Source organism: Microcaecilia unicolor, chromosome 5 (assembly GCF_901765095.1).
Source record: "Microcaecilia unicolor chromosome 5, aMicUni1.1, whole genome shotgun sequence".
NCBI classification, from domain to species: Eukaryota; Metazoa; Chordata; class Amphibia; order Gymnophiona; family Siphonopidae; genus Microcaecilia; species Microcaecilia unicolor.
This window is the reverse complement of record NC_044035.1, coordinates 240,844,099-240,988,277: the sequence shown is the minus strand read 5'-3', so window position 1 is coordinate 240,988,277 and position 144,179 is coordinate 240,844,099. Positions and strand designations below refer to the sequence as shown.

General features: G+C 43.9%; 1 long non-coding RNA gene across 1 annotated transcript; it reads right to left on the bottom strand.

Annotated features, from left to right (window-relative positions):
* Positions 1-78,552: 78,552 nt before the first annotated feature.
* On the bottom strand, positions 78,553-140,290 carry LOC115471253. The gene is made up of 3 exons (XR_003942309.1): positions 140,171-140,290; positions 79,822-79,993; positions 78,553-79,230 (listed from the first exon to the last, which is right to left on the bottom strand). It is a non-coding gene; the product is annotated as an uncharacterized LOC115471253 (long non-coding RNA).
* Between the last annotated feature and the right edge of the window lie 3,889 nt (positions 140,291-144,179).

Genomic DNA, 144,179 nt, shown 5'->3' with positions numbered 1-144,179 from the left:
GGAGGGCTCACGATTAAAAAAAATAAAGAGTTGAAATGGGCTTTGAACCTGAGTCCCTTGGTTTATAGTCCACTACAACTAATCACTAGGTTACTCCTCAAACCAACTTCCTATCCTGTTCAGAATGCCTATAATACCTGAACTGTCATAGAGCCTGGTATCCCCTTCTAGTTTCACTTCTCAACTGTCTTAGAGCCTGGTATCCACTTCTAGTTTCTCTTTCAGGGGAGAGGGAGGGGGGCAGCAACCACTGGGGGATTAAGGAGGCATCATCATGCCTTAATCTCTGCAGTGAACAGCTGCTAAGTCAGAGAATCTTTCTGTAATGTGGACATTCCTGAAACACATCTAAATAAGGATGTCCCTTTTAGACACGGACATTTCTTCCCCTTCGGAAATCATTGTTGGATGTCCAGATTTCAGGCCCTCCCTAGACCTGCCCAAAACACACCCAGAACACGCCCCCTCGCTATTTGAACATACTGCAGTGTTGGACGTTCCTGTTCTGCCTTTGCAAGATCGGGATTTGGATGGATTTTGGCCTTTTGAGACATCAGTATACTTCGAAAATGGTGTCCTTATGATACAAGACCCCAATATCCGACCCAAGCCTAGTGTAGCAGATCCTGGCTGAGAGTTGATTGTCCATGTCCAAAAGAATTTCACAATACTCTTGATCAAGTGGACTTAGTGGGCAACATTATCAGGCTCATTTTCAAAAGAGAAAAACGTCCAAAAAGTGACATGTCTGCATTTGGACATTTATCTCACAAAGATGTCCAAATCAGTATTTTTGAAACCTACTTTTAGACGTCTTTCTCTGCAGTCTGTCAGAAGGATGTCTAAATCTCAAGAGGTGTGTTCAAGGCGGGACTTGGGCATTTCTAAGACTTAGACATCTTTCAGCCATAATGGAACAAAACAAAAACGTCCAAGCCTAAAACTTAGATGTTTTGAGCTAGATCTGTTTTTATAAAAAATTAGCTGCAGTGGGAATTGAGCCCACTTCCCCAGGATCAGGGTCTGCTGCACTGGCCACTAGGCTACTCCTCTACTCCACAGAAGAGGTGCCCCAAATGATCAGATGACCACTGGATGGAATCAAGGGATCACCTCCCCTTACTCCCCCAAATCACAAAACATTTTTCCAAACAGCATTTTCAAAAGGAAAAGATAGGCCTTTTTTTTTGTAGAGAATGACCTTTCCTGTTCTGATTTTGGATGTTTTACAAAAAATGTCTAAATTCAGACTTAAATGTAATATCCAAAAATGCCCCTTGTGTATTTGACTTGCCCAAGGTCACAAGGAGCAATGGTGGGAATTGAGCCCAGGTTGCTAGGATCAAAGCCCACTGCACTAACCGTTAAACCACTCTTCCTCCTCTGTTTTGGACAGCTTACATTTGGATGTCTTCTGTTCAAAAATGGACCAAAAAAAAGGACGTCCAAATCACAAAACATCCACAGCATTTTCTAACACAAAAGATAGATGTCTATCTTTTTTGAAAATGACCTTCTTTCCTGTTCAAAATTTGGACGTTTTTGTAAAACGTCCAAATTCTGATTTAGATGTTCTATTGAAAATGCCCCTCCAGGCCTGGCAAGTATGCTACCTCAGAGTTTTGCTGGACTCTACACTTACATGCAAACATATTAAATCAGTTATAAAAATGGCATTTTACAAATTAAGGGGCCCTTATACTAAAGCTTAGCAAGCACTAAATGCTAAGAAGTCCATAGATATAAAAATGGGCTTAGTATTTAGCACGTTAATTCTGTTGGCACATGCTAAGCTTTAGTAAAAGGGCCCCTGAGGATGTTGTGAAAACTAAGGGCCATGTTTACTAAACACCCATATATTCCAATGGGTGTTTCTAGTATTAGCACGTGCTAATTTTTAGTGCACATTAAAAATGCTAGCACACTTATAAAGCGGCTTAGTAATAAGGGCCCTAAAATCTCTTATTGGAAGTCTATAATGTTCATACAATTGTACAACAATTAGTCTTGACCTCTTTGGATCATGGTAATATATTGTCCTACCATTGAGTAAGCCTGGCAAAAAAAATGGAGGCAACCCAATGGGAGGGGCCATCTCCTGCTGGAAATACGCAAGTTTTATTTTGCCCCCACAAAAAATGATATGGCAGTGTTGGGAAGTTAAGTTTGGCACCCACTGCACTTACCTCCAGATCCTGGTCTGTCCTCCAGATCCTGGTCTCCCCCTCCCTCTACCCCTCATCACCCCCCCCCCCCCCCCCCAGGGCAACCAGTAAAGAGCATAAGCATTTCATTTTGGGTTGCTGCTGCAGTCATGATAAGAACCATAATCTTACAGCTCATGCTGCAAGACTTCAAACCCAGTGGCAGCCCAAAATGAAACACTTAAGAGCATTACCTGCTCCAGAGGGGATAAAGGCATGTGGTGATGACCAAGATTGGGAGGTAGCATGCCAGCACTACTAGAGGTAAGTGCAGTGTGTGCCACACTCACCTCCTCACTGTACTCACAAAATAAAAATCTGTTATATGCTCCATGGGAAAGTGAAAGAGGCAGGAAACGTTCCCTAAATCCTACTTTGTAACCTCCATCCTCTCTGCAACCCATCCTGGACACCTTCCTAGGCTCCCTTCATTGGACCCCCTTCCTGGCAGACCTAGCCCAGACACTGCCGTGCTTCTCTTTCTCAGCCATGCACCATCTTAGAAACCCTTCTCAGACCAGGCCACGCCATGCCCCCATTGAGCACCCAACTCCTTTTATCTCTTACACATACACATACACACACACAACCTGACTTGCACTCAAAAAAGTCTTGGGGGGGGGGGTGGATAAATTAACAACATGGTTGGGTTTTTCTTAATTCATGATGTTGATTTTTTCCCAAAACTATTTTAAGAAACTCTCTAGAGTTATGGTAATCTACTGAGGACTTTTTCTCTACCATTGTGCAAGCAGGTTGTTTTTTTGTTGTTTGTATAAGGTTTAGAACAATTTGGATGGTTTTCTGAGCTATTCAGTTGGGATCCTCTCTGATCCTGAGTTATGAGTTGATGGTATATCAACCTACTAGATCATCAACATGTCAGGACCTGCATCTTTTGATGACTTCCCCCTTGGCTTGGGCTCATAGGGCATCAACACGTAGTGGAATCTTTTCTTTTGCCGATCCCTTATTGTGGAACTCCTTGCCTGCTGATTTTCAGAAGCTAACAGATCTCTTGGATTTTAGACAGAAGGTTAAAGCCTTTTTAAGGAAGTTTTTAAATAGTCAAAGTTAGTTTTTCGTTTTTATGTAATGAAGTCATTGAGTCTACTAGTTTCATAATATACGTTTTGTATATAATTTGTATATAATTAGCTTATATGGTACTGATATCTATAATAAATGGTTGTGGTATTTGACTTGAGATTATGTATGTTTGTTTATGTGCATTTTGTGATTATGTATGTTTTAATGGAACATGCTGAGAACTTTTTGATGAGCAGGATACAAATGATTTTAAATAAATAAAGAAGGGCCTCTCATTTTAGAGGGTTAAAAGTAGCCTTAAAGTGAAAGCAAGTCCTTCTTCTTTCTGCAAACCTGATATGGATGGAAGACAGACATTCGGCAGGTATCATCCTACCCAAGGTGAGGGTAATATCCATCTAGTGGCAGTCAGCAATTTTCATGTCACTGACAGCCATGGGCAGAATTAAACCCAGATGTTCAACTGAATGTTGTCTATCTAATGCATATTCACTACAGTTCCAAGTTTCCAAGTTTATTTATACTTTTTAAACTGCCTTAGGGAATATCATCAAAGCAGTTTGCAAACACAAATTCATAAGGAGGGCAGAATTTAAATAGAAAGTCAGAAGAAAAGTAGAGCAGAGAGACATTATCATTGGGCCCCAATTATCTCAGCAGCCATTGTTTGTGTGGCTAAGAGCAAAGACTGTGGTAAACAGATGTGCTTTTGAGTTAAATACATAAGTACATAAGTATTGCCATACTGGGAAAGACCAAAGGTCCATCAAGCCCAGCATCCTGTTTCCAACAGTGGCCAATTCAGGTCATAAATACCTGGCAAGATCCCAAAAAAGTACAAAACATTTTATACTGCTTATTCCAGAAATAGTGGATTTTCCCCAAGTCCATTTAATAATGGTCTATGGACTTTTCCTGTAGGAAGCCGTCCAAACCTTTTTTAAATTCCGCTAAGCTAACCGCCGTTACCACATTCTCTGGCAATGAATTCCAGAGTTTAATTACACGTTGAGTGAAGAAACATTTTCTACAATTTGTTTTAAATTTATTACATTGTAGCTTCATCGCATGCCCCCTAGTCCTAGTATTTTTGGAAAGTGTAAACAAACGCTTCACATCGACCCGATCCACTCCACTCATTATTTTATAGACCTCTATCATATCTCCTCTCAGCCGCCTTTTCTCCAAGCTGAAGAGCCCTAGCTGCTTTAGCCTTTCCTCATAGAGAAGTGGTCCCATCCTCTTTATCATTTTCATCGCCCTTCTCTGCACCTTTTCTAATTCCACTATTGGGCTCATTTTCAAAAGAGAAGGACACCCATCTTTCAACATAAATCAGAAGATGGACGTCCTTCTCAGGGGGTCATCCAAATCGGCATAATTGAAAGTCGATTTTGAATGTCCCCAACTGGTTTCCATCGCAGGGACAGCCAAAGTTCAAGGGGGCGTATCGGAGGTGTAGTGAAGGCGGGACTTGGGCATGCCTAACACTAGGACATCCTCGACCCATAATCGAAAGAAACGAGGATGTCCCTGATGAACACTTGGATGACTTTACCTGGTCGTGTTTTTCTTATGACCAAGCGAGCCCTCCAAAACCCACCACAAACCCACTGTACCCACATCTAGGTGCCCCCCTTCACCCATAAGGGCTATGGTAATGGTGTACAGTTGTGGGTAGTGAGTTTGGGGGGTTTGGAGGGCTCAGCACACAAGGTAAGGGAGCTATGTACCTGGGAGCAATTTATGAAGTCCACTGCAGTGTCCTCTAGGGTGCCCGGTTGGTGTCCTGGCATGGGAGGGGGACCAGTGCACTATAAATGCTGGCTCCTCCCATGACCAAATGGCTTGCATTTGGTCATTTCTGAGATGGACGTCCTTGGTTTCCATTATCGCCGAAAATCAGAAACGACCAAGTCTAGGGACGACCATGTCTAAGGATGACCAAATTTTAGGATTTGGGCACCCCTGACCATATTATCAAAACAAAAGATGGACGTCCATCTTGTTTCAAAAATACGGGTTTCCCCGCCCCTGGATGGGGATGTTTTGCGAGGATATCGTCATCAAAACTTGGACATGCCTTTCGATTATGCCCCTCTATATCTTTTTAGAGATGTGGCGACCAGAATTGAACACAATATTCGAGGTGCGGTCGCACCATGGAGCGATACAAAGGCATTATAACATCCTCATTTTTGTTTTCCATTCCTTTCCTAATAATACCTAATATTCTATTTGCTTTCTTAGCCACAGCAGCACACAGAGCAGAATGCTTCAACGTATCATCAATGACAACACCTAGATCCCTTTCTTGGTCTGTGACTCCTAACGTGGAACCCTGCATGACGAAGCTATAATTCGGGTTCCTCTTTCTCGCATGCATTACTTTGCACTTGCTCACATTAAACGTCATCTGCCATTTAGACGCCCAGTCTCCCAGTCTCATAAGGTCCTCTTTTAATTTTCCACAATCCTCACGCAATATAATGACTTTGAATAACTTTGTGTCATCAGCAAATTTAATTACCTCACTAGTTACTCCCATCTTTAGGTCCCAGCACATACCCCTTGGGAACCCCACTAACTACCCTTTTTATTGAGAATAGTGACCATTTAACCCTACTCTCTGTTTTCTATATTTTAACCAATTTTTAATCCACATTAGAACACTACCTCCTATCCCATGACTCTCCAATTTACTTTGGAGTCTTTCATGAGGTACTTTGTCAAACGCCTTCTGAAAATCCAGCTCACCTTTATCCACATGTTTGTTCACCCCTTCAAAGAAATGTAATAGTTGGTGAGGTAAGATTTCCCTTCACTAAATCCATGTTGACTTTGTCTCATTAGTCCATGCTTTTGAATATGCTCTGTAATTTTGTTCTTTATAATAGTCTCTACCATTTTGCCGGGCACCGACGTCAGACTCACTGGTCTATAATTTCCCGGATCTCATCTGGAACCTTTTTTAAAAATCTGCGTTACATTGGCCACCCTCCAATCTTCTGGTACCACACTCGATTTTAAGGTTAAATTACATATTACTAGAATAGCTCCGCAAGTTCATTTTTCAGTTCTATCAGTACTCTGGGATGAATACCATCCGGTCCAGGAGATTTGCTACTCTTCAGTTTGTAGAACTGCCCCATTACATCCTCCAGGTTTACAGAGAATTCATTAAGTTTCTCCGACTCGTCAACTTCAAGTACCATTTCTGGCACCGGTATCCCACCCAAATCTTCCTCGGTGAAGACCGAAGCAAAGAATTCATTTAATCTGTCTGCTACGGCTTTGTCTTCCCTGATCGCCCCTTTTACTTCTCGGTTATCTAGCGGTCCAATCGATTCTTTTGCCGGCTTCCTACTTTTAATATACCTAAAATATTTTACTATGTGTTTTGGCCTCCAACGCATTCTTTTTTTCGAAGTCCCTCTTAGCCTTCCTTATCAGCGCTTTGCATTTGACTTGACATTCCTTATGCTGTTTCTTATTATTTTCAGTCTGTTCCTTCTTCCATTTTCTGAAGGATTTTCTTTTAGCTTTATTAGCTTCCTTCACCTCACTTTTTAACCATGCTGGCTGTTGTTTGGTCTGCCGTCCTCCTTTCTTAATACGCGAAATATATTTGGCCTGGGCTTCCAGGATGGTGTTTTTGAACAGCATCCATGCCTGATGCCAATTTTTGACCCTCACAGCCACTCCTCTAAGTTTTTTTTCACCGTTCTCATTTTATCATAGTCTCTTTTTTTTTAAAGTTAAACGCTAGCATATTTGATTTTCTATGTATACTTACTTTAAAGCTAATATCAAATCTGATCATATTATGATCACTGTTATCAAGCGGCCCCAGCACCATTACCTCCTGCACCAGATCATGTGCTCCACTAAGGACTAGGTCTAGAATCTTTCCTTCTCTCATCGGCTCCTGTATCAGCTGCTCCATAAAGCTATCCTTGATTTCATCAAGGAATTTTACCTCCCTAGGGTGCCCCGATGTTACATTTACCCAGTCAATATCAGGGTAATTGAAATCACCCATTATTATTGTGTTGCCCAGTTTGTTTGCGTCCCTAATTTCCTTTAAATTTCTGCATCCGTCTGTTCATCCTGGCCAGGCGGACGGTAGTACACTCCTATCACTATCCTTTTCCCCTTTACACATGGAATTTCAATCCACAGTGATTCCAAGAAGTGTTTTGTTTCCTGCAGAATTTTCTATTTGATTCAAGGCTCTCCTTAATATACAGTGCTACCCCTCCACCAATTCGATCCACACTATCACTACGATATAATTTGTACCCCAATATGACAGTGTCCCACTGGTTATCCTCCTTCCACCAGGTCTCAGAGATGCCTATTATATCTCATTTTTCATTTAGTGCAATATACACTAACTCTCCCATCTTATTTCTTAGGCTCCTGGTATTCGCATATAGACATTTCAAAGTATGTTTGTTGTTCCTACTTACATCATGCTCAGTACTTGACAGTATTAATTTGCAATGTTTTGTCTGATTTTTATTTTTAAGGACACCTATTGGGTGAGTTGGGTTTTAAAAGTTGATTACAGTGATTTGGTGCGGAATGATGGGGGAGGGCATTCCAGAGTGTGGGGCCGATTATCTTGAATATCCTGGCATGTATCAAGGAAAGGTGGATGGCACGTAATGAGGGAATTTGAAGTAGGTGGTTCTGCAAGGAGCAGAGAGATCAGGAGGGCTGATAAGAAACTAAGTAGTGGAGTACATAAATAGGTTGACCAGACTGGAGAGTTTTGTAAACAGGAGAAGTATTTTATATTGGATTTGGAAGGTAACCAGTAGCCAATGCTTATCTTGTAGGAGTGGGGTAACATGATCAGTTCACTTTGTCCTGGAGAGGAGGTGAATGGCGGCATTTTGAACTAATTTCAGGTGTTGCATGTCTTTCTTAAAGATGTCTTGTAGCAGGGCATTGCAGTAGTCGAGGCCAGAGAGTACCAAAGAGTGGATGAGGACTGGAAGGGCAGATGTGGAAAATAGATAAAGCATTTTCAGTTTGTAAAAGCAAGAACATCTGATTTGGGAAATGTAAGACCAAAAAGACAGGGTCTCATCTAAAATAACATCCAGGACTCTGATTAAAGATACTAGAGAAAGAGGATGAGCCACTATACTCATGGGATGGATGAGAGAGACAGTATGTTGTCAAGTAAAATGTTACCTGTGCAGTTATTGTAATTCAAAGTGAGTTTATGAGAGTGTAGCCAGTAGGCAATTGAGTCAATTTTTTGTTGAGTGAATGGATGAAGGCGCTGTTTGTTGGATCTATAGGTGTGAGAATTTGAATATCATTCATATATGCAAAGATATCTAAACCAAGTTATTCTGCAAAGAACAGGAGGGCGCAAAAAAGATATTGAATATCATTGGGGCTAAGATCAAGCCTTGGGGAACACCACATGGAGAGGGAAAAGTAAGGGAGGTGGAGCCTTGATATCAGACTTGATTTAATCCATTAGTTAGGAATGATCACAGCCATGTTAATGCTGCACCTTGGATACCTATGGTAGAGAGGCAATCCAGAAGAAGAGAGTGGTCTATGGTGTGAAACGCCATGGAGAGATCTAGGGAGACAAATAAGACTGGTTGGTTATTATCATAGTGTTTGTAAATGCAAGTTAGAAGACCAAGGAGGGCAGTTTCAGTACTTTGGAACTTTCTAAAGCCCGTCTGCCGAAGGTGCAAAATTGAGTATAGCTCTAACTGGCATTCAAGTTTAGGGTAGATGACTAGTTTGGCCAATTTAGACATGAACAGTAGTTGGGCAATTGGTCGGTAGTTGGTCACAGGCAATAGGCCAAGACTCTTATCTTTCAGTTTGGGCATCATATATGCATTTTTCCAGATTGGTGGTACCTCTCTTAAGGTCAGGGAGGAAAAAAGCAGTAAATGAAAAAAAAGGAGTAGGATATCAATGAACCGTTTAGTGATGACAGATGGAATTGAATCGTGGAGAGCCATAGTAGACCGGGAAGATGTGAGGATTTCTGTTAGTTGGGCTGGGGATGGTGTGTAAAGTCTAAAAGGTTAAGGATGTTCACAGAGGGCGTAGTGGAAGTACTAGGATCTGGCAAAGAGGGACCAGCAGGACAGGAAAGAGTGAATGAGTGATTGTGAGCTTAGCATGGAAGTGTGAGGCTAGGACATTCACTGAAGGGAGGGATGCCACAGGGGTTGAAGCTGGAGGAGTTCCTGATAGTGCGTGAAGTATACTGTAGAGTTTGCTTACAGTTGGTGCTCAAATGATCTAGGCAGAATAATAAGTTTGTTTTTTTGTGGACCATAAGAGTTTTGTATTGCTGAAAACCCAACCAGCAAGGAGTGTCTCCAGGAGAGGGCTAAGAAGCACTGATTTAGATGCCTGTGAAAAATGTTAGGGCTTAGAGAGGTTTTTGAAAAAAACAAACATCTTGAACATAACATTGTATGGCAGTAAAGGGAGTAATTCATAACACATATATAATTTTCTATATTTATTTATTGTTCATTTATATCCCACATTTTCCCACTCATGTAGGCACAATGTGGCTTACAAAAATTAGGCAAATATACAACCAATCAGAAATACAGTGCAGAGGAGACAGAGGATAGACGGTGGGAAAAAATAACTAGCAACAGAAAGCTGAGCAGGGTGGGGAGCAGGAGGGAGTTATCAATTTGCGGAGTAACTAGGGGTGTAGCTTTTGGTAAAGAAGTAGGTTTTCAGCAGCTTCTTGAAAAGGCTGTATTTCATTTGTGCTTTAAGGTGCTGCGGGACAGCGTTCCAGGATTTAGGGCACCAGTAGCGGAAGGAAGAGGTGAAAATCCTTTTGTACTTGACACCCTTACAATTTGGGAAGTGTAGATGGAGATATGTCACTATATATGGTCTCATAAGATATTCCCCTTTTTTTTTTGTATTAACTGCCCTCCCTTAATCATTGAAATGAAGTGACCCAAATGCATGAAAGCTTCTCATTAGTGTTTGTCTATATTCCATATTTCATTAGCTCTTTATGTGGTACTGAATAAGAGGCAGACAGGCAGTCACCCATCTTTTCCTGTGCCTTGCTTACTGAGGTTTAACCAGCGGATAATGCAGGTCCCTTGTATCACATCTTAGCATTCGGTTTTAATTTAGTTCAGTGAGACACACTGAATTTAGCAGCCACTGATGTGTGATAATGGATAGCAGAGGAAAAAATGGCAATGCTTTGCTGGCAAATTATAATGCCATCATGGGTTTATTTTCCTCAAGTTTGCTTCATATAGGTACGTAACTTGCATTATGTATAACCGAACCCAAGGGATATTAAAGAAAAATGAGATTCTATTGTTGATGCATACAAGAGCCAGCTGGTCCTGCAGAGGTGTAAGAGGAAGCAATAAATGGAAAGGAAGAGAAACTACTTGTTGAGCAGACACCCTAGGAGTTAAATTACTCTGCCAGAGAGCCCCTATGTGTTGGTGAGATAATCCATATCAAACTCACTCCCCCTCCCTTTCCCTTAGGAGATGACTCACACCTGATAGTACACTTTCCCATCATTAGGACACAGTCCCTATGATGTCAGTCAGCTTGCAGTCTTAGATCATGCTCCCAGCTGTGCTGGATTCAAATCTGTTGGGGTCCCTTTAAAGCAAGAGAGTCTCAGAGACTTGAAACCTGTTAGAGATGCCCAAGGTGGATGTATGCCATGGAGTAATGCTAATTACAGAGCTTGAAATGAATGACAATTTGAATCATGCTGAGGTTAAAGAAACAAAAGGCAGTTAATGGGGAGAATGCTATGCTAGCTAACATCCTAGATTCAGATCAGAAATAAATCTTCATGGTTTACCGTTTTTGAAAATATGAGTAACTAGGTTCCTGTAAAGTCTTCCCCTTTTTTCAGCCCTATTGTAAAGTGCTTGATTGTACCTGGCCCATTTCTGGATCCTCCTCAGCAGTGGCATAGATACAATGAGCAATTTTATTTATTTATTTGTTACATTTGTATCCCACATTTCCCCACCTTTTTGCAGGCTCAATGTGGCTTACATATAACCGTTAACGGCATTAGCCGATTCTGGTCTGAACAAATACATGGTATGAATGAATACAAAGTGATATTGTGGAAGAATGAGGTACATGTATGGTAGGTACAGTTGGGGGGAACTTAGAGGGGGAAAGGGGGAAGAAGAGTCAGGTAATGCCCATTGCGGTCTTTGGTTACATTGTGTCACAAATGACCAGGTATTTTTATGTTGGGTCGGTGGGGTATGCTCTTCTGAACAGGTCTGTCTTTAGTGCTTTCCGAAAATTTAGGTGGTTGAGCGTAGTTTTTATTGCTTTTGGCAATGCGTTCCATAGTTGTGCGCATAGGTAGGAAAGGCTGGATGCATAGGTGGATTTGAGTCCTTTGTTGCTTGGGTAGTGGAGGTTTTGTACAGATTTTGTGCAGATTTTGTGGTGTTTCTGGTTGGCAGGTCGATGAGGTCTGTCATGTATCCCGGTGCCTCACCATAAATAATTTTATGAACAGTCATGCAGATTTTGAAAGTGATACATTCTTTGATTGGTAGCCAATGCAATTTTTCTCTGAGTGGTTTGGCGCTGTCAAAACGTGTTTTTCCAAATATAAGCCTGGCTGCTGTATTTTGGGCAGTCTGAGATTTCTTTATGATTTGATCCTTGCATCCCACATAGATTCCATTACAGTAATCTGCGTGGCTTAGTACCATTGACTGTACCAGGTTACAAAATATTTCCCTCGGGAAGAATGGTTTCACGCGTTTGAGTTTTCACATTGAGAAAAACATTTTCTTTAAGGTGGATTTCGCTTGGGTCTCTAGTGATAGGTTACGGTCGATTGTTACTCTGAGAATTTTCAGGCTGTCTGAGATAGGGAGGGTGTATCCTGGGGTGTTAATGTTTGTGGGTTTGTATGCATTGTATTGGGATGAGATGAGATGATGAGACAGTGTGTTTTTTCTGTATTAAGTTTTAGTTGGAATGCATTTGCCCATGAGTTCATGATGTTTAAGCTTAGCTTGATTTCGTTGGTGATTTCTGCCAGATCATGTTTGTATGGGATGTATAATGTAACGTCTTCAGCGTAGATAAATGGATTAAGGCCTTGGGTGGATAAGGTCTTGGCTAGTGGAGTCATCATGAGGTTGAAAAGGATCGGTGATATTGATGATCCTTGCGGTACTCTGCAGCCTGGTTTCCACGGTGACGATATGTTTGTTTTTGATTTCACTTGATATGTTCTTGTGGTTAGAAAACCCTTAATCCAATTGAGGGTGCCACCACTGATTCCGAAGTATTCTAGGAGTCTTAGCAATATGTTATGGTTAACCATGTCGAACGCACTTGACATGTCAAATTGGAGGAGGAGAATGCTCTTGCCTATTGCTATTTCCTGCTTGAATTTGGTTAGGAGAGTGAGTAGTATTGTTTCAGTGCTGTGTAGGGGTCGAAATCCTGATTGTGACTCATGTAGTATAGTGAATTTGTTTATGTAGTCATTGAGTTGTTTGGTCACCAGTTCTTCCATTAGTTTTACTACTAATGGGATAGATGAGAGAATTTTGGAACAGAATCCTTCTTTGACAAGCAATGTTGGAGTTGTATCCATTTAAATATATTTGTATCCTTCAACAGATATTTTTGCTGTAATAAAGTAAAAGATATCCGCACTTGATCTTCCATAAGAATATCATGCAGTAATCGTATGCCTTTATCAATCCATTTGTTCCATAAAAAAGGAGTTTTATTGATCTTAATAAAAGGATTAAACATCCAATGCATGTTGAGTTGTATGCATGCATTGGATATCGCAGCATGGAATCCAGTTCTTTCAAACATTGGAGAGAACATTGAAGAATGGGACTCAAATCTTTGGGTGTATTTGTTTAGTGATGTTTTGCTCCTCTTTTGAGGACTACTACTACTACTACTATTTAGCATTTCTATAGCGCTACAAGGCGTACGCAGCGCTGCACAAACATAGAAGAAAGACAGTCCCTGCTCAAAGAGCTTACAATCTAATAGACAAAAAATAAATAAAGGAAGCAAATCAAATCAATTAATGTGAACGGGAAGGAAGAGAGGAGGGTAGGTGGAGGCGAGTGGTTACAAGTGGTTACGAGTCAAAAGCAATGTTAAAGAGACGGGCTTTCAGTCTAGATTTAAAGGTGGCCAAGGATGGGGCAAGACGTAGGAGCTCAGGAAGTTTATTCCAGGCGTAGGGTGCAGCGAGGCAGAAGGCGCGAAGTCTGGAGTTGGCAGTAGTGTGGAGAATAGACAGCCTCTGTGAGGAGCTCTGGTTCTGTCCTGCCCCACCACTCCTTTCTTTGTTACTACCTTTTTGTAATATTTTCCTAAAAATTCAATAAACTTTCTGGTTAAAAAAAAAGAGCATACCATGGAATATATTCAAAACTTCATCAGTCTTTTCCTTATAGCAAGAGTTCCCATACTACAGCCAATGCACAGGAACAGGCTCATGGAGCTAATTGCTCCAGCCTGCAGATCAAAGTAAATATTTAATTCCCTATACCTCCACCCTTAGAGTTACAAGTTCAGACTTGCAGCCTTAGGATGCAACTCCTAGAATAATACAGACTATTTGACTTCACTACAAACAGATGTTAGGGGTGGTTAAATTTGTCGCCTGCCAATATTCAGCTTACTGTTGCAAGGCTTAAATCAGTCCCTAGTGGTGTTATTAACTGAGACACTCCAGAGCCACTTATGACTCTGATAGTACAGAAGAAGTGGTTATATAAAATGTAAACCCTTATAGGAAAATATGGGAAGAAATACAGTTATTTGATGATGTCATATTTAGGTATAAAACCCTCTAGTGGGGAAGGGATTTTACATTTGTCCCTCTTTTCTGCCATGCTTCAAGAGGTTTGAAGTTCTAGCAGAGCAAGTGCCTAATTCTTAAGGGGCTGGGTTCAAAATACCATTGAAGTCTAAGGATAATGGGAAAAGAAACCTAAGTTTAGTTTTCCTATTCCCTGATCCTGAGGCGCAGCTGGTATAGGATTAAGGCATAGGTAAACTAGGCATTTGCCTAGGTCTCTGTCAGATGTGTTAATTCGATGGCTCCCAAGGAAGATTTTTGCCTGGTTAAGTCAGCAGCTAGCAGAAAAAAAAAGAGTGTGTGTGGTGGGGCAGGACAGAACCAGAGCTCCTCACAGAGGCTGTCTATTCTCCACAACCCACTGTGCACTAAGATCCAGTTGGCTGGAGAAATCAAGCAAGCAGTGTTTCTCACCTGCTGCTTGGGGAGAGGGGGACAATACACTTGTTTACCTAGAGCCCACAAAAGGATTTATCCTGCCCTGGGAGCAGCTGAAGGTATTAGACTCCATAGACTGTTGTTGTTGAGCCGGAAGTAGAGAATGACAGGGGGACTAAATTTGTCCCCGTCCCTGTGGGTTTGTCTCCGCCCCCACCCTGTCCCCACAGGTTCTGTCTCTGTCCCCGCCCTGTCCCCACAGGCCCTGTCTCCATCCCCATGGGCTCATCTGCAGAAGCTTCAAACAATTATGATTTTATATTTAAATCTTTTTATTAAAGTATAAAAAGGAACAATATGCTGTGCAACTGTTGTGTATAAATTACAAATAGAAAACAATAATAACAGTGAGCAGCTATAATAATCCTCTTCACCACCACCCTCTACCTTTCCAACCCCAACAATAGCTGATTTCTACTAACCCAAGGAATCCTAATCCACCCCGTTAAAATGTCCAGGGATATAAAATACAACCCGTTCTGTATGCCCTGGAGGGAAGAAATATGCTCTATGAAGCACTGTTGTGATTTTCTAATCTGTGGATGAATAAGAAGTCATCAACAATCTCAGGATTTAGTCTAGCTCTCCTGTTTTCCACAGCCCTTCCTGCAATAGAAGATGTCTTCTTAGAAGATGTGCTGGTAGCAGGATGTACAGGATCCCCCATGCAAATTTTGCTAGTTGTGGCCAGCATGTTTGCTTGTTTTTCAAAAAAATCAAAATATCGTTGTGGGCATCACTCAAACATTTATGAACTGGACTGTTATTTATCAGTTCATTAACAGGCTTCAAAGTAGAAAATGACATGAGGACAAAGTTTGTCCCTGTTCCTGTGGGTTCTGTCCCAATTCCCGCCCCGTCCATGTGGGATCTGTCCCCGTCCCCACCCGGTCCCTGTGGGATCTGTCCCCGTCCCAATCTCCGTGGTTACTGCGGGTCCCCGTCCTTGTGTCATTCTCTAGCCGGAAGCCCTGTCATTAGGATTCATTCATTGAGACAATAAGAACAAGGAGAAGAGGTGAAGTGTGAAAGACTAAGAAAAGAGGAGCTGTATCTTTGTACCAAGAGTCCAATAATAAGCTTGGATAAGTGGGGAAAGCATGTGAAGCATGGGTAATGAAATTGTTTCCAACCCCTCTACAGGCATGCATGTGTGTGTGTGCATAGCTGTGCTGTTTCTGTGTGTCTACTTATTTATTTACAGTACTCATATTCCCCACTATCTACAAAATACTAGGCGGAGAACAAAGTAAACATACATAATATTAAAACATAAAACATAGACATTCAATAAAGGAGAGAAAGGATAAGGCAGCATTATTCATAGCTTCTCCTCTCTCCTCCACCCCCCCCCCCCCCCCAACCACACTTTACCTATTCATACGAAACATAGGGAAGAATGGAGGACCTAGTTTTGGGTACTGTAGCAGCTTGTGAGTAAGATTATTGAGTTGACAAGCACATCCTTTAAATAAAGTGGCCTCCTGGACTGACAGCCAGAAAAGCTGGACAAGTAATTTTCATTTTCCATCACCTTAGGATGGTACAACCAAAGATGGCAAAGAGTGAGATTTACAGGCACTATGTCTGAGGTATAAATCTAGAAAGATTTAAATGTCAAAAAGGCTTCACAAGTGAAAGAAGCAACAACAAAATAAATGATATTTAGCTTTCTTTGATGTCACAGAAAGGATATATGGAGAGTGGAGGCAGTATTAAGATAGTTTTCAAAGACATTTGGCCAGCAAATTAAATAGCTACCAGAATAAATTCTCTAGACTGAAAAGTTTCTTACTCTTGATATACACACAGCTACATTTGGATAGCCTTATGGACACGTGGGCTAACCCATTTTTCACATCTGAGGTGGTTGGCCCAATTGCCTGTATGGTCAGTGGGAATAGCCCGTTCAATCACATGCAAAAATCTGTGAAATTCATTGGCTTTTAGCTTAGTCCACTTGTCTATAGGTAAATATTGATGTCTTGATGCACCATATCCATAAAGTCGCAAATCGGCAAAATCGAGGTTTAGCCCACATGTACATAAGACCATCCATTTGTAGCAATGGACTTCTCCAGCCCAAATTTTCAAAGGGAAGCTCTTAATATAACAGTGGCCCATCAGAGAAAGAAAAAGACACAGACACAGAAGCACACTCTCTTGCTCTTTACACAGATATGCATAATCCTATTTGAATTCCCAAGCATACAAACATGCACACAATCCATTCTGGTATACTGCTGTCACTTGTTGATTAGCTCTGCCCATCATCATATAAAGTTCTTGCAGTTAAAGACATCTCTTTTCGTCAGCTTCCCCACCCCTCATTTCTCTATTATTTGTAGTGAGGTAGTTTTGTTGGGGGTTGGGAATTGTTGAAGTAGGGTAGTTTTAGGTGGTGCACTATAGTTTTGTGGGATGGGAGGGTGATGGAGTAATTGTAGGGAGTAGTTTTCGGGGTAGAAAGGTGGTTGTGATGAGTAGCTTTGGGGATAGGAGGCACTTTTGCAGAGTCGAGTAGTTGTGGAGGAGTAGTTATAGGGGTAGTTTTGGGGAGGTAGAGGGTAGTTGTGAGGGGTTACTTTTGAGCGTTTGAGGGGTGGATGTGGTTGTGATGTAGGGGGTGGTATTGTGAGTAGAGAACAGAGGAAGGATGGTTTGAAAGGAGTAAATCCCCAACTGCTATGTTTCACTGCAGACAGTGAAACTTATTCTCCAGTAGAAATGAACTGGACCATTTTTTAAGAAAGCTTATTTCTTTGGAAGCCCCAGTCCGATCCGGCCCATTTTCAAACTTAATGTATCTTTCAATAATTTTCCCAATGCCAAATTTCTTCCATGTCTGTTAAATTTTGAGAGAGTTATTTTATCCACAGACAGATGGACATTCCCAGCCCCTAATGTATAATTCTTTCCATCTTCCATAGGATTCTAAGAGGAAGTCTGTTTAAATCGCTCTGCTTGTTTTCTCAAGCAATTTATGTTTTTTCTTCCTCTTTGCTGACTGATTTGATTTGAGTTTCTTTGGGGAGACTGTCAGAGAGATTACAAAGTTCATTAATATTGTGCCCAATATCCTTGAAGGGTATGCTATTTCTTAGGATAGCTAAGACAATTTTCTCTGACTTTATGGTTCCGTACTGGAATGCACTTCCCACTATATTAGAATAGATATCAACTATTTTTCTTTTTGTAAGAAAATTAATTTATTTTCATAATTTTTTTTTTCTCTGATCATGGTAATTTGTATTTGATTTTATGCGTTTTGTATAATGCATTGCTTGTTCACCTATTTTTTTATTTAATGATGTAAACCAAACCGGACCCGTTTGGGGAAGGCAGAGGTAAATAAGTCTACATTGACATTGACATCCTGCTTAGCTGTGAATTCTACTATTTGTCTTTTAGTCTACTTAAGAACCTGTTGTGATTTTCATTCTCCATTGTACTGTTTACCTTTTAGTTGTTGCTTTAGTAAAGATCTTGGGGCCTGATATTTAGTGCTACTTAACCAGGTAGGAGAGGCTCTTACCCGGTTAGCTAGCACTGACCAGGTCATAGCTGGATTTTCAGCAACAACAAAAAAAAACAAATAGTGCCACTGAAAATCCATGCAGCTTCACTGCGTGCAGCAGATCACTGTGGCAGTATCCTGGTATAAAGTAGACAAAAATGGCTGGAGATCTTTTATTAACAGTTCCTTCGTTATGACTTGGCATAGACCATGTTTTGGTGACAGGGCCTGCATCAGGAGTCTACAGCTGAATGTCACACAGAAAATATAGGTCTACAGACAAACTAGATCTATATCATACAGTAAACCTTTCATGATGGAGAAATCAAAGGTATGTGTCACCAGCTGTAAATTCAACTTGTCATTAACAAGTGCATCTAGCAATTCTCATCCCAAACACATAGATCTCCAGCCATTTTTGTCTACTCCACTGTTGTTTTTTTCTGCTTGTTTTCCTTGTGCGGAGTGTGGACTCTTGCTTGTTTTTTTCTACTATCCTGATAGTTGCAGGGTGGCCTGACGGCAGAGTCTAGGAATAGCCAGAAGTTACCTGGGCACTGCCAATACTCAGCGGCAGTGCCCAAACAACTAACCAGTTAACTAATGGCAGCAAAAAAGCTGTCTTAAGTTAGTCAGGTACCTATCTAGATACCACCATTAAATATCAACAGTACCAGTAGCGTAGCCAGACAGCCGATTTAGGGTGGCCAAGATTAAAGTGGGTGGACCAGAAATTCCCCCCCCCCCCTCAAAGTAGGTGAAATACCTGTGCTGGTGGGGATCCCCAATCCCTGCCAAACGAAGACCTCCTTCCCGCCAAACAAACTTACGAGCGGCCACTGACACTGTCCCTAAGCAGCTGTTGCCTGCCGCCAGCCTCCACCTATGCTCAGTTTCGCGTATGCATGAAAACTGAGCATGCGCACGATGAAGGGTCCTATGGCTGGCAGCAGCAGTTTCTTCAATACAGTGCTGGTGGCCGCCCAAGAAGTAAGCTCGTTTGGCAGGAATAAGGTCTTCGGCTGGCAGGACTTGGGGATTCCTGCCAGTCACACTAAGGGAGATGAAATTTTGGGTGAGCCTAAGCCCAAATTGGATGGGCCCTGGTCCACCCAGGCCTGCCCATTGCTACACTACTTAGCAGTACCCAAGTATTTCCTAGTGACCAACTTGTGACTGGATATTCACTGCTGGTACCCAGATAGATCCTCGCATTGAATATCCAGGCACAATTCAGCTGACAGCACCTTGTATATGAAGTCACATTGGGCAAGAGTCAATTAAGATTACTCCTGCCTCGACAACCCCTAGACCAACCCAGATTTCAAAGGTAGGCCTGGAGGACCTATAGGTTATGGGAGGGGACTGTGGTGGGGGTTAGAAGGTTCTAGGGGAGACGAGAAGGAGGGGAATTGGGCCTTTTGACCTTGGGAAGAGGAGAGGAAGGGGGATCGAATCAGGGAGTGAGCCTTTGCTTTTGAGGAGGGGGGGATCAGATGGGGGGAACTTTTGACTTGTGAGGGATCAGAGTTGGGGGGAGGAGGGTGCTAGCCTAGAGCACAAGCGGCAGGTGCAGGTGGACCTGAGTTGTGCTAGGGATAGACCCTCTAAGTGGCCGTGGGGTAACCCCAGGCGGGTAGCTAGGCATTTCATAACAGACCTTTAGTCACTTCTTTTTTGGTGGCAGCAGTGGGATTGTCAGGCTCAGTGCGTGGAGTGAGGGTCAACATCCACTGAGTGGTTCACAGTCTTTTTTATCTGTAACCTCCAGACACAGAGCACAGTAAACACATGCAGCAGTAACACGGTCCCTTTCCTGTTCCGTTTTTTTTGGTAGTGTTAGGAAATTAGCAGCTTGCTGATGGTGACTGGAAAGCAGCCCTCAGACACTGGATATGCCTGCCCTGACACAAGAGCAACCGGATAATCTCATCGAGAAGGAGACGCAGGATCGGCCTGTGCAGAGTTCTCTTCAGGGGAGTCTCGATTTCTTGTAGACAAAGGTCCTTGCATTGGCAGAGCTGAGTACCATGCCAGCTGAAATTCAGCAGATCTACATGCTAGAGCAAAAGCGGCTAGACCAACAGCAGCTGCGACAAGAGGAATGGGAAGAGCGACAGCGGTGAGAGGAGTGTGAACAGCCGCATGAGGAGCAGGAGTTCCAGCTGCAGAAATTAGAAATGGGGATGGAAATGGCTCACATCCAAAGCTCCAGCCAGCCTGAGGCAGGATCTACAGCCCTGATTGGGCCCAACTCGTTTGCGCAGTTTGATGATAACCGAGGTGATATTGATGGGTATCTAACTGCCTTTGAAAAAGTTTGCCACCTCAATGAGATTCCCCAGAAAGACTGGGTACGTTATCTGAGAGGAAAGCTCACTTGAGGCATTCCAAGGACTGTCTATAGAGACGTGCACCCCAGTTTGAGGAGGTGCACAAAGCTTTGTTGAACCGTTATGCCATTATTCCCAAGTCCTACAGACTAAAATTCCGGACTTTAAAGGGGGTGGATGATACTCAGAGCGAGTTTGTGATTCAGCTAAGATATCAGCATCAGCAGTGGCTCAGTGGAGCTGAAGTTAAAACCCTGGAGGACTGCCAAAACCTGATGGTCCTGGAGCAGTTTCTTCAGTGTTGTCATCCAGAGGTGAGGAAACATGTTCAAGATCACCAGCCCCGTACTCCAGAAAAGACGACTGAGTTGGATGACATTTTATGGCTAACCATCCCTGGTTGGCAAAGAGAAGCCATTCTTATCCGCAGCAGCCGGGATCTAAGGGCAGCCAGGACCCTAAACCAAATATCCCTGCAACCTCAGAAACTGTCAGCAAACCCTCCCAAAAACCTAAAGACTTTAGGCATGAACGTCCTTGTTACCAGCATGGGAGTACAGGTCATTTCAAAGCGGATTGCCCAGATAATCCCAAGCCTGCACTAAAGAGCATTTCAGCTCCTGCACCTAAGCTAGCGGCTTTCGTGGGTGGCAGCAGTCCCACGAAGGAGACCCACGCAGTTGCTGTACCACAAAATGTTACTGGCCATTCATCAAGCAAGGAAGCAGATGGGTTTACACAACACTACATCACCCCAGTAACTGTGAACCAGACCCAGGTGGCTGAGCTTGTGGATACTGGCACTAGCATGACTTTGTTACAACCAGAGCTAGTGCCGGAAGATGCTATTCTACCAGGGTGCACTGCAGAGGTAGTGTTAGCCAATGGATCCAGAGAGACTGTATCCATTGCTATAGTATTCCTGAATTGGGATACCAAGCCTGGATACAGGGAAGTAGAAATAATGAAAAGCATGCTGGTACCAATGCTGTGTGGGACTGACATGGGTCCAATGAACATTACCCTTGATAGCGGAGTCAGCATTTCCGCTATGGTGACCTGTAGTCAGGCCCAGGTGGCCCAACATGCAGAAGCAGCAGAGATCACCTCTCCAGTTCCGGATCCTGGGCCAGTCCAGGTGGGACCAGCTGACCAAGTGACAGAAGGAGGCGCTCCAGTGCTTCCATCACCATCAGTTCCTGAGGTACCAAGGCTGTGAGTATGGAACAGCATGACTTAACTGACACACATATTGATCAGACTGTTGACCCTGATTTGTTACCAGCAGAGACCCTTCCAGATATGGATACTGATATAGGACAGAGACATGCTTTTCAGGAAGCACAGTGCTCTGACCCTGACCTGGAAGCCCTGAGACAGAGGGCTGGGCAACCAATCAGTGAGACTTGCAAAGATCGTATCCTATGAAAAGGGGGCTTGTTACACAGAAAGACTGATCCTGTTGATCCTAATAGGCCCAGGACAGCAGGCAAGAAGCTTATAGTGCCCAGGGCATACAGAAAGCAAGTCCTCCAGATTGCACATGATATTCCACTAGCAGAACATCAGGGGGTGACACACACATGCACCAGATTGACCAAGAACATCTATTGGCCGGGAGTATCTCGAGCCGTAGCTGACTATTGTTGAACCTGCGATGCTTGCCAAAGAGTGGGTAAGACCCAAGATCAACCCTGAGCTCCCCTGAAACCTTTACCTATTATCAGTGAGCCCTTTGAGAGAGTAGCTGTGGATATAGTGGGGCCTCTAGCTGTCCCTATCCGTACTGAGAAACAATATAATGGACTTTGCTACCAGATATCCTGAAGCGGTAGCCTTATCCTCCATAGAGTCAGAGAAAATTGCTTCTGCTCTGCTAGAAATATTTTCCCGGGTAGGATATCCACGAGAAATACTCTCAGATCAAGGGACACATTTTATGTCTGAGCTGATCCAGAATCTGTGGGCACACTGTAGAGTGAAATTTGTACATACCACACCATATCACCCTAAAACTAATGGGTTGGTGGAGAGATTTAATGGGACATTAAAGCATATGTTAAAGACTTTCGTAGAATCACAAGACCATGACTGGGAAAAATACTTACCCTACCTACTGTTTGCATACAGAGAAGTACTTCAGGAGTCTACAGTGTTCTCCCCATTTAAGCTGCTTTATGGCCAGAGGGTGAGAGGGCCCCTTGACCTAATAAGAGAACATCAGGAGGGGAAAGTTGATACCTCTGCCACCTCTGTAATTGAATATGTAGTTAATATGCGGCAGAGATTAGAATAACTTGTGGGTTTTGTCAGAGATAACTTGCAGGCAGCTCAAACTAAGCAAAAGACCTGGTATGATCATATAGTCCAATAATGTAACAGAGAGAGGGAACTAAGTACAAAAAAAGTTCAAGCAGAAGAACAGCACAAAGGGCGTGTGTGAGCTTTGCATTGCACGACATTCGGAGGAACACTTTGGAAAACATCAGACAGTTGAAATTAGTCTGTTGAAGCCTCTTTTGTCATTGGTGTGACCCCTGACGCAGGTGCGGTAGCACCGAAACACGGCCCGTGTCGGGTCTTCCTCCAATCAAATTCTACTATTAAAGGATTCTTTTGATGAAAGAACTGTGTTCCCTTTGTTTTTAAAGGCCCTTTGTGCTGTTCTTCTGCATGATCATATAGTCCAACATACAGAATTTTATGAGGACCAACAGATACTTATTTTAGTCCCAGTACATCAGAATAAACTTCAGGCTAATTGGGTGGGACCTTTCAAGGTCATAAGGAGCTTGAATGATACAAACTGTTATATCTACATAAGTACATAAGTAATGCCATACTGAGAAAAGACCAAAGGCCCATCAAGCCCAGCATCCTGTCCCCGAAAGCGGCCAATCCAGGTCAAGGCACCTGGCAGCTTCCCAAACGTACAAACATTCTATACATGTTATTCCTGACAAAACAGAAAGCAGCGTACCTTTCATGTAAATATGTTAAATGTCTATTCAAATCTCACAGCTATGGTACTAGCTATGTGTAGCCCACCAGAAGAGTGTCAGGATAGTGAACAACCCTTCAAACCATTTAAAACCATCCTTACAACTCTTTTGGCTGATATTCCCATAACCATGGAATTCGAATCATTTTATCACTTTCTTATCATGTCCCCTTCCCCTATACTTCTCCTTGCTGCTTCTATGCTTTTCTCATGCCCTTATTGTAAAAACTCTTATAGCCCGCATTATCTCAGAAATCCTAAGCGGTTAACAAAATTTACATACATAATAAAAAGTGTCATACAATAAAACAATCAAAACAGACATAACAAATATATTCTTTTACATATCAACTAATAACATAGACACAATTGTTAAACACTTACCTGATACGGTTCACTGGAAGTTACTCAAATTACAGCAGCAAAGGTCTGCTGAAATAAAATACTTTAACATTCTCTTAAACTGAGATAAAGATTGCGGCGAATGAACTTGATAAGTCATTCCAAACTTTAGGAGAAGACACATAAAAAAATCCTAGCTCTGTATTCCTCAAGTCTAATAGCTCAAAAAGAAAGTACATCAAATAATAATGCAGAAGACGATTGCAAAGTCTGTAATGGCTGATGCAGATGTAAAGTTGCCAAAATAGTTGGGGAGATAGTATTAGTTAAAACCAAAAACCATTAATAAAATTTTATACTGGATCAACCGGCAACCAATGTAGCCTCTTTAAAACTGGTGAAATACGGTCCAATCTACATAAACCACATAAAACTTGGGCCATCTCTGTGTCTTCAGTAATATTCTTTTCACTGATGTAACTTTTTTTCCACCTCTCATTTTCTGCTTTTATGTTTTGTAATGCATCTTGTGATATTATGTGTGTAAGGCGATATTTCAAGCATCTAGAAATAACATGAATAAATAAATTTATTTTAACTTTGTGCGAAGTCAGCAAGTAAAAAGTACACACATTCCTTTTCTCATTGTGAACAGGTTAAATATTCCCCTCATATTGTAACAGTCACTGGTGTGGTAAGATACAGGACAAAAAAAAACAGACCCAGAGACATCTAACAAATTGCTCTTTTCCTGACAAGAGGAATTTTTACAATAAGAGAAAGGAAAGTCTACCATTCCATTCATACTGCATTTTTTTTATTTATATTGGAGTAAGATGAATATAAGAATAGCTATACTGGGTCAGTCCATTTACCCAGTATCCTGCTTCCAGGAGTGGCCAATCCAGACCACAAGTACCCCAATTATAGTACCATTCCATGCTACCAATCCCAGAGCAAGCAGTGGCTTCCCCCATGTCCATCTTAATAACAGACTATGGACTTTTCCTCCAGGAACTTGCCCAATCCTTTTTTAAACCCTGATATGCTAACCACTGTTACCACATCCTCTGGCGAGTTCCAGAGCTTAACTATTCTTTGAGTGAAAAAATATTTCCTCCTATTTGTTTTAAAAGTATTTCCATGGAATTTCATTGAGCGTCGCTGCTCCACACCACTCAGGATTTTGCAGACCTCAATCATATCCCCCCTCAGTTATCTCTTTTCCAAGCTGAAGAGCCCTAACCTCTTTAGCCTTTCCTCATATGAAAGCAGTTCCATCATCGCTATCATTTTGGTCGCTCTTCTTTGAACCTTTTCAAATTCCACTATATCTTTTTTTAGATACGGGGATCAGAATTGAATGCAATACTCAAGGTGAGGTCGCACAATGGAGTGATACAGAAACATTTGAATATTTTTGGTCTTATTTTGCATTCCTCTCCTAATAATTCCTAGCATCCTGTTTGCTTTTTTGCCTGCCACCGAACACTGGGCAGAAGATTTCAATGTATTGTCTACAGTGAAACCTAGGTCTTTTTTTTTAGTTCTGAATCCTAAAGTGGACCCTAACATAAGGTAACTATGATTTGGATTATTCCTTCCCAATGTGAATCATTTTCTCAAATCTCATTTTATGACATAAGTACACTAACATTCAATGACACTGTTTCAGACAATGTGCTGACCATTTAAATGCAAACACAAAAGCCTGTATTGATCTGCACTTATGCTGATCAATTACTCTAAGCAACCAAAGCTGCAGAAATGTGCGGATAGCAATGATCTTTTGCTTCTAAATGACAGCATTTAATGACACATCCCAGCTTTGGTCTTAACATCTTTCTTGTGATTTACGTGTTTGTAAGATACCTTGACAGTGTGAAATGGCCACCTCAGTCCACGCTTCTATCCTTTCTTCTTCATCTGCATTCTGTGGATAAATTGTGAACTGTTTCTTGTGCTGTTTGTGCAGGGCAGGATTAAAACATAGGCAAATTAGGCCTAGGGCCCAAATGTTTAGGAGAATCCCTCTCAGATGTGCTAATTCAGTGGTTCCCAAGGTAGATATTTGCTTTGGCAAGTTGACTGCTGGCAAAAAGAAGAGTTAGAGGAGGTAGGTAAGAGCCACCATTGCCCCTAAATCTATCTATTCTCTCTAGGCATCATATTCCAGTTGGCAAGAGGAGTCGGTGAATAGCACTTCTTACCTGTTGATTCTTCCTCTGCAATCAGAACCATAGGAGTAATGAGCAGTGGCGTACCAAGGGGGGGCGGTGGGGGCGGTCCGCCCCGGGTGCATGCCGCTGGGGGGGTGCCGCACACCGGTCAGCATCGTTCGTTTCCATGCTCCCTCTGCCCTGGAACAGGAAGTAACCTGTTCCGGGGCAGAGGGAGCATGGAAACGAACGACGCTGACCGGCGCGCGGCACCCCCCCCAGCAGCGTGCACCCGGGGGGGATGGGGTTCTTTCGCCGGGGTGGGGGGGTGTCCTTTTGCTGGGGGGGTCACGCTGCATGGGGGGGGGCGGGGCGCATCGGCGATCCGCCCCGGGTGTCAGCGCCCCTAGGAACGCCATTGGTAATGAGGAATTTGTGGGGGCTTTAAAATGTATTTATATTTCTAAGGGAAGAGGGGGAATGCACTTTTTTGTTAAGGCCCATCAATGGATTAATCTTGTCCTGTACCTGTGCAGCACCTTTCATGAAGATTAATATTCACTATAAAATATATGTTTATTTATGGTTTGATATACCGCACAGGGGCATAGCCAGACCTCGAGGTGGAAGGGAGCCAGAGCCTGAGGTGGAGGGGCACATTTTAGTCTATCGCCCTGCTGTCTCACCCCCCCCCTGCTACTTTACCCTCCCCCACTGCCTTGCCACTCCCCCCCACCGCCTCGCCGCTCCCCCTGCCGCCCTTCTGCACCCCACAGCAGCAAATACCTTTGCTAGCGGGGTTCCCCAACCCCCACCAGCTGAAGCCTTCTTCACCGCTGGTCTCTGGCACTGCCGCATTCCCTGCTCTGCTCTTTCTTCCTCTTCACGTCCTGCACGCTCCTTTAATGTGCCCCCTCACCTCGGGCTCTGGACCCCCCTCCTGCCGAAGTCTGGCTATGCCCCTGCTTATACACAGTTTGAAATACTAATGTTAAGATCTTATGATGACTGCTATAAAGAAGTTATTACCTAGATTATGCAGCAACAAGCGCAATGATTAATATGGATACTGCATTTACTGAATCATGCCCTGCATATCCTTATTTTATTTTACCAAATGGGACTTACTAATATAGTATCTTTGAATACCAAAGGGGTAAATAGTCCAATTAAGAGAGAGAAATTGCTCTTATACTTTAAAAGATTGAAAGCACAAATAATTTTCCTACAGGAGACTAGGCTCAATGTCTCTGAATCAGCTAAATTGAAAAGGGATTGGATTAAAGACTGCATGTTCGCAGCAGCTGTAAATGGTAAATGTGGAGTAGCAATATTGTTATCCAAAGAATTAGTTTATTCTATTATAAAGCAGTATACTGATATTAATGGAAGGTGGGTTATTGTATTGCTGCAAATATGTCAACAAAAGTATGCACTGGTAAATGTTTATCTTGATACTCACGATTGCCGGTGGTCCAGCGATCCTACACAGAGAATTTTTTGAAGACTGTACAACATTCTTACAGTGAGGACTTTGTCATCTTCTCTTACACAATCCTATCGCCAAGAGTATAAGAGATATATTGACCACTGAGGCAGGCCTTAGTGCATGTGTCGGGTCATTTTTATGCGTGTCAGAATTAAAATTCTTTTGTATATCCTCCTTGAGTTCTCCTCACTTTTTTCTCCCGTGCTCACGTTGCGTGAGGGACTTTTCCTCCTCCTTTGTTTTGCCCAAATTATTTGAGAAAACATAGTCCACGAAAATACAAGCTATAAGATCTGAGGATAAACTATATACCAATCTTGATAATATAACTTCTAAATTCAAGGAATTCTACGAAAAATTATACACCTATAATGAATACCCAACTGATCTTCAAATTCATAATTTTCTTAAAGATATACTGCCACTCAAATTATCTCCTAAATACAGATTATAGATACAAGGGCATTTAATATCCTTATTTCATTTAACAAGAGGTACCCGATAAGGGTGTCCTCTGTCCCCTTTACTTTTTCTTTCATGCATATCTCTCATTTGTTTAGCTAAATGGGCTATAAGCCCCTAATGCAGTCCATTGGTTTTCTTATATGTTCTCCTTATACTGTGCCAAAACTGGAAATACAGTTAGACAGAATATTAGAATTCAGTAGTATCCAAAATTTAGTAATTATTATAATAGTGTTCACATTTGGGTAATAACTGAGAAAATGCTATTGAAAACTGACTTGAAGAAGAAATAAATATACATGACAGAATTGGAAAATGTTGGCACATTTAGACTGACTTTGGACTTCATGAAGGTAGCTGTGTCCTCATTATTTAATATCATTCTTTTAAATAGTAGTAACACACAGTATTAAGTTCATTTTATAATATACCACTTTATTACACAAGTTCCCACAAACAATCTTTATCTTTTGATCTAAGTACAGAGGAAAAAAAAAAGATTTTAAATGCTCCCAGGTTTCAACCTAATTCATATTTTATGTGGGATATAACTGCCATAAATAAGTAAATAAATACAAACTCTGAGATCTGTGTTTACAAAGGCACACTATAGGTGTGTTAGTGTTAACGCACGTCAAACGCTAATGCGCCTTTAGGAATGTATTGGTGCGTTAGCGTTTAATGCGCCTTAACTTTAAAGGCACGTTAAAAACACTAACGTGCCTTAGTAAACATACCCCTGAATGTTGAAAATCAGATTCTCATAACATGATGTCTGTTTTCTTAGCCCTTTACCAGGAGAAAAAATATCTCTGCACAAATATAGCACATGCTAGGGTGTCCCTATAACCAGCCCCTCCAAATGACACACTGATTACGATTTATAACAAATTACTACTCTACCTATGAAAAGTTATTCCATTAATATACTGCCTCTGTGTACATCTGTATGCTGCACAAGCTGACGTGTTTGAAAATATAAGTGAGATTAAATAAAAATGCTACGAACAATAAAGAACGACAACATGGATGCAGCAGCCCATAGGTTTGTTTGCTTTGTTTTGAGTGTATGCAGAATGATTGCAGCGCAGGGAAGAGGAAACATAGACTAACCTAAGCGGCTTCAACTTTTTGATGTCACGCCGTCTCCTTTTCTCAATCAAACCTCCTTGGCTGAGATTGAAATTGTCAGAGAAGTGAGGCTCATTCAGGCCAGGAGGGCATTAAATGCCCTGAACCAGTGAGAGAGAGAGAAAGGTCCTGATATAGAGATTTCCAAGACAGAGAGATAGAGGGAACCTGAGTGCAGAGGATTCCCAGAATCCTGTAATTGCCATTAGGTGAAGCTTCAGTCAGGTAGGAGAAGTTTCCTTGAACCTCAAAACTAAGAGAGTGAATGTTAACTAATCCTGTGGAATGTATAAGAGAGAGAATACAAGTGCCTAAATTAAGAAGAAGTAACTGTATATCTACCCTATGAAGCCTGTGTCTAGGACAAGGTGCAGGAACCCTGAATCAACAGGAAAAAGTAGTTTTTATTGAAATGTGGAACCTGTCAGGATTATATTTAAAGAGACTTTATTGAGAGTGAAAAGCCTGAGAGAGAGAGGCCCTGATACAGAGATTTTCTAAGAAAGAGAGAGAGGGAGCGGGAACCTAAGTGCAGAGGACTCCCAGAATCCTGTAATTGCCAGTAGGTCAAGCTTCAGACAGGTAGGAGAAGTTTCCTTGAACCTCAAAACTAAAGGTTCCTTTTTCTAAGTGGCGGTAAACCCAATGCGAGCTTATCGCTCACTATACAGGAAATAATGCGGGGTAACTGCAGCAGCCTAGCGGTACTTCCCACTGCTAGCGTGCCGTCATTTCCGGTGCTACAAAAATGTATTTGCGTTGCCCGGTTACCGCTGAGTTAATGCGGGAGCACTTACCGCCACCTTAATGGGTCACTGGGGGGAGTGACTGGGTGGGAGGAAGCCCAGCCCAGGAGGAGGAGTTTGAAATAAAAATGTAGAAAAATAGTGCCCTGGGACTGGAGAATAACTGGGGAAGGAAGCTGAGAGGAGTTAAAATGATAGTTTGCCTTTTAGGGGGGGGGGGGGTGTCTTTGGTTGCCTGTAAGCCCCTGCCAAGTGGCCCAAAGAAGGAGAAAGGGGATCCTGAGGCGCCACCTTAAGATTGGGCTAGAAATGAGGAGCAGTTATTACCCCACTCACAATAACTGGTGAAGGAGCCAGAGCTTCGGGTGGATTGGGGAGTCCGCCCCTTAAGCAGGATTCAGGGCAGGATGTAGCCTGCTCAAGGTCGAGGTGCCGCCCTGGGAGGTACACCCATGGAAGGAGGACGGCCATAAGGGACTGTGCCTGGTGGTAGCGGAGTGAATCGGTGGACAGGGGTGCTTGTGAATAGCCCTGACAAAGAAAAGAAAAATAAAACAAATCTGTACATACACCTGGGAAGAAAGTGGTATAGGTGCTCCCCAAGGAACAGCAGAAGTATGAGATTTATTTATTTATTTAGATTTTTCTCACAGCTTTTTCAGTAGTAGCTCAAGGTGAGTTACATTCAGGTACACTAGATATTTCTCTGTTCCAGGAGGGCTCACAATCTAAGTGTGTACCTGAGGCAATGGAGGGTTAAGTGAAAATAAGAGTTTATATAAGTGACTGCTGTGAAGAATCATTGCAAACTGCCTGTTGCAGAAGTTACAGTAAAGTTGAGTTTGTTAGTAAATCCTTTGGAGTACAGTCTGGTTCTTTGACTGAACAGCTGAGAGGTACCTGGAACTGGAAAAGTGTCCCCCAAACCCCCAGATCGCTATTCCAGACCATTGACTCACTCCAGCTCGACTGTAAGCTTGCTAAAGTTGCCAATGACCTGATCCTGGCCAGATCCAAAGGTCTCTATTCTATCATCATCCTTCTCGATCTGTCTGCTGCTTTTGACACTGTTGATCACAGCCTACTCCTTGATACGCTGTCCTCACTTGGATTTCAAGGCTCTGTTCTTTCCTGGTTTTCTTCTTATCTCTCCCATCGTACTTTTAGTGTATACCCTGGTGGATCCTCCTCCCCTTCTATCCCACTGTCTGTTGGTGTACCTCAAGGATCTGTCCTGGGATCTCTTCTTTTCTCCATCTATACTTCTTCCCTTGGTACTCTGATCTCATACCATGGTTTTCAGTATCATCTTTATGCTGATGACTGCCAGATCTACCTCTCCACAAATCTCAGCAGGAATCCAGGCCAAAGTATCAGACTGCCTGTCTGACATTGCTGCCTAGATGTCTCACCGCCATCTGAAACTAAACATGACCAAGACTGAGCTTCTTATCTTTCCCCCTAAACCAACCTCTCCTCTTCCTCCATTTTCTATTTTTGTGGATAACACTCTCATCCTCCCTGTTTCATCTCTCTCTCCTTCTCTGAACATATTCAGCAGACTGCTAAAACCTGTAGTTTCTTTCTCTATAATATCACCAAAATTTGCCCTTTCCTTTCTGAGTACACTACCAGAACCCTTACCCATACTCTTATCACCTCTCGCTTAGACTATTGCAACTTGCTTCTCACAGGTCTCCCACTTAGCCATCTCTCTCCTCTTCAATCTGTTCAAAATTCTGCTGCACAACTTATATTCCGCTTCGCTATGCTCATATTAGCCCTCTCCTCAAGTCACTTCACTGGCTCTCTATCCGTTTCCGCATACAGTTCAAACTCCTCTTATTGACTTATAAGTGTATTCACTCTGCAGCTCCTCAGTACCTCTCCACTCATCTGTCCCTAAACTCCTCCCCGGGAACTCCGTTCACTGGGCAAATCTCTCTTATCTGCACCTTTCTCCTCCACCGCTAACTCCAGACTCCATTCCTTTTATCTTGCTGCACCATATGCCTGGAATAGACTTCCTGAGCCGCTACGTCAAGCTCCATCTCTGGCCGTCTTCAAATCTAGGCTAAAAGCCCACCTTTTTGATGCTGCTTTTAACTCCTAACCCTTACTCACTTGTTCAGTACCCTTATTTTATCATCCCCACCTTAGTAATTCCCTTATCTCTTATTTGTCCTGTTTGTCTGTCCTAATTAGATTGTAAGCTCTGTCGAGCAGGGACTGATGCCAATTAACTGCAATAATTGGTTGTTAGTGCCCAGTTATTGCTCATTAAGGGCTCGTTAATCAATTGTTTCACACGCAACTTATGCATGTGCCCATATTTCAGTTTGCAACTTTGGGTGCCATATATAGAATCCAGGGATAAGCGGATAATTTTTTTAAGGAGGGCATCAACATTTAGCACAAAGAACATTTATTTATTTATTTATTATTTATTTAACATGAGTCAATGACAAAAATACCAGCATATATGCCAATATTCTGGCTGCGCACCATGTATGAAATGGTGCTCAAATGCAATGGCCTTTAGTTTGAAAGTGGGAATACACATGGGCAGAGTCTGGGTAGAGTTGGGTGGGGCACACAGTTATGCAGATAAATTATAGAATCATATTATTTACTTGTGTGTGTGTCTGTGTGTGTGTGTGGGGGGGGGGGGGGGGGGTAGCAATCTAGGCACAAGCATTTACACTGGCTCTACAGCTGGTGAAAGTGGTCATACCTAAAACATGCCCTGCTATGTTAACAGGTGCTGTCTTTGCATCTAAAAACAAGCATCCCTTTATAGAATTACCCCCTAGGTGTCACCACACATAGCAACCATTAAGAAAGCTATACAGTTCAGTCAGTAGGTACCAAAGTAGAATCCACAATAAAGAAATTAATGCACATCTGAATCACTAACAGCCAGCCCAGCAGGTATCAGGATATAGCAGCAATTACGAGGTGCGTGATGGGGAAAGCATGAAAAGCATGCCGCATGGAATTATTTCCAGTTCATCTGTGAGTATGTGTGTCTGTGACTGTATTTTGTGTATATATATTTGTGTGTGTGTATGTCTTGTTTGTGGGTGTGTCTGTGTTTGTATATGTGTGTGTGTGTGTGTGTGTATGTCTTGTTTGTGGGTGTGTCTGTGTTTGTATATGTGTGTGTGTGTGTGTGTGTATGTCTTGTTTGTGGTTGTGTCTGTATATGTGTGTGTATTTGTGTATCTTTATATGTTTGTGTTTGTGTGTATATGTCTGCATGTACATGTGTGAGTGTGTGGGTTTGCATATGTTTATGTGTGTGTGTGTGTGTATGTGTGTTTTTGCGACTAGGATGATAGGAAAGAAGGAAGAGGCACTTCAAAAGAAGCAATTCCTTAACTGCTGTTTCCATATCATCATGCTGATCAATCCATAGACTGGTGGGTTGTGTCCATCTACCAGCAGGTGGAGATAGAGAGCAATCCTTTTGCCTCCCTATATGTGGTCATGTGCTGCCGGAAACTCCTCAGTATGTTCTCTATCTCAGCAGGTGGTGGTCACACACAGCAGCAGCTCTGGCTAGGCCTCCAAGCCTAATTTTTAGGTTTTGTTGAGTGCCTGGGGTTGAGGGCTCTTCTTGAGCAAGTGGAAACCTAGTGGCGCCAGGTCCCTCCTTTTCTCCCCCCTCCCGCTGGCTCCGTTAAAAAAAAAAAAAAAAAATTTTTGAACGTCCTTAAGGGCGTTTATTTCGACGTTTATTTAAACGTTTATTGCAGCTACTCACTGGGACACCAGGTCGTTACAGCTCGGAGCGAGAAGCAGGTAATTTTTACCTTTTTATAGCGGGCAGGGGGTTCCCCGATTGATCTCCACATGGCCTATGGCGAAGAATCGCTCCCCGGACCGCGTGTGCGCTTCTAGCGGGGATGCAGGGGTTTTAAAGTCTGATTCGCCCTTGTTGGGTGTCAGTTTGGAGGCCAGTCAGTGTCCCGGGTCTTCCTCCGGCGCGGCGGTTTTTCCCGCCATAAACGCCCATCCCCCGCTGCTCGCCTCCGCCATCTTGGCCGGCCACTCTGCTCGGACGGCTTCTTCTTGGGCCGCCCTTGAGCTGGGAGACGTTCATGCCATGGCCGCCCTTGATTTGGGCGACGGCAAAAAAGCGGCTAAAGTTAAGCGCCGTTCTTCCCGCGCGGCTCCTTCGCGGAGTGTCGCGCCGGACGCCATCTTGGATGCGCAGCATGGTTCTCCCCCGCTCTTGCGAGCACCGGTTGAGGGTGCGTCTAGGGCTGTGGCCCAGGCTGCTGAATTGCACAGTTTGGGGGGTTTCTCCCCCGAGTTTATTTTGCTGCTGCATCAGGCCTTCCTTATGCAGAACGCTGCCCCTTCTCCCTTGTCCGATAAAGGGGTTGAGGCCCCCGGAAGTAAACGCCCTCGGGTGGATGCCCAGGCCTTAGAGGACGCTGTTTCCTCTGATGTAGATGAGGGCAGCGTATCTGAGTTCTCCCAACGGTCCTTTGGGGATTCCTTGGAGGAGACGGATTCCCGCTCGGATGGAGCGGATGACCCCTCTGCAGCACGGATCTTTCGCTCAGAGGATTTGCCCAACCTGTTAATGCAGGCCATGAGCATTTTGAAGATTTCCTCTCCGGAGGACGTCTCTCCCTCAGCCCCTGTTGGCTCCGCCATTATGCTGGGGACGAAGCGCCCGCCTAGAACCTTCCACGTGCATGATGCCATGCACACCTTAATTTCGGCTCAATGGGATGTCCCGGAAGCGAGCCTCAAAGTGGCTAGGGCTATGTCCCGCCTCTATCCTTTGCCTGAAAGTGAGCGTGAGGCCTTTGTTTGGCCTACCGTGGATTCTTTAATCACTGCGGTGACTAAGAAAACGGCGTTGCCGGTGGAAGGTGGCACGGCACTAAAGGACGCCCAAGACAGAAGATTGGAAGCGGCTTTAAGGTCGTCCTTCGAGGCGGCTGCCTTAAGTTTGCAGGCCTCAGTTTGCGGCTCCTATGTGGCCAGGGCGTGCCTGACGTTGGTGCAGCGGGCTTCCCCCTCGGATCCTTCCTTGAGGGCTGACTGGCCGGCCCTGGAAACGGGCTTGGCTTATTTGGCAGACTTACTGTATGATGTCTTGAGAGCCTCGGCTAAAGGCATGGCTCAGACAGTCTCTGCGCGGCGCTGGCTTTGGCTGAAACATTGGTCTGCGGACCACGCCTCTAAGTCCCGCCTGGCTAAGTTGCCTTTTAAAGGCAAGCTGCTCTTTGGGGTCGAGCTGGACAAAATCGTGACCGATCTTGGCACGTCTAAGGGCAAGAGGTTACCAGAGGTCAGGGCTCGGGCCAGTGCTCGCCCCGGTATCTAGGTTACCAGAGGTCAGGGCTCGGGCCAGTGCTCGCCCCGGTATCTCCAGAGGACGGTTTCAAGAAGCCCGTCGGTACCGCCCGGGCAAGTCGGGCTCCTCTGCCCCCTCTTCCTTCAAAAGGAACTTCTCCCCCAAGCAGCATTCTTTTCGCAGAGACCGCCGTCCCGGAGGTACGCCCTCCGGTCCTCCCCCAGGGTCTCGTACCCAATGACGGGGTCTTGGTCCATGGCCCAGTGCAGCTTGGAGGACGCCTGTCCTCGTTTCTGCGCGAGTGGACCAAAGTAACTTCAGACGCTTGGGTGCTGGAAGTCATCAGAGACGGCTACAAGTTAGAGTTCTGCCGACCCTTAAGAGACGGGTTTGTACTCTCTCCCTGCAAGTCTCCGGTCAAAGCTGTGGCAGTGCAGCAGACCTTGGACAACCTGATCCGCCTGGGTGCGGTCGTTCCGGTGCCAGAAAATCAGACTGGCAAGGGACGTTACTCCATTTACTTTGTGGTACCAAAGAAAGGAGGTTCTGTCCGGCCTATCCTCGACCTCAAAGGGGTCAATCGGGCCTTGAAAGTGCGGCACTTTCGCATGGAGACTCTCCGTTCTGTTATAGCGGCAGTGAAGGCAGGAGAGTTCTTGGCTTCCTTGGACATCAAGGAAGCGTACCTGCATATTCCCATCTGGCCTCCTCAACGCTTTCTGCGTTTTGCAGTCCTGGGCCGACACTTCCAGTTCAGAGCCCTCCCTTTCGGGTTGGCTACTGCTCCGCAGACCTTCTCCAAAGTAATGGTGGTCATCGCGGCCTTCCTGCGAAAGGAAGGAGTACAAGTCCATCCTTATCTGGACGACTGGTTGATCTGAGCCCCCTCTTATGCAGAGTGCGGCAAAGCTGTGGACCGGGTGGTTGCTCTTTTGAGCTCCCTGGGATGGATCATCAACTGGGAGAAGAGCCAGCTGCGCCCGACTCAGTCCCTGGAGTATCTGGGAGTTCGATTCGACACCCAAGTGGGCAGAGTGTTCCTGCCAGACAATCGGATTGTCAAGCTTCAGGCTCAGGTGGACCAGTTCCTAGTAGCCTCTCCTCTTCGGGCTTGGGACTATGTGCAGCTGTTGGGCTCTATGACGGCCACAAAATATAAGTAGTGCCCTGGGCCAGGGCTCATATGAGACCACTACAACACTCTCTGCTGCAGCGCTGGACTCCGATGTCGGAGGATTATACTGTGCGCCTTCCCTTGGACCCAGCAGTGCGCAAGGCGCTGAGCTGGTGGATGCAGACAGACAAGTTGTCGGCAGGAATGCCCCTGGTGACCCCGGAGTGGATTGTCGTCACGACGGACGCCTCTTTGTCGGGCTGGGGAGCCCACTGCTTGGGAAGGACAGCGCAGGGGCTCTGGTCTCCTGCAGAGGCAAAGTGGTCTATCAACCTCCTGGAACTCAGAGCCATTCGGTTGGCGCTTTTGGAGTTCATCCCGGTACTGGCGTTGAAGCCAGTACGGGTCCTGTCGGACAATGCCACGGCTGTGGCCTATGTCAACCGCCAGGGAGGTACCAAGAGCGCCCCTCTAGCCAAGGAGGCCATGAATCTATGCCTGGGAGTAGATGCTCTTCTCCAACAGTGGCCGACACAAGAGCTTCTCTATGTGTTCCCGCCCTGGCCCATGTTGGGCAGGGTGCTAGACCGGGTGGCAAAGCATCCGGGCCGGATAATCCTGGTGGGTCCGGACTGGCCCAGACGTCCCTGGTATGCGGACTTGATCAGGCTCTCAGTCGACGATCCTCTGCGGCTGCCAGTGTAGCAGGGCCTGTTACATCAGGGTCCCGTGGTGATGGAGGATCCCTCCCCCTTTGGGCTTACGGCCTGGCTATTGAGCGGCAGCGTCTGAGAAAGAAGGGCTTCTCAGACAAGGTCATCGCCACTATGCTGAGAGCGAGGAAGCGCTCTACTTCTACTGCTTACGCCAGGGTTTGGCGTATCTTTGCAGTGTGGTGTGAAGCAGGCTCACTTTCTCCCTTCACTGCTCCAATTTCTTCAGTGTTGGCGTTCCTGCAAGAAGGTCTGGAGAAAGGCCTGTCGCTCAGTTCCCTTAAAGTCCAGGTAGTGGCTCTGGCTTGCTTCAGGGGCCGCCTGAAGGGTGCTTCCCTGGCTTCGCAGCCAGATGTGGTGCGCTTTCTCAAGAGAGTTAATCACCTGCGCCCTCCCCTGCACTCAGTGGTGCCTGCGTGGAATCTCAACCTGGTGCTAAGAGCCTTGCAGAAGCCGCCTTTTGAACCCTTGTCAAGGGCATCTCTGAAAGACCTGACGTTGAAAGCAGTCTTTTTGGTGGCTATCACTTCAGCCAGAAGAGTTTCCGAGCTCCAGGCACTCTCATGTCGAGAGCCCTTTCTGCAGTTCACTGAGGCAGGAGTGTCTATTCGCACAGTGCCTTCCTTCCTGCCCAAGGTTGTTTCTCGCTTCCATGTGAATCAGCAGCTCTGTCTCCCTTCCTTTCGTAGGGAGGACTACCCAGAGGAATACTCTGTTCTGAAATATCTGGATGTGAGACGAGTCATCATCAGATACTTGGAAGTGACCAATGATTTCCGGAAGTCGGATCATCTGTTTGTCCTGTTTGCAGGTCCTCGTAAGGGTCTGCAGGCTGCTAAGCCTACAGTGGCAAGATGGGTCAAGGAAGCCATTGCAGTGGCTTATGTGGCCGCGGGGAAGGTGCCGCCTATCCAGCTGAAGGCTCACTCCACTAGAGCTCAGGCGGCCTCGATGGCAGAGGCCGGGTCCGTCTCCTTGGAAGAGATTTGCAAGGCGGCAACTTGGGCATCGGCCCATACCTTCTCCAGGCATTACCGTTTGACTGTGGCTGCTCGGGCGGAGGCCCGGTTTGGAGTTTCAGTGTTGCGGTCAGGGATTTCTATGTCCCGCCCTGGGTGAGTACTGCTTCGGTACATCCCACCAGTCTATGGATTGATCAGCATGATGATATGGAAGGTAAAATTATGTATCATACCTGATAATTTTCTTTCCATTAATCATAGCTGATCAATCCATAGCCCCTCCCAGATATCTGTATTGTTTATATTCTGGTTCCATTTCAGGTTCAAGTTTAGTCTTCAGTTCCTGTTCAGGAGGACTTCGTGTTCAAGTTTTTCAATGTATTCTTCAAGAGTTGAGACGAGTTTGTGTTACAGTGAGCTGCTGCATTCCTCTCCCCTCCGTTTTACGGGGCTGGATTGAGACTTAAATTCTGCCGGCGCTCCCTCCCGCTTCGTGCGGCAGTAGGGCAGCTTTGTACCCCTCCCGCTTCGGCGGTGTTAGGGTCAGTCAGCTCCTCCCGCGGTTGCGGTTGCAGGATAAGCCAGATCCCCCCGCATCGGCGGGTGTGGTGTCCCTCCCCCGCTCCGCGGGGATGAGCTGGACGGATTCCCCTCCCCCACTTGTGTGGGGATGAGCTGGGTTAATTCCCCTCCCCCGTTTCGGCGGTGGTGAGCTGGGCAGAGTGTCCCTTTGTGGGTGTAATTCTCTAAGTGCTGAGTCCTGCGGATGGAGCTTGGATATCGACATACTGAGGAGTTTCCGGCAGCACATGACCACATATAGGGAGGCAAAAGGATTGCTCTCTATCTCCACCTGCTGGTAGATGGACACAACCCACCAGTCTATGGATTGATCAGCTATGATTAATGGAAAGAAAATTATCAGGTATGATACATAATTTTACCATTTTACTGTATCAAAGTTTCTACACTGCATAAGATGCATTAGGTGATTGTTTTGACGAGGTTATTTTTCTAGAAACCCTTGTCTGGCTTGGCCCATTTTAGAACTCTGTCTTTCACAGCCTCTCTTCACCCCCCCCCCCCCCCCCCATATGAAATTTGGTCCTGTTCCATTAAGATTTCAGAGAACTTTTTTCCCCCTAGAGAGACAGACAAACAGATTGACAGACAATCTTGACTCCTACGTACAACTCCTTTTCAACATCCACTGAGGAGAAAACTAAACTTTTTCAACACAACTAAGACTAAGGGGTCCTTATACTAAGGTGCGCTGGAAATGGGCTGCACTAGTGTAGGCGCGTGTTTTGGGCGTGCGCAGATCCATTTTTCAGCGCGCCTGCAAAAAAGGCCTTTTAAAAATTTTTGCCATAAATGGACGTGCGGCCAAATAAAAACTGGCGCGCGTCCATTTTGGGTCTGAGACCTTACCGCCAGCCATTGACTTAGTGGTAAGGTCTCTCGCGTTAACCATGCGGTAATCGTCTACGTGCGTGAAGTCGGAGTTACCGCCAGATTTCCGCCACACACCAGAAAATAAAATATATTTTCTGGTGCGCGTAGTGGACACGCATCAAAAATGAAATTACCGCACGGGCCTCATGGTAGCCGGGCGGTAACTCCAAATTGACGCATGTTGGGTGCGCTTAGGTGCCTACACGGCTTAGTAAAAGGGCCCCTCAATCTGACCATAAGATATACCCCACGAAAATAGTGCAAAAGCTTATGCATCAAAAAAAGTGAAAATTGTGTAAAATTATGCACAAACATTGCTATAAATGTTTAAACAATTTATTAAACAGAATAGTATTTCAGCATTAAAAACATGTACAATTACAACAGTATACCAAAGCTTACATCGTTCTGAATATTTCTGGGAGCAAACGCCTCAGGCCATTTATATCCTATTCATCTCTCACATATAAACATACCCACACACAGACAAACACACACACATTAACTATCATTGCAGCACAAGAGTACAGTCTTGTGTTACAGTGAGTGAAAATTGTGTAGAAAATTCATTTTAAGTTAGTATTGTGTTTAGTTTTTTTTTTAATTTCTTTTCAATCACTCCTCTCTCTTTTCTCCCTCACCCTGCTGCCTCTCCCCATGTGTAGCTCTCTCCTTCTCATTCACTCTTCAAGATTGTTTCCTCCCTCCTCCCACTTCATCCCCACGTTGGCAAATGTAGGAAAACGACTGGACCAGCTCCTCTTCACCCATGGGCAGCTGCTGTAGCCTCATCACCTCCTGGTAGTGTACAGGTATCTGCATTTCAGGGAATGATGAGATTATGCACACACTCATTAATTACACATAAAATTCTACAGGCACATAATCATGTAATTCCCCAGGGCCATGCTGGGACAAACACATGATCCATCGAGCCTAGAATCCTGCCTCTGAAATGGCAATGCCAGGTCATCTGGAAGAACCTGGAGAGGTCTGTTCAAATGGGGAAGTCTAGAGTTGTTCATTCCCAGACATAAGACGTGGTTAATAATTGTTAATATATCTGTCCTCCAGACACATGCCCAAACCTTGCTTAAAACCAGCTACTATTAAGCTTGATCACATCCTCTGGCAACAAATTCCACAGCTTAATTGTGAATTGACCGAAAAGAAATACTTCCTTAAATCTTAGTTTAAGGCACCAGCAGATTTAATCAGCAGTATCAGCATTACAGGAGAAGTGACATGAAATGTTGCTTTAAGTCCATGCTGCTGTAAAGAGTTACCACATTATATCTACAGCACTGCCACAAATTCAGCATGGTGTATATAAGTGGTTTGCTCAGGTAGACATGTTCTCCCTTAAAGTAATTAATGAAATATATTATCTACACCTGCTTTTTTGGAATAGGGAGATGGGCTATTAGTGATTATCGATAGAAGTCACAATGCCCTCTGTAGTACTTTTTGAAAAATGGTCAGCCTTATATATTTATACAAATAAAATGAGTGCATCTCTTTCAGAATGACAAAGTTATTATTATTTGGATTTAGCTCATGCCTTTTTCAGTAACAGCATAAGATGAGTTACATTCAGGGAAACACTTAGAGATGTTGCTGCTGTCTAACCTTTTCAATGAATCTGGAGTGGTCCCTCTCCACAAAAGCAGAAGTAAGGAGGAAATTCAGAACTATAGGCCTCTGTGATGACCTCTTCTTGTCCCTACTAGCTCTTTTGATCCAAAACTTAGGTATCACTTTTTATATCTATGCAGATGATATCCTTCTGCTTTCAACCTATAATCCTGCTGCACCTAATCTTTCAACTCTTCAGGGTTGTCTTAATTCTATTGATCTCTGGCTTGCCTCTAACTGCTAGTATTTAATCCTGGGGTTTCCAAACCTGGTCCTGGAGGCACCCCAGCCAGTCAGGTTTTCAGGATATCTACAATGAATATTCATGAGAGAGATCTGCATGCAGTGGAGGCAGTGCGTGCAGATCTCTCTCATGAATATTCATTGTGGGAATCCTGAAAAGCTGACTGGCTGGGGTGCCTCCAGGACCAGGTTTGGGAACCACTGAGTTAATCCCTCAAAATCTTTAGCACTTTGTACTTATGTACTTAAGATCTGCAGTGGTTCCTTCCCTCTGTCTTACTATCTGTGGCTCTCCATCTATCTTTCACCCCCCACCCCAGATCTCTTCCGTTGTGCATTCTGTTTCTGTTCTTTGCAATCTATCTGATGTCTTCACCCTTTTTTAGATGACGACGCCTGTGTTATATTACTTATTCCACGCTCTTGTAATTTCAAACCTCGACTATTGCAATATTGTTTATGCTGGCCTTCCATTCACACTCATTAAAAAATTGCAATCTGTTCATAACACTGCCATATACATTTTCTACTGTGTTCGTCGCTTTAACTACATCACCCCTTCACTTAAACAGCATCACTGGCTTCCTATTTCCTTCCATATCCATGCTAACTCACAAAATCTTTTTCTCAGATACCCCTGCCTATCTCTCATCTTTACTAATTCCTTATAAGCCTATCCGTACCCTTCAGTCTGCTACAGCTCACCAACTCTCTACCCTCTCTCTCACACATCCACTTCTCACTCTGCTTTCTTTTCATTGAGCCCTTCTCTATGGAATTCCCTACCTTTCTCTCTCCATACTGAACAATCCTACCAAGAATTTAAAATTGCCTTAAAGACCTACCTTTCCACTAAAACCTTCATAGACCCCTCTGTTTAGCAGCCCGATTTGGCAGGCTGATCGGCTCCGTGTTCTCTTTCTACCCCTTTTCTCTTTTTTTCTGTCTTTATCTATTCTCTCTTTTCTTCTTAATTAGTTGGAGTTACTTTCATTTTTTATTATTTAATAATTTTATTTGTTAACCACTCTGATTTTATGAAGGACGGTATATTAAATCTGCAATAAACTACACTAAACTAAATCAATGGAAATGCTTCTAAAACAAAGGATAATGAGGTTTTTGAAATTAAGTAGCTTGCTGAACCCCAGGCAACATTGTTTTACTAGAGGTAGGTCTTGTCAGATTAATTTCTTTGACTTGGTAACCAAACAGTTGGATTTGGGGAAAGCACTTAAAATTTTAGCAAAGACTCTACACGGTTCTGCATAGGTGACTGATAAATAAACTAAGTGCCCTTGGTCTGGGCATTAAAATGACTGACTGGGTTAGAAACTGGTTAAGTGAAAGAAGACAGAGGGAGGTGATAAATGAGTTCACGCTGAGGAAAAGGATGTTACCTGTGGTATGTCACGAGAATCTGTTCTTGGGTCGGCTCTTTTTAACATCTTTTTGAGTGATATTGCAGAAGGGGTCTCTGGTAAGGTTTGCCTCTTTGCAGATGAACTCTGTAATAGGGTAGACACCACTGATGATGTGGATAGCATGAGAAGGAATTGTCCATAAATTTGCAGCTAATATTTAATACTAACAAAATGCAGGGTCATGCACTTGGGCTACAGAAACCCGGGAAGAGATACTATATAGGGGATGAAGTACTTATGTACACGAAAGAAGAGCGGAATTTGAGGGTGCTCATATCTGATGATCTTAATGTGGCCAAAGAAGTAGAAAAGACGACAGCCCTAAAGCCAGAAGGATGCTTGGGTGCACAGGGAGAGGAAAGGCTAACAGGAAAAAGAAGGTGATAGTGCTTCTGTATAAGTCTCTGGTGAGGCCCCATTTAGAGAACCGTGTAGAATTCTGGAGACAGAATGGAATCAATCCAGAGGGCAGATACTAAAATGGTCAATAGTCTCCGTCATAAAAGCGTATGAGGATAGGCTTCTAGACCTCAATATGTACACTTTGAAAGAAAGTTGAGAGAGAGGAGATGAGAGACATTTAAATATCTCTATGGCATAAATATACAGGAGGCAAATCTTAACTGAAAGGAAACTCTGAAATGAGTGGGTATATGATGAAGTTAAAAGGGGATAGACTCAGAAGTAATCTAAGAAAATACTTTACAGAAAGGGTGGAGAATGTGTGCAGTGACCTCCTAGGAAAGGCGGTGGAGACAAGGACTGTATCTGAATTGTAAAAAGCCTGAGACAAGCATGTGGAATCTCTTAGGGAAAGGATGAGTTAGTAGATGGTATGGATGGGCAGACTAGATAGGCCATATGGCCTTTATCTGCCATAATTTTTTATGTCCCTGTCTCTAGAGGGTTTATAATCTAAGTCTCTCCCTGAGGCAATGGAAGGTTAAGGCCCCCTTTTACTAAGGCGTGCTCAAGTTTTTAGCACGCGCTAAAATTGTGACACACTAAACATTAGAGACGCCATTATAATTGGTAGTGAAGGGTAAGGCAAAGTTGTAACATATAGATGAGTAAGAAAGTAGGAAGAGTTAGAAAGTAAGGTGATTGATTTGAAGAAAGTTGCACGTGAGGTCAGAGAGATGGTTAAATATTATCTCAGCTAGGGTAGGAGTGGATAAACATGTCCCGCTGCAGTATGTGCAGCCCGAGTCAATCCTTGTGTGTGTGAGTGAGACTAACAAGTTAGTTACTTCTTCCGTTAAAGGCTTGGTTGAAGAGCCAAACTTTCACCTGCTTCCTGAAGTAGAGGTAGTCTTGTGTTAAGCGGAGCCTTTCAGGCAATGCATTCGAGTGTGTGGGCTACTCCGGAGAAGGCTCGCTTGCGGGTATCACATCGTTTAATGTCTTTTGGAGAGGGTGTAGTTAATGAAAGTCCTTGGGAGGACCTTAGTGTCCTTGGCGGTGTGTGGAGGATCATCCTATTCTTCAGATACTCAGGGCCATTTCCTTTCAGGGCCTTGAAGATCAGACATAGAGTTTTAAATTTAGCCCTGTATTGTACTGGTAGCCAATGAAGTTTTTTGCAAAAATGGTGTGATGTGGTCACGTCGCTTGCAACCTTCTGTGAGTCTTGCTGCTGCATTCTGAATCAACTAGAGCTGGTGCAGGCCCTTTGTAGTCAGACCATTGTTTAGTGCATTGCAGTAATCCAATCTTGATGTTACCATGGCATGCACAACTGGGATAAGATTTACCTTCTCGATGTAAGGAGAGAGGCAGCTTAGCTGTCGCAAATAGTAGAAGCAGCTCTTGAATCTAACTGTATTCCAAGGTTCCTGACTTGTGATGTAATTTATTTATTTATTTGTTGCATTTTTACCCCACATTTTCCCACCTATTTGCAGGCTCAATGATCTATTGGCATACTTGCCACTTAATGTCAAAACATTACATTAGATAAAGACAACTTGGCCTATCTAGTCTGACCATCCATACCAACTACTAAGCTCTACATTTCCTTCCTCTCCTTCAAAGATCCTCTCTTCTTGTCCCATGCTTTCTTGAATTCAAATACTGTCACTGGCTGCATTAATTCCACTGGAGGCTGTTCCATGCATTAACTGCCTTTTCTATAAATAAATATTTCCTCAGATTAGTCCTGAGTCTACCTCCTTTCACCTTCATCCTATGACCTTTTGTTCCAGAGATTCTTTTTAATTTAAAGTGGCATTGCATTGGAAGTATTTAAATGTCTCTATCATTTCTCTCCTATTCTTCTTTTCTTCCAAGGCATACATATATGTAGACTTTTTAAGTTTGTCTTCATATGCATGTAGCCCTTCAAATAAGGTTTTACCAGAGACAAACAGAAGTGCTATTACAACCTTTTCGCCAACTTGCCATTCATTTCCCTGTGCACTCAAGCATCTTTGTGGCTTTTGCCATCACTTAATATACTTATCTGGTCACCTTAACATCATCATATACAATCACCCCTGAATATTGCTCTTCTTTCATGCACAGAACTTCACTCCCCTTACTGTACTATTCCATTGGATATCTGTAGCCCAAATGCATGACCCTGCAATTGAAGCATTAAATCTTAGTTGTTATACTCTAGACCATTCCTAGATACCTCTTCATACTTCACACACCTTCCAGAGTGTCTACCCTGTTTGTCTTTTTGTGGATGATACCAAACTCTACATTTTCCAACAGCCTTTCCAAAATATCATAGACAAAAATATTGAAAAGAACCAGACTAGCTATGGTTTATTGAATTTGCTGATCCCTGTGGCATACCACTGATAAATGCCCTTTTCCTCAAAGTGAATTACCTTTATCACTACCATTTGTCACCTCACATTCAACCAGTTCCTAACCCATTCGGTCATTTAGGATCCATACCAAGGCTGCTCGAGAGGGAGGTCTGAATATCACACCAATATTAATAGATGTTCCATTACCTCTTTCCAGACTAACCCCATTGTGCCTCCTGCAGTAGGCCCTGTAGTTTGGTTGCTTTTTTATTCTTTCCAACTCAGTGGAAGTTGGAAAGAATTCTACAAAATGAGTCAAGTTTGCCAAACTGTCTGGGGGCAAAATTACTCTCTGAAAAGTTCAAAAATGAGCCAAATCAAACAAGGAGGTCCAGAGAAATAAGACCCCCCCCCCACACACACACACCAAAAAAATAGCCCAAAGCATTTCTAGGGGATAAGGTGTTTCAGCTTCTCTAACATAAAACTATATATACAGTGAAACACAGCAACTAGAGAATTCCTCTTTTCCAACTCTTTCTCTGCATTCTCTACTTTCCCAACTCCTCAGACTGTCCTCATCCCTCCCCCCCCAAAAAAAAAACTACTCTCAGCAACTACCACACCACCTTGCAAACTACTTACCCCACCACAACTGCCACACCGTGAAAAATTGCCCCAGCCGCAAATCCTATGACCCCACAACTGCCACATCCCGCAAAATTTCCACCATCCCCAGAAACTACATCCTGCAAATACTCCACCACCTTGCAAACTGCATCCACACTCCCAAAAAATAAACCCTGCAATTGCTCTACTGTCCTGCTAACTGCCACACCTAAAAAAAAACTACAACTCTACAGACTGCCGCAACCCTAAAAACTACTCTCACAACTGCTTTCTCATACCACAAAACTACCCTCATACCACAAAACAAAGAAACTACCTAGCAGTTGCCACCCCACCCTTCATACTGCTTCCACCCCTACAAAATAACACTTCACAACTGCCACACCATCCCCAATGTGCCCTCACTCACAAAAACTACCTCCCTCACCTCAAAAAATTACCTCCCAACAGCACTGCCACCCCACAAATTGCATCATCCCCCAAAACTACTCTCCACAAATTGCCCTGCAACTTCATAGTACCCGACTGCTCCCATCCCCCAAAACCTACCCCTGCAGTTGCCCTATGACCCCACAAACTGCTTCTACCCCCCAGTCACTACCCCCTTACAACTTTCCCACCTACAAAACAACCCCAACTGCCCTACAAACAGCCACATCCACAAAAACTATCCAAGCACGCACACACACACGTGTATACAGATGGGTTAGAAAGAATTACATGTGCCATACTCTGCATGCTTTCCTCAGTTGTTTATCTGTAGTGCTATTCCTCCTCCCTTTCTTTTTATCCTGCCCTTTGTGAATAGATTATATCCCAGTCATGGTTCTTCATGCACCACATCTCTGTGACCGCCATTAAATCTAAGTCAGCCTCTTCCATAAAAGCATTCAGATCTTGGTCTTTAGTTCCCATACTAGAGGTATTAGTGTAGCCCACATGCTTGTGCAGGCAGAGTTAGTTGCTCAGGTTCCTCTTACATCACCATTGTTGAGCTAGGAATGCTGGGCACCAACTCTTCCACAGGGCAAGGCACAAAATATACCACCCTTCAATGACATGACTAGGAATGCCCACATAAAGTTTCTCCAGAGGTAGGGGAAAAGGCTGGTGCTGTGAAAGAATTTAAAACAAAAATTTTAAAGCTCAAAAATACTGCCTGACCTATCATGCTGGAGCTTCTCTTCTCGAGTTTTATTTTCCTGCAATGCCCAAGCAATGAGGGAAGGCTGCTGCTCGCTCCTCTCACCAGCAGAGTGATTCCCCCACTCCTGGAACTACTGAAAATTTCTTTTGAAACTCAGGTCTCAGATGACACCGAAGAATGTTGAGAGCCCACTTGGCACATCCCCTCCTTGGGCCGGATGTCACTCTTAGCCTGGATGCTAGAGTACCTCTCTCTCCACCGTTTGTGGTCTCGTTGGAGCAGCAGACGCAGGTGTCTTGTGCATGGTGCCACTCAGCGTAAGGGGATTTTTCATCTTCCTGGAGATGTGGAGCGACTTTTGGATGGCTCAGCTCATCTGTCTGGGGAAGCACAGCGGCCTGGGGAGTCACTTCAGGGTTTGTTTGGTGAGCATCTTTTGAATCTTACACTTTAGAAATTAAATTGAATTTGCCTGCTTTTTTTAACTGTAACTCCCACTGAAATCAACCGGGAACCTATCTGGAAGACTTTGGTGCACCTGGGTAAAATGATGGTGTTACAGGATACTTCTGTCCAGCAGAGAGTAATAAAATTGGATTAGCAAATTGATAAAAACGTAGTTGTATAATGGGATGTTGTTTAAAAAATTAGCTGAAGCTGAAATGGAAGTTAAGGACTTGAAGGCAACTCAAACAGCCTTCATTACAGATATTACTAATTTGAGGAGGAAAAAGGGAAGTTTAGAAAATTTTGCTCAAAATGATAATTTATGTTTTTTTGTATATTCCTTGTTGAACTTTGATGGTGCCTACAGAAATATTGAAGAAATATTTAAAAGAAGTTCTGCAAGTGGTAGAGGATAAGATACCTGCTTTTATTTGGGTTTATTATTTACCCCTTGCCTAAAACTTCAGAAAAGAAATTAGAAGGTCCTCAAGATATGGATGCCCCTCTGGATTCTCTACTATTTTGGACACATCAGATGTTGAACCTTTGACTAGTTCTACTCTTATTGCTATTGTGGCTTTGCTTCCAGATAAACAATGGTTGTTACATTTATTTTTTAGACATAAGGAAGACTTTTTTCATGGTATGAAGTTTAGGGTATGCAGGAAACAGTTTCTTTTGTTAAAACCAGGTGTAATTCAGTTCGGTGCTACTTCTTTTCTTAAATATCCCTGTAAGTGTATAGTCCATTTTCAAAACCACAAATATTTTTGAGCCTGCTCAGCTCACTACCTTTTTGGCTACTAAGCAGGTGGTAGTGCCTTTTTAATTACTGAGGGATGTATTAATAATGTCAGCTATCAAGCATGGTATAAGTCTTAGATTAGTCAGGTCCATTTTCCTTGTTCTTTAATCCTGGATTCTTCTTATATCCTCCTATTTAAATCTTGGATCCTCATTACTGTGGACTTGAGTAATTAATGTGCCTTATTTACTGTTAGTGGAAGTTTTCCCCTTTTGGTTGTCTAGGCATCTGCTACTTTTCTGTACAAGATTATATGCTTGATTGTTAATCTAAAATTGTATAAATAAAAAATACAAAATACAAATATTTTCTGTTTGGGAATGGGGAAGGATAAGCAATGATTACAAAACAGTAGTACTTAAGTTTTATTAAATATTGATGTCAGGTAATAAAAGAAAAGCAGGATAAAATACAAGTGAATCAAAACAATATAATTCAAAAAAAGTAAAAACAGCGTTCATACCTTTAATATGGGTACCACCCTTAAATATCACTATATCGTGACAATAAGGATACTTGCTATCACACTATACCAGGGCTTAAATGTAGACAAAAAGGACATGGAACCAAAGTCAGATGGAAAAGGGCGAAGACCAGGAGCAACAAAAGAAGAAGGCTGGCTTAAGGACATAGCCAGAAACGCAATTTTGGGCAGGCCTGAGCCCAAAATGGGTAAGCATGGCAACCCCTCTCCCAGCATCTCTCCCTCCCCCCGGTAATTGGGGGAGTCACTTAACTGCACTCCCCCGACCCCATCTCCCAAATACCTTTAAATCCTTTAGGTCTTCACCAGCAGTGAGCAGCAACTCATTCCCTTTGCTCGCACCTGCTCCGGTCCTGCGAACAGGAAGTTGTCAGAAGAAAGGCTTGGGCTGGCATGAGCAGGGGAAATGTGTTGCTGCTCATTGCCAGTGAAAAACTAAAGGATTTAAAGGTACTGGGGGGAGGGGGCAGGGGAGTGCAGTTAAGTGACCCCCCCCCCCCCCAATCTCCTAGAGGGAGAAATGCTGGGAGTCTTCAGCTGGCGGGGCTTTGGGATCTCCACCAGCTACATCGATGCTGTGTTGCTGCTGAGTGGACCTGAGTCCAAAATGAGTGGGCCTAGGCCCACCCAAGGCTACGCCACTGCTCTACTCTGCTCCACTCCAGGTTCACCCCCTCTTTTTCTCTGCAGCCTGACTGGAAAGGAAGGCCTGGAGCAGAACAGCCCTGCTAATTTGGAGTCTGAAAAAGTGATGGAACTAAATTTCAAGCTATTCCAACAGAAATTAAGTCCTGTACTTTAGAAAAATAAATAAGTCTTCAGTCGGGTTCAACTTTAAATCACTGTACTTTAACTTCAAAATAAAATCCATTTTCCTTAACAATGAGTATCTCTCAGCTTCATAGGCACAGTATCTCTGTCCCAAGAAGAAACAAGTTTGCAGTATAAATGTACTTTTACACTTACTAGCAGAATAAAGTTGCCTTGAGGTATCCCAAAGTGTATGTGAGTGTTCAGTGTCAAATATGTTTTTTAGGGCCCTTCTGCTGAGATGCTGTAGCACAGATCAGTCCTTGGTCCTTTTGATTGCGTGTGACTTCCTCACTGTGGATCTTCTCAAGCCTCTTGCCTCTCTGAGGGGCCCTTTTACTAAGCTGCGTAAGGGAATATGCACGGACACCACGCGTCAAATCGGCACTACCGCCCGTCTAGCATGTGATCCAGGCAGTAATTCCGAATTTGACATGTGCCGAATCCCGCAGTAGAAAATCATTTTCTATTTTCTACCATGGGACAGCGGTAAACAGCAGTTGGTGTGTTCTGCATGCTTACCACATGGGTAGCGCATGAGACATTACCGCTAAGTCAATGGGTGGCAGTAAGGTCTCAAGCCAAAAATGGATGTGCGTTGGTTTAAATTTTAGCGCACGGCCATTTTCCAGCCCAGGGGCGTGGCCAGACCTCGATGGGAGGGGGATCCAGAGCCCGAGGTAGGGGGCACAGTTTAGCCCGCCCCCAACCCCCTCCTGCCGCTGACCCTCCCTCGCCAGGTACCTTTGCTGTTGGGGGTCCCCAACCCCTGCAAGCCGAAGTCTTCAACGCCGGTCTCCAGCACACGTGCAGGACGTCAGGAGTCACGACTCAAAGAAACAGATCAGCGAACGCGCCAGAGACCGGCGCTGAAGAAGACTTCAGCTGGCGGGGGTTGAGGACCCCTGCCAGTAAAGGTACCTGGTGGCAGGAGGAGGGGTCGGCGAAAGTAGAGGGGGCCAGGGCTAAATCTGTGGGGGCCCATGCCCCATGGCCCCACCTAGCTACGCCCCTGTTCCAGCCCCTTAAAATGGCCCTTTTTCCTAGGCATGGTAAAAAATGGCCCAGAGCATGCCCAAAAGATGCGCTCATACTATCCACTTTTTAGCGCAGCTTAGTAAAAAGACCCCATAGTTCCCTGTCTCCCTGACGTACAAAATGAGGCTGGACTCTACCACTGAACTCTATGGTCACCTCTGCAGCTGGCTCTCTTTCTTCTGCTTATGTCTAGCAGCTCACTAGTACAGTGTAGCCTCTCACTTTCACACCTCTGGTTGCTTTCTCAGGCTAGGTTTCTTTTCATGTTGTGCTTATGTTTGCAGGATTTTTTAGCCATCTCAGCTCTCTTCTGTCTCTGGTCTCTGCTTCTCCTCATTTTGTTCTGTAGCTCTTGTATTATTCCCTGAATTTTCTCTCCATGATTTTTTTGTCTGACCCGAGTAAGAGAGGGGTCTTATTAACCTTTCTGCTCAGCTCTTCCTCTTCTGTTCGTGCTTTTCCATGGAGCTTCTTTTATCTTCAGCTCTTTCTTTTTCTCTCCTCCACATGCCTTTTCTCTTTCCAGGCAGCAGACATGATGCTCCATGAGCTTTCTGAAGTTCTTCTTTTCTTTGTTCATGCATGTATATTCTTTGCAGTCCTTCTCCTCCTCTTCCTGGGGGAGGGGGCTAATTGCTTCTCTACTGTCACTTCCTGTAGCTGTCATCTGAGGTCCATTTTCTCCCCATGGAGGGAACCTTTCTTCAGAACTGCTCTGGGCTTACAGCAGGCAGATCCTTTCCTGTTCATTCCTTTTCTGGTGAGGGCCTCTCCGGGCAGATGAACTTCTTGTCTGCTTTCTGCTATAGAGCCCTCCTCTTACTTGTACTGCCTCTGCCCCATTGCAGCTTCTCAGCTTGCTTTGCCTCCTTCCCTTTGAGGTCCTTTTCCAGACACTACTGCTAGGGGGAGGGGGGGTGAGTTGCCTGATTACAGTCACCGCAGCCCTCTCCTTTTTTTTGGGGGGGGGGGGGGCATGCTTCCTTAAAGCTGCCAATCAGGGTAGGGCTTCACTCCTGCCACAGCCTTCCTTAATGCTGCTGTTGCTCCCAGCTGCATCCCTACATCTTTCTCGCATTGCCGTGGTCTTCACAACTTCTTAATGCTGCTACTCCTTTCTCTCTCCTGCTGCAGCAGACTGGCCCTCTTCTGGGTTCAGGCCCTGGCCACTGATGTGGGTTAAGTGTCACTCCAGTCCCCACTGAAGTGGAAGTGTATCGGGAGGGGGGGGGGGGGAATCAATATGCCCCTTCCATCCTGGGAAGGTAATTTAAAAAATTTGACACTGTACATAGTTTACCAGCCCTTTTTCCCCTCTATATACTCATTTTTAATGGCTTAATTACCCGAGGCCTTTTATGTAACAGGGGCTTTTGTCCACTCATCCCCATCAATCTAAATTTGAAGTCCTTTTTTTAGTAGGTTTGCTCCTTAAGATATTTTACCCAGTCTTCGATAGCTGGACACCATCTCTGCTCAGCAGCCCAAGAATAGTCCAGGAAGTCAAAATGCTGTCACTGATACCACCCTTGCATTCATCTCCAGATGATTTCACCTTTGACATTTGTGACTCTAACATGGCATCCCTTCTTTATGCCTCCTTCCCCTTTCTCCACAGCATCCTCCTCTATTTCTTACCCTGTCCAGAAGCATAACCTTTCTCTCTCTCACCTATACCCCTTTCCAATCATCTATATATCCCACCTCATCATCTGCCACACCCACAGCCACTGCTTTTTTTCTAAGTGAGCAAAGGAGAGGTGTTTCTGCCTTGCCATTCTCACCCCTTACCATCACCAGCCCTCCATATCTCTTTTCTGCAGTATCCACCCTCCTGTCTTCTGCATCATCATCCATCTTCCTGCACTGTCCAAGTATATTTGATCTCTCTTTGTCCTTGGTTTATGGGACCTCAGGAATCCCGCCAACCTCACTGCTCTGCTTGGTGGTTCCACTCTCTTCATTGGTACAGTCCCAGTGCAGCATGACAAAGCACCCAAATTTTGGCAGTCTAGGTGTCTACCTAGCTCAACAAATGGTAAAACCAGCCCTGTCTCTGCAGAGACACTTCCAGTGATGGAACAAACTTCTGTCTGCCCTGGAGGCATTTGCTTATTCTACCTATGGGTAAGTCTACCACTGATATTATTTTTGCATTAGAACAGGGTTTCCTAAACCAGTTAACTCTTTTCAGTATCTGTGAATCATTTTAGACTCGCATATCACTTTTACTCAGCAAATATCTCACTTATGCAAAACTAGTTTTCTAATCCTTTAGCAAATGCAATCAGTCTGCTGTTACTTCAATCGCGATAATTTTCATTCCCTCTCATTATTAGTCACTAGGCTCGATTACTGTAAAATAATGTATTTGGGATGTTCCCATGCAAACATAAAGAAGCTCAAGAAAATACGAAACATTGCTATAAACCTGGTATGCCACACGTGTAAATTTGACCATGTATCCCCTTTGTTTCAAACAAATGCAAAAAGACCACAAAAAGTGGAAAGAACACAAAAGTCCCACGGAATAGACAGAGTCAAAAACAAGAAGTGGGAACTGGATCAGGCTCTTCAAAACAGACTACGGACTCACAATGTAGAATTAAAAATGTTTATTTAAGATGACTCGACACGGTACCATGTTTCGACACATACGTGCCTGCCTCAGGAGTCTTGATGCATATATTAGACAATCACATGTATCCTTGGCAATATGTCTTTCAAACCATTACAGCGGCATTTACATGCTATACACACTTTTACTCTCATCAACAGTCTTTTTAAAGACCAGCTTATGTTTGGTTTGAAAGACATATGTTTTGGAATCCCCTTTGTTTCAGAAATTTCATTGGCTCCCTGTTGAGAAGTGAAAAATATTTAAATTACTTTTAAGGCTCACAGATTGGGCCTTCCGGATTATCTGACAACACTGGCCACCCCTTACTCTCCTGATCATCTACTCTGCTCAATTAATAATCACCGTTTAGTCCTCCCAAATCTGAAATCTGCCCACTTAGAATTTATCCGACACTGCTTTTTTTTTTGTTGCCCCTCTCCATTGGAATTCTCTTCTTCTTGCTTTTTCTGCCGAAACAATCAAAAACTTCAAGTCTGGGATAATAACCTGGCTTTTCCACCAAGCATTTAACAATACTTGACCTATCATAGGAGGAATTGCTTCATTCTCACTGCTCTTCTATTCTGCCCCCCTTTTTTCCCTCTGCCCTTGCTTCCTTTCCTTTTATCCCTCCTCTTGACTTTCCTTGACTATTTTGTTTGAGTTCAGACTTTCTGTGTGCATGACATGTGAGACTAAAAGATACAACAAAACACTATGTAGAAAATGATGAAGAAAAAGCCAATTTGCTAAATAGATACTTTTGCTCTGTTTTCACAGAAGAAAATCCTGGAGAAGGACCGCTAGGGACTAGCAAAAGTACACCTGAGAATGGAGTGGATAGAGCACCGTTCACAGAAGAGAGTGTTTATCAACAACTTGGAAAGCTAAAGGTGGACAAAGCCATGGGACCGGACGGGATCCACCCCAGGATATTGAGGGAGCTCAGAGAGGTTCTGGCGGGTCCTCTTAAAGATTTGTGTAATAAATCCTTGGAGACGGGAGAGGTTCCGAGGGACTGGAGAACGGCGGAGGTGGTCCCTCTTCACAAAAGTGGTGATAGGGAAGAGGCTGGAAACTACAGGCCGGTAAGCCTCACTTCGGTTATTGGTAAAGTAATGGAAGCGATGCTGAAGGAAAGGATAGTGAATTTCCTGGAAGCAAATAAGTTGCAAGATCCGAGACAACATGGTTTCACCAAAGAGAAATCATGCCAAACTAATCTCATTGAATTCTTTGTCTGGGTGATGGGAGAATTAAATCAAGGACGTGCTGTGGACGTAATCTATTTAGATTTCAGCAAAGCTTTCGACACGGTTCCCCACAGGAGGCTCTTAAATAAACTAGATGGGCTGAAGATAGGACCCGAAGTGGTGAACTGGATTAGGAACTGGTTGACGGGCAGACGCCAGAGGGTGGTGGTGAATGGAGTTTGCTCGGAGGAGGGAAAGGTGAGTAGTGGAGTGCCTCAGGGATCGGTGCTGGGGCCGATTCTGTTCAATATATTTGTGAGTGACATTGCCGAAGGGTTACGAGGTAAAGTTTGCCTTTTTGCGGATGACACCAAGATTTGCAACAGAGTGGACACCCCGGAGGGAGTGGAAAACATTAAAAAAGATCTGAAGAAGCTAGAAGAATGGTCTAACGTTTGGCAATTAAAATTCAATGCGAAGAAATGCAAAGTGATGCACTTAGGGAGTAGAAATCCAAGGGAGACGTATGTGTTAGGCGGGGAGAGTCTGATTGGCACAGACGGGGAGAGGGATCTTGGGGTGATAGTATCCGAGGACCTGAAGGCGACGAAACAGTGTGACAAGGCGGTGGCCGTAGCTAGAAGATTGCTAGGCTGTATAGGGAGAGGTGTGACCAGCAGAAGAAGGGAGGTTTTAATGCCCCTGTCTAAGACGTTGGTGAGGCTCCACCTGGAGTACTGTGTTCAATTTTGGAGGCCGTACCTTGCGAAGGATGTAAAAAAAATGGAAGCGGTGCAAAGAAAAGCTACGAGGATGGTATGGGATTTGCGTTCCAAAACGTATGAAGAGAGACTTGCTGACCTGAACATGTATACCCTGGAGGAAAGGAGGAACAGGGGTGATATGATACAGACGTTCAAATATTTGAAAGGTATTAATCCGCAAACGAATCTTTTCCGGAGATGGGAAGGCGGTAGAACGAGAGGACATGAAATGAGATTGAAGGGGGGCAGACTCAGGAAAGATGTCAGGAAGTATTTTTTCACGGAGAGGGTGGTGGATGCTTGGAATGCCCTCCCGCGGGAGGTGGTGGCGATGAAAACGGTAACGGAATTCAAACATGCATGGGATGTGCATAAAGGAATCCTGTGCAGAAGGAATGGATCCTCAGAAGCTTAGCTACAATTGGGTGGCAGAGCAGGTGGGGGGAAGAGGGGTTGGTGGTTGGGAGGCGAGGATAGGGGAGGGCAGACTTATACGGTCTGTGCCAGAGCCGGTGATGGAAGGCGGGACAGGTGGTTGGGAGGCAGGAAAAACTGCTGGGCAGACTTATACGGTCTGTGCCCTGAGAAAGACAGGTACAAATCAAGGTAAGGTATACACATGAGTTTATCTTGGGCAGACCGTGCAGGTCTTTTTCTGCCGTCATCTACTATGTTACTATGTTACATGGTTCTTTCCTATCTTATATTGTAGTTCTTTCCCAACTTTGTTTTTAATTTTGTAAACCGCTCAGATCTGCGAGTTAGTTTGAGCGGTATAGTAAATGTTAATAAACCTGTCTTGGTGATCCAGCATACATGAGATAAATCTGTAAACGCTGAAGACCTAGTATGTACAAATTTATCTCAAGTATAGTCATTGTGGACAACCTGAAAACACTGTAGAATCCTCGGGACAGGTTTAGGAAACCCCATGTTAGGGTCACCAAAGTCTTTTCAGGGTACTCTATTCCTTTCTTGCATAGTATGAGATACCATATGATGACACAACAATACATCATTGTGGAGGTGATTTAGGGGCTGATTTACTGAGGGACTCTTTTACTAAGGTGCGTAGGCGCCTACACGTGTCCAATGCGCATCAATTTGGAACTACCAACCGGCTACCGTGTGCCCCAGGCGGTAATTCCATTTTTTACACACATCCGATAATATTTTTCATTTTCTACCACGTGGTGCTAACCGGGCAGTAATCAGCAGTATACGCGAGCTGACGATTACTGCTTGGTTAATGCGTGAGACCTTATTGCTAAGTCAACAGGTGGCGGTAAGGTCTCAGGCCCCCAAATTTTTATTTTGCCGCACGTCTGTTTTTGGCCAAAAAAAAGGCCTTTTTTGCAGGCACAATGAAAAATGGACCTGTGCATGTCCAATACATGTGCCTACAACAGCGCGGGCCATTTCTTGGCGCACCTTAGTAAAAGGACCCCTGAGCTATTTCTCCCAATCTATATTTATGGGGTAATATTTATTAAATATGGCTATTAGACTGTCTCTCTGTGGTTTTTGCACTATCTATAAATCATAAGGCAGAGCTTCCAGATGGGAGATTTCACCGCTCTGAACACAAGCAAGAATACAAAGTCAAAATAGAATGTGAAGCAGGTTCAGAAAGGCAAGAATTCAACCAATAACCATAGCTTTTTTTTCCTCTACAATGCTCCCACTCTCAGTCAATCAAAGGACCGATTCCTCTGACCAGCTGGATGGAATCAATGCATATGCAATATTGAAACATTCACAACTACCTTTTCTGTGCACCAACCTATCAATTAAGTTATGTATCTAACTTTCTATGCTAACAGAAGCTACTGAATGCCCAAGGCATTCATCAACTGCAATATTTTCCATCCTAGTAACCCAAAAAAAACTATACAACATTAGAAAAAAAATCATACTTCATCACAATAACCCTCTGCTCTTTAGACCTCTGAGAGTCTAAAAATGACACAAATAGGAAAAATGTGATCATTTTGAAACAGGAAGACCCTGGGGAAACAGGTTAGGAGGTATATTCTACACTAATCGGTTGTATCCTGTAATCAGAGAGTAGAGTCTGGCATGACTATCTTGTAATTCCTATATAATATTAATCTTCTTTAGAGAAATCTGATGACCTCTGCTCTGACCTTTTGCAAAAACTAATTATCCAGTAGGCCAAGTGTCTTTTAGCATTCTGTTCAATTTGGTTAAAATCCAATTTCTAGGAGAAGACAAGCACTTTCTCTTTCCTCTCCCCCTGAAGATGTATTTGAACTGTACTCACAACCTGCTCTGCTTTGAATGCCTCCATCCTTTTCCTTTATACATTAACCTCTGAATAAGGGATCTCTGTGGTTTCCAAAGGTTAAATTGGTTCAAGGCAAGGTATCACAATTTGCAAAGAAATCATATAAAATAAGAGCAAGCCATTAAAAGAACTTTATCTAATTGGCACAGCATATTCATGGACATATATATAAATATATTGTTTGGAAAAATGTTCTCTTATTTAACTTATTTTTAAATATTTATATTTTTATATTTATGCATTGATATTTATTTTATTATACATAATTTGTTTTAAATATTTCCTTATATAACATGCATATATTTATATGTTTACATATATTCATATTTGTGCATTGACGTTTACGTTTTTTAATACATCTATTTACTTTTATGTTTAGTCTTTTTGTGCACCATTTGATCATTTTGGTCATATCATTTGATTGTTTTATGACTATTTCTTGTTTTTAAGTTGTTATCATTGTACTACATTTTTATTTCTGTATCACTCTTTGTTTATTACCTTCATATATTTTTTGCAAATTATATTTATTTAAACATTTATTTGTATGTATTTATCTTTCATTATCAAGGGTCCTGACGAAGTCACGCCTGTGGAAACACAGCCGTGTTGAGTTTTTTAACAGTACATTTACAGTACTTTGGAAGCAATAAAGACTCATTTTATTCATCAAGCTTTGGCTTACTCATCTTTTGTTTCTTCGCTCCTTGCTGCTGGTTAGACTGCCATTTGAAGGATCTTTCCCTAAAGAAAGACCAGAACTGGAGTGGTCAAACAGGAGCCGAGCTCTGTTGGTTAAGATCAATCTACACATACACACACCCCCAACGTGAATGGTACTGCTGTCTTCAAGTGTTGAAGGGCTCCACTGTACCATATTTTTTTACATTTGAATTATGTTGTTTTAGTATGGTATTGTCTGGGTCGACCCAAAGGTACTGAATGCCCAAGGCAAATCTTCAGCCATGCATCCCCCCCAATGGACAGTCAAGGCCCACTCCGCCTCCATGAAGTTCAGAATCTCCCCTTCCCCTCTCCTCCCCACCCCAGGTGGCCATCTTCTACCCTTTCCCTTGCTACCCCCTCTCTGCTGCTGCTGCTGCTGCCTCCTACATCTTCCTGTGCCAGCCACCCCAACACAGAGCACTGCTCAGGCCCTGTAGCTACAGGCTTGTGCTGAAGCAGTGCTTTGTCCCACTCCCCTCCAGAGCAGATTTCCGGTGGGGGGTGGGGGACCCTTCAGCACTTCAGTGCAAGCCTGTATTTACAGGGCCTGCGCAGTGATCTACATTTTTGAAGCTCAGGAACTGGCACGGGAGGAGGGGGACATTGGTAGCATCCCAGAAGGGGGAGGAAGAATGGGGAGATGCTGGTCATGGGGTTGGAGTAGGGAAGTGGAGATGAGATGCTGGCCAACTTTGAGGGGGGGGGAAATTGGGGTAAAGGGGAGATGCTGGTAGGAGGTGGCAACAGCACACCAGGCATGGGGAAGGTTCTTTTGCATGCCAGAGCTGTGGCGCAAACCCCTAAATTATGCCATCCTATGTGAATACCTAGTCGACCTCGGTGGCATTTGGACCCAGATCCCTTCCAAACCTGCACTGCACTTGTTAAATGGCTGACAAAAAGTGAGTATGCTCGGGGAGAGGCAACCCGCTGACTTCCGGATTACTGCAGCAGCGTGAGAAAAAGGGAAGTTGCTCTGCAGTGAATTTCTTTGGTTGGCAGTGCTTCTATATCTCTGCCAGCAAATGTATTATTCATAACAGACTCAGGGGAGGGAATACGTTGCCCCCTCAATCCACCTCTGGGTCTCTCCCAAAATCGGACGGCTTACACCCCTGGTCCGCGTAGTGGCAAAGCTGGCCCTAGGCACTGCATACACTTTGAAAAAAATACAACAGCAAGATGTCTCCACACTACTATTTGTCACCGTTTTACAGACTTGCAAGCTTAACACCGCAAATCTCTGAAAACTCATCTCTTCCAAAAGGCCTACAAGGAAAATACATAGCCTACAAACTACTTCAACAAATCACACATTTACCACAGCTCACCTCTAACTTACCTAACACTTCCCGCCTATCCTCCCCTACCCAATCTTTAAACAGCAAGAATGGTACTTGTCATCATGAAACGACTATGCTTATCTTCTCTTACCAACATTCTAACTATAAGAAATGTACCTGTCAACACGAAATGATTATGTCATAACCACACTCTGTAAGCCACTTTGAGCCTACAAATAGGTGGGAAAAGGTGGGATACAAATGCAATAACTAAATAAAATAATAATAACATACTCTGCGTTTTGTAAAATATTCAATGAACTTGTTTTTTACAGCCTTTTGGGGGTATAGAATATTATTTAAATTCCTCCCACCCAAATGAAAAAAATTTGATTATAGGTATTTCAATGCTTTCTTTAGATATCAACTGATCCTTACTGTCTACTGCTGTTCAGATCAGACTGCCACGCCCTGTAGTCTGGACAAAGCAAGATTTGATAAGAGGGACAGACACAAACTGACTACAGAAATGGAGTCGGGCTGCTCTTTATGGGTGTGTTATAAATGGCACTATGCAACTGAGAGGTATAAATCAACTGCTGTCTTTATAAACAGACAGGTATAAGGATGCTTTAAAATGATTCCTGCTTTGAAATGCCCACCGATAAACTGGTGTATTTTTTTTTTTTACTTTCCTAGAAAGAAAAGGCAGCTGCAGTAGGACCAGCCTCCAGAAAAGAAGTCATGCTGCTCCCTGCTGGTTGTTCAATGTAAAGAATTACTACAGAATTCTAAACAAGTTGTGATAAAAAATTATTTTCAATTCATCTGAACTGCTTGCTACTTTTTCTTTTATTTTGTTTTTGCATGAACATGCCTGATGGTTCGCAGCAGCTAAAGTGAAGCACTTGGTCAATAAGCACTTGGTCAATGAGTCCTTAAAGCAGAGCAAATTATCTATGCCATAGAATTGTACAGGCTGTGCTACAAAGCAGTTATAATTAAATTTGCATTTTTTATTTTTTTTATTATTTTATTTTTAGCACTCTATCAACTTACAATCATGTCAATATAGTGACAAAAGAAAAAGGAAACCACAAAAACAGTAGCAGTCATAATCAAACAACAAGATTTTTCATATTCAACCTCAAATTTAGGGGAGGTCAAAGGAAATAAAAATCAAGATACAAAGCTGAAGTTCATCTCAAGCTATCTCTGAGTTATGCAGAACTGAGACTTGCAACCCTTCCCTTTCAGACAGAAAATCCTAAAGCTGTGTTGGGTCAAAAAATCCCCCCTCCCCCCCCCCAAAAAAAAAATGCAAGGAAATTTCAAATTAAAGCCTGTTGGTTTTAGTGCCAAAAATGTATTGTTGCCTCTTCTATGTTGCTTTTGAGAAGTCAGGAAATATACAAATCACAGACCCTCACAAAAGCTGATTCATATGCCAAAAATATACATCTAGAACAGTATTTCCTATTTCAATCCAGTTCATGAGCACAAGTCACTACTAAGATGGTTCTCTGTGTAGTCACATCCAAAGATAATTCCAAAAACCCAATCACATTTAAACTTGCTTGAACTCTCTCTTGTTGACCAAACAAGGGATTCCAACTTCCTCCTGCCAGAAAAAAAGACAGATATCACATTCTTACCACTAGAGGTAGACATCCCCAGTACTTTCATAAAATACTTCTGCACCATTTCAATTGATGAAACTAAGAGAGACATAGGAAAGTTTAAGAATCTCAGGTTATTCCTCCTCTGCTGGTTCTCCACATATTCCATTTTACTATACAAAAAAATCTCTCTATTCTGGGCCACATCAATCTCTTCAGCCACTTAAGATTCTTCACTTCAACCTAATAGCATGCTGATTCATGACCCAAGGCTGATCTTTACCTGCACCAGAAATGGAACCCAAATATTGTTTAAAACTTCCAACAAAAGAAGATAAAAAAGAGTCCAACCTTTATGGCCCCTCAAAGTTACTCCAAATTCTCAACAGCAGGCTTTTTGATCACCCATGGCCCCATCTTGGAAGTATTAGACTTCTCCTCTGTAAGAAGCAGACTTGCACTCTGATGTTTGTGGTGAACTCTCCAACCACTCGGTACTGGCTCTAAAGAAGAAGACCCGGCTCGGGGGGTGGAGCAAGATGGCGGCAGCAATATCATTCCGCGAGTGAGCCTTCGGATAGCGCTGTGTTAAACCTACACCTCTTGGTAGATTTTTCTTCTTTAAAGATTTATCTTACCTTTCTTTCCTCAACGATGCCGCATACCAAGAGGAAGGGGGTTTTGAGAACCGGAGCCCTGCCGGTACGAACTTCGACTCCAACACAGCTTTCTATCCAAGGATTCCTCGCGAGAACCCCTGCTACGACGCCGGGAAGCCCTGTTGAGCTCGCTGCCCGAGGAGAGGCTGAGCTTCAGGGGCAGGACGTTTCATTGTCCCCCCCGGTGCGCCCACCACCACCGCAACCGGCTGAGGTCGATGATGGAGGAGTAGCCCCTAACCGTGGTGACGAGAGAGGAGAGCTACTACTGGGTCCCCACTTCAACGCTACAGCTGAGGCCTGTATAATAGCAATGGCTGAGAGTCAGATGGCACAGAGACCAGGAAAATCTTTAGTCTCCTCGCCGGCGGTGACTCTTGAGGTGATATGGGAGACTCTACAGACGGTGATGGAATCAACTAGCAAGATTGAACCGTTAGTGGGTAATGTAAAGGAATTAACTATTGCATTTTCCTCTATGAAAGAAGAGGTAACTGAAAAGATCCAAAATTTGTCAATTGAAACTTCTAAATTGAAGGAAACCTCAGTTAAATTAATACAAGACAATATGCTGATACATAAAAAGTTGGAACATTTTGAAAATTATAATAGGAGGCTAAATTTACGATTTTTGAATTTCCCACGGACTTCTATATATCCCCCATTAGAAATTTTTAAAAGGTATTTGGTGGAAAATTTAAAATTTACCTTAGAAAATGTGCCTCCAGTGAATAAAATTTATTATCTCCCTACAAAGAAAGCAATACAAGTGTTGGAACAACCGGATTTAAATGTATCAGAACTACTAGAAACGTCGCTGACTGATATAACTGAGTGGCAAACCTTGCTGGTCTCATTTATATTTCCTCAAGATTTAGAATCTGTTAGAAAGATGGCTTTGAAGAACTTGCAAACCCCATTTTATGGGGGGAAAATCTGGGTATTCCCAGATGTTACTAAACAAACTCAAAGTAGAAGGAAAGACTTCTTAGCACTTCGTGCTGAAACTTTGTCTTTAGGTGCCTCATTCCACTTGAACTATCCTTGCAAATGCAATATAAAACATTTAGGGGTAAAATATGTTTTCTTTGAACCCGAACATTTAAAACAATTTATTTCTCAGAAAAAATTATTATAAAGCTTCTTGAATCTAAACCGTTATGTTTCGCCTTAAGACTAGGATGTTGGGAGTGTAATTATATTTTGGGGGTTTGTAATAATCTGCTATTGCTTTATTTCAATCTTGAGATATGATGAAGTAAATTTCTTTCTCCTAAGTTAACGGCTTTTAGCCCCTGGAATTTGGTGGTCTAATACAAGTTTTGTAATATTTTCCTGATTTATTTTGTTTAATTATGTGGCAATTTCTTAACTGTATTACCTATTCAAGTAGTAAATGCTTGTAAAAATGTGAAAATGATAAATAAATAAATAAATTAAAAAAAAGAAGAAGACCCGAGCCACCAAAGGACCCTCAAGTAACAGGCTTTGCCAATAGAAGAAGCATCAGGTGCCAGTGGCTGCCAGCTTGTGGGCAGTGGAAGGTGGATGGGATGTAAGCATCGAATGGGGAATTTGCTGCTTCAGAAGACACAGGCAAGGTAAGGAGAAAATGGGGAAAATTATTTAAAAAGTTATTTTGTTTAAGGTTGGTCTGAGGTAAGAGGAGAATTAGTAGTAAATGCAGCATGAGTTGTGTCCTAGCTGACAGAACTCCAAGGAGAGTTCCAAATAGTTCAGTTTGTCAGTTGGGTTGGTAATGCTGAGTGAACTGGTTGTGTAGCATGTGCGTATATTAAAGTTAAAGTAAAAACAAGGATTTTGGAGGATTTGCTTCTTAGTTTCAGGGTAGTGTGATTGCAATGGTTAAATTGTAAAGCCCGCAGTTTTAATTGGCTTCAAAGGTCCATGTGAGTGAAGAACGTGTGAAAGGTACTCTTACAAGATTTGCCTGTACTTTCTATTTTATCCTTCCACAGTAGTTGAGAGGCAAGTCTGACATTTTAATTTCTTTCACCTCAAATGCCAGATTAGAAGCTGATAAAGCCGCTTGTGTACGAGAAGGTCAGTTTTGTGTAGGTGTCGGTGATTCTCTGAGGACAGGGAAGAATTTAAAAGTTACTGATACTGGGAAAAAACCTTAAGCCTCTTAATTAATCATAATATAACAGCTTATGGAATTTAAAGCAGTGATTGCAAAAGTTTTGAAGAAGCTTCCTTTGATATTGAAATATTGAATGCTCTGAAACCCTTATGGTAACTACTGTCAATTTAAGTAGATAGATAGATAGATAGATAGATAGATAGATAGATAGATAGATAGATAGATAGATAGATAGATAGATAGATACCTTGTATACTGTTCTTAATTTGTTATTTAAAGCATTTAAAAGAATGAGTATGGAAAAATAGAAGAATTTTCTGGGTGGGTTCTAGCAGGGACTCTGATTATCTTTAACTCTGATCAGATAGTTAGGGAAAGAGAGGGAAGAAAACCATAATTAAGTCTTACCTGAGATAGTTTAGGGGTTTTTTCCACTGAATTTGTAAAGACAGGGAGTAGGAATCACAAAGAAGAAGGAGTCCTTGGAAGAGAGCTCCAATGTAAAGAAAGGTGAAGGCAGAAGATATAAAAGAAAGAGGAAGAGTGGTGAGACAGAGAACAATGATAGAATTTTACTGACATTAAACGAAAAGAAAACAAGCAGTACCTCTGACTTACCTGTATCCTGGGAGTCTGCTGTACTGCTGTCCTGAAAAAGAGAAAAAAAAACCCCACAAAGAATCAATTTCTTATTATAGTAACTAGTAAAACAGGCCCATTTCTGACAGAAATGAAACGGGCGCTAGCAAGGGTTTCCTCGGAGTGTGTATGTTTGAGAGAGAGTGTGTGTGAGAGATGGAGTGTGTGTGTCAGTGAGAGAATGAGAGAGAGACAGAGTGTGTGTGTGTTTGTGTGAGACTGTGTGTGTGTGACAGAGAGATAGAGTGTGATAGACAGAGAGTGTGTCAGAGAGAGTGTATGTGAGAGACAGTGAGTGAGTGAGTGTGTGCCCCCACCCCTGTCTTGCAGGGCCCCCACCCCACCCCACCTCTCTGGTCGCAGGACCCCCTCCTCACCTCCCTCTCCCCTGCCCCCCTTCCAGCCATGCATGTCCAGTGACCCTCCTCTCCCCCTGCCCTCCCTTCAGCCACCCATGTCCAGCAACCCTCCTCTCTCTCTCCCCCCTCCAGCCACCCATGTCCAGCGTCCCTCCCTTTCTCCTCTTCCCCCCTGCCCCCTCCAGCACCCATGTCCAGCGATCCTCTCCTCCCCTGCCCCCCCTCCAGCCACCCATGTCCAGCGACCCTCCCCTCCCCTTCCCCCCCCCGGCGCATCAAACCCCCTCGCCACCCGCAGCTGCCACTGGTAACGCTGTCCGGCCGCTGCTGCTTCTCCTGTTGAGCAGCAGCGGCCGCTATGAAAAGAAAAAAAGCAATAAATGTTTTTAAACCTCAAACGTGGCACTGTAGACAGCCATCAGGCATTGGCTGTTGGCTCTGCAGCCGCTCTTCCTCTCGCCTCTCACGTCGCTGAGCTCCTCCGAGGTCTTACTCCAGGGGCAGTGACGTGGAGGCGAGAGGAGGAGCGGCTGCAGAGCCGACAGCCAATGCCTGATGGCTGTCTATGGTGCCGCGTTGGGCAGAGATTTAAGCTAAGTGCTAAAAAAATATATATCTTATGATGTGCCTTAGATTGCTATAACCATTAAAAAATATCAGAAATGTATAAAATGAATAAAACTTGGAGGTTTTTGACCAATGGTAATACTGGAGTCTAAATAAAGCTGGCACTTAGACATTTTTGATCTGCTGCCAAGCATAGACTGTTGAGGTCTTTTCCTCCATGAATGTCAACATAAATAAGAATTATATCATACATTAACAGCTCACGATGATAAGTTACTATTATTTGAAATTTCAGCTTGTTAAATGGGTCTTTACATTAATTTTGCTGAAAATTTGTCTAGTCAATACAATATTCGAAGATAGCCAGTTAACTTTAAACCAGTCAAAAATATACCAGCCATTTAAACGGCCCAATGTGGCCACTTAGATTAGCCAGATATGAATTGAATATACGGGGATAGTTGGTTATATAGCACAATATAGCCGATTATCTCCCAGGCACTAACTGGCGATATTTAGCAGGGGGTAACAGATTATCTCCCCGATATTTAGCAGGGGATAACAGATTATCTCCCGCTAAATATCGCCAGATAGATGGTTAAGTGCCATTTAACCGGCCAGGTGCTGTTCATTGCCGGTTAAATGATTTTGAATATCGGGGGACATGTGTGTTTTCCTCCAACGCAATCTTCTTTTCAAAGTCTCTCTTTGCCTTTCTTATTAGCACTTTGCAGTTGACTTGCCATTCCTTATGCTGTTTCCTATTATTTGCAGTTGGATCCTTCTTCTATTATCTGAAGGATTTTCTTATAGCGCTAATAGCTTCCTTCACTTCACTTTTTAACCATGCCAGCTGTCGTTTGGCCTTCCTTCCTCCTTTTTTAATACATAGAATAATATTTTTACCTTTGCAGTTGCTTCTCTTTGTGAAAATTAAATGTTAATGGATTTCCTGTGTGTACGTACTCCAGAGATTATATCAGATCTGATCATGTTATGATCACTGTTCCCTCTAAGCTAAGTGGGAAGCCTCCCCCTTCAGTCCTACCAGTTGGGGATGCTGTTTCATTATCACATTTTCAATACTGAGGGGCAAGCAAGTAAGCTCTGCAGGACTATAGGGTACCTGCCTGATTGAAAACACAATATTGAAGCATCACTACCACTGGCAGCAATGCAGTTGGAGGACTCCGGCTCAGCTTAGAAGGAACGGTGGTTATTTATTTATTTATTTATTTATTTAGATTTTGCTCACACCTTTTTCAGTAGTAGCTCAAGGTGAGTTACATTCAGGTACACTGGATATTATGATCAATGTTATCAAGTGGCCACAGCACCATTACCTCCTGCACCAGATCAAGCACTCCGCTAAAGACTAGGTCTAGAATTGTTCCTCATCTTGGTTCCTGAACCTGTTATCAAGTGGCCACAGCACCATTACCTCCACCAGATCAAGCACTCCACTAAAGACTAGGCCTAGAATTGTTCCTCATCTTGGTTCCTGAACCAGCTGCTCCATAAAGCAGTCCATGATTTAGTCAAGGAACTTTACCTCCCTAGCATGTTACATTTACCCAGTCAATATTGAAATCACCCATTATTATTGTGTTACCCAGTTTGTTAGCCTCCTTAATTTCTGATAACATTTCTGCATTTGTCTGTTCATCCTGGTCAAGTGGACAGTAGTACATTCCTATCACATCTTTTTTCCCCTTTACACATATAATTTCTATTCCTAGGGATTCCAAGATTTGTTTTGTGTCCTACAAAATTTTTAGTCTACTCGATTCAAGGCCCTCTTTAACATATAATGTTACCCCTCCACCAACTCGGTCCACCCTATCAGTGTAATATAATTTGTACCTTGGTATGACAGTGTCCCATTAGTTGTCTCCCTTCCACCAGGTCTCAGAGATGCTTATTATATCTATCTTTTCATTTAGTTCAATATATTGTAACTTTCACATCTTATTTCTTAGGCTTCTAGCATTTTTCATACAGACATTTCAAACAATGGGCTCCTTGTACAAAGCTGTGCTAGCAATTATGGTGCGGCAAATGTGATGAAGCTCATTCAATTTTTATGGGCTTCGTTGCATTTGCCATGCCAGAATCGCTAGTACAGCTTTGTTATTCCTATTTACAACTTACTCAGCAAACTATAAAAATCTTATTTAAAGTAATCTGCACTGTTACTTATTTTCTAAGAAACAGTTACACCACATACTGAATAAATGACCACATATTAGAAACAGAAATGTGCAGACAGTGAACTGGAAACCCTGAAGAAGCTGGACTCCGCTTGCATATCCTCTTGTACTGTGCAAAATACAAAGATATCAGAAATGCTGCACATTCAGATTCCCAAACTGGCATATTCAAATCACTAAACCAAAACTCACTTCTGTGTACTCCCTTTATTATCTGGAGAGTTCTGCTTCTGTAGCCTGTGTCTTTGCAGGAGCTGAGCTATCTTGCTGGCTACAGTATACCCCTCCATATTCTTCTGTGGACCTGCAATGATTAGCTGAAGACACTTCTTCTCCCATGGGGGGGGGGGGGAACAACTCTATGAGGGGCATAATTGAACGGGGCGCCCAAGTTTTCATGAGGGCGTCCTCGCAGGATGGCCCCATAAAGGGGCGGGGCAACCCGTATTATCGAAACGAGATGGGCGGCCATCTTTCGTTTCAATAATACGGTCGGGGATGCCCAAATCATGAAATTTAAGTCGACCTTAGAGATGGTATCCTTAGGTTGTTTTTGAGATGGTCGTCCCCAGTTTTCGGCGATAATGGAAACCGAGGATGCCCATCTAAAAAACAACCAAATCCAAGCCATTTGGTCATGGGAGGAGCCAGCATTCATAGTGCATTGGTCCCCCTGACATGCCAGGACACCAACCGGGCACCCTAGGGGGCACTGCAGTGGACTTCAGAAAAAGGTACCAGGTGCATAGCTCCCTTACCTTGGGTGCTGAGCCCCCCAACCCTCCCCCCCAAAACCTACTCCCCACAAGTGTACACCACTACCATAGCCCTTAGGGATGAAGGGGGGCACCTACATGTGGGTACAATGGGTTTTGGAGGGCTCACATTTACCACCACAAGTATAGCAGGTAGGGGGGATGGGCCTGGGTCCGCCTGCCTGAAGTATTCTGCACCCACTACAACTGCTCCAGGTACCTGCATACTGCTGCGATGGATCTGAGTATGGCATTTGAGGCTGGCATAGAGGCTGGCAAAAAAGTATTTTTAAAGATATTTTTTGAGGGTGGGAGGAGGTTAATGACCACTGGGGGAGTAAGGGGAGGTGATCCCCGATTCCCTCCGGTGGTCATCTGGTCAGTTCGGGCACCTTTTTGATGCTTGGTCATGAAAAGAAATGGACCAAGTAAAGTCGCCCAAGTGTTCGTCAGGGACGCCCTTCTTTTTTCCATTATCGGCCGAGGACGCCCATCTTCTAAGCACGCCCCAGTTCTGCCTTCGCTACACTGCCAATATGCCCCCGTAAACTTTGGTCATCCCTGCAACGGATAGCAGTTGAGAGTGGCCAAAATCGGCTTTCGATTATGCCGATTTGGGCGACCTTGCGAGAAGGACGCCCATCTCCCGATTTGTGTCGGAAGATGGGCGCCCTTCTCTTTCGAAAATTCACCTGTATGTGTGTTTGGGGTGTGCGGAGCCTGTACTCTTTCACTAGTACCATGGATGAAAGGTGCCAGGACTCAGTACCACAAGTACCCCCTGAAAAAAACCCTGTCTATGTAATTAATGTACCCACTCAGGGCTTTCACCAAATATTGTATTCACTGAAGTAAACATATGCTTTGTATTGAAATAATTTCTACATTCACTGAAGTAAACATGTGCTTGTACTGAAATAATTTCTACAGTCTTGTAACCCAGAGCCTAAAGTTGTGTATCATCATTTTCTTCTTTTTCTTAAGCAAGTTGAAGGGGCTCTGCCTTTGTTGGAACTATACCAGCTACTCCTCTATTGAGCATGTGACATTTTGGCCCTTTCTCACTCAAAGCTTCTACTGTTTGTTAGAACTATTGCACAGAAATCCTTTTTTTTTTTTCTGTATTCACTCTGTGCATTCCTCCCCTACCAGTCCCCTAATCATGAGGCGTGATCTACTTCTATCCTGACACCCTTTGCTGTGAAGAAAGGAGATTATGTAAGAAAATATCCCAGCAGGCTTTTTACAGAAAAGAAATGTAAGGGAACAAGTTCAAGCCACAGAAAACACTGTGCAATAATTTAACAAAGGAGAGAGAATTTTTTCAAGACCTGCTATGGCTTTGAGGATGCCAAACACGTTGCCTGCTCAGAACTGGAAACACATGGGCTTCTGTTTAACAGAACAGTTACCTTACTTTTTTATTTTATTATTTTATTATAATATAGGTCTTTCTCCTTTTCCTCTAAGAAAAATAAATTCTAATCTATCAAGTAGAAAACCTGTAGGTTTTGAAGGCTGTTTAGCATTTTAATATGTAAAAAACACGTTTGATGCTTCATTGGCATTTTGCAGTTTGGCGTAGAGAATTAAAAGTGTTGTAAGATAATTATTTAGCTATCAATTACACTTCAGTATGTATAAATATATAAGAAAACAAGGAAACATCATATAATGAAGGTTTCCAAGGCTCTTGCAGTCCCAAGACAAAAACAACATTCAAAAAGACCTGAGATAAATGCCTTACTACATTCATTTACGTGGATGACATACAAATCTTAAGCACTTTAGATCTCACAGATATTCATGCCATCCAGTCTTTCAACACAAAATTGGATGCCATTGCAGGCTGGCTTCGAGACAATCAGCTTGTTTTAAATCTGTCTAAAACCAAAGCTGTGTTGTGCTCTAATACCAGTGCTGTTCCTCTTAGCAGCCCTCTTCGCATGGCCAGTTCCCCCATAGCAATGGTGGACTCCCTAAATATCCTAGGTGTCACTTTAGACTGCCAACTGAATTTTCAGAAACATGTTTCACTATCGATAAGGAATTGTTTCTTTAAATTGAGCTCAATTCGCTCTTTGCACTCTCTCCTTGACTATAATTCCCTCCATACACTGACTCACTCTTTAGTGGTTAGCCGTCTTGATTATTGTAATTCTCTTTTCCAAGGCCTTCATTCAAAATATTTGAAATGACTTCAAGTAATACAAAATGCGGTGGCCAAGATCATCTATGGCACGCGGAAGAGGGACCATGTTACTGCTTTGCTTCAAAAAGAATATTGACTGCTGATAGCCTGCAAGATTCCCTACAAGGTTCTTGTACCAATACATCAGATTCAATCCTCTGGATTTCCTATACTCTTCTCAACATCTGACCCCATATACCGCAGGCAGTCTTGTGATTGCTGGATCACAATCTCTTAACTATTCCTTTGTTTCATACAATACACTACAAGTGTACTAGGAACTTAGGAGGTCTTTTACTAAAGCTTAGCTCGAGTTAACTACAGCAGGGCCAATTTTATTCCTATGGGCCCTGCTGCAGATAACTCGAGCTAAGCTTTAGTAAAAGACCCTCTTACTGTCCCAAGCTGTAGTCCGTACACTGTGGAATGATCTCCCCTTATATTTATGCATGAAGCAATCCATTTCTAAATTTAAGTCGCTCTCAAAATTGTATTTTTACAAGAGAATATACAGTTCTTAAAAATAGTCCCGATAATGCACTAGTGGCTCTGGACCACAGGTGACACTACGTCTTGCATCATACAGTTCCTCCTCTTTCTTTCTTTTCTAATTGATGGAATGTAATTTTCACTGCTCTTTTCTGCTCCAATTGTGGGTTGTTGTTTTGTTTTGGGGGGGTTTTAATTTTTATTTTATAGAATTTCCAAGAACAAATCTTTACAGAAAAGATGACTATTCCCATTATTAATTACATATTCTTTACAATCAATATTTATCCAAGAAATGACAATCCTTCACTCATCTATAGTCCACTATTGGGGGCAATTCTCAATTTTAGGAAACTATAGAAATTAATTCTACAAACAATTACAATTAGAGGTTTATAGGAGAGGTTCCAGGTTAATTGTTTTAAATCACGGAGTTGACGTAATTACAATTCTTGAGTGTGAGTTAGGTGTAGTCACCATTTTAGAATCGAGAAATAAACTTAACTGTTTAGCATCAAAGTATGCATATTTTGCTGAGTTTAGCTTTAATACGCATTTACAAGGAAAATTCAACCAAAATAAAGCACCCAATTGCAACGCTTTTGGGCGCAATTTAAGAAATTCTTGTCCTTTCTTTTGAGTAACCCTGGAAACATCTGGGAACATTCTGACCTTAGTATTCAGGAAAAGTTGTTCTCTATTGAGAAAAAAATTGTTTTAATATCCAATCTCTATCTGGTTATAATATAAAAGTCACAATCAATATTGCTGTTGTCATTCCTATATTATCATCTTCTAAAGTTTGGGTTAAATTCAAATTCATAACCTCTAATGGCTCTTCCGTTCTTACTGCTTGATCCAAGATCTTTTTTACACCCGATAACAAATAATAAAGTTTTGCAATAGGAGGATAAGCTTGTTCTGGAATCTTTAATACTTCAGTCAAATACTTTTTAAATGTTATTCTTGGAGCAATTGATGCTTGTTTAGGAAAGTTGATAATTCTCAATGTATTTCAATGATATCTGTTCTCCAATATTTCAATTTTATTGTGCAAATATATATTTTCTTTTATCAAGTTTACTTGAATTTGATGACAACCTTGTATGTCTTTAGCATTATTCCCAATTACTTTTTCCAATGTATCTATCGTTTCTTTTATCACTGGTATTTTTTCTGATAGAGTTTGAGATTGCTGATTCAATGAACTTAGTTTTTGTGAGAAAGAAGTTTCTAGGCCTACCAGTGCTTCCCATGTAGCGTCCAGAGTTATTGTAACCGTTTTTGAGGTAAAAAAAAGACTTACTAAATAAGCCAGACTCAGATAGTAGATCCTTTATTGGTGAGTCCTCCCTCGTCACGTTGTTTCCTTCAAGATTGTTACCACCTCCATCACACACCGTCGCAGGTGAGGCCAAGCTCAGCGCTCCACCACTCGAGTCGGCGCCTGCGCCAGGAAGTCCCATCTCTGCTCGTCAGCTAGAGGCCTCCTGGTCCTTTCTCTGTGTGTCCGCCGGCATAGGAGGAGGGTTCCGTATTTCTGGACTAAAAGATGTTTCGGCCTCAAGTCGGGAAGGCAGCATACCTCTCCCTGCAATTCCCAGCAATGAGGCAGTACCCAAATTTGCGCCTGGTTCAAAGAAACGATCCAACGTCCCCACCTCGGGCAAAACAGGTGCCACGGTGCTAGCGCGCTGTCTGCCACTTTATGCCTAAAAGAAGGCATAGAGGAAATAGGAAAAAGCAAACAAATGCTCCAAAAAGGCAAAGGTAAGTAAGAGCGTCTTCTCTACACTCCCTTTTAGCTGCCATCTTGCCCCCCTGCTGTTGTTTTTTTAAAATTATTAACCACTTTGTTGTTATCTATGATAAGTGGTATATCAAAAATAAACTGAATCTTGAATCTTAACAGTAAGAGTATAGTAACAAAGCACTGGGATAACTTGTGCAGCCCATAACAGAAGTAAAATGCGTGTTTCTAAAATTGCATGGGGGAGAGGAAGGTTTGGGGGAAGTAACCTGTGCAGAGCAGCAATTACAACCCTAAACAGATTGCAAGGGGTGTAACAGAATGCTGGGCAAACTGGATGAACTATCTCAGTATTTATGTATATGCAGCCATTTACTATGTTAATATAAGTGTAACAGACAGAAGGGATGAATCTGCATCAAGAGAAATATGAGATGTATTAGAGGAAACCAGAAGCATTTCTCTCGTGTGTTTTTGTAAAGTTGTGATTTGAGGATTCTTTTTATAGCCCCCCTCCCCCTGACTGGTGACAGATAGTACGCCAGATTTCATCCAAGTAAAATCCTACTGGCTAGTAGAGCCCCATCCAATTACAGGAGCTTGGGTAATTGAATAAGTTAAGCAATACAGAATCTTGTCTGGAATGTCTTGTGTCATTAATGATACAGTCCATAAGAGGAAAGGAAGGCAGAGAAAATTCACATTGGTCTAATAACGAGAGGATAAAATTAAGGAAGGTATCAGAAATATTACTGCTGCCATTTAGACTTAAATCCTATTCTTTTCCTATGGGGGAAGGGGGTTCAGATCAAGATTCCCCTCTTGTATGTCAGTGCCTGACTGCCATTGTTACACAGATCCCCGCAGTATAATCTCTTCTAAACATTTATTTTAGTAATAAAAGTTATTGCATTTACAGTTGTAGGACAGCTGAGAATTTAGCAGTGAGCAATATCTGTTCAGATTCACAGTGCCACTACCTGAACCAATGGGATAATATTTCTTCTCTGACCTCAGTGGTAAGAAGACAGAGCCTGGTGTTGCTATGAGGTGATATGGGGTGGCAAGTGCCACCCCAAAAACTGACTTGCCACCCTTTAGCCACTCCAGTGTGTCCTTTTCTTCTTCTACTGCACTGCAGTCCTCTAACCTTGCAGCAGCATCAGCAATCAAACCAGCATGCCTTCAGCCAGATCCAGAAACCGTCACTCTGCCACGTCCCACCCTCGTGGGGACAAGAAGTTACGGCAGAGTTAAGGATTCCTGGTTCAGCTAAAGGCAGGCTGTTTTAATTACTGCTACAAGGCTAGAGAACTTCAGCACTGTGGGGAAGGGTAAAGAAAAAGAGATGCCAGACCATGGGGGGGGGGGGGGGGGGGCTAGAATGGTGCCAGAACATGGTGGAGGAGGGAAAGAAGGAGCAAGATGCCAGAAGATGGGGGGTGGAGGAGAGGGAGCAAGATGCTAGATTGCTGTGGGGGCAGGGGGAGAAAGAGAGAGAGATGGCAGATTGCATTAGGGGGAGGAAGGGAGAGAGATTCCAGATTTCAATAGAAGAGAAATGCCAGATTGTAGGGGAAGGGGGAAGAAGAGAAGAGATGTTGGACCCACAGAGGAAGGAGGATAGAGAAAGATGCTGGGATAGGGAATGAGCAGAAGGAAAAAAATGAGAGATGCTGGACCCCTGGAGTGAGAGATAGAAAATAATGCTGGCACCAGGGTGGGGAGTGCAGGAGAAAGGGAAGAGACAAGGAGAAGCTGCACATAGGGAGGAACAGGGACACAGGAGAGGGGCAGAGACCCAGAGTGGAGGGACAGGACAGATAGAGACACAGAGGGAATGATGGTGGACATAGAGAAGAAATATCAAATGAATAGGAGATCCTGAAAAAGTAGAAGATGGATGAGATTGGGGGTACGAAGGAGAAAGGAAACAGAGTGGAAGATGGATGGGACTAGAGTGGGAGAAGGGGAAACAGCAGAAGATTGATGGACTAGGGGGAAGGGGAATATTACAAGGATTGGGGGTAAGGGAACAGAGCAGAAATAACTGGGTGATTGAATAAGAGAGTGCTGGGGAGCAGAGCAGAGAATTATGGGTAGGAGAAATGAAGTGAGAATTTTGAGGGGATAATAAGTATTTGGCAATTGGTAGGTATAAGGGGGGTATGTTAATGAACTGGGAGAATGAGTGAGGGTGTAAAATGGGGGTAAGAGAAAGGGGATGAAGTGTGAGGAAAGATTGAGACAATGTGAATGGCCTGGAAAAATAGAGAAAGGATGAGAGGCATCAAAAAGGCATGGGGTTACTGCGAAGAGATATGACTGGATGGGGACGGGTCTCTGAAGGGATGAGTAAGAGTGGAAATAGCGAAGGTTCCTCCAGACTAGTAGTCTCCTTTTCCTGTAAAGTCAAAACACAAACACAGTCCATTGATATAAACGAAGTGTTTGGCAGTGGAAGGCACATGTGCTGATCCTGAGGTAGTGATTTGTAAGGTACATAGGTCCATTATTGGGGAATATGGAGTTTGTGATACAGAACTGGAAGTGCAAGGTTTATATTGAGATTCTGTCCAATTCTGTAGAGAATCCAGACTTTACTCCCACACAGAAGAATTTGTTGAATGATGGGATAACACGCTATCCCCATTGGCCACATGGATAACAGGACCAACTACTTCAGGTATGAAAAATGGGTTAGCCCACCTGTCCATAAAACCATCCAATTATAATGGCAGTTTTACCTGATAGCTGAAACTAGCTGGAGGGGGGGGGGGGGTTCTTTATGCATAGAAGGCCCTGGTGTCTTATATTGCTAACTTAAAAGTGAGGGTGGAGGAGGAAGAAGTGTGTGATGTAGTGATGTGCATGATGTGTGGAAATGTTACTTTGGCTTGCTCCCTCCATAACTAGCTTGCCTCCCTGTTGCCACCCTACATATTTCTATCTAGAAACACCACTGATGGACAGTCTGGCCTCTTATGGAAAGAGGGAGAAGCTGGGAGTGCCTTAGTATAATCAGATGTAGGACCTGGCTGTAGAGGGAAACTCCCCTCGACTACAAAACACTATCTTTGGCTTTTCCTGATCCTCTGGCCACTGATCCTAGTAACTAGGGGAGAGCCTTCAAGCCTACACCTTAGCTTCATAGGTCAGACATAATTCTGGTGCTGTGCTATTCAAACAAATTGTCTTAAGGTGCTCCAGACGGTTTTTTTTTATTTCCACATACATTTTATTGTATCAAATTCCACCTATACATATATTTCCCTGAGGTTTACATAGAACTCACTCCCACTCCACATTCACTGCGTCATTCAAGGATTCATATCGAGCCAACTCGTAAAAAATTGCTTAATGAGCTTATCACTGATCTCAACAATCTTATCCGAGCAATCACTCTTTTGTTGTTATATCATCACATACATATTTGAGTCCCAAAAATGTGGCAGCTTCCTTTATTTATTTATTTATTTATTTATTTGTAACATTTGTATCCCACATTTTCCCACCCATTAGCAGGCTCAATGTGGCTTACATAATACCGTCAAGGCGATCGCCAAGTCCAGTAAATATTAAACAAATACAGTTTAAAATAAGGGTCTGTATTGCTTTGGTATTGCAGCCTGCTCACTTGATCACCACAGACTACTCACAGAATAAAATACTACACATTCTTTTGGATTCGTATTGGGTAAATGAAACTCTTTATTAGTACTTTAAATGGAGAGTGTATAAGTCATTGTTCCAACTACACAATGATTAAGAAATACACACACTAATCGAGTACATTACTAAAGGAAGACTATAGAAAAGTAAAATCACTGGTCAGGAATTACATCATTCAGGCCCTTATCTCATCAGCTGGGGGGCCTGTTGCAGTGAAAGCCCGAAGTTTCCATATGACCAGGAACAAGTCTTTTCTGCATGATGCATCCATCCACAGCATGAGCCCCAAGGCTCTGCTGCAAAAAGCCCCCTTTTTATTAAGCTAAAACTTATCCAGGAATGTACATGAGGTTCAAGTCATATGCTCTCAGTTCAGGTGGCTTATCTCCCGAACCTCAAGCATACGCCGCCTCCCTCATGCACAAGCTGGCTTCAGAGGCATTCCAACCTGTTCTTGAGATATGCCTTATCTCATATATTGTTCTTAAGATGTGCTTTATCTTATACATTGTTCTTGAGTGTGCCTTATCTCATACATTGTACTTGAGATGTGCCTTACATTCCAGCATGTTCTTTGAGATATACCAGGAAAGTTACTTTTGGTCAAAGACAGGGGATTTTAAAAATGTATTATCGATTAAAGCAAGACTGAAAAGCAATTTTTAATATTTTCCATCACATTCGGTTCTTTGCTTTTCAATTTTGCTTATACGATAATAGTATAATAGAATAACTATGAGATATTTTCGCATATAATAAGTAAGATAACAATTCCATATAGTTAAAATAATGATTATGCAAAGTATGATTAAGATAGGATTAAATAGCAAATTTAATGCTTTGGTAGCTGAAGGTCAATGTCCAGAGAAAATGTCCCACCAATTATGGGCGGTAGCTTTTTGCAAGCTTGACGAAATGTCCACAAGTGTATCTCCAGTGAGAGTTGTATCAATCTGGTGTTGAATCAAAGTTTTATTGAGCTTCTGCAAATATTGTTGTAAAAGTTCAGTTTTTTGTATAGCATCTCTCAAAGGCTGTAAACTTAATGAAATGTCGGCTATATTCAGTACTTGTGGATACCAATATAGGGTCAATTGTTGCTCCATATCCGGTACAAAGGTATATAATTGTCCATGCCACCATAAATGAGTGACGTTGGTAAAACAACCAGAAAAAGGCTAAGATAAATTACATTGACATCATAAGAAGCTAAACAAATGTACTGAGCATTAATTTCAATAAACATACTAAAATTAGTAGGGTCCAAGGGCAAACATTAATAGAATGCTGTACTAAACACGGTTCATATAAAGGAGAATGTTGTCCACAAATAGCCCCATTAATGGTATATTGGCAAAATTCTAAGTTATAAGTAATATTATCTGTCCCAATATAATTTCCAGAAAAATGTGTAATCAAAATTCATTAGCAATAACAATGAGCAAAATTATAAATTTACACAAAACACGTTGCTTGGTTACATTGAAATGCACAATTTGCCCAGAACAAAAGAGGTCAGTACATATTACAGTATTTGGAGTTATTAAAACCCAATTTGCGGAAGGAATCCACCGGTGAAAGATTCGCCTCCACAAATATTCAGAATTAGTCATTAAATCATCCTGAGCCTTATTCCTTTGTATGAGGGCAAATAAATGCTGCAACGTGCATGTAGTCCAATTCATAAAATATGTTATATTGACATCTACTTGTAATTGGGCTATTTGAGTATAATTGAAAAGGTTTAGAAAACTTTTATCATATTGTACAGTCATCTGTTGTGGTTCAAACACCGTTGGCATCCACTGAGCTTGCAAAGTAATAAGCTGATTAATATCAGTTCCAATACGCTTAGCTTTAAGCTAAAGTCTCAGAATCAATAGCATTTATTACTCCTACACTTGCACCAAAAGCTCCCAATAATGTGTCATACCAAGCTCGTTTAACTCTACATTTGGGCAGTTGAGGAAAAGTAATATTGAAATGAATAACATTCTTCTGATGATTTATAGCAGTATTTATACAGGTAGAAGGTACACGGACTAGGTTGTTAGTGTGTACCCCTGGATTTGCGTCAAGTATAGTAACATAATCAACTCACCAAGTACGGTTCTTGATAGGTGTAGCATTTACACAAAAAAACATATAGACATTTGCTAATGATACATTAGTAGTATAAATGTCCAGAATGCTTGCAATTTTAGGACAGCACTGTTGTATTGTCTGTCTCTGGTTTGAGCGAAACTTAGCTGTGCAAGTCATCTTAAATCGACAACACCGGATCTGGGTGTTATTAGTAACCTGAGCAGAAAGTAATTGTTTATTTTGCAGTTGAACATAAGCTCATTCATATGGCTGAACTCCTTTCCATAATCGTATCTTTGTTCCTGTGAAAACCATAGTTACCGCAGAGCATGCTCGATAAGCCGTGCATGTGTAATTGTCTTGTTTTCGGATTTCACTCTGATTCTTCCATTGCCAAATCAGCTTGCCTTGTCTTTCGGTGGTAAGATATAGTCATCCACCTTTGGTAATGGCAATACCCAAAGGTACCATAAGAAGGATCTGACACTTACAAGGATCTATGAATGAAACATGTCAACAGATTAGTTACTCTCTAAGATAACATTTATTTGCTGGAACATAAGTCCATTTTTCTCACCCAGATCGAAGGATCAAGACAATATTATCTGCCCGTTGGGCAATAATTTCAGCAGGCTGTGGGGGCCTATTTTCTTGGGTAACCCACACCTTTGCACCTGCAGACAAATTAGGGGATATGAAAAATCCAATATATATTATGGTCTGAAGCGTATTGTTGCACTACTTGACCCCTAAAATGGGAACCATTATCTGTCTGAATTTTGAGGGGAATACCACAGTAAAGGGATATCAGTTCTAAAGTTTTGATGGTATTAATCTGGGTAGCTCATCTGCAAGGATATGCAATTAAATATCCAGAATAAGTAACTACTGCTGTGCATACATATTGACATCCCTGTGAATTGGGTAAAGGTCCTATATAATCCATTTGCCAAATCTGTCCCCTTTGTAATTGCCCCTTAGTCACGTGGGGAACAGATCGCCTAGTCTGATGTTGACAGACTGGACATTTTGCAATGACAGTTTTAATAACATCCATAGTTAAACTAATACCATGATCTGTTGCCCACCTGTAAGTGGCTTTTTCTCCCAAATGTCCACATTTCTGTTGCGCCCAAGTCGCCAAACCTAAGCAATTATCCGGTTCTTCCAAAGTTTCCACCTTGAGAGGTGAAATTTTGCTTTGTTCATCAGCCACTGCGTTGTAAAGGCATTCTAGAGTATCACCCCTGCAATGAGCATCTACATGAAAACAGTAACATTAGTATTCTGTACATAATTCCAAATGTCTTGCCACAATTCTTTACCCCACAAAGTTTTGGTATTAATCTTCCAATTGTTCTGGTACCAGGTAGGTAGCCACGTGGCTAATCCATTTGCCACAGACCATGAGTCAGTATAAATGTAACAATGCATTAAAGTTTCTGTTTTCAAAGCCATATAGGCAGCATACAACTCTGCATATTGACTACTTACTGAGACACTTAGCTCTACTTCTCCTGGCTGCACTGGCCACAAATCTAAGGCAGTTTGTATTGCCTGCTGTGCTGCTTCAAAAGCCTGTTGTTCTTTTTCTCCCCACTCAAAATCATATTTTTCCTAGTCACTCTATATAATGGCGCTAACGTTTGCCCCAGATGGGGTATGTGCTGTCTCCAAAAGCCAAATAATCCAATAAAACGTTGTGCCTCCTTTTATTACAAGGAGGAACAAATTCCAAATTTTTCTGTTTAGCTTTTGGCAAAATTTCCCTCAGACCATTATGCCACTGAATGCCTAGAAATTTCACTGTTTGGGATGGTCCTTGTATCTTATCAGGATTTATTTCCCATCCTTTGTCCTTTAAATGTACAATTAACAACTCCAACTGAGTCTGAACATCTTCCAGTGTTTTCCCTTGAATCATAATATCATCAATATAATGAACAATTTGCATATGATCAGCTAGAGGAAACTCTTCCAAATGATCTGCCACTGTCCAGTGACAGATAGTGGGGCTATGAATTCAGCCCTTTGGTAGTTGAGTGAATGTATATTGCCTGCCCTGCCAACTGAAAGCAAATTGATCCCAATATTTCTCATTGACTGGTATTGTGAAAAAGGCATTAGCCAAATCTATTACAGCATACCATCTGCCAGAATGTGTCTGTATTCTCTCTATCAAAGTAATAGTATCTGGGACTGCAGCAGTTAAAGTGGGTGCAACTTTGTTTAGTTCCCTATAATCCACAGTCATAAGCCAGGAACCATCACATTTTCGGACTGGCCAGACCGGATTATTCCAATCTGTGGTGGTAGTTTTAATAACCCCCTTCTCCATTAACTCTTTTATAGTTTGACTGATCTCAAGGTAGCCCCCCTGGTATTCTATACTGTTTTAAATGAATAGTCCGTGTGGCTGGGGGAATCTCTATTGGGGTCATTTTTACCTTTCCCACAGTAATTGGACGAGATTGGATATAAGGTTTAACTCCAAATTGATACCTCCCATCTTCTAACGTTAATGACAATCCCTTTAATATGTCTATACCCAGTATATATTCAGGCACAGGCACAATCATAACTTTGTATTCCCTTTTAGGTAAATTTCCAATTTTTAATTCCACCCAGGTCTGTACAGCTTCAATTTGTTTTCCTCCCCAACCCGGTAATGACAGCTTTCTGACCCTTAAATTTACGTGGATTCCCATATATCAAAGTGGCCTCAGCTCCAGTATCCACTAGAGCACGCACTTTTTGACAGGACCTATTTTTCCAACAAATTTCTATATTTACATGGGGCCGTAAATCTAAACGCGCTAAGTGGGTGGAAGCCTGGTCGTTCTGTCAATCATATTTTCCTGTTTTTTTAAAAGATGCTGCACTTCTTTCCAGGGTACAAATCTTCATACCCCTGCCATTCCTCTTCCTCTTGTGGGGGCGCACTAGCACTAACAATAGCACTAGGGGTTCCAGCCTCAGGGGGAGAACGAGCTGATTTGTCAGCATTTACCCGAGCTCGCTGACTGCGTACTACTTTGCCCCCATTTAATCCCCGCTTTTTAACTTTCCCTTTCCGCTTTTTGTATTTATATTGTGCCACTCGTACTGCGGCATGCTCTGCAATGGTCTGATATGTATCCAGCTTATCAGCTAACAATTTATTTTGACAATTAAGCATTACATTTTGACTACGCAAGTCACACATTTGTCGCTCTCATTCTGCAATTTTCCTATGCTGTTCATCATGGTTCTGATGGATTTTCCGATAAGTGGATAAGATTAGTAGCCATTTTTATAGCTCCTTGCAGCCTGGACCACAGGCTTTTCACTTCTCCTATGTTCTCTGATCCCATCAGCTCTTTCTTCAGGTATTCTCCCATTTTACTAAAGTCAGCATTTTTGAAATCCAGGACTTCGAGTTTTGTGTAGCTGCCCTCCACTTTAGCTGTTATGTCTAACCAAACTGTTTGATGATCACTACTGTCCAGGTGAGCATCTACTCAGACATTAGACATACTTTCTCTATTTGTGAGTACTAGATCCAGCGTCGCTCCTTCCCTTGTGGGTTCCATCACCATTTGTCTGAGCAGAGCAGTTTGAAAGGCATCCACAATCTCTCTACTGTTTTCAAATTCCACAGATGAAACTTTCCAATCTGCATCCAGCAGGTTGACATTAGAGACCTGCACAGGAATGAGGTTGGTGGAAATCCTGTGGAACTCGTGGGGTTCCCATAGGGATGGAAGCAGTTCTGCAGGGTTCCTGCAAGGATGGAAGCAGTTCTACAGGGTTCCCACGGGGATGGAAGCAGTTTCTGTGGAATTCCCGTGGGGATGGAAACAATTTCTGCGGGGTTCCCATGGAAGTGTAAGCTACACCTGCGCCAGCCTCTCATCTACCAAGTACCAAGTTCTTTGAGTGTTGTCTCCTCCTCCTTCTCCTCCTTGCTTTAACAGCACAAATGCGGAAAGTCTTCCATTAAGGAGGTGGTAGAGACACAAATGATGAAGGAATTCAAAAAGGTGTGGGATAGAACGGAAAATCTCTAATTAGAAAATGGAAATTATAAAGCAAATACATAGAAAATATAAATACGCAATAAGACATGCCAAAAGGTCATACTACAAAACCAAAATAGGACCAGATCACAAAGACACAAAAAAACTATACCAACTCGTACATAAACTACTGGACACCACCCCAGTCACCACAACCAACTCAGACATCCCATCGGCAGACGAACTAGCCAAATACTTCAATGGAAAAATTGTAAAATTATGAAACAGTCTTCCTCAAAACACTGCCGATATCGAAAATGTCATCAATGGCTTAGACCCAACCTTAGGAGAATTCCCAGCAGATCGTATCTGGTCAAAATTCGCTTCCCTCACTACCGAAACAATGGCTCAGGCGATTAACAGAGCCGCTGGCACTCACTGCAAACTGGACACCTGCCCCAGTTACCTTTTAAAATCCACCCCCGCTCGCTTCATAACAGATATCACATCCCACATAAACTTCATGCTCCAACAAGGCCTCTTCCCAAAGGAGACCAGCAACATTCTACTCACCCCCTTACCAAAAGATACCAAAAAGAAAACAAATGAGATCACCAATTAACCGCCCAGTAGCATCAATCCCACTAGCAGTCAAGTTGATGGAAAGTATGGTAACCAAACAACTGACCGACTACATACACAAATTCTCAATACTACATGAATCACAATCAGGATTCCGCCCCCTCCACAGCACCGAAACAGTGCTAACCACCCTCCTGGCCAAATTCAAACAGGAAATAGCAACAGGCAAAAGTATACTTCTCTTCCAATTCGACATGTCCAGTGCATTCGACATAGTATACTGCTCAGACTCCTAGACTACTTCGGGATTGGCGGAACCATACTTAGTTGGATTAAGGGTTTCCTAACCACCAGAACTTACCAAGTGAAAGTGAACTCTACTATATCAACACCCTGGAAGGCAGATTGCAGAGTACCTCAAGGATCACCACTATCACCGATCCTTTTCAACCTAATGATAACCCCATTAGCCAAGTCCTTATCCACCCAGGGCCTTAACCCATTCATCTGTGCAGACAATGTCACAATATACATCCCTTTCAAACATGATCTGACAAAAATCACCAGTGAAATTAACCTCGGCTTCCACATCATGAACTCATGGGCAAACACATTCCAACTAAAACTCAATACAAAAAAAACACACTGCCTCATCCTCTCATCCCAATACAACACGAAGATACCCACAAACTTAGTCACCCCAGACTACGCCCTTCCCGTTTCAGATAGCCTGAAATTCTTGGTGTCACAATCGATCGAAACCTTACACTCGAGACCCAAGTTAACTCTACAATCAAGAAAATGTTCCACTCAATGTGGAAACTTAAACGCGTGAAACCATTCTTCCCGAGGGCAACTTTCCGCAACCTGATACAATCAATGGTATTAAGCCATGCTGACTATTGCAATGGACTTTATGCGGGATGTAAAGAACTACTCATAAAGAAACTACAGACTGCTCAAAACACAGCAGCCAGGCTTATATTTGGAAAATCGCAATTTGACAGCGCCAAACCCCTACAAGAAAAACTGCACTGGCTCCCAATCAAAGAACATATTACTTTCAAAATCTGCACCCTGATCCACAAGATTATCTATGGCGAAGCCCCGAGTTATATGGCTGATCTCATAGACCTACCAACCAGAAACACTATTAGAACATCATGAACATACCTAAATCTTCACCACCCTAGCTGCAAGGGACTCAAGTACAAATCAATTTAGGGATCCAGCTTCTCCTATATAAGCATGCAACTATGGAACGCATTACTGAAAGCCATAAAGACAATGTAGGATCACCTCAACTTCCGGAAATCACTAAAGACTGATCTGTTCGAAAAGGCATACCCTACTGATCCAACTTAAGTGCCTGAACTCAGCATCACAACGAAACTAAAAATTGCAATGAACAATATATTACTCTTCTTCTCTTGATTCTCTAAGGTGACTGTAACAACATCACTCTGTATTTGTTTCATCACCGGAGGTGGCTAACACCTCACGGTACTATGTAAGCCATATTGAACCTGCAGATAGGTGGGAAAATGTGGGGTACAAATGCAACAAATAAATAAATTAAATAAATAAATAAATAACCTAAACTTAAATGGCTGCATGTGTGTGGATGCGTCGAGTGACGCTTAGATGGCGACTCTGGCTGTAATTACAGGACAGACTTGTATGGTCTGTGTCTAATATATGGCAATCTGGTTTAGGATGGGCTGGAAAGGGCTTAGACAGCAACTTCAGTGACTGGAACATGATGACAGTGCTGGACAGACTTTTACGGTCTGTGTCCTACAAATAAGACAAATAGATTGGAGTGGGCTTCGACAGCAGCTCCAGCAGGTGGAACATAAGGATAGGAACGGATAGACTTCTATGTCCCAGAAACACCAAAGAAAGAATATAATCAAGTGTATAATATCACACTCATTGATTTAATCATGAATAGATAATGAGCGTGACTGTTGGGCAGACTGAATGGACCACTCAGGTCTTTATGTGCCATCACTTACTATGCTACTATTAATCCTCTTTGCTCCCGGGCTGATGCACAGACCTCAGCTATGACACAAGCATGAGCATCAGATGTCACCTGACCTACTGGTGCATGCATGTGGCAACCTCTCAGCACACAGTCGCAGTGAATCAGAGACAAATCTACATGTGTGCACCAGAGTGTTCCAACTTCCATTCCTTCCTTGCCTGCAGTGCTGTGGCTCAAAACCAGAGAGAGACTGAGAGAGCTGACTGGAATGGGTCTTGCAGGGATGGGTTAAATTTTTGCGGGGACAGGTGGGGACGGATTGTGACGGGTTAAATTCTTGCAGGGATGGGTAAGATTCCAGCAGGGATGGGCAGGGATGGGTAAGATTTCTGTCCCCGTGCAACTCTCTAGTTGAAATCTGTCAGCAAAAGTAACTCCCCTTTCTTTCCCAACTTTGGATATCTACAATTAGTTCTTTATCAAGCTGCTCTGATTGTGTCAGAGGTCTGTAGACAACACCCATGTTGATAGAGGTTCCATCTTCTCTTTTCAAGGTGATCCATATCGTTTTTTCTTTACCCAGGCCCCCTGCATTTCAGTAGCTTTGACATTGTTTCTCACATATAGAGCTACTCCTCCACCTTTACGACTATCTCTATCCATCCTAGATTATAGCCCAGTATGTTTGTGTCCCATTCATGGGAGTCATTGAACCATGTCTCCATGATAGCAACAATATCTAAATCTGCCTCTAATATCAGGGCTTGCAGATCATGAACTTTGTTACCTAGACTGTGAGCGTTTATGGTCATTGCTTTCTAGCTACATTTCAGTGGCTGTCTCCCCCACACTCCTTCCCACAGACACTAACACAGGGTCTGGAGGTCCGGTGGACCTGCAGCCCCATAACACCCCCCCCCCCCCAAACAAAAGGGGGATTGAGGTCACTACACCTCCAGCCCATACTCTGGTGGTCTAGCAGTGACTGTGACTGTGATTCCCCCCCCCCCCCCCCGAAGCCCCAGTACCTTGAATGGAGGAGGGATGCGATCCTAGTCCCTCCTCCTATGAGCTCCGCCTCCAAAATGGCGGTGCCTAGCGCTGCCCAGTTCTCTCTTATTTGGAATGAATGCCCCACCCAGCACATCCAGGATGCACTGGGCAGGGCTGGATGCCGCCATTTTGGAGGCGGTGCTCATAGAAGGAGGGACTAAGATCATGTCTCTCCTCCATTCAAGGTACCGGGGCTTTGGGGGGGGAGGGATCACAGTCACCACTAGACCACCAGGGTATGGGCTGGAGGTCCGGTGACCTCCAGCCCTCTCTTCTGTTGGAGAGGGAATGTTAGAGAGGCAAGGACCACCGAACCTCTAGCCCATACCCTGGTGGTCTAGCGAGGGAATGTGGGGGCTTGAGGAGGACACAGTCGCCAGGGCCTTACCGATTGGGGCGTGGAGGGTGTACTGGACTCCCGACTGACACAGTCTGGGCGGAGAGCTGCATCCTGCCACCCAGCTGCTGTCCTGCTTCCTTTCTTGCTCTAATGCCAGCTCCAAGCTGGCATAGGGTTTTGAGCAGTAGAGTGCCATTGTTCAGCACACTCTACCTTTAATCATGGGGACGCCAGAATGAAAGAGTGTACCAGCATACATTAGCATGTATTAGCGTGCTACTTATGTTGGTTTGCTGCACGCTTTCATTGTTCCAGCGCCCTGGGTGGCTAATCATAATGCGCAGGTAAATGTGGGATCTGGATCGGCGCTAATGGCCTCTAGTGCCTGCATTTACCTCTGATCATCTGACCCCAGGGAGCAAATACATGGCTCCTCCCTTGTCAGAGTTTTACACTTCCCTCCAAAAGGTCAATCCTCAGTGCTATTGGGCTATTTTCTCAGAATAGACCTCACCCTATTCAGATTTGATTGGCACCTTTTTGAAGCAAAGGTCCAGAATATTCTTCCTGTAATTGCAAAGGAAAGCATGTTTTTGGTAGCGTGCTACAGTATTTATTATGTCAGGACTGTATATATTTTGTATGTTTTGCAGTTATTATTTATTGTTTTGGTTACTACATCTTTGGAAGGATGGTATATTAATGTTTTAAATAAACTATATTTTTGTTTTACTTTTTGATACATTTCTCTGTTGTTCGGTAGTTTGTTCATTTACTTAACATCATAGATCTGGGGAGTGCTTAACCATCCATGCAAAATATAAGTGTATTCAAGTTGAAGAATTGCCATATCTAGTTATATAACCAGTGGCAGATTTATAACTCTGACTGGCCTCTCCCTTCCCAAGACTCTGCAACACTACAGCTGAAGATGAACAAGTGACTCACACACAGCAGGGCAGCTATATCTCCCTTCAACCCTCCTCTACCAGAGGTGGCTGCCCATAGACAGTTGCTTATTCTACCACTTCTGCATATAACACACTTTGTGTGTGGATCCTGTGGCAGGTACTATAGAAAGCTTCTTTGATTCCTTTCAGCGTCAAAATTAAAAGCTAGTAAATCTAACCTTTCTCCTTTTCACCAGCAGGTGGCAGCCTTTAGGTGATTTTTTTTCCCATCTTCACTTCATGCATAATGACAGCTTTCAAAGTTGTTTTCAGGTTAAATATTTAAGGGAAAGGGAAGTTTCAGATGAAATCCAAATTCAGCTCAATGGCTCTACTTGTTTGTGTGCTTCACTCTTGTCTCCACAGACAGCTTTTTGCACATTTAGATGCAGCAGGGAGAATGATGTCATTGTATTTCTGCTTAGTACAAATTTCCTCTTAGAGAAACACTTCATGTTCATGTTTTAAATTTAATTTCCCTGCTTTGTTTTATAGCTCAGTAGTGCTGTTCCTCTTCAGAATACTGCCTGTCTCTGCTATTTGATTGTCTCTGGCTGTTTTATTTCTATTACACTGAAAAGATGAATTAAAAGAGGGGGAGGGAATCAGAGACGTAGCCAGGTTTTGATGTCAGGGGGAGCAGACTTTTCTAAAGTAGGCACTGGTTGGTTTCGGCTAGACAGCAGTGCCGGTGTTGTTGTTTAGGTGGAGGCTATGGCAATGATTTAACACAGGCTGCCTCTGCTGTGTCCTGCCTATGAGGAAAATAGTTACATCAGGAGACAGGACACAGCAAAGGTCCCAGGACTAGCCAGAGTAGGCAGCCTGCCTTCTTAACTACAAGTAAAAATATTAAAATTGTGACTATCACCTCAGGGACAGCACAACCACTCCTTCCACTGCTAAACACTTTTTAAAATCAGATGGGCTTTTGTTTGTATGGAGACTCTACAGGATGTGGAGACCACTAGTCCCAAGCATTTTTACTTTGGGTAAGAAGGGCCACCAACCCCAGAGCCTACTTTCAAATAGTGCCAGAAACTTTGTGAAATAACACAAAATCCTGCAAGACAACACTCAAACCCTATACTGAAAACTTACCACACCATAACAGCCCTACCCACCTATGAAAAAACAGTGGCAAATATTATATCGGGCCCTAGAGCACCAATATACCTAGTACTGGGAAACTGGAACAAGCTGGAGAGTTACAAATTCTTGCACAGTCACTACATGCTAGCACAGGGGTGGGCAATCCAGTCGAGTTGTCAGGATTTCCCCAATGAATATGAATGAGATCATTCATTGGGGAAATCCTGAAAACCCGACTGGGTTGAGGCCCTCAAGGACCAAGGTTGCCCACCCCTGTGCTAGCAGAATCCTTCACCTCAGAACATGGAAAGCCTCTCTCTCACCTGATACAAAACAGGAGACCACAAAAACATGCAGGCAAAACCTGGTATGGAGACCCCCCAAGAAAGCCAGACTCTTTAAGCAGGGCAGTATTGGTAAAAGAGAAAAAGAAATGAATTTTCCCCTGTACTTTGTAAAATAAAAATAGAAAAAAATGTACATTTAACAAAGCAGGCATATCTCAGTCCTTATAAAGTATTACATAAAAATACTTTTTTTTCTTTTCTACCTTTGTCATCTGTGAATTTTCTTTTTCTAATTAAGTACATAAGTAATGCCATACTGGGAAAACACCAAAGGTCCACTGAGCCCAGCATCCTGTCCACGACAGCGGCCAATCCAGGCCAAGGGCACCTGGCAAGCTTCCCAAACGTACAAACATTCTATACATGTTATTCACGGAATTGTGGATTTTTCCCATGTCCATTTAGTAGCGGTTTATGGACTTGTCCTTTAGGAAACCGTCCAACCCCTTTTTAAACTCTGCCAAGCTAACCGCCTTCACCACTTTTTCCGGCAATGAATTCCAGAGTTTAATAATACGTTGGGTGAAGAATCATTTTCTCCGATTTGTTTTAAATTTACTACACTGTAGTTTCATTGCATGCCCCCTAGTCCTATTATTTTTGGAAAGTGTGAACAGACGCTTCACATTAGAGAGTTGCACGGGGACAGAAATCCTACCCATCCCCACCCGTCCCTGCTGGAATCTTACCCGTCCCCACCCATCCCCGCTGGAATCTTACCCGTACCCACCCATCCCCGCAAAAATTTAAACCATCCCAACCCGTCCCCGCAAGAATATAACCCATCCCCACCCATCCCCGTAAGAATTTAATAGTACATAAAAGAAAGTTCCAGTCAGCTCCCTTTCTGGATTTGAGCCACAGCACTGTAGGCAAGGACGGACCGGAAGTTGGAACTTGGAAAACTCTGGTGCGCACATGTAAGATTTGTCTCTGATTCACTGGGATTGTGTGCTGAGAGGCCGCCACATGCACGCGCCAGTAGGTCAGGTGACATCTGATTCTCGTGCCTGTGTCAGAGCTGAGGTCTGTGCACCAGCCTGGGAGCAAAGAGGATTAATAGTAACAAAGTAAGTGACAGCAAATAGACCTGAACGGTCCATTCACTCTGCCCAATAGTCACACTCATGATCAATTCATCATTAAATCAACGAGTGTGATATTATATACTTGATTATGGTCTTTCTTTCGTGTTTCTGGAACAAAGACCACAGGAGTCTATCTGGCCCCATCCTTATGTTCTAACTGCTGGAGTTGCCATCGAATCCCACTCCAGCCTATTCATGTTCTCATTTGTGGGACACAGACCGTAAAAGTCTGTCCAGCACTGTCCTCATGTTCCAGCCACTGAAGTTGCTGTCTAAGCCCTTTCCAGCCCATCCTACACCAGATTGCCATGTATGAGACACAGAACATACAAGTCTGCCAGGTATCAGCTCTAGTTCATCACAGCCAGAGTCGCCATCTAAGTGTCACTTGACACATCCACACACATGCAGCCATTTAAGGTTAGCTTTTATATAACTTCCATTTTCTAATTAGAGATCCTCTGTGTTCATCCCACGCCTTTTTGAATTCCGTCATCATTTGTGACTCTACCACCTCCTTAATGGAAGACTTTCCACATTTATGCTGTTAAAGCAAGGAAGAAGAGGAGGAGGAGACAGCACTCAAATAAATTGGTATTCGGTAGATGAGAGGCTGGTGCAGGTGCAGCTTACACTTCCACGGGAAGCCCACAGAACTGGTTCCATCCCCGCGGGAACCCCGCAGGAACTGCTTCCATCCCCGCGGGAACCCCGCATGAACTGCCTCCATCCCCCCGCGGGGACGGAAGCCGTGCAGCTCTCTACTTCACATCCACCTGTTCCACTCCACTCATTATTTTATATACCTCTATCATGTCTCCCCTCAGCCGTCTCTTCTCCAAGCTGAATAGCCCTAGCCTCCTTAATCTTTCTTCATAGGGAAGTCGTCCCATCCCTGCTATCATTTTAGTCGCCCTTTGCTGCACCTTTTCCAATTCTACTATATCTTTCTTGAGATGCGGCGACCAGAATTGAACACAATACTCAAGGTGCGGTCGCACCATGGAGCGATACAACGGCATTATAACATCCTCACACCTGTTTTCCATACCTTTCCTAATAATACCCAACATTCTATTCGCTTTCCTAGCCGCAGCAGCACACTGAGCAGAAGGTTTCAGTGTATTATCGACGACGACACCCAGATCCCTTTCTTGGTCCGTAACTCCTAACGTGGAACCTTGCATGACGTAGCTATAATTCGGGTTCTTTTTTCTCACATGCATCACCTTGCACTTGCTCACATTAAACGTCATCTGCCATTTAGCCGCCCAGTCTCGTAAGGTCTTCTTCTAATTTTTCACAATCCTGTCGCGATTTAACAACTTTGAATAACTTTGTGTCATCAGCAAATGTAATTACCTTGCTAGTTACTCCCATCTCTAAATCATTTATAAATATATTAAAAAGCAGCGGTCCTAGCACAGACCCCTGAGGAATCCCACTAACTACCCTTCTGGGGTAGTTAAGCTGGTCTCCATCTCTTTTCCACTTTCCGTAAGTCAGTCATCTCCCAAATTCTTTTTCAGGTTGGTCTTTCCGTTTCTTCTCTTTCTAGTCTGTCTAGCATTGATCTTTCATTATGTTTTATCCTCCCCCCCCCCCCCCCCCCCACACACACACTTTTCTGTACTCTGCATTTATATCCACCCATTTGATTTTACTCTCATTCTCTTTCTCTCACCTTCTAGGCCTTGATCTGCTTTTCACAGATTTGTCTCATCTACGAACTGGCTTTTTTCATCTCCCTCATTCCCTCTCCAGCACTCCCTTTACCCCTCTGTATCTCTCTTTCCTCAGTCTCCTATCCCCCCCCTTCTTTCATCCACTTCCTTACTCACTTATTCCCATTCCCTGTACTCACCCTCTTAGCCCTTATCTACCTCTCATTCTGTCACCAGACCAAGCTCCATTCCTGTCTCTCCTTCCTTCTCTTGTCTCCAGGCCATACTTCCATCACTTACTCTATACCCCATGTCCTATTACTTCTCTTTCACCATTGTTTTAACCCCATTTCCACCCTCACTCAACCCCTTCAGATAGCCATCCCCTTTTTCGCATACTGGTAACCATAAAATGATTTGACTATCAATGTTTTTAATAGGTTGCCTCATGGCCACCAGGTTTCAGATGTGCTGCCTTTTAGTTTATCTCCTCTCTTTCTCCATCCACCATGCAGGACTCCTCCCCCCATCTGCTATGCAGGATCCCCCCCATCTGCCATGCAGGGCTCCCCCCTCTCTATCTGCCATGTAGGACCCCCCCCCCCCCCCCACTCAGCCATCCAGGATCTCTTCTGTCTCTCTCATGCCCCCAACCAACATCACTCTAATGTCTCTTTTACCCCCTCACCATCTGTCTCTTCCCCATCACATTACCCTTCTGCCTCTCATCTTCCAGCATCTAGCTTTACCTTGTATTTCTTTCCTCCTCCCCCCTCTATCCAGTTTTGCCTGTCTCTCCCCGATACACTGTCTCTCTCTTTTTTCCTTGTTCATCATGCAACATCATCCCATGCCCGATCCCCATTCTCATGCAGGCCAGGACACTTTCTCTCTCTCTCTCTCTCTCTCTCTCTCTCACTCATGCAGGACTCCCCTCCTCCCTCCCCTTCCCTCAGCCACCCAGGAATTCTGTCTCTCTCTCATCCCCATCCATCACCCCGCTGTCGCTTTCACCCCCTCTCCATTCAACATCACATCTCTTCCTCATATCACCCTTCTATCTCTCATTCCTCAGCATCCAGTTTTACCCTGTCTTTCTTTCCTCCCACAATGCTCCTGTCTCTCTTTCTTTTTTCACCATGCAATCCCATCTCTCTTCCCCTCACCCTGCCATTGGCCCCAAGGAGGTTAGATTGAGAACATGCGAAGTTATGAGAATATCTAGCCCATTATATGGGTTGAAGCCAGTAGGTGGAGCTTTCCACCATTTTCCTCCATCCAAAACAATAGCAAATGCTATTGAAAACAATTGCCAACCCTGCATTGCCAATTGTAAGACTGCTGATCTACTGGGTGGACTGCAGTGCCACCCAGTGAAAATTTGCCTAACTAGCTTCAGACACAAAAAATGTGTATTGTTCCCAAAGACCATGAAAGCATCCCAGTGGTGTGTGGGAGAGGAAACTATAATCCCCACCAACCAAAGAGAAGGCAAAAGTGAAAGAGGTCAAACACCTACATAACAGTACTTAAAAGATCACCCAGCACCCCCAGACCACCCTTGGGAGCTATAGGACTGTGTCACGTCTGTGGCCATGACCACCCTCACACTTACCTTGTTCCTGGGGGTCAGCTTCCTAGCTGGCTCCTGTTTCTTCTGTCTGTCCGTTCTGAGCTAGCTCTGGCTCTCTGTGCTGGCTGCATCCAGCAGCATGACACTAATTGCTTCACTATACTGCACCTATGGGTGTTGCCTGGGTTAGCTCTCTCTCTCTCTCTCTGTGTGCTGGCTGCTTCCAGCATGACTCTAATTGCTCCACTACACTACACCTGGGTGTGGGAAGCCTCTCTGTGTTTCACTGTGCTTTCTGTCTGCTCTGTGGTTTGTGCCTGAACAGCCTCCGTAGTTACTTAGAGATTGCTGCAGCTGTGCCTCTGGTGTTGAAGGGCTTTATTAAGCACTTAGAGACTGCAGCCTTTCCATCGTCTAAGGTCCCTGGTATGTTAGAGTGCTCTGTGCACTGCTACATTGTCCAGTTCAGTGTGAGTTCCTAGTGTATGACTAGTTAGCTTGGGCACAGCTTTGCTTGTTAGCCTGTGTACAGCTTTACTAGTTCTCCTGTGTTTGCTCAGTGTGAGTTCCTAGCGTATGACTAGTTAGCTTGGGCACAGCTTTGCTTGTTAGCCTGTGTACAGCTTTACTAGATCTCCTGTGTTTGGTTAGTGTGTGTTTCTAGTGTATGACTGGTTAGCTTGGGCATAGCTTTCCTGTTAGCTTGTGTACAGTTTGCTAGTCTTCTTGTGTTTAGCTTTCTGGTTTTCCCGTGTGTGTTTTCTTTTGCTTCTGGAGCTTCAGCCCTTGTTCTGTGCCAGTACTCCTTGATACTGGAGCTCCAGCCATAGTCTTGCTCCTTGACCTGACCATTGCTTTGAACCTGACTACTGCTTTGCTAGCCGCCCGCCCAGAGACTTGCTTTGAACCTGACTACTGCTTTGCTAGCCGCCTGCCCTGAGACTTGCTTTGAACCTGACTACTGCTTTGCTATGCGCCTGCCCTGAGACTTGCTTTGAACCTGCCTACTGCTGGAACCCGGACATTCCCTGCCTGTCTGCCTTGCTTTCGCCTAGGTGCCTTCTGTATCCTGACTCCTGTTGTTCCTGCCTGCTAGTTCCAGTTCCGGTTTTCCTGTAAGCCCTGCCGGCTGCCCAAACCTGAGGGCTCAACCCTCGGGGAACGGTGGCTAAGCGTAGGTGAAGCCTAGGTCCAGTGTGTTCCTGTCCAGCAGGTTCCGGTCCCATGGGTTCCAGTCCATTGGGCCCCACTCCAGTGTGTTCCAGTCCGGTGCATTCCAGTCCTGTGTATTCCTGTGCAGAACTCCAGTCCGGGGTTCCAGTCCAGTCTTGCCTCGTCTCTACCTTGAAGGTGACCTTGCCTGCCACTGCCGCTCCATGGTAGTGGCCCAAGGATTCACGAACCCAGTACTCCCGGGGAAGAAGCCTGACAGAATGCCAAGGTCCTCAAGAACGCGACAGACTGGTGAATGCCAGATCAGCTGCAAAGAAATCCTTGGTGATCCATGATGCCATAAGAGAACAGCATCTTGACATCATAGGAATAAGTGAAACCTGGCTAGATGAAAGTGGGGGTTTACCACTGGCTGAACTATGCCCAACAGGTTTCAACATCTAACATCAACCAAGACCAGGAAGATGGGGTGGAGGGGTAGCAGTCTTGATTTGGGATAGAATTAAATTATGCAGAATATCCACCCCCAGCTACACGAATCAGAATCTCTTTTAATCCAACTCGAAGAGGAGAAACCAATCTGGTTGCTCATGATATACTGAAAAGGGGGGCTCTAATGCAAGGCATGTGGATGAAGCGGACTGGAACTGGGGGCTGAAACTGTGGGAAGTGGGGGCTGAAAAGGGGACAGGGAGAAGTGGCTGGGGCTGAAGCTCGGCACTGGTGGGAGAAAAGGGCTGGGGCTGAAACTGGGGACTGATGGGATAGTGGGGCTGAAACTGGTGGCTGAAAAAGGGGGGCTGAGATTGCCGGACCTTGGAGGGGGATGGGGAGGGGGCTGAGATTGCCAGACCTCAAGGGGGGAGGAGGGAGGCTGAGGTTGTTGGACCTCAGGGGGGTGGGGGATAAGATTGCCAGATCTCGGCGGGGGGGGGGGGGCATGAAGAGGGGGCCCAAAGATGCCAGACTGCAGGGGGACCTAGGGGAGATACTGGACCTTGGAGTGGGGACCCCTGAGTGGATGTTGGACCTCGAGGGGGGGATCCCTAAGGGATTTCCAGAGCTGGGGGGACCATGATTGGATGCCAGTCCCATGGGTCCTACTTATCAGTGGTGAACAGCAGCAGCAGGCATGCAGTGGTGGGTAGGATCCGGTAGGCACACACCATCAGCAGGTAGAGCGGGGTTCATTGGAGGGATCACACGCTAATATTCATTGTGCTCCCCAATAGCAGCACTCCTCATTGGCTCCCTGGACCAAGAGTCAATCCTGGAGGCACTCCCCTGTGAAACAGCCAATCACAAGAACGCTGAAATGGGAGAGGAAGGGAAAGAGAAGCAATTGGCAGCTGTGTGGGGAATAAAAGTAAAGGTAACTCGGGGTGCTTAATTTTATTAACCACAATTAATATTTTTAATCGCACTTAATAAATATCATGTTAATTGTGGCGTAAATCGTGATTAACGTGCAGCCTTAGTTTTAATGACTGGAGAATATTGCAAAATGAAAGTATAATTTGACAGTGACAGCGGAAGTCACTTACTTGTGGTAACTTAGTACTACAGGTTAGTAACTCTCATGGTAAATGAATTATGCAACATGGGATCCACTTCACTAGCTGTGTTATGCTACTCCCCAGGACCATTTTCAAGGGATCATTCCTTAAAGAAGTGGCACACTTAGCCCCTTGACTGGAAGGAGACCCACAGACTGTCCTTCACAGCCCTCCCAAGACATTCCCATGGGCCCCCATTCTTTATTTGGTAGTTTGATCTCTAGTGCTAGTACCACAAGACTACTGCTAGAGGTGCACTAATGCTATATTGAGCCCAGATCCTGATGGGGCAGGAATGAATGAGTCTTACTCCTGCTCAGCTGCTAGACACAAGTCTAACACCCCCTTATGAGTGACCCTAGGTCCGGGGCCAACCTGGTTGGAATCTCAGCAGACTGCATAGAGTCCTGTAATGATTGGTGCCTGGTGCTTCCACTTGGGGAAGAAAAGTGTTAGCAGGTGAGATTTCCCTCCTTTTCCCCAGGAAATTTAAAAAGACTGTTGTGAATAAGGCTGGCTGAAATGTTAAACAGTTCATTGAACTATTTACAACTTATACTATATGAAAACATTAAAACATTTGCTAATATGAAGTATTTGTGATATTCAATGTATTAAGTCTTCTGAGTAAATGGTGTTCAATAAGAAAACTACTAAACAACCTTTAAACATTGTTCTTGAACCCAGTTAGTCTTTTTGCCAATTGTGGCAGCTTTAAACTCCTCTCCATGGTCCTTTATTTAGTCATGTTATTGGAGTGGCAGTATTACTTATATCCCCCTTACTCCTCTAAGTCTTTCCCCTTTGTTCATCCCCACCAGGTCCTCCAGATCTCACCCTCCTGTTGGAGCACTCTGAGCAAGTGGCTGCTGGGAATTTTCAACGGGCTAGGTCAATCTGGCTGGGCCAGTCTCTGCTGGTGACCTCTAAGTGCCAGTTGCACTCCCAGGATCCTCTTCCAGGTCTCTGAGTGCCAGTTATGCTCCCAGAAGCCTCTGCTGCCCCGAGCCTGCTCCCAAGGGTGACTTTGCCACTACACATCAGGCCCTGACTGGGCCCCAGAGGTCTTCCATCTCATTCTGAGTTGCTCCGCTTCTTGGACTCAGGCACTGATTGTGTCCTCAATGGCCTTCTTTCTACTCTTAGCGTGCTCTCAACTTACCTCAATGGCCTTCTTTCTGCTCTTAGCGTGCTCTCAACTTAAGGGCTGCTCTACTGGTGTCTTTAGGAGGAACTTCCAGGAGTCCCCTTCCCTGACAGGCCCATAGCACCTAGCTCTTAGAGCCTGTGGCTTGCAGTTCTAGGGTTTTTCCAAGAGAAAGAAGTCTGAACCTTCCTCTCTGCTAAAAGGCCAAGAGTCAGAAATCTTAGACAGAACCTCTATATCAGAGACACATGACCTCAAGTCTGAATCCCAGAGAAGGTCACAGCTATCCCATCTTACTTATATTCTAGTAAGGAGTTTCTCTGACCCTCATAATCAGCTTCAGTTACCTTTACTTAGTGTGTGTGCATTATTAACCCCAGCTTTATTTATAAAATTTTTTTTTTAAATATTTTTATTAAGGTGCAGGACATTCATAATACAGTGCTTCATATAGACATATATACCATATCAGAAATTGACAAACATATGCATAATAATAGCGTACATCATCCCGCCAAAACAGGAACTGCTAACCATTCACAACCGGCTTGTGAAGTCTAACTCTCCTCCTGCTTCTGGTAACAACAGAACAATAAACCTACAGCATAACCAACGCCCACTTCACCTAATTTTTGTTTAAACCACCAGCCATTCGCTACCACTCCCCTACCCCTCCCATCCTTCCTCCCCCCCCCCCCTCCCACCCACTCCTGGAGCAGATTAAGATTAAGATCCAGATCCTGCATGCAATGTTTCATAAAGCTTCCACAGTAAACTGTACTCCCGGCCACTCTTTTGCTTTGAAGAGTGCATTCTGTCCCGTTCCCAATGGGCCATTTGCACCATTTTTACCCTCCAATGATGTACACTAGGTGGCTCTTCTTCCACCCAGTGGACTAGCAAGAGCCAGCGGGGAGGGGGGAGAGTATGCCGCGCATGCTCCGTTCACTGCGGAAGGCCTGGAAGTGGTGGAGAGGAGGAGTGGGGGGTGCGGTGGGCCCTTCCCCTTTTCTTGCGGCGGTAGATAACCCTCATTTTCCGGCAGGACAGGGAGTGTTGCACTTTAAAGCGTGAGCGCAAAACGGGTGTCGTTATGTAGGACAGTTTAGGGGTCCGGGGGGGGGGTTCTTTTCTCTCTTTTGAGCAGGCGCAGGAGACCTGGAATCTGGTGCATGCGGACTTCTTGCCCTTTTTGCAGTGGAGGCATTATTGTGCAGCATTGACCCCCTCCCCCCCCCCCCCCCCCAGAGCGTCTGTGGGTCGAATTTTTCTCAGCTGGATAAAATTTTCTGTCAGGTTCCACAGGAGGCGAATAAGCTGGCGGTTTGGTATGCATTGGGGAGGGAGCAGAGGGAGGCACCCTTTTTAGAGGGATTAGCTAAATGGTGGGGGAGCAATTGGGAAAAGAGGTCAATGTGAAAATGCTCTCAGCTTATTTTACGGGAGCATTTAAGGTAACTCCTAGTGCTAATTTACAAGAAATGCAGTTTAAATTGTTGCATGGTGCGTTTATAACGAGGGAAAGGGGGCAAAAAATGGGGCTCTGGGAGGACAGTCAGTGTGTGCGGTGCAAACAAAGAGTGGGCACTCTAGTTCATACTTTTCTGGAGTGCGGGAAGCTTCGTGCTTACTGGCTGGAGGTGCTGGGGGTGTTAGAACAAATCTTAGGAGTCCCAGTTGAATGGTCTTACAAGGTGCTGCTTTTGGGGGATGAAACAAATTTGAGGGAGCAAGGCGTATTCCCATCCCAGGTGCATTTTGTATGTGTGGCATTAATGTTGGCTAGGAAAGTTATTTATTAATTTTAATGGATAATTCTTCCCAAAGTGTGTTTTCTCTGCCTTTTCTGCCAGTGAGCAATTAGCATATTGTCACTCACTGTGCTCCTCACTCCCCCCTTAGCTGAGTGATGTAATAGTTTTAAAATGGTTACAGTCAGGCAACAAAGCTGCTTACTGCCAGAGCAGAATGAAAGTTAAGAGTGTGTGCTTTCTCTCCCAGATACTTTACTTCAGCCAGAGAGAATAAATCTGCCTTTAAAAATCACTTTTAAGTTTAACTAGAGATCTTTTATCACCTTCTATGTCTCAACCCCCCCCCCCCCTTTGTGTGTGTGTGTGTGGGGGGGGGGGGGGGTCACAAGGGAAACTTCCAGTAGGTCCTACAGAAGAAGATGCCTTTGAGGATGAAGAGACTGTGAAGAGAGGGATCATGGGTATCTTCCAGGGAGAGGGACGGAGGTTCAGGAGCATCTTGCAGATTTTTGCTGGAGGAGGGTCCATATGCCACTTTGTGCATCAACTCCTTTCCTTGGGGAGGAAAAATAATGGCATTTGGAAAGCTTGCCTTATTTTTCTTCAAATAACACAGCTTTCGAAGTTCAATGCAAGCTGTATTCAGTTTGCATATTAATGAGTACACTGCATACATTTGCATGCTTCACATCTCATTATGTAGCATGCATTATCCTAAACAATTGTGTTACCATAAAATAATGAACTTTTGTCATTTAATGCATGTTAAGTGGCAAACATCATGCATTATTCCCTTAACTCATGCTAGTAATTACCTCCCTGACGCCTGTATAATTGACATCCATAAAACAAAGCTAGTACTACAGAGCTCTGTTTCAGAACTCCCCTGGATCTAAAGAAAACCCAGGACCTTGTAAGGCTGCTACAGCTGTGTGCCTTATTGAGCTTTATTTCAACGCCCTCATGGGCCAATGATCAGAAGCAAATGCAGGTGCTAGAGGCTGTTAACGCCATACTAGTGCCTGCGTTTGCTACCTCCCCATGATCAGAGCCCCCGAGCACGTGAAACAACGCGCTCGTGGACTCTGAACGCAACTAGCATGCAAATGCATGCAAAACAGGGCTAAATATATTCCTCCCCAATGGTCAGCTTGCTGTGCGCCAAACATTAGCACGCTGTAGGCGCAAACCCTATGCCAGCTCGGAGCTGGCGTTAGGGTTTGCAGACCATTGGGGAGGAATGGTGAGCCCTGTCCAGCATGCATTTGCATGTAGCAGCCCCCCCCCCCCCCCCCGCAGGAACCCCGACCCAACCCCCCCCCCCCCTGTGACATGGGGGCTGGAGGTCCGGTAGACTTCAACCCTCCCCGACACAAGTTCAGGGGGGGCTGGAGATCCAGTGGGTCTTCAGCCCTCCCTAACCCTCCTAGCATCCCCTCAAATGTCCCTGGTGGCTCTGTGGGCCGCGAGTCAATATCCCCTCCCACACCCCAGCTAGTGGTCTAGCAGCCCTTTCCAACCCCCTTATCTTGGTTGGAAGAGGGAGGTGGCCTCCCTCCTCTTTCATCGGCGCCGCCTCGAAAATGGTGGGGCCCAGCCCTGCCCGGTGCATCCTGGGATGCGCTCAGCGGGGCTTAAGACCATATAAGGAAGAAACTCCCTTATATGGTGTGAAATTTGAATGCTATTATCCCTGATCATAGGGGCAGTAGGGGGGTGGGAAAGGGCACACATCATCCTCCCAGAGAGAAGCCAAAAAAGCGCGGTGAGGTGAAATGTTGTAATAACTGTACTCCCAGTAGCAAACCTTCAGGGGGTGGTAGGCTCCCTTCAGCAGTCCACAAACAAAATCCTTCCAGACAACACAGCTTTTAGTTCCAAGCAGTTTATTTCCCCTCCTCCACAAGTCTCAGTTCAAGGGGGTTAAAGTCCCATTCAGTTTCAAAACAAAGCAACAAGAAAAAAACTTCCCTTTAAATCCAAGTTCTCCCCCAGTTCAAACGCCTGGGTTTCAGTTTTAAAAGTCTTTCCGCTTGGGTGGTTGCAGAATGGCAGTACACCGCCCACAACACAGCTAATTGACTCCTGTGACCACACACTGCCTTCAGTCCCTGCAATTCTGCCCCAAAGTACAATTACAGTCCATGTCAACCGTTTCCTCCAAACCCAGGGTTGCCAGGTGGAAAATTTTTTTCTAGCCCAATCCAGCCCAAAAACCAGCCCAAAACCCGCCCAAGCACAAACCCCGCCCCTGACACCCCCACCCCCGCGTCATCACCCCCGCCGTCACCGGCCCCGCCCCCTCCGTCACCGGCCCCGCCTCCCCGTCATCGGCCCCGCCTCCCACGTCATCGGCCCCGCCTCCTACGTCATCGGCCCCGCCTCCCACGTCATCGGCCCGCCCAAAACGTCACTAACCCCGCCCAAAAAACGTCACTAACCCCGCCCCCCCCCCCGCGGCCGAAAAAGGCAAAAAGCCGCCCAAAAAACCGCACAGAAACCCAAAAAGCCGCCCAAAAAACCGCAACCCGCCGCGGGCAAAAATTTCCCGCGGCGGGTCGCGGAAAACCGCCCAATTGGGTGGTAAAACCGCCCACCTGGCAACACTGTCCAAACCTGGTGTGCTGGGCCCTCCAGACTCTCCTTCCTCCAAGCACTCCATTAACTCTGCTTCTCTGCTAGGCTGTTGGTTGGAGACCTCCTCCCCCTCCCAGGTGGAAGGAATCTTGTACTGATTTCTAACCCAAGGGAATTGAGCTTTGTCATCACGGCTCCCCCTTCTGGCCCTCGTCTGCCATAGCAGCTGCTCTTTCCAGTCCTTTTCCCCCTCCCTTCCACGTGGTGTCCCTACCGGGTTTTGGGACCTACCCCCCTCCCGATCCCTTCTCTCAGGGCCTTGTGGGGAATGTAGTCTGGCCCCATACCTCCTCCTGACCTGCTTAGACCCTCCAACCTCCTTACAATGTATAAATGCAAAAGAAATTTGTAGCTCACCGTGAACTACATTTCTAGTCAGCTGACTGCAATGTAGTAAACAGCGTTTGAAACGATCATCCAAAAGACTAAGTCCCAAGTCTACATTCCAGCATTGAATATAAAGAGAATAATCTAACACGGGGTGCTTCTCTTGTAAATCCTTATGGTAACATTGAAAGGGCACATGCTGCTGAGCATCTAACCAACAGACTTCCAATAATTTCTCCTGAGCAGAGAGTGACAGTGACAAGACATAATGATGTCATTGCCAATAGGAAAATAATGCATTGCCTTCCTCGCATTGATCACGAAAAGGCTTCATGGAACCGTCATTGGATACAACATGAAAAAGAAACCGAACCCCTTGCTGGGCCAAAACGCTCAAATCCAACACCAATCATCACCCACCCATCAGAGACCGCTATCATGGATTGATAAAAGAGGCCCTTAGTGTCAGTATATGCTCCAAATGAGGGTTGGATAGAATTTTTCTCTAAGTTGAAACTGCAGTCTCTTAGAATTTTCTACAGGCAAGTTAATAATGGGGGGGGGGGGGGGGGGGGGGTGATTTTAATGCAGCTATGTGCCCAGAGGTGGATAGAACTATTTTGCACTCAGGACTGGACAATAGAGTTTCACAAATGTTGTACCATCTAGTTCAGAGCCTAGGACTCTGCGATGTTTGGCATTTGGGACATCTTGGCAAATAGAGATTATACTTTTTTTTCTCTCACTCCCACACCTATTCTAGGTTTGATTATATATTTTGGGATAAGATCTTCCCAGATGTGGGAGGCACCTCAGGCATTGGGCTTATTACTCTGTCAGATCGTGCTTATATGTGGGTTACAATTCCTGCTTTGAGAGGAGAGAAAAAAACGTTGGACATTTACTAATGCCCTTTTAACAGCAGAAGACATTTGTAGGGGATATAGAAGAACTTTGCACACTTACATTGAGTTGAACAAACATTCTGGACCCTCTTTGGACATATTGTGGGACACCTTGAAAGCAGTCTCTAGGGGCTTTTTTATTAGTAAGGCAAGCCAGCAACATTGGGCACTTTGAGTGATCAAATTGCTCATCAACTAGAATGGATTAGTCAATTAGAAGTGCATTATAAATTAACAGGATCTACTATGGTTCTGAGGGAACTCCAAGCATCTAGGTTGCATCTTTATAATCTGTGTACTGATGAGCTGTAGTTCATTAATGGTGGTCTTAGCTTACTTATTATAAACATAGTAACAAGATGGGTAGACTTCTGGTGGATGAATTGCTCAGATTGCATGCAGATAGAAGTATCCTGAAGGTGAGCAGACCTGATGGTAGCATTATTACTAAAGTTCTCTACTATTACAGAGTGGTTTAAAACATTTTTAATCAGACCCTTTACACTCATGATCAGAATATTCAAGTTGCGACTATGGAAAACTACCTTGCCCATTGATTTGCCCACATTGACTCAGGAACAGCAAGCTAATTTGGAGGGGGTCATTACAGCTCATGAAGTTTAGAAGATCATTAAAGCTTTGCCCACAGACAAAACTCCTGGTCTGGATGGATTTACAGGTGAAATTTTCAAGGCTTTTGCGGCAGAGTTGGCACCTTTACTAACTGAAGTTTTTAACTTCATTAGAGACGGGGAAGATTTTCCTCCTTCTGTGTTGGAGGCTTGGATAGCTGTGATTCCAAAACTGAGTAAGGATAAGACGGATTGTTCCTCCTTTCACCCAATTTCTGTGTTAAACCCGGATATTAAACTACTGGTGTAAGTTTTAGCCAATTGGCTCTCCGCTGTTCTGCCCCTGCTGATTTATCCAGACCATGTGGGGTTTATTCCTAAGTGTCAGGCTATAGGCAGCATCCACAGGACAGTGGACCTGATCTATTTGGCTTAGCAGAATAAAATCCCTTGTGTCTCCTCAGTTTGGATGCTGAGAAGGCGTTCAGTTGGGTCTACTGGCCTTTTATGGGACTTGTTTTGGAGAAGTCTGTTTGGGGCCATATTTCATAGAGTGGGTCCAGATGTTATATGTGGCTCCTCTTGTCTGTGTACATATTAATAGGGGTAACTCTGTTTGCTTTAACTAGAGGTAGTAGGCAGGGTTGCCCTCTTTCACCTATGATTTTTGCAATGGTCATGGAGCCATTTGCCTCAGCCTTACAGGCCAATCCAGATGTCACAGGACCGGAAGTGGGACCAATCAATTTTAAAGTTGCATTATTTGCAGATGATGTCCTTCTGACTCTCACAAATCCACTGAAGGAATTACAGCTTACTCAGCTGTCACTGGTTTTAAGATAAATATGTCTAAAACAGAAGGTATGCTTCTTGACCTATCTTGGGAGAGATCAGATGCTTTAAAAGCTTCTTTCTCTTTTAAGTGGGTCGATCAGGGGCTCCATTATCTTGGAGGCACCTTAATGAAAAAGTATTCTGATATTTTTTCTGCTAATTACCCGACACTTATTCAAGAGATTTATAGTGACCTGGAACTTTGGGACTCATTAGATTCATCCTGGTTTGGTAGAATGCCTACTTTGAAAATGAACATGTGGTATGATGCATTTATTCCAAGTTCTCCCCTTACGTTTGTCCAGGACATACCTCTCTAAATTGCAAGATTGATTAAATTTATTTGGAACAATAAGTGTCCTTGGTTACCACGCACCATTCTCTATATAGATAAAAGGGTTGGTGGTTTTGGGGTCCCAGATTTATTTTGGTACTACAGGTCTGCCCAGGCTAAGACTGCTATTGAATGGTTTCAACACTATCCATATAAATTATGGATTCATCTTGAACAATACGCGCTTGGTTCTAAGAAGATACATCATTTAATGTTGCTATCTTGTCATTTGCGAGGCCTCTCTTTGAATTTATGTCCCTCAGTCTTATTCATCTTCTATTATTGGGATTCCCTTTTTCTTGATGCAGAGGGTCACTATTCTCAGTACACTCCTATTACGAACAATGCTTTATTTCAGGCAGGATTACAGCTGGGTGTTTTTACCCATTGGAATTTCAAGGGCTTGTCTACCTGGAATCAGTTGTTAGATGATTAAACCTTTGTACCTTTTGCTGATTTAGCAACTACTTACCACCTTCCTCAGCAGGATTCTTATGCCTGTGCTGAGCTTAAACATTTTCTCTCTGATAAAGCTATCAAAAGTAAAGAATTCAACGGCTGTATTGCATTATGATAGTGACTGCAATTCAGAATAAACTACACAACTGGAAATCTTTGAATAATTTGAATTTACACATGTGGTGGTCCTCATTATGTTTGATATATAAATATGAGGCAATCCTAGCTGAGAAATCCGGGTCTCATAAGAAATTCAAATATACATGGTTCCCCATATTTGATTATGTCCAATTGTCTTAGCCCAGCAGTGACCGCTCACTATAGTTAGTTATTCGTCCCACCTAATAATGCAAGAGTATTGTGTTGCTGTACTTTAGGTTTTTGTATGATGTACTTGTACTCCTCAACTTATTTTGATTTTTTTTTAGTATATCCTCACCATCTGACTATGTAATTGGTCTGATACCATATAATGATGATGTTCTGTTTGTTCTGTAGTTTTGAAAATCTTTTTAATAAAAAGTTTTGAACTAAAAAACAAAGTAAAGTACTGAGAGAAGAGTCCTTCTTAGAGGATTTATGTTAGGACTTTGGGAGACACAGGAGGACTCATTTATTATCTTTATTGATATTTGAGAGAGTTTGAAGCCCTATTGTTTGCATCGTCTGAACTGGGAAAAGGAATTGGGAGTTCTATATCTGGAGCATGTCTGGAATACTTTGGAAAGATCTCTGGCTAAGAACTCTTTGGCCATTAACATAAAGGAGAATGGGATTAAGGTTTTGTATTGCTTGTATTTAACACCTGCACAACTTCATCATATTTTTCTTGCTCTTTCTTCTGCTTCCTGGAGACACTGGTACAATAGGTCATATCTGGTGGAATTGTAAAAAAAGCTAAAGCTCATTGGTGAGCTGTTCAGTGCCGCTTACAGTCCTGTATCAGACATTCTCTACCATAGGATCTGGGAATTTTTCTTTTTAACAAAACACCACCAAGATTGACCCAGAAACAGTCAAAATTAGTTAAACATTCCTTGAATGCCACTCATCTGAATTTGGTTGGCCACTGGAAGATGGCCTCCCCGCCGTCATTGATCAAATGGCTAACCAAACTCTGGTGTATTGTTATTCTGCATGTGAGCCCTTGAGCCCAGGCCGAGGCCTAGTGTAGAATTTTGGCCAAGGCCTAGGGTAGACTGAACAGGCCCTACGCACTACCACAGCCACCAAACACCGCACACACACAACAGCTAACAGGCACCACCAGAAAATGGGAGAGAGAACATTCAGGTGAGCCTCACGGCCGATCATAAACCCACTCACGCAGAGTCCAAGCAAACGGGCCTCACGGACGACCGGGAACCCAGTAACACTCTGGGAGGGGAGAAAGAACAACGAAGGGTCCCCAAGGGACTGAGAACAAGCAGTGCACGATCAGGGTAGGGACACGAGGAAAAAGGTGAGAGACAGAACCTCTAAAGGTATACACAAGGCTGTGCCATAGGGCGATCAAGCATACAGGAAGCCCCAGAAGGGTGCACTCTAGGCTTTACTATACAGCACTCAAGGGAAAAAGGGAACCAACTATAGGAATACACTCTAGGCTGAACCATTCAGCACTCAGGGAAAGGGGAAGCCACTCAAAGGAATACTCTAAGGTATGCCACTAGGCACTCAAGGAAAAAAGGGAAACCACTCATAGGAATACACTAGGCTGTGCCCCACAGCACTCAAGGGAACTAGGCTGCACTTTACAATATGAACACAAGCGCCCAAGCAGTTTGGCTTCAGATGAGCAAACAAAGAATCAACGCTAAAGCAAGGATTGTAGGGAAAGGCAAGCTTAAATGGATCAAGCTACTGACGTCTGATGGCTCAGCCCCTGACAAGCCAATCAGGAGTGAGTCCCAAACATTCCCCTGCCTATCCAGTAGAATCATAACATGTATTTGTGATATGGAGCACCTGCTTTCTGAGTGGAGACATAGCCTATCGAGATGGGAAAAATTATGGTTTTTCTTTGTGTCTCATTGTTCTTATTGAGTGTATTTTCTCTTCTGATTTACTGTGTTTTCTTTATCATTCTTGTGGGGTGTCTACCTGGGGTTGCTTGGTTGGTATTATAGCCTTCTTTTGGGTTCCTGTTCTATATTGCATTTGAGGATGGGTGGGAGGGGGGATACGGTCCCTATGAAAAATCTCTTTAAATGACTAGAGGTGGGTCTTCAATTACCTTTGTTTGCTATAACCCTTTGTTATGTTATATATAGCTTCTATTCCGCATTCACCTGTCCAGTTCTATGCAGATAATAATAGTCAAGAAACTAGACAATAAAACATCCAGGAATTACATTGTATAAACTAATACATTTCAGTTACTGAATGGTAAATTATTAAACAAAAAAGAGTCGTTGGCAACTCGAAGTGACAGTGGCAGTAAGTTCTATATCAAAGCAGCTTGAAAATAGAGTGGATAATTAAATGTTTTCTGAGATTTAAGTTGTTTTACCAATGGAAAATGTAAACACGTCTGATTACGGGTCTGATAAATAAGGCCACTATGAAAAGGTAACTCAGTCACATAAGTAAGATGGTACTAATCCATTCATGATTTTAAAAATAATTGTGCATAGTTTAAATTGAGCCCTCGTCTCAACTGGGGTATGCACTGGATATATGAGTTACAGAGAAAGTACCTGCATAATATGTGTACAGTGCTGCATATGTCTAGTAGCGCTATAGAAATGATTAGTAGTAGTAGTAGCAGCAGCTTTCTCAATTCCCCCCTCCCCGTGCCAGTGGTCTTTCTATATCTACCCCCCAACTCCAGTCTTGAGAAGTCTCCCTTACTTTTGTAAATCCACGCCTGTCTTTGTCTCCACCTCTCTCTCAACTCCATCCCCCACCTCCAGCAGAGTTGATTCCTGTTCTCCACCACTAGCAGGAAGCAGCTTTCCTTCTTCTCTGGCCCAATAAAGAAGATGCTTTCTTTGACCCACACTGGCTACTTACTATACCTCCTACTCCATCGTGTACACTGTGGACCACCTTTTCAGCTTCTGTAGACCACTCACCTAATTTTCTGTCCATTCGGACACTGACATTGCCACTTCAGCCTTTAGGCTGTCTATTCCTCCTTAGTTTGTGCAGGCTGCTGATGTTGCAGCCTTATCCTCTTCCCCTGGCCTCCGCTTCTGCCCATATAGGCTATAGACATTGCTACTTCCCCCCATTGGCATTCTTGGGCTGTAGCTGCCACAATTCATTTTCTGTTTGCTATGGCAACCTGGCACCCGGGATTGTTTGTCAAGTCCTGGTGAGTTCTCAGTTTCTGTTTGAAGCAGTTGAACTGTTATAACACAGTGTTAAATGAAATCTCAATAGTATTACATGAAATCTTAGTTTGATTTGTACAATCCCTTTATTCCATAGCTCTAATAGCTATTCAGAGTAATGTCAGGAACAAACTGTGCTGGTGCCTTCTACATCTGTGCCCTTGTACCACTGCCTAAGCACTATTTTGTCACATTATTGTATTTTATTAAACAAAATGCCCTCGGGCTATATCTCAGTTTAGGATTCAAATGGATATTTTGAGCAGGAGCCCTAACTGGTCCAGCACCGGAGCTTGATTTTATTACTTGTAAGAGAGGTGTTCCATTGACAGATTCAAATCCAGGGACCCCCACAAAACATTTATTTCTTCTGTTCTTCCCTCTTTTGCTCATGGCACTTACTGTCTTATCCTGTGGGGGTGGGGGAGGGGGAGTGGTGATTTCTCTTCCAAGGCCCTGGCTTAGAGGTCTCTCTAAACAATAAGAGATAGATATAGGTTGTTCCAACTTTCTTTACCAAAAATATGTACAAAATCAATTGCTACTTTAAGGTAGCCTTTCTGCCCTAAGGTTGTACTTCACTGAATAAGCACTGCTCCCCGCTATAGAAATGATTTATAGTAGTAGTATTCAGCCTGCAGCGGTCAGTGGTTTTAAAGCTACTTACCACTGTGGGTTGAATCTAAACCAGATATTCAGTGCTGAGGCCATATCTGATCCAGATGATAGAATCTTGGAACCTGATAGGACATAGCATGTGCTTACAGCAGTTGTCTATTTGGTTTCTGAGATCCTTTTCCTCCTTTATATATACATAAACTATACAACTTAATGTTGGCTGTTAACCAGAGAGACTTTTTTGGTGGTAACTATATTATAATATAGCCCTATCATATAAACTGGTTTTGGGCAGAATTTGTATTTCCTCAAAAGTGTGTGAAGATGTGAGAGGTTTGATATTGACCTCTTCAATCTACCTCTTGACCAACTTCTGCTAACTATGCATATCTGGCCTGTATCATTTTATGCACTTTCTGACAAAATAGGTAATGCTAAAGGGCATCACTCATTAGTGAGGGGCGGTTAGCAAGATTAGCAAGGGTTATGTTACTAATCAGTATTACGTGTATGCACTAACAAGCCATGTATGTATTATCCTGGGTTATAGAAATCACAATACTGTAAAGTTATATAAGGTGCAGCACAATGCTTTGTAATTCAGACAGAGAATGATTGCACTTTCTTTTAATGTTATGGGAACCAGTTATTTCTCTCCCAGTGTTGGTGGATGGGAATCTGGAGACTTTTAATTGGAGTTCTTTGGATTGCCCAGGGATACCGGTTACTGCTTGGCGCCAGGTAAGGAAATTTCTTCTTACTACGGAGCTGTATATGGCTGGGTTTTATTATAGGCCCCTTCAATGCCTCTTTGATCACTCACTTTTCTTTCCTCCTGCTAGTACAAAGCCAATATTGCATTATAGAAACTTTGAAAGTGGTTTACTTAACTGAGTAATTTGGCCAAATATTTCAGCCTGCACTTTTGTTACTTCCATCTCACAGCTAGGAATGTTTCTGTTCTTATCTCAGTGTTTCATTCTCAGAGTTGGTTTCGGGGATACCCTTCTTTCCAGTTTGAAGGATCCTCGAACCCCCTTTGGGTGATGCCCCTCTTTCCTGGTTGAGGGGCTCCCAGGTCTATCCCATCAAAGGGCAGACTGGATAGGCCATATGGGCTTTATCTGCTTTAATTTTTCTAGGTTTCTGTCAGCAACCTTTTAGCCAGCCAGCTCAATAACTCACCTCGGGAGCGACAGGAGCAGGATCAATCCCCACTCATTCTTGCCCTGGTGGCTGCCTTCTTCAAAATGGTGCCATTAAGGGATTCAAGTTGCCATATAGAACATAAAAGACCTTATATATGGCAGCTTGACAACCCCAGTGGTAGTACTGCAAGACTGTTGCTAAGTGTCAGTAACACTATTGAATAAGGCTCTAGAACAGGGGTGGGCATCCACAGTCCTCAAGGGCCACAACCCAGTCAGGTTTTCAAGATTTTCAGAATGAATATGCATGAGATCTATTTGCATATAATAGAAGCAGTGCATGCAAATCAGTATTATGCATATTCATTGTGTAAAACTTGAAAACCAGACTGGTTTTTTGTGCCCTTGAAGACCATGGCTGCCCACCTCTGTTCTAGAACATCAGTACTTATTGGGAAAACTAAACAAGTCTGACTACATAGATTGTTGGGGTTTTCTGGGTCTTGCCGTGTCTGAGTAAATGGAACCGACCTTTCTGCCATCGTGCTGTGGCTTTCTTCAATCTGCCTTTTGTTTTTACCTGAAGAAAGTCACAGAATGATGGCTGAAATGTCAGATCCACTTAGATGTGATAATACGCAAGACAACTACAACATAATGACACCAGCCATGGAAGCCTATGAAACATTCCTATATAGAATTTCCAAACTAATAGAGTATCATGTCACAGTCACACACCTAGAACACAGATAGAACATCACAGAGTATAGAATAAGTGATCAGAAATTAAAACTAGAAATATATACTCAAATTTAAACTGAACCTGTAAGAAACCACATTCTGTAATATAATACAAGAGAAATGGGAACTGCTACTCTCCCTGTACTGTGCAAAATATAAAATGAGCAGGTTTAAATTCCAAAAAACAACACATTCAAATCACCAAATTGAAAATCATTTTTTCTCCATTTGTTTTCTGGCAATTTCATTTTTCTTTTTTTTTTTTTTTCTTAGAAGTTGTATTTTATTATGATTTTATGTAAATTTGCACTGTAAACAACTTTGAATGGCAGGTTATCCAAAATAAGCAGTAAGCACCATTGGTGTAAAGGTGCTAGAAAAAAGTGTTGAAAATTGAGCATATTTTTCTAATCATGTTGGTCTCAATCTCTGGTTTCTGCTGTCCTCTGTCTTGTCTTAACTCTTCTTCCAGGGTCTCCAGTCCATCTGATACTTCTTCTTTCTCCCATCTTGGACATTAAACTCTTCTTTCTTCTCAGCTTGCTTTCATTTAATTTTCTCTTTTTCTCTAGTTCACTAATATTTCACTCCTCTTGCTTGCCATCCACTTCTCAATCTCTGGTTTTTTTTACTACATCTGCCTACAGCTTTTCATCTATTTCCTTCATCCTAGCCACCATTCCCATCTCTGTATTTCCTCAGTCTTTCAGCAACTTCTTCCTCCCCTGTGCTCAGCACCTCTCCTCCTGTCTCCAGAAATTTCCCCTCACTCTCCAATATTAAGGGGGAAGTTATCAATGTGGGCTACTGTTAAGATGGGTCATTATTTACCACAAGTCATGCTATTTTAGCACAGAGCCCAATTTTATGCAGTGAGACCATGTGCTAAAATAGCATAACTTGTGGTAAAATAACCCATCTTAATGGTAGCCCATGTTGATAACTTACCCCCTTACCCCCAGATTCTATATATGACACCTAAAAAATCCACATGGAACTAAGCGTATTCTATAACATTTAGGTGCTGTGTATAGAATATGCTTAGTTGATGCCATAGCTCCTAAATCTACACATACCCATTTACCCCCCAAAAAACCTAAATCTACACATACCCATACTCAATAAAAACCTGGTGTAAATCCGTGCACGTAGTAGATATAGGCACACTGACCCATATTCTGTAATTACATGTGGAAATTTTGGAACGCCCATGAAACGTCCATAAATATGCCCCATAAACATGCCTCTTTTAAGCTGCACATGCTTATTTTGAACTGCGCGCTTTGCAATTTAGGCGGTTTTTATCGCAGTTTTTATGGAATACGCTTTGCAATTTCCACGCATAAACTGTGATAATTGCCAATTAATGCTCATTATTGCTTGTTTATGGCTGTTAAAAACGCTGATGACCTTGTTACACCAATTAAGTTACATATGTATCTCTGTGTGGAATCTAGGCGCTATATATAGAACCTGGCCCTTAACGTCTTTCCTCTTTTGATCTCTCTCCCTATCCTCCCGCCAAGCATTCCTGTCTCTTTCTCGCTACTCCTTCCTTTTATTCAGAATCTCCCTTCCTCTATCTCTCCTCCCTGTGTATGTTTCTCTCTCTACTACTACTACTTATCATTTCTATAGCGCTACTAGACGTACTGTATATATCCTCCTATGTCCAGAATCTCCTTTTCTTATATTCTTATATTCCACTTATTTCATTCAAAATTCTAACCTCAGAATTAGAGGGAGGTACAAATGTACTAGTAATTCTTTTTTTTTTTTTTTTAATATATCTTTATTAACTCAGAACAAAGGTAAACAACCAATCACAAACTGTCTTATCGACAAAAGAGTTAGTAATCCCTCTATTACTTATATCATTATGCGATTAAGGTGATTTTGAAAATAAATACTTTTAAAGGTTTTTGAAAGCGGGGATAAGAGGATAATTCTCTAATCTGTTCTGGAAGATTGTTCCAAATTCTAGCCCCCTTGAAAAGGAAAGGACAGTTCTATCTGCTTCTTATATCAGATTCTTTTCATAGCTGGGAAGCTACATTTCATTTTTTGAACTTTTCGCGATGTGAACCAGTTATTGGGGAAATTCAAAGTCTTACAGTTTATTAAAATTTGATATACTGCTCAGTCTTTGTGGAATAGAGCGTTTTACAATCAAATATAAAAACACTAGTAAAAAAGGCCCGTTTCTGACACAAATGAAACGGGCGCTAGCAAAGGTTTTCCTCGGAGTGGGTATGTTTGAGAGAGTGTATGTGAGAGTGACTGTGTGTGAGAGACAGAGAGAGTGAATGTGTGAGTATGAGTGTGTGTGTGTGAGAGACAGAGAGAGTGAATGTGTGAGTATGAGTGTGTGTGTGTGAGAGAGAGAGTGAGTCTGGGTGTGTCTGTGAGAGAGAGAGAGTGTGTGTGTGTGAGAATGAGAGTGTGTGCAAGTGCGTATGTGAGACACAGTGTGCGAGAGAGAGTGTGTGTGAGACACAGACTCTCTGTGAGACTGAGTGTATGAGACCAAGAGAGTGTGTGAGTGACTGTGTGACACACAGAGAGTGAATGTGATACAGTGTGAGACATAGAGTGTGTGAGAGACAGTGTGTGAGAGTGAGAGAGAGAAAGACATTGACTGTGAGAGAGAGAGAGTGTGTGTTTGTGACAGAGATACCTCCCCCCCCCCCTCTGGTGTCAGGCCCCCCTCCCTCCCTCTCTCTGGTGTCAGAGCGTTACTGTGCAGGATGCTGAGCTCTGGCTGTGCTTCAAGGAACTGACCAATCCTATTTAATAGAATGCACCTCCAACATTCTGAAGCCGAGAAACCTCGTGTGGTTGGTCACTTCTGCTTGTGATGAACCTGGAAGTACGTGATGTCAATTCAGGAGATGAATACAAAGAGCAGGAATGCCTCAGCCATGCAGTCAGCTTCAGAATGTTGGAGGTGCGTTTTATTATATAGGATTTAGAAAAGAATTCCATAAAGAAAAAAAAGGATAGACCTATCTCATTAATTGAGAGAGAGAGAGAGAGAGAGAGAGAGAGAGAGAGAGAGAAACCATAATCCTATATAATAATTCTCACCTCCAACGTTCTGACTTGCCTGGGACCGTGGCTCATTCAGAGTTGGTCTGCTAGGCTCCGTAGATCAGGCTGACATCACCGTAGCCATTATGATGTCAACTTCAGAACCCGGGGAAGAAAAAAAAACATGCTTCAAAGCTGATCCATGTCCAGAGGAGGGTCGCTGGAAATGGGTGGCTGGAGGGGGGCAGGGGAGAGAGGAGGGTCGCTGGACATGGGTGGCTGCAGGGGAGGCAGGGGAGAGAGGAGGGTCGCTGGACATCGGGGAGGCAGGGGGTCACTGGAGATGGGTGGCTGGAGGGGGGGCAGGGAAGAGGAGGTTCGCTGGACATGGGTGGCAGGAGGGGGGCAGGGGAGAGAGGAGGTTCACTGGACATGGGTGGCTGCAGTGGGCGCAGGGGGAGAGGAGGGTCGCTGGACAAGTGTGGCTGCAGGGGGAGAGGAGGGTCGCTGGACATGGGTGGCTGCAGGGGAGCCGAGGAAAACCTTGCTAGCACCCATTTCATTTGTCTCAGAAACGGCCCTTTTTTACTAGTCATAAAATAAACTATAGCATCAAAATACATTATTAAAATGTGTTTCCCAAAGGTGGTAATAGATCGGAAATCGGATCTTGCGCTGGGTGCTTGGAAAAGCTGTCACCGCAGATATAAGTATGCCATCCGGCTAGCAAAGCGAAAATACTTTTCCACTAAGCTACAGTCTGCTGGCCAGGACATCACAAAGATATCAGCTGATAAACTCTTTCCTTGACACCCGTACTCTAGAATCCTCCAGTGCTGATCTTCCTTCTGCTTCCCAACTTGTAACTTATTTCAATGAGAAAGTCCTGGCCTTGCGGTCTTCCACTGTTAGCTGCCTCTCCGATGTGGATGACTTCCTGGAATCTTTGACCATGCCAACGGGTGTCTGTCCGGCTAATCGCATTTGGACCACCTTTAGCCGTCTATCACTTGACAAGGTATCCACTGCTTTACTTAAGTTCTCCAACAAACCCTGCAGATTGGATGTTTGTCCGACTCACCTCCTGAAAGTTGCACCAAAGTGTTTTGTTGAAGATCTGACTAGTTACCTCAACTTCATGTTAAGTACTGGATCTTTCCCGCCAGGCCATGGTAATATCCTTCTCACCCCCATTCCGAAGAACCTAAAGATTAAGCCAGACATCATCTCTAACTATCGTCCAGTGGCTTCGATACCCCTAGTTACCAAGTTAATGGAGAGTATGGTCAACGTCCAGCTCAACGAATTCATGACTGCTTTCGATATCCTCCACCACTCTCAGTCTGGTTTCCAAGCTCAATATAGCACTGAGACTGTCCTGGTCACCCTCTTATCTAACTTTAAACGAGAGCTATCCGTCGGACGGAAGGTTTTACTGCTACAATTTGACATGTCTAGTGCCTTTGATATGGTGGACCATGAAATCTTACTTCATCTGCTGGATTCTTTTGGCATAGGGGGTCCTGTCTTACATTGGTTTGTGGGTTATTTTAACAACAAGAACTTACCAGGTCCCATTGAACTCGGCTACTTCTGATCCGTGGAAGGCCTCCTGTGGGGTTCCGCAGGGCTCTCCACTTTCACCTGCCTTATTCAATATTATATTGATGCCTTTAGCTGCCGCTCTTGCAAAACTGGACCTCAACCCTTTCATCTATGCCGATGATATTACAGTCTACATCCCCTTTCAAACCACCGTGTCGGAAATTGTCCACCTCATTGATGCCTGCTTCTCCTCCATAGAACACTGGGCTCAGGTCTTCCGTTTCAAATTAAACAAGGACAAAATACAGTGTCTCATCCTCTCGTCCGCCCACACCCCAGTAAATGACACAGTGCTCCCAGTACTGGGCTCTGCCCTTCCGATTGCCACCAGCCTGCGGCTTTTAGGAGTGCAACTGGACACACACCTCCAGCTGGACAATCATGTGCACTTGGTCTCCAAAAAAATGTTTCACGCCATGTGGAGGCTTTGGCGCATTAGATACTTCCTTACTAGAGATTTGTTCCGCACACTTGTCCACTGGCTTGTCCTCTCCCACTTGGACTATTGCAGCGGAATTTATGCGGGCTGCCAGGCCTCACTGTTGCAAAAGTTCCAAACAGTTCAGAACACTGCCGCGAGACTCATCCTAAGAGAACGACGCTTTGCACATGCCAAACCCTTGCGTTTCAAATTACACTGGCTGCCTGTACAGGAGCGCATTGCCTTTAAGCTCTGCTCCTTGACCCATAAAATCATCTATGGGCTTGCGCGGAGTATATGCACCCCTTGATCGACCTCCCGCCCAGGAACGCCAATCCTGCTGCTCGTTCCTACCTTCATCTTCACTTCCCAAACTGGAAGGGTGTCAAGTACAAGGTCTTCGCCTTGTCCTTCCGCTATTGGAGCCCTAAGCACTGGAATGCTCTCCCGCAACACCTCAAAACTCAAGCAGACCACACCCTCTTTAAGAAGTTGTTGAAGACCTACTTCTTTGCCAAGACCTACCCCTCACTTTATACCGCTGACTGATGCATCCCTCCTGTCCCTTACCCCGCTAGTGCGCCCTGTTAGATGCTTTTCCCCCTGCTTACTCCTTGTATATTTTTCTAAGCTTCCTATTCTGTAATTTTATTTAATGTTTTGTAAGCCACATTGTGCCTGCATGAGTGGGAAAATGTGGAATATAAGCGAATAAATAAATAAATAAATAAATAAATCATCGATTCCTTAACAGCCTGAACCCCAAATGCCAGGGTAAAAAAATAAGTTTTTAAATAAATTGTATTTATAAGCATTTCTTATATACATTTCATAAAGGACATAGTTGTGAAACTTTATTATTATCTGTTTTTGATGTTTTGAGGAAGGGTGTAGATTCAAGTTTGACAATATCGTTTGGTGTCTTTGGATATTTCATCCACTTTTGACACCATGGGCCCTGTTTACTAAGCCGCGCGCTAACGATAGAGACACTCATTATATTCCTATAGGTGTCTCTATCATTAACGTGCACTAAATTAGCATCCGCTAAAACGTTTGTGCGCCTACAGGGCGACTTAGTAAACAGGGCCCCATTAATCAGAGTTACTGGATAGGCTTTATGCAGTAGGAGTGAGGGGATTGATTTGTATCATCTTTCTGGACAGACTGTGCAGGTGAGTTGGGAAGATTCTTTGTCACAGGTTTTGGCAGTGGATGTAGGAGTTCCTCAGGGATCTGCCTTATCGGCATTGCTATTTAATTTGTATTTATCTCTACTTTGTGTTTTATTGCATGAGTTGCAGGTTGCGTACAAACTATATGCAGATGATATACAACTTATTTTCCCTGTGAATATTTTTCTGTAGGATGGGAGAAATTGGTTAAGTTCTTGAGAAAAATTAAGATGTGGGTGCAAGCCAATTGTTTATCCTTGAATTTATTGAAAACAGAGGTAATCTTGGTGCCTGGATCAAGTAAGGAAATGTTTTATAATCCTGTTGTGTTTGAAGGTATTCAGATTCCAGTTAAGAACCAGATTTAAAAACGTGGGTGTTATCATTGATTCATAGTCATCTATGCAAGTTCAAATTTAGAAATTGGTACAAATGTGTTTTTTTTAAGCCGAAAGTCCTGAGTAAATTAAAACCATTGTTGCCAAAGTATGACTTTCAGATTGTGGTTCAGAGTTTAGTACTTACAAAATTAGATTACTGTAATAGCCTTTTACTGGGCATTACAGGAGCCAGAATTCATGCACTGCAGGTGGTTCAGCATGCTGCTGTACGCATGATTTTTGGTTTGGGACTTTTGAGTCTGTTAGAGATGCAGTGAAAGCTCTTCACTGGTTTCCAATTGCATTTAGAGTTCGTTTTAAACCGTTATCATTGCATGATTCAGTTCCTGAATATTTTCAGAAGGTATTGCAGTGTTATAAGCCTACACAAGCATTACGCTCTGAAAATACACAGCGCTTGATTGTTCCATCATTCAAGTGCTTCACATTCCAAATTACTGAAGTTTCCATCTAAGCTCTCTCCAACCCACCCTAAACCGGATTGCTATATGCTGGCACTCAAGACCGTACAAGCCAACCCAGCACTGGCCTTAGTTGATACAGCCAGAGTCGCCATCTAAGCACCACTTGGTATGCAAACACATATGCAACACTTTAATTTTTTTTATTTTATACCATTCATTTTCTTTTTTTTTTTTGAAATAGTTTTTATTGTTGAATGAAGTCAGGAATGTATAGTAATTACAAGATCAGATCATTACAATTTCAATGCCGTAACATCTTCACAACAGGATAATGAAAAAACAAAGGAAGAAAAAAGAAAAAACACAGAAACAGATATCCATTTCTCTTTCATTCCAGTCTTCATATCTTTTTAACATTTAATCCCTCTCCCCCCACTTCCCTTCCCCCCTCCCCCAAAGGCTGCTATTACATTATTCCATGCTGCTTCCTGTTTGATCACCATTTACTGGGCCCTTTGGCGAAAGCAGATCTAGTGCTCTCCCCCAAATATCTCTGTACTGGCGGTTCCTCCATGAAACAGCAAATTTGAGGGTTAGACGCACCCAAGTGGCCATCTCAATCATACAGTTTTTCCACATGTCTAGGTGCGGAGGTTCAGCATCCACCCATGTTTTTAACACACATTTCTTAAGCAACATCATTGCTAACAGCACAAATTTACCTTGGGCTACTCCCAGCTTCTGCTCTCTAAGTGAATCTCCGCATCCTAGCAGAGTAATCGAGTACTTCCATTCCACTTGGCGTTGCAAAATGTTTTCCACCAACCCTAATGCTCCCACCCATAATGCATGTAGTGATGGGCATTCCATAAACGAATGCAAGAATGTTCCTACCCTGCTTTTGCATTTGTTGCACCGGTCATCCTCCCACATACCCAGCTGCTTCCCCTTTACCTTAGTAATATGTACTCTGTTTATAATCCGATATTGTATATCTTGTAAGGCTGCGTTTGGGGTGATTTTCCCCAGGCTGCGATATACTGCGCTCAAGCGCTCCACTGTAACCTCTTCTACTGTGTCCCTACTCCACGCCTCCGCTAGTTGTGTTAAGTGGGGAGCTCTCTGATGTTCCCTAATCACCTGGTACCACCCTGCCATTTTGTTATTAAGTGGCGTCATCTGTAGGAATATGTGATCTAATTGTGTAAAACGGGTAAGGCTTTTACTCTTTCGCTCCATGCTCAAGATGTAGTCTCGCACTTGTAGATATGCAAAAAACTGGGAACCAGGGACTTGCAGTTCATGCCTGACCATGTCAAAAGTGAGGAATGCGTCCTCTCCATCTTTCCTGAACTGTCCTATAAATCTACAGCCCCTCTCCCGCCATCCCTGGAACACTGACCTTCCCATTCCTGCAGGGAAGGCCATATTCCCTACCAGCGGCAAAAATGGGCTGGTTCCTTTCGCTGCCCCTCCTTTCTCTCTCCACCATCTCCAAGCCAGTTGTAAAGTTGCCACGTACGGGTTTTCCACTATTTTTTTCGCTCCCTGCACCTCACGTGATTCCAGCACTGTGAAAGGGTCATTCAGACCACACCAGCTCTCCCAGAATCCCGGGGGGGCATAGTACTCTTGTCCCGAGATCAGCTCATGGATCCATCGTAATGAAGCTGCTACATTATACCCTCTCAGGTCTGGCAATCTAAGGCCCCCTTGCCCTTTACCCCGGGTCAATTTTGCAAACGATATTCTGGGACGCTTCGCGTTCCAAATGAACGTGCCTATAACACTTTTATACAGCTTGTCCTCCGTGTTTCTCACCCATAACGGGAGCATCTGCAGTGGGTATATTAGCTTGGGGAGCATCACCATCTTAACTAGAGCTATTCTACCTAAAAAATTTAATGGTAGATCTTTCCACCGTTGACATAATCGTTTTACCTCTTCCAGTCTGTCTTTCACATTTTTTTTATACACCCATGATTGTTCTGCTCCAAGATAAACCCCCAAATACTTAATGCCATTCTGGGCCCACCTCAGAGGAAAGTTCTGCGATTCTTTAATCTTACATGGGCTACTAACCGGTAGGGCTTCTGATTTTTCAAAATTTATACTCAGGCCCGCAAACTCCCCAAACGATTGAATGATATCCATCACCACTGGCAATGTGCGGGATGCCTCATCCATCAGTAGCAACATGTCATCTGCGAATAAATTAATTCTATACTCCTCTTCTCCCACTTTAATTCCTTTCAGCCTTGTATCTTGTCGTATCCTTGCTGCCAGCGGCTCCAACGTCAAAATAAACAGTAGGGGCGATAGTGGGCATCCCTGCCTTGTTCCTCCCCCCAGAGAGAATCCTTCAGTCAAGGAGTCGTTAATTATAATTTGGGCTGTTGGTCCACTGTACAACGCTTGAACCCATTCCAGGAATTCCCCCCGGATGCCGAACCGCTTCATTATCCAAAACATGTACCTCCACACCACCTTATCAAAAGCTTTTTCGGCATCCAGGCTGGCCACTATAGCATCTCCCTTTATCCCTCTTCTCTCCATCAAAATGCGGCTTACCTTGAGAATGTTAGCTGATGCAAAATGCCCCTGAACAAATCCCACCTGGTCAGGGTGCACCAGGCAGGGGACTACCTTCCCCAAGCGATCTGCCAGAACTGCTGCCAGGATCTTTACATCCTGGTTTAACAGGGAAATAGGTCTGTAGGACCCTACCAATTCTTCATCCTTTCCTGGTTTAGGGATCATTACAATGTGTGCGTGGTTAAGTACTGTTCCCAAAGCCCCCACCTCCCTCACATCCTCACACATAGAAATAAAAGGCGCTACAATAACATCCTGGAGTATTTTATAATATTCCACTCCCAGCCCATCGGGGCCTGGTGCCTTTGCCAGCTTCAATCTCTTAATGACCTGTTGGACCTCCTTCCCCTGTATTGGCATATTTAGTGTTTGTTGCTGCTCTTCCGTCAGGGACGGGAGTTCCACCCCTGCTAGGAAGTCCGCACACTGTTCCTCCGGGAATGGGCCCTCCCCATACAATGACGAATAGTAGTTCACGAACTCTCTCTGAACGTCACTTAGCGCTGTACTGGTTCCCCCATTCCTTGCTCTGATTTTACTAATAAATTTTCGTGTTGCCTTTTGTCTTACAAGTGCTGCCAGCAACTTGCCAGTTTTATTACCCCACTGATGTAACTTGTATTTATACAGTTTTATGTTGTAAATCGCAGTCTCATCTAAAATTCCCTGTATCTCTTTTCTGCACTGCGCATATGCTTTTTTATTGGACTCAGAGGGGTGCCCAATAAGGGCTCTGCGAGCCTCCCTTAATTTTACTGTAAGGGCATCTATTTTTTGTCCTCGGTTCTTGTTTTGGGAGGCGACATATGCCATGATTTTCCCTCTTAATACTGCCTTAGCGGCCTCCCAGAATATTCTTGGGCTTACCGACTGTGCATCATTATCCATTATATAGTCTGTCCAACTCTTTCTCAGGTAAGTTTGGAATTCCCTACTCTGATATAACGCCGGGTTCATTCGCCAGCGTTTCGATCCCTCTCTGTTCCCCCAACTCAGCTCCACCCACACTGGGGCGTGATCAGACACATCCTGCTCTCCGATTCCCGTCTGCATTGCCACTGAACTCATCGAGTGGGAGACCAGCAAGTAATCAAGTCGCGAGTGAGTTCCATGGGGGTGCGAAAAGAAGGTATAATCAGTTTCTTCTATGTGTTGGTATCGCCAGATATCTACCAACTCTAATTCCCTCATCATCAGGTTCACCCCCTTGTCATCATGGTCTTTTCCTGCTTTTCTGGGGGTTTTGCAATCAATGGAGGGATCACTAATGATATTAAAATCCCCTCCAACAATTAGTTGATAGTTATCAAACATGACCAATTTAGCTATTAGTGTTGTGAAAAATTTATGAGAGTAAATGTTAGGTGCATAGACATTGCAAAACCCCACCTTTTTTCCCTGCAACGTCCCTGCTACTATTAGGTATCTTCCTTCTGGATCTTGGTATAGCTTGTGCATGTCAAAAGCTAATGTTTTCCTTATCAAGATAGCTACTCCTCGCTGTCTCCCATTATAGGAGGCAAAAAATATTTCTCCCACCCAGTCTCTTTTTAATTTAAGGTGTTCTAATCTGCTTAGGTGGGTCTCCTGTATCAAAGCGACATCAGCTTTCTGGCGTTTGAGTGCCTGCAATATTTTCGCCCGTTTCACCGGGGAGTGCACTCCGTCAACATTTAACGTCACTATTTTGAGATTAGCCATGCATTATATCAAAACAGCTATCTAAGCATGAAAATTTTTTATAATGTATCCTAAGTGCCTCCCAGCTAAGCACCCAGGATCCGTCCCTATTCCCTTGTCTCTGTGGCCACCTAGGGTCCTGCTTCTGTCTATTATCCCTCTGGTCCCGTACTTTCATGAAAAGCAATCGCAACCTTTGTGCTCTCCTCCCTCCCTCCCCCTCCCCTCCCCCTCTCCCCCCTCCCCTCTTCCCCCTTCCCCGTTTCACACACACCCTCCGGTCGTGCCAGTTCTCAACACTCATATTCCCCTTACACATCACCAACTCCCCCAGTCTCCCCTCTTAAAGCACTATCCTTTCCTTCCCCTTCAGCAAATCCCCCCCTGGGCCTCTTTTCTAACACCTTGAACCATAATATAACAGAACGTTTTACAACTTTTTGAAAAGAGAGAAAAAACAAAACAAACCAACAACTGGTTGGGTTTCCAGTCCCGCAAGGAACACCCTGCTGTCGGATCACCTGGACCCCCAACTTTTCTCCAACTTGAGGCTGTTCTCTTGCTGTAGTTGGCTGGTTACCTCGGAGCTGAACAGGGTGTCGCACCTTTTCCATAATTCAGAAACCCCTCTGTGATGTAACATTCCCATTATTTGCCATCCAGTCTTTAGAATCCTCAAGTATGCAAAGCAATTGCAAATAATGAGACTTTCAAAAGGTCAGGTGCTCCGCCATTCTAATCTCCAGCCACTTAGGTAAACCAGTTGCTGCCAGCCTTCTTACTCCAGTACCTTACTTCTGCTTCACTGTAATCCACTTGCAAACGCTTCCAGCTCTGCCGCCTCAGTGAAGTATATGGTCTTGTTCTCATGTAGCACTCTTACTTTCGCTGGGTAAAGCAGAGCGAATCGGATTCCCTTGTCATATAGTCTTTTGCAGTGGCGGCCCATTACCTTCCTCTGGTCTGACACAATAGTGGAGTAATCCTGAAAAAGAAGTATTTTCCCTCCTTCATAGGTAAGATTCTGTTTACCTCTATACGCCTGCAAAATTGCCTCTTTGTCAGCGTAGTTCAACACCTTTGCCAGCACCTGTCTCGGCCTGTTTTCATTGACCCGCATTGCTCCCACTCTGTGCACTCTCTCAAGCTGCAAGGCCTTCCCGCCAAAATCTAGGCCTAACTCCCTGGGAAGCCATTGTTCCACGAGCTTTCGGAGGTCTGCTGCCTTTACTGTTTCTGGAACTCCCACAATCCGCAAATTGTTGCGCCGACTGCGATTTTCAAGGTCATCAGCTTTCTGTGTTAACTGTTCACATTTCCGTTCAAGCACCACAATCCGATCGTTCGTGCCTACCGCTGCGTCCTCGCACTGTGACACTCGCTCTTCCACGTGCTGCAAGCGGGCACTCTGACGCTCTAACGCTTCGTGAATTTGATCCACCGACGACTGGAGTTTTGATAGTTTTTCCTCCAGCATCGCGGAGATTTGTTGCGCTAGTTCCCTCACCAGCTCCGACGGCAGTGGCCCGATCATCGGGGTCTCTGGGGCCGCCTCCGCCATCTTGGACCGCACTGTGCCGGTGTTTTTCTTTCCCCGCGAGGTCTTTGCGGGCATACCCTTCGGGTACTCAGCTGGAGCGTTTTTCCTATTGCTCCTGCTTTCCCCTTGCTCAGGGGCCCGATTTGGGATCGCTTCTTGGGGTTAATCGCTGTTTATTTTGCTGAGTTTTGCCTGCTGAGCCGGAGCCGGTTTCAGGGACGTCCGTTCAGCGCTACGTCATCACGTGACCTATACCATTCATTTTCTAATTAGGGATCCTCTGTGTTCATCCCATGCCATTTTGAATTCCGCCACAGTTTTTTTTCTCCACCACCTCCCTCGGGAGGGCATTCCAGGCATCAACGACCCTTTCTGTGAAAAATAATTTTCTGACATTAGTCCTAAGTCTACCACCCCGCAACCTCAATTTATGTCCTCTAGTTTTATTATTTTTCCTTCTCTGGAAAATATCTGTTTCTATATTAATACCTTTCAAGTATTTAAGTATCTGTATCATATCTCCCCTGTCCATTCTCTCCTCTAGGGTATACATATTCATGTTTTCCAGTCTCTTCTCATATGTCTTTTGGCACAATCCCTATATCATTTTTGTCGCCTTACTCTGGACTGCTTCAAGTGTTCTTACATCTTTAGCAAGATACAGCCTCCAAAACTGAACACAATACTCCTGATGGGGCCTCACCAACGACTTGTACCTCCTTTCTTCTGCTGACTATACTTCTCTCTATACAACCTACTACTACTACTACTTAACATTTCTAGAGCACTACTAGGGTTACGCAGCATCTTTCTGGCTACAGCCACTGCCTTGTCACACTTTTGTTGCAATCAGATCCTTAGATAATATCACCCCAAGATCCTACTCTCTGTTTGTGCATGTCATCCTCTCACCGCCTAACACATACGTCTCCTGTGGATTTCCATTCCCTAAGTGCATCTCTCTGCACTTCTTTGCATTGAATTTTAATTGCCAAACATTAGACCATTCTTCTAACTTTTGCAGATCCTTCTTCATGTTTTCCACTCAATCCCAGGGTGTCCACTCTGTTACAAATCTTGGTATGATCCGCAAAAAGGCAAACCTTACCTTCTAACCCTTCAGCAATGGCGTTCAGAAATATATTGAACAGAATTGGCCCCAGCATTGATCCTTGAGGCACTCTACTACTCATCTTTACATATTAAGGGCGTTTATTTTAAACTTTGTTTTAATTTGTTTATCCAGTCCTTATATGCACATGATTTTGCTTTTTAAACCCAAAGGTGAATCCTATGAGTGGTTGAACAATCAAACATATAAACGGCGAATGACCGTACTCACTCGCAAATGCGCAGTAGAGACCTTCTCTGCCCCGCCCCCGCGTCAATACGTGATGACGGGGGGGCGGAACACAGAGGTTCTGTACTGTGCATTTCTGAGGGAGGGACACCGCCGTCTAACGCTCCCCCCACCCGAGTCGCCACCGCCGCCACCCACCTTCTACCCGGTCGGGCCCTCGCTCAACTATTGAAACAGCGATGGTCCGGGAACGCAGCACTGAGCTCTGCTGAGCTGCCGACATCGCCCTTCCTTCTTCTTCTCTGCCTCTGTCCCGCCCTCGACGACGTTACGTCACACGAGGGAAGGACAGGCAGAGAAGAAGAACGAAGGCCGACGTTGGCAGCTCAGCAGAGCTCAGTGCTGCGTTCCCGGACCCTCGCTGTTTCAATAGCGGAGCGAGGGCCCGGCCGGGTGGAAGGTGGGTGGTGACGGCTCGGTGGGGGGGGGGGGGGGGGGCCCGAATTCGGAGGGGGAGGGGAAGCGGCGAAATCGGCGGCGGGGGCGGGCCTTTCAACCCCCCCTTCCTATAATAGCCCATTTTTACGGGTTCAAAGGCTAGTTAGATATAAACTGTGTTGTTTCTGACTGCTTTGGGTTCTACTGATCTGTACATCTGCTGTGTAGAATTTTGGAAGATGGAAATGAGAAAATAAAAATTCAGTTTTGGATGTACTCTGTAGAAGTTGTCGTTTACTTTTGCAGTGTGTGTATGGATGCTCGTTCTGGTGTGTGCATGTCTATATATATGGCTATGATTTCTGAACATGAGGCTTCATTAAAGGACAGACTTTTAAATGCCCAGTCGGGTACATATGCGAATTTCAACTTTGTTAAAGGTTTCAGACATGTCCATCTACTTGCTCCCATGATATAATTAAATTCTATTATTCTGTCTCACTGTATTTTTAAATGTAAGCAGTGGTGTGCTGGAGCTGGCTCGCACCGGCTCGCAAGAGCCGCTTGTTAAATTTACTGGCATCTTGCGAGCCGGTTGTTGGGCAGTGTGAGCCAGCTCACCTCTGCTCCCCCGTTGCCCCGGTCGTCCATCATCCATCTGCTCCCACCCCGACAGACCTGGTTTCCTTCCTGCGCCGCTGCTTGCCTTTAAAAATTTTATTTTCCCTCGAGGCGCGCCACTGTTGAAGCGAAGGCAGCAGGCTCAGCTGAGTTCCAGCCTTCCGTTCTGTTCTTTTCCCTCGCATCATGGCTCCGCCCTCTTCGGACGTATTTCCTGTTTGCGCGAGAGCGGAGCTGGATCCACTAGACAGTCAAGTCTGCGGAGGACCCAGCTTTTACTTACAGATGTAGGGCAAGAAATGAAGAAGAAAGGCGGAAAGTAAAGAAATAAGTGGAAAGGAAGCCCTGGAAATGGAGTTAAGAGGACAGATAGCAGCAGAATCGGATACTGGGCCGGCATGATCAGAAAAACAAAGTCACCAGACAAACAAAGGTAGAAAAAATCATTTTATTTTCATTATAGTGTTTGGAATATGTCCACTTTGAGAATCAGGTGCTCAACATTAAAAGTTTATTTTTATTTACTTATTTATGGCATTTTATCCCACATTAAACATGAATTAGATTGCCCCCCAGACTCTCTCCCCGGCTATAACCAGCTCTGCAATTTGGGGAGGGGGGGGGGGGGGCGCAGAGGTGGACTGGGGAGAGAGCCTGTTGTTAAACATTTACCAGCACACCACTGAATGTAAGCCACATTGAACCCAAGTTTGCTTGGGATAATATGGGATATAAATGTAAAAAAAATAATAATCCTTTATCCTCCACCTTTTAAGACACTGTCTATCCAACTGGATGCTGATGGCACAAGGAAAGCAAGTTTGGTCCAGTGAAGACTAACTCAAAATAACCTGTTCCTTAGCTGGGCTCTAGTATTACCACATTGAAAATGTGTGGATCCATAGGAGTCTGACTTTTCCAATAGGAAGCGTATTACGGTTCTGCTGCCTTTTTAAAGGTACAGTTACTGATATTTGTGTGTTCAGAATTGGTGCTGTTAAGCTTATTACATAGGCTCTGAGAAGAATTTTTGCAAAATGTAATGTTACTTCACAAAATAATTTGGTAGACAGTCCTTTATTTGTGGGCTCCATCATAAGGAGAAGGGGGTGGAAGAAACACTGTCAGGAACTCCAGGGACTTGAACTGGTTAATGTCAGCTTCAGAAAGGAGAGAATCGGAGGAAGGGACAAGAAGACTTCTTTTATTAATACAGGTTAATAAGGCATTTTATATTTGTTATAAAGCAAAGTTGAAGGATATGTGCCACTGTAGTAATTATTTTCCAGGATACTGTGATGTGTTTTGAGAGGTTGACCAGACTCAAGTCTACTATGATGGCAAAGTTTAAGATATGGCCCAATCCCAAGGGAAGTGTTTATGGGAAAGTGCTGAGGGAAATGTTCCTGGTTGTTGAATGACAGTAGGGGAGGAGTTAGGAGTTAATAAATAATGTTGTTGGAGATAGCAGGAGGTCTTTGGTTGCCTCTACCCCTGCCAGGACCCTTGAGGAGAGGGGGAGAGGGGGAGCTCCTGGATGGGTTTACGAAACTAAGGCTAACCAAAGACAAAGGTTTCTGTCAGTAAAGCATTAAACGTGAAGTGGAGGACGCTCCAGGTAGGAAGTAGGAGATCTTAGCCTGGGAGCAGAAACAGGAAAGAGCCTGTTTGGAGCCAAAGGTGGTAGCCTCAAGAGGTACTCCTTTGGAAGAGTGCGGACAGACAGGAAGGTCTAGTCCAAAGGAAGATCACTTGCTGCACCAGAGCTGCAGGAACAGTCTTAGGCTGTTTCACCCAGAAAGGATGGGTATACGGATAGGAGGAGTTGTAAATATGTACATACTGATATTTACAATTGGACTGGAGGATTTAAACCATATCCCTGAGTTTGGCTTTGGATTTATTGTTGTTGGATATCAAATGGATTACAAATTGTTTGCCTCTAAAAGGATTTGAACTGCCTGTTGCAGAATTTTCAGTAAAGTTATTGTTGAATATAAAACTTTGGACTGAAGTTTTTTTGCATGAGAGTGGATTTTACATGTGTTTTGCATGCTTACTGCCCTACCCTTTAGCACCAAGGTTTTACTGTTGATTTTCTTGTGCTAAAAATTCTTACTACATCCTGAGTAATAACAGTATTTATACGACACCAAAGCCAAAATATGTGCAGACCCACTTTGGATGCTATCCTAGGGGTCTCTAAACACATACTGCCTGATATTCAGCCGGTGGCAGGCATTATTTTGCCGGTGTTCAATCAACCTGGATATTTAGTGCTGGGTCATTTCTGGCGACAAGTATTAAATATCCAGGTTTTTCAACACCGGCTAGTGCACGACCGGTTAAGTAGATATTCAGACTTAATTGGCCGTGACTTAGAGGGCTTGTTAAGTTCTGAATATCAGGACTTAACTGATCATGCCCCCAGAACACCTCCAACATTGCCGGCTTTATTTTCGGCGCTAACAGGGCATTTTCAGTGGCAATAACCAGTTAAATGCCGCTGAAAATGACCAGATCCACTGAGGCGCGAGTTAACCAGTTGGTGGCTGTTCCCGGCTGCTTTACTCGTGCTGAATATTGACTGGATAAGTTTTACTAAACTACACTAACATTTATGCAGAAAAGAGAAGAAATTTGAGGATAACACAAAAATAGACTCAGAAAAGGAATGATCAAGGCTTCAAGATTCAATAGCTGCAAACAGAAAACCTTGCAGCATGGTATAACCAGTGCTTTTTTTGTGCCGGTACGCACTGGTACGGCATACCGGCACCTTTTTTCTGATGTCCGGCTCACCTGCCCACTCCCTTCCGTTCATGCTCCGTGCTCCCTGAGTTGAAATCTTGTTTATCCGAAGTTGCGGTAAACCGGCAGTGAACGCAGCAGGCAGGCTCATTTCCTCGTTGCTTCCCTTCCCTCTCAGCACGTCCCACGTTCCTCTGATGTAATTTCCTTTCCGTGAGGGCGGGATGCGCTAAGAGGGAATGGAAGTGATGAGGAGACGAGCACTGCCTGCCTGCTGCTTTCACTCCGGTTTGCCGCGACTTCGGGTAAACAAAAGATTTCAACTCAGGGACCACGGGTGCATGAACGGAAGGGAGCGGGAAGGCAGGGGAGAGAGAATTGCTGGACATGGATGGGAGGGCAGGGGAGAGAGGAGAATCGCTGGACATGGATGGGAGGAAAGGACAGAGGAGAATCGCTGGACATGGATGAGGGGAGGGCGGAGGAGAGAGGAGGATCGCTGAACATGGATGAGAGGGGAGGGCAGGGGAGAGAGGAGAATCACTGGACATGGATGGGAGGGGAGGGCAGGGGAGAGAGGAGACATGCTGGACAGGGAGGGCAGGGAAGAGAGAATTGCTGGACATGGATGGGAGGGGAGGACAGGGGAGAGAGGAGAATCGCTGGACATGGATGGGAGGGGAGGGCAGGGGTGAGAGGAGAATCACTGGACATGGATGGGAAGGGAGGGCAGGAGTGAGAGGAGACATGCTGGACATGGAGGGGAGGGTAGGGAAGAAAGAATTGCTGGACACGAATGGGAGAGAAGAGAATCGGTGGACATGGATGGGAGGGGAGGGCAGGGGAGAGAGGAGAATTGCTGGACATGGATGGGAGGGCAAGGCAGGGGAGAGAGGAGAATCGCTGGACATGGATGGGAGGGGAGGGCAGGGGAGAGAGGAGACATGCTGGACATGGAGGGGAGAGGAGAGGAGAATCGCTGGACATGGATGGGAGGGGAGGGCAGGGGAGATAGGAGAATCACTGGACATGGATGGGAGAGGAGGGCAGGGGTGAGAGGAGACATGCTGGACATGGAGGGGAGGAGAGGGCAGGGGAGAGAGGAGAATCGCTGGACATGGATGGAAGGGGAGGGCAGAGGAGAGAGGAGAATCGCGGGACATGAATGGGAGGGGAGAGAGGAGAATCACTGGACATGGATGGCAGAGGAGGACAGGCCAGAGGAGAAACACTGGACATGGATGAGAGGGGAGGGCAGGGGGCAGAGGAGACATACTGGACATTGATGGGAGGGGAGGTCAGTGAAGAGAGATTCACTGGACATGGATGGCAGGGGAGGACAGGGGATAGAGGGGAATCGCTGGACATGGGAGGGGAGGGCAGGGGAGAGAGGAGACATGCTGGACATGGATGGAGGGAGCATAGGCGGTCGGTGGCCTAACTGTTTGGGGAGGCTAAAGGGGGCGGGGTTAGGGGTGGGGCCAGGGGTGGAGCTTAAATCCATAATTGTCTGATAACACACAGAAAAAAAATAAAAATAAAAGTCACAATACCTTTTATTAAATTTAGATATTAGATATGTATCATATGTCAAAGAATAAAGTGGTTGCTCAAAGCATATACTAACCACAATCGCTCAACTGCAAAACACTATGCACAACTTTGTGCAAAAACACACTCAGAACCTTACTGTACCATAAATATTACACTGGGCAGAACTTAATACACCAATATACCACCCATACGGAAAATGCAGACCGTCAACAATATGAAACAAGGGATCATAATATCACAATTCTCATGTACAGCCACAAAACACCCTAATTCATGTTTAATGTGGGATAAAATGCCATAAATAAGTAAATAAATATAAACTTTTAATGTTGAGCACCTGATTCTCAAAGTGGACATATTCCAAACACTATAATGAAAATAAAATGATCTTTTCTACCTTTGTTGTCTGGTGACTTTGTTTTTCTGATCATGCTGGCCCAGTATCCGATTCTGCTGCTATCTGTCCTCTTAACTCCATTTCCAGGGCTTCCTTTCCATTTATTTCTTTACTGTCCGCCTTTCTTCTTCATTCTTGTCCTACATCTGTAAGTAAAAGCTGGGTCCTCCGCAGGCTTGACTGTCCAGTGGATCCAGCTTCTGCCTATTTTCTCCATCCACGTGCAGTTTTTCTCCTCTTTTCCTTTTCCCTCATCTCATCTCCTTCCTCTCTCTTCCCTCCCCTCCCCTCTATGTCCAGCAATTTCTCCTCTCTCCCTGGGCCCATCCTCCCATCCATGTCCATCCATGCTCCTCTCTCCCCTGCCCCCTCCATTCATCCATATCCAGCAATTCCCCTCTTTCCCTGAGCCCTGCCCTCCCATCCATGATCCTCTCTCCCCTACCCCCCTCCATTCACCCATATTCAGCAATTCCCCTCTTTCCCTGAGCCCTGCCATCCCATCCATGCTCCTCTCTCCCCTGCCCCCCTCCATTCACCCATATTCAGCAATTCCCCTCTTTCCCTGAGCCCTGCCATCCCATCCATCTCACTCTCTCCCCTGCCCCAACTGCCCACCCTCTTCTCCCCCCAAGACCCAGAAGAAGGCGGGGCACTGAGAGAAGCGCTTTTACTGGGAGCGCTTTCACTGACGCTGTCTGTCGCTGCACTGCCGGACTGGAGGTAAATTTAAAAGAAAAAAAGGAAACGGGTCTTGGGGGGAGAAGAGGGCGGGCAATTGGGATGAGCGTCGTCGTCATCAGGATTCGATCTTCGGCTGGGGAGGCTTAGCCTCCGATACCGGGCGCCTATGGAGGGGAGGGAAGACAGGAAGGAGATGCACATGGATGGGAGGGGAGGGAAGGGGAGGAGAAATGCTGGAAATGGATGGAGAGGAGAATTGCTGGACATGGATGAATGGAGGGGTTGGCAGGAAGAGAGGACAAATGCTGGACTTGGTTGGAGGAGAGGGGAGAGAGAATTATTGCTTTATATTGATACAGGGAAGGGAAGAGAGAGGAGTATTGCTGGACATGGATGGATAAAGGGGTTGGTGGGGAGAGAGGAGAAATGCTGGACTTGGATGGAGGAGTGGGGAGAGAGAATTATTGCTTTATATGGATACAGGGGAGGGAAGAGAGGAGAAATGCTGGACATGGATGGAGGGTAGGAGAGAGGAGAAGTGCTGGACATGGATGGAGGGAAGGAAAGAAAAAAAGAAGATGCACATGGATGGAGATGAGGGAAAGGGAAGAGAGGAGAAAAACTGCACATGGATGGAGTTAGGCAAAAGCTGGATCCACGTTATACCGCCTCAGTATAATTCCACGGAGGAGTACCCAGCTTTTACTTATGGATGTAGGGCAAGAAATGAAGAAGAAGAAAGGAGGAAAGTAAAGAAATGGAAAAGAAGCCCTGGAAATGGAGTTAAGAGAACAGCAGAATCAGAGACTGGGACCAATATGGATAGAAAAACAAAGTCACCAGACAACAAAAGTAGAACAAATCATTTTATTTTCATTTTAGTGTTTGGAATATGTCCAATTTGAGAATTTACATCTGCTGTCTTATTTTGCATTGGGTATACTGGAGCTATAACAGTTTACAGAAATTATTTATAATGAAAAAAAATCAAATTTTTCTCCTATACTAGTATAATATTTTCAATGATTGCGCCATGGCTGGTATAAGGGTTGTGGCTATCATAGCGGTGGAGCCATATGTGGTGACCCCACCCATAATGAGTACCTGCACCTTTTTTTCTATAAAAAAAGCACTGGGTATAACTGTGAAAACTTCACAGGTTTCTTTTTTTTTTTTTTTGGGGGGGGGGGGTGATGGCATTTGCTAGCTTTAAACATCCTCCCATTATCTCAAAGCCTACTTTCACTGTCTGACCCCCCCCCCCCCCCTATTCTTTTTTTCCTGTGGATACCTTTCCTTATGCACCGCAGTACTGCTGCTTTATTACCTAGCTTGACCATTTATTCTGTTATGAGTTCTGTCAGCAAATAAGAATAAAATCCCTCTTTATCCTAGTTAGCAGGCTATATTGTTAAATATTAATCGCACAGTGAGGAAGCCATAAGCTTTTTCTGTTCCTCTACTCCTTTTAAATTAAGGCGTTTTCTCTCAGTCTTCCGGCAGATGGTACACTGCTGCTGTGCCTTTTGTAAGGACTTGATTTGCCTTCCTCTCTAACGGACTCTTATGAATTTAACTAATGACTGAATAGTCTAGTTCTTTAACTCTTTCAAGCACATTGCGTCCACTGCCCACACTTAGATGTTAAAGAAGACTGTATATCCCTACTTTGCTCCCTCGGGCTGTAAATTGTACTGTGCGCTGGGCTGGCTGAATTTGTTAAATGTTTAGTATGTATGGGCGTGTCGTATGGATCTCTCAAGCTGTTGATGTTGCTTTTTTTTTTGCGTCAGACGAGGGCTCTGATTTTATTTATAGACTATGGCTCTCTCATTAATGTCAGTTTGAAATGGAGATCAGTAAAGATTGGTGAAAAGAGTGCAGAACTAACTCGGGATCCAATCCTATCCGGTGCTCAAGTTTTGGTATCAGCACTATATAACATGTGATTTATATTCCACGGTGTTGTGTAAATAGATGCTGTAGGAATAAATATGCATTGCGTGCGTCTAATAATTCATTAATATTCTCAAAGACTGTGAAAAATCTGTAGCAATGAAGTGGCAGGCACATGCGGAGATTGTGTTTTGTGTATGCACATCTTTCTATCTCAGACTACAGTCACTACACTACTATGGTTTAAAAAATGCTTGCTCATGGTGGGTGGGAGTAGTCTGCTCTACTTTCGTGAATCGCTTGAATGAAGTCGTAGGTTACGGTGAATAGGTTTTTCTTAAGTTTGGTGGTCTCAGTAGTACATAATGTTGTTTTGGAGTAGTGCTGACATTAAATCGAATGTTTCTTAGTTCATGTTACATATTTGTGTGTGTGTGTGTGTGTGGGGGGGGGGGGGTAGTGAAGTAAAACTACACTGTCAATATATGTGTATCAAGAAGATCCTTGGTTGCTGATTTGCGTTTGCTTGTGTGTTGGGGAGGGGTGCCGTTTACATAGCCCTACTAGACGTATGCAGCGCTTTATATAAGTGATAGCTCCTGCTCTTTGTTAACATATTGTACACGAATCCGTTTGCTAAAAAGGCTGAACTTTTTCTAGGACACAGAGTCCACGTGACGCCCTGTTGACCTGGGAACATGGCCAATGTGCTCCGGATGGCAGTCATGAAATTCCTCCTAGCCTATATAGGTAACCGCCCCCTTCACCAATCCTATCACTGTAGGATGACTGCAACCGCCATTTAACAATGTCAGAACAGGACTGGCTATCGCCTTCGCCACTCCGTTGCCCATCTGTCTTTCATTGGCTCCCCGGCCTGTCCGTTAAGGCGGTCCTAGACGCTAAGGGTCATTTAAGTTAAACAATAATAAATAAATAAAAGAGCTAAACCCAGAAAATGGAAATGCGTAGAAAGTGGAAGCCGTCCCAGAACAGACTAACCTGCTGGCTGTATTAACTATTTCACTTTATCCACGCAAAAGCGCTAATCAAAACAGATAGTGCAAACTTAACAAAGAAGGCAAAAATAACAATTTCAAAATACTCCCTCTATTTATATGAATACAAACCTTGAGAAAAATGTTACCAGTAAATAAAAATTTTATGCTTGTGTCCCCTCTTCCTCCCCTTCCCGACAGACGCCAGCGAGCTCGAAAAACTGAGATAAACGTTCCATGATATTTAGCAACCAGAATCTGAACACTAGAATACCGGAGAACAGGAAGTTTTTTTTAAATCTTGTTTTAACAGGATTTAAAAAATGTGTTACAGTTAGAGCAACTGCCTAAAAAAAGAAAACCAATAGCGCTAAGCACAGCGAGACCCAACCAAATTTGATTAAACTAAAGTCCTAAAAAATACAAGTTATAATTCCCCACAATAACGTTTCCAGGTTAGGACCTTGGTGGCCATTCCAAGGGCCATCGCCCCTCTCCCCTGGAGGACTGAAGGCTAACATGAGTCCTCCAATGATGTCAGAAGGCTTCAGGCCCTTAAAGGGAATTTTTGTTTTAAAGGGGAGGACGTGACGTGTTCGCTCTCTTTTTTTTTCTTTTCTTTTTACTAGAGTCACAATACATGAAAAGCGAGGATTATTTTCTTCACTCTGATTTTAGGTGGCTAATTTACGTGGGAATATAAACGGAGGATTTACTTTCCAGCTACAACTTTTTTAAGCTAGTTACCTCACTTCCAGGTCAGCCAAGCTGTCTGATCCTTCTTAGTATGTGTTTACGTATGGATCTATAGTTCTGATTTTCTTAGTGAACTTACTATTGATACGCACAGGGAAATATTATATAGGAAAAAACACGACACTGGGCCAGACCGGGACTGGATCAGCTTGTTTGATAGACAAGAAATGAGGGAGTAGTTTACTCGTCTGCCTTGTGTTACCTGTCTTTACTGTAAATAGCTTCCATAGAATAATGTTTATGTTAGACACAAGGACCATAGGTTGAAACGAATTTAGATAGTATTTCTATTAAAAATAATCTTATTTACAAATAAATAAGATTAATTATAATACTAAAGAGTTGGTGTTTACTGTTGGATTTACACACTATTACTTTGGAAGATTTCTGAAGCTTCTAAATAAAAAATATTTAATGCAACCCCATAACAACTTATGTTTATATCTAAATATCATTATTAAGATTTTCAGGATAAAGACTTGTTTAATTTAAAAAAATTGAGTTCAGAATCATGCTAAATAAAATGTATATCTCAAAACCAGAAGTCCTTAAAATGTTACAGTTTAGAATAATAAAACAGACGTACGTAAAAAATAAATATTTTATTGTGATCTGAGTAATTCAAGAAGTCTACTACCTTTACTTAGACCTGATGTTTTAACTTTACAGCTAAATTTTTAAAGTTATTAAAAGCTTTCGCTTTATATAACAAAAACGATGAATCTATTAAACCCCTTTTTAAATCTGTTTAATTAATAAGTAAGTTAAAGCGATTAATAGGATTTATCTTAACCCCATTAAATGTAATAGTGGGATACATGCAAAACTTGGATCAGCAACTCATAACCAATGCTTACCGAAGGTACGCATCTCAGATTTGCGGTCTCTTTAATAAGTTTGTCACCTAACCCCAGATTAAAACTCTTCGCCCTCGTATGATCCAGTTCTTGTTTTTCCCAACTCACATCTATGGTCTTCTTGTACACCTAATTTTTTTTTCTAGGAAAGGATGTGATTACAAATCTTTATACAATAGGTAAATTAGAACATGCTGTTTGACCTGAGGCAGGAGTCAGCCCTTACCCCCAGCGTAGGCTGGGTGGGACCACCATTCTTTTCTCGTTTCAATCACAATAGATAGAATAGAACGGTTAGGATTAAACCTAATAAAGAACACGAGCGAATACATTTTTTTTTCTTACTAGTAGTGGAACTCTGCCACATCGGAACACCAGGTTACAGATACCAGCCACAGCCTATCCGAAATTTATTTTAATTCCCTTTCAAACCGTGCCATTATAAGATGTTTTGGACGTAGAAAGTTTGGTTTCGGGAACATAAAAATCAGGCAGCAGGTCGTCATAACAACGGCTCAGCACAGCAGCAGGAGGTCTCAGGTCAGGGAAGACAGGAAACCCGAGTGGGAAGTAAACTCTTAAAGGAGCCTTGTCAGCTCCTGATAAGCAAACAATGCTTTCGGTCACACAGTCTATAGTCTAACCAGTTATCCATTAGAGAGGGATGATGACCTGTCATGCTAGCAAAGTTTCTCCGAGGACAAGCAGGACAATCCCGAGGGAGCCTGGTGGGGGATGTCCCAACACTATAACTTTAGAGGCTTTTGGCAATGACCCCACTGTCCACTTACCTAAGTTGCCACTAGTTTGTCTACTTTTCTAAATAAAAAAAATATTTTCTTCTCTCCCTTTTATTTTGTTAGTATTTTCAGCATTTTAAAGTTTTCTTTGTTTTTCTCAGCTTTAGAGGCTCCCTGAGGCAGGAGCACTGAGCGCAATTTCAGATAAGCTCCTTTTTGGCCTAGACATTGAGCCTTTTGATTTAAATGCTGTACTTTTTGATATGCCCCAGGAGACCCCCCAGTGGCTTCAAGAGATGCACCCAATGCAATTGGTGTGTGGAGTGCTTGGGGCCTGACCATGACCCATCTAACTGTGTTCTTCGCTTACAATGCAGAAAAGAACACAGCAAATCAGGCCCTCCAGAGGAAACTTTTTGGATCCTCCAGGTTCAGTCCATCAATTCCGGCATTGGAAGCATCGTCCCCAGTGACTGCCAGGGCTTTGTTTGACACTGGGGGTGTACTGGCATCGAGGAGGACTCTACCTCTCTCAACATCAGGCACCAGTAGCAGGCCCTGGGAATGATCTGCATCAGACCCAACACCGATGACATGAGTGGATTCAATGTCATCCTTGTCAGCATCCAGGAACTCCGATGCCAAGTGTCGGGCAAAGGCCAAGAAGCATCAGCATTGGTCCCCTTTGACGCATAGCGCCAGGAGCTCCAGGGCTTCGGCATTGCCGACACCCGAGAAGCTTCGGTGCCGAGAGGACTGCTCTCCCTCTGTAATTCTGGTGCTATCGCCACAGCACCCATGCAGCCGAGACCCTGCTTCTGATATGGCACTGACAACTTAGCAGGCTGTCTCCGCACTGGCTCCAGTCTTGCCAATGCCTGTCCTCGATGACCGGTTCCAGGCGTTGCTGAGAAAGGAGTTGGCAGGATTGCTACAGCTTCCAAGTGGTCAGGCATCGAGGGCACTTGCACAAGTCGCAGCACTTGGCCACTCTGACCTCGAGGTCTATGACACCCCTGTGGAACGATCTCTGACCCTTATGCCTCGTTAGTCATCGGTGTCAGTGCCTCCCTGTGCACAGCAGCACTCCACATTTGGGGAGGAAGCTCCCTTGAGGTTGAGGTGTGTGTAGGCACCTGAGCCCTGAGGCCTGGACATACCTTCAGCCACAGGGGCATTCTCAGCAGTCTCATTAAGACCTTTTCGCTGAGTCTGACATAGACTGGTTATGGGAGTCTGAGGACGAGCTAGCCTACCTCTCGGAGGAGGGGTCTTATAGCATACCCTCAGATCCCTTTTCGTGTGATGAGAGAAGGAAGTTTCCACCTGAGCCCTTCTCTTTCACCCATTTTGTTAAGGAAATGGTGGAGGGCATTCCTTTTAAGTTGAAAATGGTGGACAAACCTAAGGCAGAGTTATTTGAGGTCCTACAGTTTGATTCTCCACCCAGAGATGCTGTGACAGTTCCATTTTACAAGATTCTCCAGAATGCACAGATGAGAAACTGGGAGACCCCATTCTCTGTGCAGTTTGCACCAAAGAAGGTGGATTCCATGTATTGGATTCAGAAGTCTCCTGGATTCCAGAAGGCCAAGTTGCCACACCACTTGGCAGTTGAATCTACTCTCAAAAGAGCTAGGAGTTCTAGGTCTCATGCCTCAGCGTCCCTAGATCGAGAGGCTCGGACCCTTGATTCCTTTGGGAAAAAGGTTTATCAGACCTCAGTAATAGTGTAAACCCCCTAGTGGGGGAGTGGGTAATTACAAGAAATAAATAAATAGATGAAAATAGAAATGTTATGGTTTTAAGTAGAGTTCCCAAATGAGCTCCACACAACCAAAGAATTTGACCAGAAAAATAGTGAATAATTTATTAAATAGTAAAATAAATGGAAACACTTGGATATGTTTCTTTAAGTTGGTTCTAATTGTTAAAGTTTGATGGTATTAAATAGAGATAGTACAAGGTGTTAAATACTTTGCAATAAATTACAAAGACAATAAAGTGTTCAAATTTACAATAAAAATTATCAGGACTCAAATCCAATTTCTGCGATAACACAAGACATCCCAAACACTATCGCAAACTTGTTTGTCACTTTGCTCCTCCACTATCTCTGCTATTAAAACTCAATTACTCTACAATAAATACTTCAAGAATAAATATTCAAAGTTACTCTTCAATAAGCATCAGACAAATATACCCAGCTACTCCTTTCCCTTTAATGTAGCTTCAGCTCTGTTCCCCAGGGACCAGACCCTTTGTCTCCAAGTTTAAATTTTCTCTTACAAGTTTCAACAAATTCGTATACAACCAGGCTTCCCTCAGATAAGTGTGTTACAGTGAGTGTTTAATGACAGTGCACTCAGATCTGAGATTTTTTTTCTTTTTGGGATCAATTTGTGTGCACACAATAATTATTACCAGTTTATCAATTCTTCGCTAGCATTGCAGTTGTCTTGTGTTGGGTACCTTTGTCATCTTCGCATGCACATCTCTTCTGTTGGCGGGGTCAGCTTACTGGCTCAGGAACTCCAGGGTACCTACTATCTTGACTCAAAAGAACTAAACAAAAAAGGAAAGCCCTGAATCCCTGTTCTCAGTGTGTGTGCCCCTTAGACTCAGTATTTTCTTTGGCAAAGAGCCTTGTGGACTAACTACATTTAAATGAAAAGATAAGGGGAATCAAAACATATAAACAGCGAGTGACCATACTCACTCGCAAATGCGCAGTAGACTTCCCTCTCTGTCCCGCCCCCGTGTCAATACGTGATGACGGGGGGGGCGGGACAGAGAGGGAAACTGCGTGAAGGGGAGGGAACCACTGAGGTCGCCACCGCTCCCCCTCCCCCCCGAGGTCGCCGCCACTGGTAACCCCCACCAGAGTCGCCATCGCCGCCACCCCGCCACCCGGCCCGTCTCTTCACTATTCAACTTACATCTCTGGAGCAGGCAGATCAGCTGAGCTGCCGTTGGCCTTCCTTCCCTGCCTGTGTCCCGCCCTCGCCGACGTTACGTCACACGAGGAAGGCCGACGGAAGGCAGAGAAGGAAGGCCGACGGGAGCTCAGCTGATCTGCCTGCTCCGGAGATGTAAGTTGAATAGTGAAGAGACGGGCCAGGTGGCGGGGTGGCGGCGATGGCGACTCGGGGGGGGGGGGGGTACCGGCAGCGGCGAACTCGGGGGGGGGGGGGCAGCGGCGACCCAATAGCCCCTTTTAACAGGCTCAACGGTTAGTTCCTACCTAACCCTCCCAACACATACCCCTTTTTCTTTTATTGTTTCCCTTTTCACCTGCTCTACACCCACTACTTGAACTGACAGACCGTTAAACTAAACCCCTTAAAGGCAGGCCCCTAACCGCAGGCACTCACAGGGCTCGAGGCTTAGGCTGGGCAGCTCCTTCCCCATGGCAGGTTCTCTTAGGTGCAGATAGCTTGAACCAGCAGGCTCTTACACTGGATCCTCCTGCAGTCACTCCAAAACTAGTTCCTTTAGAGTCTGGGCACTTGGTTTGGGAGAAGGGGTCTCTCTTTCTCTTCTTTGTGGGGCTTCTTCCCTTTCCAGATGGGCCTCTTCTTTACTGGACATGCAGTCACATGTTTGGCCTTCCCCTCTCTCGACAGGCACACACACACGGAGGGGTGCACAGGGCGGACCTCTCGGAGATTCAGGGCCCTTGCCATGCTTCTCCCTGTTCAGCTCTGCACTGCTTCCAACATGTCCCAGCTTCTCAGTGCAGTCCCTGTTTCTTCTCCGCTTCAGTCTCTGTCTGGGGCTGGCCTCTGTTGCTACTGCTACAGCTCCTCTTCTTGGCCCTGGCTCGCCTGTTTCCCTGCAGCTCGGCTCCTCTTCTTCTCCAGGCTCACTGTAGACACCCTTCTTTTCCTCCTCTTTCTTATATGTTTTGGTGCCTGGCCACTCACAGGACTCATCAGCTCTCTCTCTCTCTCTTCTTTTGGGGCTTGTCAGCGGGTCTTTCCCTTCCAACCTGCAACACACTCCTGCTCAGGCTTGATCCTCTTCTCCTCCAGTCTGCAGCTGCTTCTACTTGCCTGAACTTGCCTCTCCCTGCCCTTGTTTGCAGCACGCTCCTGCCTGGACTTTTTCTTTTTCTTCTGTTCTCGGAGCATGCCTGCAGCTTCCTTTCTGTGCCCCATCCTAGACCTAAGGATTCTGAACAAATATTTGGTCAAAGAGAAGTTCAGGATGATATCCCTGGGCACCCTTCTCCCCATGATTCAGAAAAACGATTGGCTATGCTCTGTGGACTTAAAGGATTCATATACCCACATCCAAATACTTCCCAGTCACTGTAAGTACCTCAGATTTATAGCAGGGAAGCACCACTTTCAGTACCGTGTTCTGCCATTTGGTCTCATGTCCTTGCCCAGAATCTTTACCAAATGTCTTGCAGTAGTTGCAGCATCGCTACACAGACTGGGAGTGCATGTGTTTCCCTACCTGGATGATTGGCTGGTCAAAAGCATGTTTCAAGAGGGTGCTCAAGAATCAATGTAGAGGACTATCTGGGTGTTGGAGCTGCTAGGGTTTGTAATCAACTACCCAAAGTCACATCTCCAACCTGTTCAACAGTTGGAATATATAGGAGCCCTGCTAAACCCATTGCAAGCTCGTACCTTCCTTCCTCAGGATCAAGTGACTGCTCTGTCAGTCGCCCATGAGGTTCGCAGCAGCGAAGAGGTATCAGCTCAACATCTGTTAAGATTGCTTGGCCACATGGCCTCAGCAGTGCATGCCGCCTCCTTTGCACATCTCCATTTCAAGAGAGCCCAGTGGATCCTAGCTTCTCAGTGGCATCAGACCACTGGGAATCTAGATGATGTCCTCCAGGTCACACCACTGCTCAAGCAAATGCTATGCTGGTGGCTAATTCAATCCTATTTGGTCCAGAGAGTACCGTTCCAAAGGGCTGGGGGGGCTCAAATAGATGGTCTTCACACTCAGGGGACTTGGTCCTCCCAAGAGCAGTCTCTTCACGTCAATCTCCTGGAACTCCGGGCAATATGGAACGCTCTAAAGTCTTTCAGAGGTTGGCTGAAAACTTATCCTAATTCAAATGGACAATCAGGTTGCAATATATTACATAAACAAGCAGGGGGATAAGGGCTCATACCCCCTGTTTCAGGAAATAGTTCAGATATGGCAGTGAGCTCTAACTTACATTGTACTCGGAGCCACATATCTAGCGGGAAAAGACGAGTGAGTGGCAGACGAGTGAGCAGGGCCATGCAACCATATAAGTAGTCACAATATGGGTGTAGTCCACGATATCTTTTGAGTGTGGGGCATTCCTTTAGTAGATCTCTGTCACTCACCTAAGTCCCTCAGTACTGCTCCATTCTCAGGTCACATGGCAGACTAGCGTCAGATGCCTTTCACCTGCATTGGGGGGAAGGGTCTTCTGTATGCTTACCCTCCTGTTCCTCTACTAGGGAAGACTTTGTTGAAACTCAAGCAAGATCAGGGAACCATGACCTTAATAGTATCATACTGGCTGAGGCAGATCTGGTTCCCTCTACTTCTGGAGTTGTCCTCCGACGATCCATGGAGATTAGACTGTTTTCCGACCCTCATAATACAGAACGAGGGGTCCCTTCTGCATCCCAGCCACCAGGCCTTGGCCCTCATGGCCTAGATGATGAGAGCGTAGAGTTCGCCTCCTTGTACCTGCCTGAGGGTGTCTCCATGATTTTTCTGGCTTCCAGGAAAGATTCCACTAAGAGTTATTCTTTTAAATGGAGAAGGTTTGCCATCTGGTGTGAGGGCAAGGCCCTAGATTTGCTTATTTGCCCTAAACAAAAACTGCTTTAGTACCTCCTACACCTCTATGATTCTGGTTTAAAAACCAACTCTGTAAGGGTTCACCTCTCTGCAATTAGTGCTTATCATACTCATGTGAAGGACAAGCCCATCTCTCTACAGCCTCTTGTTCGCTTTATGAGAGGTTTGATGTTGACAAAGCCCTTCTCAAACCTCCCACAGTGTCGTCCTTACCCAACTGATGAAAGCTCCTTTTGAGCCAATAGACTCCTATCAACTGAATTTTGGTGGTGGTCACTTCAGATCACAGAGTAAGTGAGCTTCAGGCCCTAGTAGCTGATCCGCTGTTACTAAATTTCATCATAACGGTAGTCCTCCGCATGCATTCTAAGTTCCTTCCTAAGGTAGTGCCGGAGTTCCATCTTAATCAGTCAATCGTTCCACCAACATTCTTCCCAAAACTACATGTCCATCCTGGCAAAAGTGCACTGCATACTGTTTTTATTTACCTCCTCTTATAGACCTCTTTCTGACTCCGTCACACGGGGGACTAAAGGTACTTATTTCATATATCAGGTTCTGTATAGTTTCTCTAACCTCCATTGTCACCCAATCACAAGGGGGTGGCATTAGGAGCCGTAATTGAAAACTAATTCCCATAACTACTGCTTTCTGTTTTTCTGGATCTAGGTATATTCTGGGCCATTTATGTTCCCACATAAATCTTATTAAACATCTGTCTAAGTTTCTGCAAAGACTGAGTGTCACTTGTATTTGATCTACCTGGTAGGCTAAATGTAAGGTAAAGAGAAGATAGAATCAATAAAAATAGAGACAGAGATAGGTTTAGATAGATAGGTACATTTTATTTCTTACCCAAACACAAGTCTTCAAGTTGATACAAATACAGACATCAGATTCTGGTTTCAGCCGCACAGGGCTTCGCCGTCTGACAGAAGCTTTGGAGAGGACTCTCAAACTGAGCCAAAATCTCTCCTCTTTTATACCCTATCTTCTCCATAGAAGTGAATGGTGAGATACCTTGCTCCTAATCTTTCTCACTTTCTGAGATCATACTTTCCCATGCGATCTGCTATCTGATGTACCCAACTCCTTCCGTTCTCAGCTACTGCTAATTATCAACATGTTTTGGGAAGCGTTGAGATAACAGTTTCACATCTTCCGGCTGCAATACTTTTCATACCTTTCTCATGAACTCTGTATTACCTCTGTATCATTGTATACCAAAACTAATAAGCTCCATTTTATTCATCTGATCTTTCATTACAGATGCTATATTTGATTTAAAAATTGTACCAATTTGTGTCAGAAGTCATTATTCAGACCTGCTCTTTGCAGATTCTCAAATATTAAATCATTTACTTGTTGTTTGGCCTAGTCAGTACTTTTTCAGTTGTTTTTAGGCTGCATGGCTTTGGCCATCACTATTCCAGTGGTAGCCTTAAAGCTAGGCCATATATTAACATTCCCCTCTTCACCCTATCCCATAGGGTGACACTAGGGTTAACGTACCTTGGCACCATCCATTCCAGAAGGTATTCTATGAGGCCATAAAATTATCTGAGTCTTAAGATCAAC